Raw genomic sequence first — 126393 nt, forward strand, 5'->3', positions numbered from 1 at the left:
CATTTGTGGTAAGACAACATAAATACACCATTTGTGGTAAGACAACATAAATACACCATTTGTGGTAAGACAACATAATACACCATTTGTGGTAAGACAACATAAATACACCATTTGTGGTAAGACAACATAAATACACCATTTGTGGTAAGACAACATAAATACACCATTTGTGGTAAGCACATAATACACCATTTGTGGTAAGGCAACATAAATACACCATTTGTGGTAAGGCAACATAAATACACCATTTGTGGTAAGCAGCACATAAATACACCATTTGTGGTAAGACAACATAAATACACCATTTGTGGTAAGACAACATAAATACACCATTTGTGGTAAGACAACATAAATACACCATTTGTGGTAAGACAACATAAATACACCATTTGTGGTAAGACAACATAAATACACCATTTGTGGTAAGACAACATAAATACACCATTTGTGGTAAAGACAACATAAATACACCATTTGTGGTAAGACAACATAAATACACCATTTGTGGTAAGACAACATAAATACACCATTTGTGGTAAGACAACATAAATACACCATTTGTGGTAAGACAACATAAATACACCATTTGTGGTAAGACAACATAAATACACCATTTGTGGTAAGACAACATAAATACACCATTTGTGGTAAGACAACATAAACCATCCAACATATCCGTAATGATAGAACTCTAGATAAACCGCTTTTTTTTCTAGGTTTATGAAAATAGTACACACTGATGTTTGTGTTATAGCTCCATGAAATAAAGCATCTATTTAAATGAATGCTTATAATTTTATGTAAAACCGTGAAATTTCAAAATTTGAGATACACTTGTTTTTATATGAAAAAAATACGATGTTGTCTCGTCCAGACAGCCACGGCGTTACCAAGGGTGGCATCATTTTTGACTCTTATGAGAATATATCATTTTTAAGTCAATGAAAATGTTTGTACTAGTAATATTGACAGGGTTGATACATCGATGTACTAGTAATATTGACAGGGTTGATACATCGATGTACAGACTGTAAGTTACTAGTGTACATCCTATTCTAGTAAATGTCACTCGATTTATTTCAGATATTTCCTGGAAACGATGACAGTGAAACTGTGGTTACGAATATCTTACCTTTTCCCGTGGAAGCTAAGTACATCCGGGTGTTTCCACAGTCATGGTCTTTAGCTGCCTGCTTACGATTGGATATTCTCGGATGTGACGCAGCAGGTGAGAAGTGTGACCAACTAAATCATTTTGACTTTTATTGTTATTATGCTATCATATTTTTATATATATATATTACAATTACAAAGCACACATATCTTCATTTGTTCCTCCCAATAGTACCGAGTTGTACAACCAACTATTTTCTCGTTAATGGGCCGTACGGAGTCGATAACTCGTCCATGACATCATCAGCTCACTGGGCTGTGCCAGGAATAAGTATTTGTCCAGCGTACGTTGCCAGACTTCACATGCAGCCTTATTTCGACATTGATGGTACAGAGTACAGCTCGTGGGCACCACCTGGAGGATCCGACAAAATGGAATACTTACAGGTATAACACAGCAATGAACGTTACTCAGGCATACAACTTGATTTTCAGATAAAATATCTTCTTATAGAACAGACAAAACTCGTTAAGTCTCTTGGGGTGTTATTATTACATCAAATACAAAAACTGATCACAATTTGACCGAGCCTAACTCAAAAATAAAATGGCGGGCCTTAGACACATGGCATAGAGTTTTCCTCCAAGCTTTCAATGGACAGTTAGTAAATGTAGATGACCTATATTGAAGTGTCAGACTACACAACTACACACATTGTTACATGTATATTACTGTTTACGCGAAGAAGAAATTGATGCTAAAACCTAGTATGACAAGCCAAATACGAAAATATTGTAGCATTTTTACTTTTGGAAAAAATCTAGTTTTTTGTCTCCCTATTTTCCCAATAAAAATATTCACTGTCGCCATATTAGAAAACTTTTTTTTTTTCAATACGACCATTATTCCTGTTCTGAGGCTCTTGTAGAGATTGGTTCATTTCGCGAAACGGAACGACATCAATAAACGATTTATTTTCATCACTTATGGCGACATTACTTGGACATTGAGCTCTGTACTAACGTGCATTTTTCACTTATAGTATAAGGTTCACATGCTTTCATAGGCGCAATTATGTGATGTAATCCAAAGTGTTCTTTGAAGTTGGCATAAGAGTTAGTATAATCATAGACTTAAGCTTTTTAATCCTTATAAGCCACAAGCGTCATCATGAATCAAAGGCTTTTCTACTTAAACATAGCAAGTTCAATTCAAGTGTAATACAAAACCGCAGAGACGTACTTATAAAACGGAACATTTCCTAGTAAATTGTTACACATGTTATTTATTTTAACCTTTTGATATACAAGTGTACATTATGATGTTTCAACTTTTATTTGATGTCTGTTCGTTTTATTTTAGAATGAAAAATGAATTGTATGCTATGAAATCGGTAAGGCAGTAATAATAATAACAATAATTATAAACATACATGTGTCCTAATTTATGAACAGGTAGAATTCACAAATCCGAAGACGGTTGTGGCTGTTCTTACACAAGGGAGAGCACAAAGTCCAATATATCAACATCTTTTATACTATACCAAGTCTTACATCGTGCAATACAGCTATGATGGCGTCGTCTGGAATGACGTCATGGAGGACAATGTTACCAAGGTAACCATTTAGTGTAGTGATACAATTCTAAACTAAATCATAATAAATGCTTAGTATAATGATATACACTGTGTTCCACCGCTTGCGTTATACTTTATACTTCAATAATTCACTTATTTCAGAACGACGTCGTGACGTCATTATCATATGAAATATCGTCAAACAGTTGTTGTCAAAATTAACGTAATAAACGCTTTTTCCAATACTATTTGTCAAATCATGTCAGAGTCTCAAATGAGACATTGACATTCTATGTACAGTACAATTGTTTTCATTTTATCATTTCTCTACACACTTGCTTACATTATAAGGAATTACAAAAAGAAAATAAAGTGTTAGAAGCTCGGATTGATGAATCTGACGTTTATAAATGACTTTCACTTACAATCAAAACGTTATACTAATAAATATCTTATAAATAATCAGATATTCCCAGCAAATTTCGACAGGGACACAGTCGTCACAAATTACCTACCTACTCCTGTGCGGACGAAATACATTCGTTTAATTCCTCAGACATGGCAGGATTCTCCCTGTTTACGTATTGACGTACTTGGATGTGACGCTTATGCTATCGGTAAGTTGTATAAACAATAAGCTTACACAAATAATGAAAAAATAAGGATATCAAAAACAGTAATGTCATAGAGCAGCATGATTGTCATATCATCAGACAATAAGATATTCTGAAAAAAATACGACATCCGTCATCAAAAGAAGAAAAATACAAAAACAAACAGGCAACAACATACCTGAATTATGATTTGTGAACAGGTAGAATTCACCAATCTCCAGACGGTTGCCGCTGTTCTAACACAATGGAGAACAACTTGCGAATACAAAACAAATGCTTTGGCTTTATTTCCATCTTCCTTCTCAGAACCTGAGCCCTTCAACATTACGAAGAGCAGTACGTTGTGGGAGTATGCTGGGTCAGCTACAAAAGGCATACCTACTACAAATATTACTTTGAATACAACGACAAGTAGCGGCGTACAATGTGTCAGTGTTTGTACATCAAGAAAGTCATGTCTTATTGTTTCTTTCGAAAAGGCCACAAACCATTGTATAGGCTATGAAATGACTAACTTAATCGGGCCTTTCACACCGAGTGACCCTAGCAATACTTCTCTGAATGATTTCCCAGCGTTGTACTTCAACTACGGTAAGTTGCTATCTAACGGATAGGTCGCTCATAAGTGCCCGGTATCTTAATAAGTAGCAAAAATTGTCCAAATGTTGATTCCATGATTTGATAATTACAGAAACCAAGGATCCTTTTTCTTTTTATGTTGATGTTTCAAAAGATTTTAATTTTTTATTTGTTCTAAATCCAGAATGGTATTTGGATTTCCTTTCCAAGAAGTTTACAATGTTCTTTGTCCATATGCAATAGATGGTTAAAAATCATGCTTTGGAATAAGTGAGCAGTTTGGCCAACCTTCTATAAGTGCAATATCAATTTTGACCACTCTCTGACCACTCAGTTATAAGGAAAATACTTTGCATAGCCATAATTACAGAAAAAAGGAAGAAGAAAGAAAATGATTTTTTGAAGAGCATACAATATACAGCTGACCTAAGGTATTTTTATGCAAATTATTTTCCTTTTTACTGGAGGACTTCACAATTGATATCCATCATTCATCGATGAGATAATCTACTCTGTGTTTTTACTGTTTTTACATTCCTTGCATACTTCGAGATTACGCTGAAATCCTTGGATTTACCTCAATACTACTATCTGGCGTATCTTACAAGATACCGAGGTCACGCAAGATGAAACAGGAAGCGGAAGTCGAGTGTCAAAGTTTTAATGCAATACTGATAGCCTTCTCCCTCACTGCTCAAATAATAGAACTGAAACATGTCATCTCCAGCTCACCAACCCACAGTATGTATATAAACCTGCTTTTACTTCCTTATTTAATAGTCTAAAGTTTAATATTCGGTTTTGTAAGAGTGTAATACTTGTATCTGTTTACCAATAATTGGCACGGCGTGGTGTTACAAATTTTTATCCAAAATTATTTGCGATTTGTTACAGAGAGACATTTCGTTTAGCGTCGTTAAAGTTTGCGATGTAAAGTTTCGCAATTTATTTGCGGTAGTTTATTTTCGTGAATCCCCTTTGTAGACTATGTGACAAATAAAACCATGTATTCTTAACAAATTTGCGAGGTTTTAAATTTCGGGGTTAATGTTGATCCGCGAATTCAGCTAAATTAAAACTGAGGCGAACAGTACAATATAATTGCAATTTAAATTTGTGGATTTATTTTTCAGTGAACGAACCAGGTCTCTTTGTATCGGGGCTTCATGCCAATGGCAGCTACATTGACTCTAAGGGAAATCAAGTCCCGAATAAGTTCTGGGGTCCAGGCCAACCCGATCTTAGTTTCCAGTGTATAGTTCTGACTCCTGACGGTAAACTGAAGACTTATAACTGCTCGAATACTTTGTATTACATATGTAGTCTATTATAGTGTGAGCAGAAGTACTCTTTAGTTACAGGATATGGAAATATAAGAATTAAATAACAACAGAATTAAAGAATACCGAGAAATAAGTGTAACTTCTTGTTACAAGGATGAGGTATTCCCCCTATGTTCTTGTTGTAGACCGTAAAACCCCAATAAGACTCTCAAATTCTTCATGTTATCGCTTCATAATTTAACAGATTTTGATTTATGCAACACATTGTTGGGTAAAGAATTTGCCTATGATTTCTCAAACAGTGCTTTAGAGGAGTTTAGATTAGGAAATGTATGTTTTGTATAGACTCCTAAAAGCATGCGGTCTGTATTGCTTTGATTAAATTTCAACTGATTACTAATTATTAGGGCTTTTCACCATTTCGGTGAAAAGACCTATTGTTTTTGTTCTGTTTTTTTATTAGGGCTTTTCACTATGTGGTGAAAAGACCTATTGTTTTTGTTCTGTTTTTAGGGCTTTTCACCATTCGGTGAAAAGACCTATCGTTTTTGTTCTGTTTTTAGGGCTTTTCACCATGTGGTGAAAAGACCTATTGTTTTTGTTCTGTTTTTTATTATTATTATTATTATTACAAGCTAACCGATATTTACATAATATATAATTTTCAGTCATGTGGACATGACGTACATAGGAATTATTTTACGTAATGAATAATTTGCGTGCCCCTGTGCTTGGGCTGAGGTGACCAATATTACATTTCACGGTCCCGGAATAGCAGTTGAGATGGGTAGTTTTTATCTTGTACATACGTTCCTTCCACATATTCATAATTCTAAATATAACTGTCGAAGACAGATATATCTGGATCAAATTATCGATGAAAAGTTACATTATGTATAAGACCACGATCAAGTGTATTGTGGGTAGCGATAGGCCTAGGACGTCTCCTTGCAGGCGGTATATGGAATTTTCAAATTATTATTTGCCTAGTTGAAATAAATGATTTGTTTTAATGTCCAGGAGACAGGAGTCATCTCGTCTTTCCGTGTCAACACCAAAATAAAACTAACAGGCCTATTCAAGGACTCGTCCTTGGCCTAGCTACTGTAAGATACTGACCATGTATATATCCGATGTAAATCCTCAGATATATAATTATTTATCTGTAGTAATAGAGCTACATGTACATGTAGCCCTCGCCAGATATTGTGGATAGTTTGAATAGGCATGTTTGCATGATATATTAAAAAAAAAAAAAAAAAAAAACGAAAAAAAATTTGCCGGCGGTGGTGATAATCGAAAGATCAGAAGATCTGCACGTTAACACTAAACCAGATTTCTGTTTTTTTTATATACAGTGATTATTTTTATAAGAAGCAGATAACATTGTTGTATGATAGAGTATTTCCTTATAGAAAAAATTAAAAAAAATTGTAAATGTAATGTGCATGTAGCTGTTGTTTCAGCATGAAGAAAAGTGAAAAAAAGATAATAACACATTGATCACAAATCACAAAGTTTTGTGTTGTTCTTTGATATATCTGGTATACGATAATCTTTGTTTGTTATTTTATTGATTTTTTTCTGATATGCTCGAACGTCGTTGAAGACACCCCCTGAGAGGAATGAGTTGGATTTCGCCGAGACGAAGCACAGGTCGTGTTACGTTGATACGGAGAAAACGACAGTTTTTATTTTATACCATGGAATATCAACGTTATATTATGCATTGAGAAATTGTACAATACAATCTTTTTTAGATTATATCTTTCTACTGCGTATGCATCGTAAAATTCTACTAAGTTGCATGAAAAATCACGATAACTGCAGGTACAGGTAGGCTTAATGTTATACAATGCACAGTCGATGTCGGGAACAGATCCGATTTGATGCATTCAACTCAAATATAAAAAAATTGAATGCTACAGCCGAAACCTTTTGGACTCAGAGATAGTCAAAGATCGCTTTTTTTAATGAATAAGAAAAAATAAACACGAAAAAATCACGATAGCTGCTCGCAACCCAGTGGTACCGCAGTTTCATCGGTTTTCGACGGCGAAAGACCAAAATAGATTTTTTACACACAATGTGAAACATATTCAATTCAACTCATTAATTATATGTGTCAGAAGCATGTTAATGATGTTTTTTGTGCAATATTTCATAAAATTCATCTACTAAACGAAGCCTTGTTATCCACAAACCAAAACGCTGTAAGATTTACATTGTAGCTTACGTAGGCCTACTGTTTCTTTTTGTCAAAGTGACGTTTAAATAATGAAATGTTCCAAGATAAAGTAACACTATTATTTTAAACTGTGTTAAGCTGTATATGAGTGCAAATTGCCACCATAATACCGCAAATGAGTGCTTATTCAATCCTTCAAAACGTCAGCTTGCAAGGTCGAATCACCCGGGCTCATAGAGGACTAAAAAGTGACGTCATTGGAATGTTCGGGATCAAATCGTCAAATTTAGAAATGGTAATCAGAATAAAGAAATTAATCATTTACTCATACACATCGCAATATTTTCATATCGCAACTGTTACATGAAATTCTTATTACCTGGTATCGAGTTCTATGCCTGATTAATCTCGATATTTAGTGCTGAAAATATCTGGTTTATTGATATTATTCCGCTACTTTTGTTGAGTTTGAATTCGCAAATTCGAAGGGCGTCAGAACGCTTGTTTTCAACCGGAATCAACACCGTAGTGATAAAGACCTTCCAAGTAAATTTTTTGCATCGACATAAAAAGTTGTTTTTCTCAAAAACTAAGAAAAATAAAATACATTAATTTTGCTGGAACACTAAAAAAATCATTCTGATTTCGGAACAGTTGGAATCATGAAGATACCTCTAACAGTATTTTTATTATTATTATTATTATATATTATGTAAGTAATTATTCTACACTTTTTTTTGTGTCCAAAAGATCTTCAAAATGGTAAGAGGTATGCCAATGGCCTTATTGTTATATTTTTATGGCATGAGTTGAAGGGGTGACCGCAACATTTTTAAGTAGGTCAAAAATCCAAGATGGCCGCCATGACGTCATACCTAAAAAGTTTAAAACAGCCATAACTCAAAACCGTTTAAGATACAGCAAAATATTTTTGATGTTTTATGTAGATCGTATAAACGACTAACTTTTATTCAATTACAGCAATTAGGTCAAAGGTCAAACAAAAAAGTTCGCTATGAGGTCAAAGTTCACGAATTTTTATTTTTTTGATTTTGCGAAATTTCTTTTTACATATCGATGCAGAATGTCATTCGATGAATTTGGTGTCTTTTATTTTTCGGTAGCACTTCCGGTTAATGCTGTATGCCATTTTGAACAATCCTTTGATCTTTGCTAATTTCCCGCCAAAATGTTTAACATTATATATTGTCGAACTGAATGAATAATATAGTCTGCAATTGCTATAGAAAAGACCCCTCTAATGTTCTCTAACGTTTAATATGATTTTCATCTTCATCAAAAAAACAAAATGGCCGCTATGACGTCATATCATAAAATTTAAAAACGCTTATAACTCACTAACAGTTCTTTTCACAGATTTCATCCAATAATATTTTTTGGAGATAATCTCAAGCGTAAACTTTTTCTCTCTAAATGTTATTACAAAAAAATGGCAACTTCCGGTTTTCGGTAAGGGTCAAATGTTAAAGGTCCTGTTTTTAACAATAAACTTGAAAACTTTTCTCCTGAAGTTCTGTAAGGTCTAGGATCTTCATATTTCATATATAAGATGTCCAGGGGATGGGCTATAAAGTCAGATACTAGGAATGACCTTGACCCATATTCAAGGTCACATGAGTCAAATATGTTCAAATCTTTAAATGACTCAACAATAACCAAAATGACAAGAGTCTTCATACGTTCAAGGTCACAGGGGTCCAGAGTTTAAATATACATACCGGGTTAACAACACCGCAAGTCAGATGACGTTAAGGCGCATTCGATCTCGTTATCATTTGCTCGAACGAATTTGGAAATATTAATTGGATTAAGATGAGAGTTCTCTTCGGCTGATCAAACTTAATCTGCGCAAAGAAAGATAACTCCCCCTAAAAACCTATGTAACAGTATATTTCTTTATAAGTGATTACCCTTGTTCATATGTTGGTAAGCAAGTAGAAATGACTCAACAATAACCAAAATGACAAGAGTCTTCATACGTTCAAGGTTACAGGGTCCAGAGTTTAAATATACATACCGGGGTATATATACTTAACAACACCGCAAGTCAGATGACGTTAAGGCGCATTCGATCACGTTATCATTTGCTCAAACGAATTTGGAAATATGAATTGGATTAAGATGAGAGTTCTCTTCGGCTGATCAAACTTCATGCAGATCTTCACTAAAACATTTTTATTCGGGGCTGAAAGTCAAGGTCATTTATTGGTTACAACTTCAAAACCCATGCATTACCTAGTTCTTAACTTACCTGGCAATGACGGTATTGTAAACTAAATATAGTGAAAAGCCCGCCAAATTGTCTATGACAATTTCTAGTTATTATTATTATTCTTCTACACTTTTTTGTGTCCAAAAGATCTTCAAAATGGTAAGAGGTATGCCAATGGCCTTATTGTTATATTTTATGGCATGAGTTGAAGGGGTGACCGCAACATTTTTAAGTAGGTCAAAAATCCAAGATGGCCGCCATGACGTCATACCTAAAAAGTTTAAAACAGCCATAACTCAAAAACCGTTTAAGATACAGCAAATATTTTTGATGTTTTATGTAGATCGTATAAACGACTAACTTTTATTCAATTACAGCAATTAGGTCAAAGGTCAAACAAAAAAGTTCGCTATGGGGTCAAAGTTCATGAATTCTTATTTTTTTGATTTTGCGAAATTTCTTTTTACATATCGATGCAGAATGTCATTCCGATGAATTTGGTGTCTTTTATTTTTCGGTAGCACTCCCGGTTAATGCTGTATGCCATTTTGAACAATCCTTTGATCTTTGCTAAATTCCCGCCAAAATGTTTAACATTATATATTGTCGAACTGAATGACTAATATAGTCTGCAATTGCTATAGAAAAGACCCCTCTAATGTTCTCTAACGTTTGATATGATTTTCATCTTCATCAAAAAAACAAAATGGCCGCTATGACGTCATATCTTAAAATTTAAAAATGCTTATAACTCACTAACAGTTCTTTTCACAGATTTCATCCAATAATATTTTTTGCAGATAATCTTAAGCGTAAACTTTTTCTCTCTACATGTTATTACAAAAAATGACAACTTCCGGTTTTCGGTAAGGGTCAAATGTTAAAGGTCCTGTTTTTAACAATAAACTTGAAAACTTTTCTCCTGAAGTTCTGTAAGGTCTAGGATCTTCATATTTCATATATAAGATGTCCAGGGGATGGGCTATAAAGTCAGATACTAGGAATGACCTTGACCCATATTCAAGGTCACATGAGTCATATATGTTCAAATCTTTAAATGACTCAACAATAACCAAAATGACAAGAGTCTTCATACGTTCAAGGTCACAGGGGTCCAGAGTTTAAATATACATACCGGGATATATATATACTTAACAACACCGCAAGTCAGATGACGTTAAGGCGCATTCGATCTCGTTATCATTTGCTCGAACGAATTTGGAAATATTAATTGGATTAAGATGAGAGTTCTCTTCGGCTGATCAAACTTAATCTGCGCAAAGAAAGATAACTCCCCCTAAAAACCTATGTAACAGTATATTTCTTTATAAGTGATTACCCTTGTTCATATGTTGGTAAGCAAGTAGAAATGACTCAACAATAACCAAAATGACAAGAGTCTTCATACGTTCAAGGTTACTGGGGTCCAGAGTTTAAATATACATACCGGGGTATATATACTTAACAACACCGCAAGTCAGATGACGTTAAGGCGCATTCGATCACGTTATCATTTGCTCAAACGAATTTGGAAATATGAATTGGATTAAGATGAGAGTTCTCTTCGGCTGATCAAACTTCATGTAGATCTTCACTAAAACATTTTTATTCGGGGCTGAAAGTCAACGTCATTTATTGGTTACAACTTCAAAACCAATGCATTACCTAGTTCTTAACTTACCTGGCAATGACGGTATTGTAAACTAAATATAGTGAAAAGCCCGCCAAATTGTCTATGACAATTTCTAGTTATTATTATTATTCTTCTACACTTTTTTTTGTGTCCAAAAGATCTTTAAAATGGTAAGAGGTATGCCAATGGCCTTATTGTTATATTGTATGGCATGAGTTGAAGGGGTGACCGCAACATTTTTAAGTAGGTCAAAAAACCAAGATGGCCGCCATGACGTCATACCTAAAAAAGTTTAAAACAGCCATAACTCAAAAAAACCGTTTAAGATACAGCAAATATTTTTGATGTTTTATGTAGATCGTATAAAAGACTAACTTTTATTCAATTACAGCAATTAGGTCAAAGGTCAAACAAAAAAGTTCGCTATGAGGTCAAAGTTCACGAATTTTTATTTTTTTGTTTTTGCGAAATTTCTTTTTATATATCGATGCAGAATGTCATTCTGATGAATGTTGTGTCTTTTATTTTTCGGTAGCACTTCCGGTTAATGCTGTATGCCATTTTGAACAATCCTTTGATCTTTGCTAAATTCCCGCCAAAATGTTTAACATTATATATTGTCGAACTGAATGACTAATATAGTCTGCAATTGCTATAGAAAAGACCCCTCTAATGTTCTCTAACGTTAGATATGATTTTCATCTTCATCAAAAAAACAAAATGGCCGCTATGACGTCATATCTTAAAATTCAAAAATGCTTATAACTCACTAACAGTTCTTTTCACAGATTTCATCCAATAATATTTTTTGCAGATAATCTTAAGCGTAAACTTTTTCTCTCTACATGTTATTACAAAAAATGGCAACTTCCGGTTTTCGGTAAGGGTCAAATGTTAAAGGTGCTGTTTGTTTTTAACAATAAACTTGAAAACTTTTCTCCTGAAGTTCTATAAGGTCTAGGATCTTCATATTTCATATATAAGATGTCCAGGGGATGGGCTATAAAGTCAGATACTAGGAATGACCTTGACCCATATTCAAGGTCACATGAGTCATATATGTTCAAATCTTTAAATGACTCAACAATAACCTAAATGATAAGAGTCTTCATACGTTAAAGGTCACAGGGGTCCAGAGTTTAAATATACATACCGGGGTATATAAACTTAACTACACCGCAAGTCAGATGACGTTAAGGCGCATTCGATCTCGTTATCATTTGCTCGAACGAATTTGGAAATATTGGATTAAGATGAGAGTTCTCTTCGGCTGATCAAACTTCATGCAGATCTTCACTAAAACACTTTTATTCAGGGCTGAAAGTCAAGGTCATTTATTGGTTACAAATTCAAAACCCATGCATTATCTACTTCTTAACTTACCTGGCAATGACGGTATTGTAAACTAAATATAGTGAAAAGCCCGCCAAATTGTCTATGACAATTTCTAGTTTATTATTATTCTTCTACACTTTTTTGTGTCCAAAAGATCTTCAAAATGGTAAGAGGTATGCCAATGGCCTTATTGTTATATTGTATGGCATGAGTTGAAGAGGTGACCGCAACATTTTTAAGTAGGTCAAGAATTCAAGATGGCCGCCATGACGTCATACCTAAAAAGTTTAAAACAGCCATACCTCAAAAACCGTTTAAGATACAGCAAATATTTTTGATGTTTTATGTAGATCGTATAAAAGACTAATTTTTTTTCAGTTACAGCAATTAGGTCAAAGGTCAAACAAAAAAGTTCGCTATGAGGTCAAAGTTCACGAATTTTTATTTTTTTGATTTTGCGAAATTTCTTTTTATATATCGATGCAGAATGTCATTCTGATGAATTTGGTGTCTTTTATTTTTCGGTAGCACTTCCGGTTAATGCTGTAAGCCATTTTGAACATTCCTTTGATCTTTGCTAAATTCCCGCCAAAATGTTTAACATTATATATTGTCGAACTGAATGACTAATATAGTCTGCAATTGCTATAGAAAAGACCCCTCTAATGTTCTCTAACGTTTGATATGATTTTCATCTTCATCAAAAAAACAAAATGGCCGCTATGACGTCATATCTTAAAATTTAAAAATGCTTATAACTCACTAACAGTTCTTTTCACAGATTTCATCCAATAATATTTTTTGCAGATAATCTTAAGCGTAAACTTTTTCTCTCTACATGTTATTACAAAAATGGCAACTTCCGGTTTTCGGTAAGGGTCAAATGTTAAAGGTCCAGTTTTTAACAATAAACTTGAAAACTTTTCTCTTGAAGTTCTGTAAGGTCTAGGATCTTCATATTTCATATATAAGATGTCCAGGGGATGGGCTATAAAGTCAGATACTAGGAATGACCTTGACCCATATTCAAGTTCACAGGGGTCAAATACACATATCATAAATAAATTGTTTAAATGGTCATAACTAACTTATCGTTGGTTTTACAGCTTTCATGCAATTATGTTATTTGAAGATTATTTACAGGACGGTATTGTAAACTAAATATAGTGAAAAGCCCGCCAAATTGTCTATGACAATTTCTAGTTATTAGGGCTTTTCACCATGTGGTGAAAAGACCTATTGTTTTTGTTCTGTTTTTTTTATTAGGGCTTTTCACCATGTGGTGAAAAGACCTATTGTTTTTGTTCTGTTTTTTATTATTATTCTTCTACACTTTTTTGTGTCCAAAAGATCTTCAAAATGGTAAGAGGTATGCCAATGGCCTTATTGTTATATTGTATGGCATGAGTTGAAAGGGTGACCGCAACATTTTTAAGTAGGTCAAAAATCCAAGATGACCGCCATGACGTCATACCTAAAAAGTTTAAAACAGCCATAACTCAAGCACCGTTTAAGATACAGCAAATATTTTTGATGTTTTATGTAGATCGCATAAAAGACTAACTTTTATTCAATTACAGCAATTATGTCAGAGGTCAAACAAAAAAGTTCGCTATGGGGTCAAAGTTCGCGAATTTTTATTTTTTTGATTTTGCGAAATTTCTTTTTACATATCGATGCAGAATGTCATTCTGATGAATTTGGTGTCTTTTATTTTTCGGTAGCACTTCCGGTTAATGCTGTATGCCATTTTGAAAAACAATCCTTTGATCTTTGCTAAATTCCCGCCAAATTGTCGAACTGAATGACTAATATAGTCTGTAATTGCTATAGAAAAGACCCCTCTAATGTTCTCTAACGTTTGATATGATTTTTATCTTCATCAAAAAAAAAAATGGCCGCTATGACGTCATATCTTAAAATTTAAAAATGCTTATAACTCACTAACAGTTCTTTTCACAGATTTCATCCAATAATATTTTTTGCAGAGAGTTCTCTTCGGCTGATCAAACTTCATGCAGATCTTCACTAAAAAACTTTTATTCAGGGCTGAAAGTCAAGGTCATTTATTGGTTACAACTTCAAAACCCATGCATTACCTAGTTCTTAACTTACCTGGCAATGACGGTATTGTAAACTAAATATAGTGAAAAGCCGGCGTTATTATTAATTTTTTTTTACATTTTAAAATTACCATATCTGTATTAGGAGCAAGCTGGTGCGGTAACGATAGAGTATCAAACAGTGACATCTACACAATACACTTACTTTTGCTGTGATTCAGAGATAACTCCAACTTCTGTCTGCTAAGAAGCTTAAGGTCTACCAACAAGTGTGAGATCTGGGGCTCTGTGATGTGTTTTTTCACTATTAGCAACGCAAAACATCCAACAATGCCACTACCTTGGTCGTTTTCCTATTGGTCAGGAACCAAAATCATAATTCAGTGGCGTAGGAAGATGAAACGTAATGTGGGGGGGGGGGGGGGGGGGGGGGGCAAAGGTCCTCAATATTTCGTAACAGCCCCCCCCCTCGGGCGCCCCGCACCCACAGGAGGTAATTGATATACTTTTTTCATATATCATTACATATAATCCTTGTACATTTCTATAAACAGTGATGTCGCTAACAGGAAATTAATGAATACGCAAATAAAGGGTATTCCCTGGGAAATATTATGATAAAGAACGACTGAGATGATTTTTACGTAGAATTTGAGGATTTTGCGAGCGCCGAAGGCGTGAGATTTCGGTGTTTGGGGGGGTTCGGGGGTCTCCCCCAGGAAAAAAAATACAATTTAGAACGGCAGAGATGAGTTTTACGACGTATTTTGTTGAATTTGTGAGGGCAGAAGGCGCGGGATTTTGGTGTTTGGGGGGTTCGGGGGTCTCCCCCGCGGGAAAAAATAAGATTTAGAATGGCTGAGGTGAGTTTTATGATGTATTTGATGAATTTGTGAGTACTGAAGGCCTGAGATTTTGTTGTTTTGGGGGTCCTGGGTTCTCCCCCGGGGACAAAAATTAAGATTTAGAATAGCTGAGAGGAGTTTTATGATGTATTTTGATGAATCTGCGAGCTCAGGAGGCGCGAGATTTTGTTGTTTGGGGGGCCCGGTGGTCTCCCCCGTGAAAAAAATATTACGATTTGGAATGGCTGAGATGAGTTTTACAATGTATTTTGCTGATTTTAAAGCGTTCTTAACACGGTAATTTTTCGATTTAAAGTTACCTTTAGAAATGATAATAGTGAGTTCGTCATATCATTATGCAACCCTGCTCGATCTGAACATACCGGATTCACACCATCGGCACATTGTTGTGTAACTCAAAGTAATAATGACATATAAACAAATTAATCTTTTAAGAAGCATTTTTTAAATAGTATAATCCCTTGATGGACATTTTTAGTCTAGTTCGTGTGTATTGAATTTTCATTATTAAACATTACGTGCTTGAACGTTTTAGGAAACGCGCCGCGCAGCGGAAAATTTTCTAAAATTAAGTACAAAAATGTGCATAAGGACCCTTTTTTCTTTCAAATGTGCATTTTTAGAACATTTCACTCGGCGAAAATGGGGGGGTGGGGCAAAGACTCGTTTGCCCCACCGTCCTGGGGAACGGGGGGCAATTGCCCCCCTGCCCCCCCCTCCCCCCGCTTCCTACGCCCCTGTATTTGTCAATAACATCATTAAGAATTTGAAGAAATTTTTCATATATGTCATTAACATCATTTGAATGGCCAATTAGAGTATCCCAGTTTATTGTTTGTAATTCGTTATTAATGAAATCCCAGTTGGCACTTTCAAATTGATAAAAAGTTTTTTTGTAAGATTTTTCACGCAGTGTTTTGAAAACAAGATTTAAAAGAATAGTACAATGGTCACTACAAGTTGGAGGTAGTACCTCAGTGTTACTAACAATGTTAGGATTGCTTGTAAAAAAGATATCAATACTTTTAGCAGATGTGTCAGTTATGCATGTTGGTGTTTGGATTAGGCTGTCTAGTTGTTATTTTGTTAAAATAGTGTGTAGATGTTAAGTGTTGAGGAGTCTCATCATGTCCTGATTGATGTCACCAGCAATGATTACATTAGTGTTCAAGTTAATCAAGTTTTCTATAAGATCATCAAAATGTCGCCAATAGTTAACTCTGGAGTTAGGTGGATGATAGATGCAACACTAAATTTTTTTTATTAGAGTTTTGCATTTCTATAACTAAATTTTCAATATTGGGGTTTTCCAGATCAGTTCGTCTGGTAGATTTTAAGTTTTCTTTGGTAAAAATCAGTATACCACCTCCATTATCTTTTTCTCTATCTCGTCTGAACATAACTGGGTGTGAATTTAGTGCCAAGCTATCATCAGTTATAGTGTTGTTTGTGTGTTTCAGTTAAGCAGACTATATCATATTCCGAAAATTCAGTTTCAATAATATCTGATTTGTTTCTAAATGATCTCACATTAGAAGGAATAACTGACAAGTTAGATAGGTAATGTCTCTCAGGGGGTTGACCAGGATTGGGATGAACATCACCACTAAGAAGTATTAATAAAGTTGACATATAGAAGATTAAAAGAAAAAGTATTTCATAATGTATATATATAACATTTATGGAACCGTTTGGGCTTAGTAGAAAAGTGTAGTCTATTGGCCCTGGATTAGGATGAATGTCACCAGATAGCTCCAATAAGAAAATACTCTGATGGGCAAACAAAACATTTTTGATTTGCATAGCAATAATTTGAATTAACATGTATAGGGTAAACAACAAATAAGCACTTCCACACACACATTCATACCAAAAGTAGAGATTAATATACATTTTAATAGAATATTACTGCTAACTTAAGTAAGTAGCAGTTCAATTAATATAAGAATTACTCTGAAAGAAGAGTATTTATGTAACATAGACAAGTTGTTATTTAGTTGCGACTTCACAAAGGTAATTAATTAAGTAATATTTGGTCTAAATATAGATCTGTGGTTACATATAAGATTATATATACAAACAGCAGTTTGGATACAGGGGGACAACAAAATAAATAAAATAGAGTAGCTAGAATAGTATGTAGCTTGTTAACAGCAACAACATATTTGAATACAATCAAAGGGAGACAACCAATAAATATAGTATAGCTTGTAATTGGCAATAATTGGTTTGGATACAGTCAGAGGGAGACAACCAATAAATAAAATAGAGTAGCTAGAGTAGTTTGTAGCCTACGTTGTAATTAGCAACAACACATTTGTCCTGTTAATTATCTAGTGATAAGTATTTAGGTAAAAATTATGCGCAAAAAAACACTAAAATACAATATGTAAAAGCCAAGTCTTCCTATTTTTTTTAAATACTCAATTATTAGATCTATTGATATAATATAGGCATTATTGCTAATTTATTAGTGACTATTTATATCACTATACAGCCATAAAAAGGAGAGATATTATAACATAGTACAAGAATAGCTAATACAAGATCAACTCATAAACTCTGAACGAGATAGTTTTAACTAGTCCGCTAAACCTGCCTATATTATTAGGTTTTTTATTTCTTTATTTTTTTTGCCTAATATATATAGTCAGCTCGCGGTACCTCTTAAAAATGTGAAATCGTAGGCCAGATTTGGCTACGCTACGCTACGTCAGCGGCATATTTCTAATATATATATTAGGCAAAAAAAAATTAAAACGCCTAATAATATAGGCAGGTTTAGCGGACTAAGTTTTAACATGATCATGTACACGTCTGTTCTGTAGCTAAAACCGGCAAGGTATACATTATAATTGGAAATGGTGTAACATTAGATTAACTGATGTGGGCGAATATAATCAGTATAATGCATAAGATCAAAATTAAATTCAGGGATAACTCGTAGAATTACAAATAACGTTTCGTATTTCTTCACGGCTATGTGTAATATGTATTTTAATGCGTTCACGTATCGATATAGATATTATGCTCATCATAAGCGACCGTGCTTAGTCACATGACTTCAAAGACTCGATCTGACCGTTGGTCGGAATATTCCCGCCTAATCCATTGTTCATGAGAAGTCCGGCGAACGAACAACACAATTTTGAGCTTCCGAATTGCAACACTTTATAAAGGCAAAAGGCAAGTCCGTTTTGAACATTTCATTTATATGATATACAATGCAGTATTGTTTAGATTTAAAGACTTATTAACAAAGTCTTACATTCCCGTATGTGAAGTAATACTGGCATAAATCACAGGGACCTGGCAAGAATTTTATAACCAACGGCAACGGTATTTATCTCTCCTCTCAAAAAACCTAAAACCACATGTACGTTTTTTGTATTGTTTTTCTCTTTGTTTGATCTAATATGTGAGCCACCGAACATTGAACATACTCATGAACATATCTCAGTTTCTACATGCAATTTCTACATGTGCACATATCACAATCATTTGAGTTATCGCACAAAATTACAATTACATGTATTTTTTTATGAAAACCACGAACTTCTCAATATTTTAAGGTTTAAGACCCTGTTTAAACTAGTGATGTTTTTGTATGCCTATACATTGTATATCACTGTATTCACTTCTTAGGTGTATTTGCATAACATACATATACATGTACCTTATTTACTAAACATCCTCGATATTCCAGGGGTTCCGATCACTTACGATCTCTACACGAGTAGAGATAGTAAGTGATCGGAACCCCTGGAGTATCGAGGATGGTTACTAAAAAGTGCCAATGCATCCGTACTAACTTTACGAGATATCATACTGTTGACTCTGTATAGGCTGATGTGTTGTTTGTAAATTTTGGCAAATTATGCAAAAAATGTAAATTTTCAGTTTTGCATGTCCACAGGGTTCAGTACATATTTCTGTCACCAAACAACCATGTCATTATGTTTACTAGTGTTTATAGCATGTAGTAGGAACGCTGGTTTGACCGGATTCGACTTTATAAAGCCATACACATATAAATTGTTTGGAAAAATTGACATTATTTAGGTTTTCTTCAACTACAGCTTAGACATGATATATTAAACAGGGTCTTAAACCTTAATTGTCCATTCAAGATCTCATTTTACACTCTTCTATTTCAGGTTATACACGGTTATTTCAGTAATACAAACTTTATTCTAGACCTACATATTTTACTATTAATTTGTATGGATATACATGTAAACCCTGGTCAAGGCACAAACACTGATATATTGACTATATTCCACATAAATATTCGCAGCTTAAGAAATAAAATAACTCACCTCCAATACATTGCAGGTGAATTCCACGTAGTATGCATCACCGAATCTCATTTAGACAGCACTATTTCTGATGACGATATACAGACCGTGTACATTCCTATGGTGGAGGTGTTGTCGTCTATATATCTTATTATATTTATGCCAAACATTGTCTTGACTTAGAATTTCCATCAGGTGAAGTCGTATGGGTAGAATATTCTTCACAGACCTAGCCCGAGATACTCTGGCCCTGACACCAGACTTAGACATTATGACAGATATATAGATTTTTCATACTACTAGAAAATGGCGACGACGACGAGGGAAATTTAAAGTTGTGGAAAAGAAACTACTGTGTTGACACTATAGAACGTGCATGCGTGATGAAATGGATGACTATGAGTAGATAAATTATTCATTTGTTGAAAAGACCAAGGTAAGTGGCGATTCTCGGTGGTAATATTTTGTAAGTAGTCTGAATCGGAGATGACCTGGCCCGATAACAAACGGTGTCGGCTTATTCCAGGTTTTCGAGTACTACTGCGCTCTGGCCCTAAACCAGACATCTATCTGTCACAATGCCTAAGTCTGGTGTCAGGGCCAGAGTATCTCGGGCTATCACAGACCCAATGATAGTATAAATCCTCTTTGGGAACAATTTGAAAACTCCACTGAAACCGCACTTGATGAAAATCGGCATGTAATAATAGTTGAAGACTTGAACATTTGACTCTCAGAAACCCGTCACAAATACTTAGTGATAGTATACGTCCATATTCCTTTTCCAATGTCATACACTAACCTACACGTGTAGGTCGAACGCGCGCTTCGTCACTAGATCCCGTGCTGGTCAGCGATGCGTGCGAAATAGAGCTTTCCGGTGTTATCGATGTATGTAGATCACGATATATTTCTGATCATGATATCGATGCCACTATGGTTGAAATGTACTAATAATTGTTTACGTTCGATCTGGTGACCATGATATAAAAATGCTAATTACCGATCTTATACAAAATATGCCAGGTCCCCATGGTTGTTATTTAGAGGCGCTCAATCATATAATAAATTATTTTCTGAAAAAAATACCCAGACTATGCCCGTGTTTGTATTCCCACAAAAATATTATTATAAGACCTAATGATAAGCCGTGTTTACCTATGAATTACGACATGAAATAGGAGTGAGAAATAGGTTACATAAAAAACTTAAACGTAGCTATTCATTGCTAAATTTAGATAAATTTGAAAAAGCAATAATTTAAAACGCAGAACCAGGGAATTATTTTTCGCTAATGTAAATGGACTATTAGACAATTTTGCCAAAAACAACCAAAAAGATTTCTGGAAACTTCTGCGTAATTTAATAAAGGGTTGTGATACAGTTTCTAATATCCCCATTAAGATATCCTGTTAATAATACTATTATGGTAGATAATGAACGAAAAGCTAATGTTTTAAACGATTACTTTATATCTATATCAACCTTATGTGATACTGGTGTTCCCTTACCATATGTAAATACCAGAACACTATACAAATATAGCATTTTGGTGAGGTCGATACATGGTTATATCGACCAAAGAAAAAATATTGACCGAGGACGTAGTCCGAGGTCGATATTTTTTCTGTGGTCGATATAACCATGTATTGACCGAAATCAAAATGCTATAATTGTTTTATTATTTTTTCTGAAATTGTTACATTTTGAAATGAGTGTGAAACTAAATGAGCATCGCATTTTAAATTCTGCTTCGTGATGACAGTTACAATCCTATGACTTTGTAACAAGTATAATTCAAAAACAACATATTAAAACAGTATCAATTGATGCACTTCAAGCTTTTATTACATGAACCCGGTGCATGCGTGTTTGTAAATTGCATACATGTACATGTACTCCATTATACATGTAGCTCCATGTCTTAAGGACAGTCAAATGTATAGTTTGTTCTCCGTTGAAATAATACACTTCGACGTCAAATATATATTAACAGATTCAGATTGACATTAAGATACATTATCTTATGCTTAGTACTCCATTCCGTAAAATGAAAGTCGTATACATACAGTAGGATTAGCCTAGGCCTAATGTTGTAAGTAGCCTAGGTGTAATTTTAAAAATAAATATCAAACGTATTCACTATTCAATGGCTCCAGACGCTTAATGTATGTTATTCGATTGTTTCCTACTCTCCTATACCGTGTTTATATTGAAACTTTAAAAGTTTAAACTGTAGTCATCAGCTGGAAGTCGTCATCATCTTTGTTAGAAACCTAAACAATCAACGTCGTCTGTCACATTTTGTGGTTACGCTTCAAACTAAGGTCATCAAAGCGTTTGTTTCAAAGCGCCAGGAACACTAAGCGTTTTGGTAACGTCGACGATAACGTTATCTAAAATTAACCGTGCAATATACCTTTTCTATAAACTACTTCCGGAAAAATCGTGCAATATAGTTTTTTATCGGTGATCACGTGGCGTGTTTTTGACCAATGAGAAGTGACAAAAAATCCAGAAAAATAATAAAAAGTCGTATGGGCGATGTTTTTTTACGCATACTGATATTATCGATATTCTAAGTTCCTAGACATAGGCAAAGCTGTAGGTTTTGATAAAATATTACTGTAATAAATATATATATGTATACTGTTGGTTAAAACCTTTCGTGCCAGGTTCCTGTGGACATGGTAAATAGACTTATCTGATTAAAATACTTATAACCACTCCGTTCGAAAGCGGATCTGACAACATCCCATAAGAGGTCATGTTCGCATGACCTTTATACCACCTGTACATCAAATCAAAAGCATTTTCTACTCCTAGCTACATCAATTGAAAACGCCATTTCGTCTTAGTATAAATATACACTTAGCTTTGTTGTGCTCTTTGGGCGAGAGAACTATGTACATTAAAAAGCTCTGACTGGTTTTTTTAAAACTGTTTCGTCCCAAGACGATTCTGGCAGCAGCAATATTTTTCAAAAGGTCACCAGAACGTGACCCCTGATGGGATGTTGTCAGATCCTCTTATCAAACGTGCATAGTGATAATAAGGATCTGTATCTTAATCAGATTGGGACTAGTCTTGAGTAGCTGGGGCTAAAAAGGCTAACTTTGGTCATATTTACTGAGCAATCGGAACTCCTCGGGCATTCTCTAAAGAATACAAATAAAAAAAGAATATTTTCTCGTTTACGGAAAGTGCCGAAGGTACCGATTGATTTACTGAGTTAAAGGCCCTCTGGGCCTCTTTTACTTATTATATTTGGTGATTTAATATCCTGGTTGAGGATTATTTTCAGAAATTACCAGAGATTATATAATACATGTAGTTTGTGTAATACATAAAGGGAGACAATCTGTTCCCACTCTATAACATTAGTCTAGGGGAGACAATCCATTCCTTTATAACATTACCTCCCTTTAATAGATAATGCTTTAATTTCTTTTTTCCTTTTCCCAATTATCATTTCATCTTTACAGTATATATAAACATATAATTACATATACTCCTATACATACACTTTTACTCACTTTCACACTCCCATTCAAATTTCTGATTTATATTGGTCAATCAATCTATATCCATCTTTCCATACTTTTGTTAGCTTTCTTTTTTCTTATAAATAATCATAATCTTTATTGTATATTTTCAGAATATATTCTACACTCATTTGCTTTCATTCTCTTACTCATTCATCATGGTTTAAGATAAAAACATAAGAAACATTTCGTTATGATTTTTAGTTATAATTCTTTAGTATATTGTCACTGTAACTTTTTGTAATATAATTTTTGTGAATTTAGAATTAAGTGTTTTTTATACCCCGCCCAACGAAGTTGGCGGGGGTATATACAAATGGGTTCCGTCCGTCCGTCCGTACGAATGGTTTCCGGAGCATAACTCTAAAACCAGTAGAGATATTTCCACGAAACTTCATACACACATTGGTCTTATGGTCTAGTAGTGCCTTCTGCTATTTTTAGGTTTTCATTTTTTGCATTTTTTCCGTAACCATGGAAGCATTGCTGAAAATATCATATTTTCGTACCAGGTACGTTCCGGAGCATAACTTTAAAACCAGAAGAGATATTTCCACGAAACTTCATACACACATTGGTCTTAATGTCAAGTAGTGCCCTTTGCTATTTTAAGGTTTTCACTTTTTGTACTTTTTTCTGTAACCATGGAAGCATTGCTGAAAATATCATATTTTCGTACCAGTTACGTTCCGGAGCATAACTTTAAAACCAGAAGAGATATTTCCATGAAACTTCATACACACATTGGTCTTAATGTCAAGTAGTGCCCTTTGCTATTTTAAGGTTTTCACTTTTTGTACTTTTTTCTGTAACCATGGAAACATTGCTGAAAATGGCAGATTTTTGTGTAAGAATCGTTTCCGGAGCACAACTCTAAAACCAGCAGAGATATTTCCATGAAACTTCATAGACACATTGTTCTTATGGTCTAGTAGTGCCTTTTGCTATTTTTAGATTTTCATTTTTTGCACTTTTTTCCGTAACCATGGAAACATTGCTGAAAATATCATTTTTGTACCAGGTTCGTTTCCGCAGCATAACTGGAAAACCGGTTGAGATATATGCACGCAACTCCATAGGCTCATTAGTCTTATGGTCTAGTAGTGCCTTTTGCTATTTTAAGGTTTTCACTTTTTGTACTTTTTTCTGTAACCATGGAAACATTGCTGAAAATGGCAGACTTTTGTGTAAGAATCGTTTCCGGAGCACAACTCTAAAACCAGCAGATATTTTTTCATGAAACTTCATAGACACATTTTATGCAGGACTTCTAATTTTGTATTATGCTTTACTTTTAATTTAATATACATGCAGTAAAACTCATATATATCAAACTCAATTACTATGAACATTCACTTAATTCCTATGTAACTCGTCGCTGTTTAAAACAAATCAAAAATCGCACTGTTAGCTGCTGAACTTTGTTAAAGGCCCACTACCTTTCCGGAGCAAAATTTAAAGGTTTCTTAAAAACATTAATAACAAAAGAAAATATATATCGATGGCTTAAGATGAGGTTACAACACCAAACATATGCAAGATTTCCTGTCTTATGTACGATAACAGTGGAGATTCATTTCGCTGTTTTGCCGTCTGGCGCAGTGATAGTCAACTACCGCGCGGCATTTAGGACGACGACGGGAAACATAAAACGACCCGCGTTATGAAAATTAACATTTTATTTATTCTAATTAAACAGTTCTGAAGGTGATGATAAGTGTGCTAGTAAACGTATAGTTAATAACTTCTGCGACTCTACAAAATTATTGATCTCGTTTTACATTCCTATTTTAAAAATTAAAAGCCGTTTCGGAAAGGTAGTGGCCCTTTAAAGCTAAGATCAATTCTGGTATTTTTCAAAGAAGCAATTGTTTTCAAAGTCGGTTTCACTTTGTTAAAAAAATATAAATATGTTTGTATATATTCTTCAATTGCAGTTGGGTTTTAAAATACTTTCCCTATACTCTGACTAGCATATACAATTAATGCATTAATTGATTTAGCTCTCCATTGGCGGGGAATCTGAATGACTATGTCCTTGTTTATGATGGCATCTAGTTTATCTTTATACAAATATCTTGCCATCTATACAGGTGGTCCTGAGATGTATTGTCTCCCCTTCATTGGTCAGCCAATCAAAAACGTTTTGCAAACTGATCGTCGCCGAGCTGTGCAGGAGATCAAAGGGATCCGAACTATTTACCGTTACAAGTTTTGCTAAATAATAAGCGGTATCGCTGTAATTGAAATTGATTGATCATTTTACACTTGAACAGCAAGCTGAAAACAGCTAACCGGGTGTCTCTCAATCCATTTGATATTTATTATAATTTAATTATATTAATTAACTATATGTTTCAGTTTTCCTAGATCCATTTGACGACAGGGAAGGCAACATGGTAAGCATCCTTGTATGAAGACGGATGGTTCACCTCCATGAATGGTAAACTACCAAGTGCATTTAGGTAAGTATACTCTCACTGTGACAACACCCGGTATATCAGCCAGGTTAATGCATTTTCATCAATTTGTGCGCAAATGTGCCATGCGACATTGCGATAATGTGCCATGCGACAGTGTGTTTGTCACATGGCTCATTGTTGTATTGTCGTCATGTCGCTCATGCGACAGTGCGACAAAGCCTAAATCAATCACCATAGAAATCAGAAATATCTAGTTTTCGACTTATCAATTGGAAGGGAAAGTCGACTATATTGATTGACGTTTCGAAATAAGCAATTGAAATATATATTGCCATTACAATAATTATGTATTTTCTTCTCTCGCAAATGGTAACCACGATCTTTCAGTTTTCCGAGGCCCTACAACGACAGTAAGGGCAACATGGTAAGCATCATTGGATGACGACGGAGGGTTCACCTCCATGAATGGTATACCCGAGACCCTAGTGACGACAGGAAGGGCAACATGGTATAATCATCATTAGATGACGACGGATGGTTCACCTATATGAATGGTATACTGGAGTCGTGATAAACTACCAAGTGCATTTAGGTTAGTATACTCTTACTGTGACAACACCCGGTATAAAATGTGCCATGCGACGACATTATGTTTGTCGCATGGCTCATTGTTCCAATGTCGCATTGTCACACATGCGACATTGCGACAAAGCCTAAATCAATCACCATCGAAATCAGAAATATCTAACTTTCTACTTATCAAATAGAAGGGAAAGTCGGCCATGTTGATTGACGTGTTAAAATAAGCACTTCATATATATATTGCCATTACAGTAATGATAGATTTTCTTCTCTCGCAAATGGTAACCACGAAACGTGGCCGTTGTTGGAGACTATATGTTTCAGTTTTCCGAGACCCGAGTGACGACAGGAATGGCAACATGGTAAACTTCCTTGGATGACGATGGATTGTTCAATTCCATAAATGGTATGAATGGTATACTGAGAGTCTTGAAAAACTACCAAGTGCATTTAGGTAAGTATACTCTCACTGTGACAATACCATATGTATCTGCAAGGTTAATGTATTTTCATCAATTTGTACGCAAATGTGCCATGCGACAGTGCGATAATGTGCCATGCGACAGTGTGTTTGTCGCATGGCTCATTGTCCCAATGCCGCATTGTTACCCATGCGACAGTGCGACAAAGCCAAAATCAATCACCATAGAAATCAGAAATATCTAAAGTTCTTCTTATCAAATAGAAGGGAAAGTCGGCCATGTTGATTGACGTATTAAATGAGCAGTTCATATATATATATACTATTACAGTAATTATATATTTTCTTCTCACGCAAATGGTAACAACGAAACGTGGCCGTTGTTGGAGACTATATGTTTCAGTTTTCCGAGACCCGAGTGACGGCAGGAAGGGCAACACGGTAAGCATCCTTGGATGACGACGGATGCTTTACCTCCATGAATGGTATACTGAGAGTCTTGAAAAACTACCAAGTGCATTTCGGTAAGTATACTCTCACTGTGACAATACCATATATATCGACCAGGTTTATGTATTTTCATCAATTTGTACGCAAATGTGCCATGCGACAGTGCGATAATGTGCCATGCGACAGTGTATTTGTCGCATGGCTCATTGTCCCAATGCCGCATTGTTACTCATGCGACAGTGCGACAAAACCAAAATCAATCACCATAGATTTCAGAAATATCTAAGTTTCGACTTATCAAATGGAAGGAAAGTCGGCCATGTTGATTGACGTGTTAAGATAAACACTTCATATATATATTACCATTACAATAATTCTATATTTTCGTCTCTCGCCAATGGTTACCACGAAACGTGGCTGTTGTTAGAGACTATATCTTTCAGTTTTCCGAGACCCAATGACGACAGTAAGGGCAACATAGTAAGCATCCTTGGATGACGACGGATAGGTCACCTCCATGAATGGTATACTGGATACCCGAATGACGACAGGAAGGGCAACATGGTAAGCATCCTTGGATGACGACGGATGGTTCACCTCCATGAATGGTATACTGGATACCGGAATGACGACAGGAAGGGCAACATGGTAGCATCCTTGGATGACGACGAATGGGTCACCTCCATGAATGGTATACTGGATACCGGAATGACGACAGGAAGGGCAACATGGTAAGCGTCCTTGGATGACGACGGATGGTTCACCTCCATGAATGGTATACTGAGAGTCTTGAAAAACTACCAAGTGCATTTAAGTAAGTATACTCTCACTGTGACAATACCTGATGTATCTACCAGGTTAATGCATTTTCATCAACTTGTGCGCAAATGTGCCATGCGACAGTGCGATAATGTGCAATGCGACAGTGCGACAAAGCCTAAATCAATCACCATAGAAATCAGAAATATCTAAAGTTCTTCTTATCAAATAGAAGGGAAAGTCGGCCATGTTGATTGACGTGTTAAAATAAGCACTTCATATATATATATACCATTACAGTAATTATACATTTTCTTCTCACGCAAATGGTAACCACGAAACGTGGCCGTTGTTGGAGACTATATGTTTCAGTTTTCCGAGACCCGAGTGACGGCAGGAAGGTTTTCCGAGACCCGAGTGACGGCAGGAAGGGCAACACGGTAAGCATCCTTGGATGACGACGGATGCTTCACCTCCATGAATGGTATACTGAGAGTCTTGAAAAACTACCAAGTGCATTTAGGTAAGTATACTCTCACTGTGACAACACCCGGTATAACTGCCAGGTTAATGCATTTTCTTCAATTTCTACGCAAATGTGCCATGCGACAGTGCGATAATGTGCCATGCGACAGTGTGTTTGTCGCAACGCTCGCTCATTGTTTCAATGTCGCATTATCGCCCATGTGACAGTGTGACAAAGCCTAAATCAATCACCTTAGAAATCAGAAATATTTAATTTTCGACTTATCAACTGCAAAGGAAAGTCAGCCATATTGTATGACGTTTCGAAATAAGCACTTCAAATATATATTGCTATTACAGTACTGATATATTTTATTCTCTCACAAATGGTAACCACGAAAAGTGGTCGTTGTTGGAGACTATATGTTTCAGTTTTCCGAGACCCGAATGACAACAGCAAGGGCAACATGGTAAAAATCCTTGGATGACGATGAATTGTTCAATTCCATGAATGGTATACTGGAGACCCGAGTGAGGACAGGAAGGGCAACATGGTAAGCAACATTGGATGACGACGGATGGTTCACCTCCATGAATGGTATACTGAGAGTCTTGAAAAACCACCAAGTGCATTTAGGTAAGTATACTCTCACTGTGACAACACCCGGTATATCTGCCAGGTTAATGTATTTTCTTCAATTTTTACGCAAATGTGCCATGCGACATTCCGATAATGTGCCATGCGACAGTGTTTGTCGCATTGCGACAAAGCCTAAATCAATCACCAAAGAAATCAGAAATATCTAATTTCCGACTTATCAACTGCAAGGGAAAGTCAGCCATATTGATTGACAAAGCCTAAATCAATCACCATAGAAATTAGAAATATATAAAGTTCTTCTTTTCAAATAGAAGGGAAGGTCGGCCATGTTGATTGACGTGTTAAGATAAACACTTCATATATATATTACCATTACAATAATTCTATATTTTCGTCTCTCGCAAATGGTTACCACGAAACGTGGCTGTTGTTAGAGACTATATCTTTCAGTTTTCCGAGACCCGATGACGACAGTAAGGGCAACATGGTAGCATCCTTGGATGACGACGAATGGGTCACCTCCATGAATGGTATACTGGATACCCGAATGACGACAGGAAGGGCAACATGGTAAGCATCCTTGGATGACGACGGATGGTTCACCTCCATGAATGGTATACTGAGAGTCTTGAAAAACTACCAAGTGCATTTAAGTAAGTATACTCTCACTGTGACAATACCTGATGTATCTACCAGGTTAATGCATTTTCATCAACTTGTGCGCAAATGTGCCATGCGACAGTGCGATAATGTGCAATGCGACAGTGCGACAAAGCCTAAATCAATCACCATAGAAATCAGAAATATCTAAAGTTCTTCTTATCAAATAGAAGGGAAAGTCGGCCATGTTGATTGACGTGTTAAAATAAGCACTTCATATATATATATACCATTACAGTAATTATACATTTTCTTCTCACGCAAATGGTAACCACGAAACGTGGCCGTTGTTGGAGACTATATGTTTCAGTTTTCCGAGACCCGAGTGACGGCAGGAAGGGCAACACGGTAAGCATCCTTGGATGACGACGGATGCTTCACCTCCATGAATGGTATACTGAGAGTCTTGAAAAACTACCAAGTGCATTTAGGTAAGTATACTCTCACTGTGACAACACCCGGTATAACTGCCAGGTTAATGCATTTTCTTCAATTTCTACGCAAATGTGCCATGCGACAGTGCGATAATGTGCCATGCGACAGTGTGTTTGTCGCAACGCTCGCTCATTGTTTCAATGTCGCATTATCGCCCATGTGACAGTGTGACAAAGCCTAAATCAATCACCTTAGAAATCAGAAATATTTAATTTTCGACTTATCAACTGCAAAGGAAAGTCAGCCATATTGTATGACGTTTCGAAATAAGCACTTCAAATATATATTGCTATTACAGTACTGATATATTTTATTCTCTCACAAATGGTAACCACGAAAAGTGGTCGTTGTTGGAGACTATATGTTTCAGTTTTCCGAGACCCGAATGACAACAGCAAGGGCAACATGGTAAAAATCCTTGGATGACGATGAATTGTTCAATTCCATGAATGGTATACTGGAGACCCGAGTGAGGACAGGAAGGGCAACATGGTAAGCAACATTGGATGACGACGGATGGTTCACCTCCATGAATGGTATACTGAGAGTCTTGAAAAACCACCAAGTGCATTTAGGTAAGTATACTCTCACTGTGACAACACCCGGTATATCTGCCAGGTTAATGTATTTTCTTCAATTTTTACGCAAATGTGCCATGCGACATTCCGATAATGTGCCATGCGACAGTGTTTGTCGCATTGCGACAAAGCCTAAATCAATCACCAAAGAAATCAGAAATATCTAATTTCCGACTTATCAACTGCAAGGGAAAGTCAGCCATATTGATTGACAAAGCCTAAATCAATCACCATAGAAATTAGAAATATATAAAGTTCTTCTTTTCAAATAGAAGGGAAGGTCGGCCATGTTGATTGACGTGTTAAGATAAACACTTCATATATATATTACCATTACAATAATTCTATATTTTCGTCTCTCGCAAATGGTTACCACGAAACGTGGCTGTTGTTAGAGACTATATCTTTCAGTTTTCCGAGACCCGATGACGACAGTAAGGGCAACATGGTAGCATCCTTGGATGACGACGAATGGGTCACCTCCATGAATGGTATACTGGATACCCGAATGACGACAGGAAGGGCAACATGGTAAGCATCCTTGGATGACGACGGATGGTTCACCTCCATGAATGGTATACTGAGAGTCTTGAAAAACTACCAAGTGCATTTAAGTAAGTATACTCTCACTGTGACAATACCTGATGTATCTACCAGGTTAATGCATTTTCATCAACTTGTGCGCAAATGTGCCATGCGACAGTGCGATAATGTGCAATGCGACAGTGCGACAAAGCCTAAATCAATCACCATAGAAATCAGAAATATCTAAAGTTCTTCTTATCAAATAGAAGGGAAAGTCGGCCATGTTGATTGACGTGTTAAAATAAGCACTTCATATATATATATACCATTACAGTAATTATACATTTTCTTCTCACGCAAATGGTAACCACGAAACGTGGCCGTTGTTGGAGACTATATGTTTCAGTTTTCCGAGACCCGAGTGACGGCAGGAAGGGCAACACGGTAAGCATCCTTGGATGACGACGGATGCTTCACCTCCATGAATGGTATACTGAGAGTCTTGAAAAACTACCAAGTGCATTTAGGTAAGTATACTCTCACTGTGACAACACCCGGTATAACTGCCAGGTTAATGCATTTTCTTCAATTTCTACGCAAATGTGCCATGCGACAGTGCGATAATGTGCCATGCGACAGTGTGTTTGTCGCAACGCTCGCTCATTGTTTCAATGTCGCATTATCGCCCATGTGACAGTGTGACAAAGCCTAAATCAATCACCTTAGAAATCAGAAATATTTAATTTTCGACTTATCAACTGCAAAGGAAAGTCAGCCATATTGTATGACGTTTCGAAATAAGCACTTCAAATATATATTGCTATTACAGTACTGATATATTTTATTCTCTCACAAATGGTAACCACGAAAAGTGGTCGTTGTTGGAGACTATATGTTTCAGTTTTCCGAGACCCGAATGACAACAGCAAGGGCAACATGGTAAAAATCCTTGGATGACGATGAATTGTTCAATTCCATGAATGGTATACTGGAGACCCGAGTGAGGACAGGAAGGGCAACATGGTAAGCAACATTGGATGACGACGGATGGTTCACCTCCATGAATGGTATACTGAGAGTCTTGAAAAACCACCAAGTGCATTTAGGTAAGTATACTCTCACTGTGACAACACCCGGTATATCTGCCAGGTTAATGTATTTTCTTCAATTTTTACGCAAATGTGCCATGCGACATTCCGATAATGTGCCATGCGACAGTGTTTGTCGTATTGCGACAAAGCCTAAATCAATCACCAAAGAAATCAGAAATATCTAATTTCCGACTTATCAACTGCAAGGGAAAGTCAGCCATATTGATTGACAAAGCCTAAATCAATCACCATAGAAATTAGAAATATATAAAGTTCTTCTTTTCAAATAGAAGGGAAGGTCGGCCATGTTGATTGACGTGTTAAAATAAGCACTTCATATATATATTGCCTTTACAATAATTATGTATTTTCTTCTCACGCAAATGGTAATCCCGAAACATGGCCCTTGTTAGACACTATATCTTTCAGTTTTCCGAGACCCGAGTGACGACAGGAAGGGCAACATGGTAAGCATCCTTGGATGACGACGGATGGTTTCTCCTTCACGAATGGTAAAAAAGAGTCGTGAAAAACTACCAACTGCATATAGGTAAGTATACTTTAACTTACATAATTGTAAAGAAATTATTCTAAATAATGAATGTTTATCATTATTTTGCAAATATACGTCATTTGAGAACTCGACATGCGCCATGCGACAGTTTTTTTTTTTGTTGCATAGCGCATTGTCGTACTTGTCAAATGACATATTGTCGCACTATCGCATGGCATATTGGCGCACTATTGCATGAACCATTGTCGTATTCATTGACGTTTCGAAATAAGCACGTGATATTTACTGCTATCACGCTAATTATATACTTCTTTCTCTTGCAAATGGTAACAACGAGTCGTGGCCGTTGTTGGAGACTATGTTTCAGTTTTCCGAGCCCCGAGTGACGACAGGAAGGGCAACATGGTAAACATCCTGTAATGACGACGGATGGTTCGCCTCCATTAATGGTAAAAAAGAGTCGTGAAAAACTACCAACTGCATATAGGTAAGTATACTTTAACTTACGTTTTTGTAAAGATACTATTCTAAATAATGAATTTTTATCAATTTGGCATGCGACAACTCGACAATGCGCCATGTGACAATGTGTTTGTCGCATAGCGCATTGTCGGACTGTTGCATGGCATACTGTTGCAATGTCGCATGGCGCATTGTCGTATTGATTGATGTCTCGAAATAAGCACATCATTCATACTGCTATCACACTAATTATATACTGCTTTCTCTCAAAATGGTAACCACGGGAGGTGGCCGTTCCATATGTTTTAGTTTTCCGAGACCCGAGTGAGGACAGGAAAGGCAACATGGTAAGCATCCTTTGATGACGACAGATGGTTCACCTCCATGAATGGTAAACTGAAATCGTCACGAACTACAAACTGCATTTAGGTAAGTATAAAAACGTGACAAACATATATCCAGAATATCTGCTCATATTAATTGTAAAGACACTGTTTATAAATATTGAATTTGTCTCACTGTCGCATGACATATTTGCGCACTGTCGCATGACTCATTGTCGTATTCATTGATGTTTCGAAATAAGCAAGTCATATATACTGTTATTACAATAATTATATACTTCTTTCTCTCGCAAATGGTAACCACGTACGGTGGCCGTTTTTAGGAACTATATGTTTCAGTTTTCTGAGACCCGAGTGACGACAGAGAGGGCAACATGGTAAGCATCTTTAGATGTCGACTCATGGTTAACCTCTATAAATGGTAAACTGGATTCATGAAAAACTACCAACCGCATTTAGGGAGGTATACTTTGATTTACGTATTTGTAAAACTATTCTAAATAATGAATTTTTATCAATTTTATCGACTTTACGCCATGCGATAACTCGACAATGCGCCATGTGACAATGTTTTTGTCGCATAGTGCATTGTCGGACTTTTGCATGGCATAATGTTGCACTGTCGCATGGCGCATTGTCGTATTGATTGATGTCTCGAAATAAGCACATCATTCATACTGCTATCACACTAATTATATACTGCTTTCTCTTGCGAATGGTAACCACAAGAGGTGGCCGTACCATATGTTTTAGTTTTCCGAGACCCGAGTGACGACAGGAAAGGCAACATGGTAAGCATCCTTGGATGACGACAGATGGTTCACCTCCATGAATGGTAAACTGAAATCGTCACGAACTACAAACTGCATTTAGGTAAGTATAAAAACATGACAAACATATATCCAGAATATCTGCTCATATTAATTGTAAAGACACTGTTATAAATATTGAATTTGTCTCATGGTCGCATGTCATATTTTCGCACTGTCGCATGACTCATTGTCGTATTCATTGATGTTTCGAAATAAGCAAGTCATATATACTGTTATTACAATAATTATATACTTCTTTCTCTACAAATGGTAACCACGTGGGGTGGCCATTTTTGAAGACTATGTTTCAGTTTTCTGAGACCCGAGTGACGACAGAAAGGGGAACATGGTAAGCATCCTTAAATGTCGACTCATGGTTAACCTCCATGAATGGTAAACTGGAGTCATGAAAAACTACCAACTGCATTTAGGTAAGTATACTTTAACTTACGTAATTGTAAAGAAATTATTCTAAATAATGAATGTTATCAATTTGTGCACCTATACGCCATGCGACAACTCGACAATGCGCCATGCGACAGTTTGTTGCATAACGCATTGTCGTATTTTCGCATAGCATATTGTCGCACTATTGCATGACCCATTGTCGCACTGTCGTATGACACATTGTCGTATTCATTGACGTTTCGAAATAAGCACGTCATATACACTGCTATCACACTAATTAAAAACTTCTTTCTCATCGCAAATGGTAACCACGGTACGGTGGCCGTTTTAGAGACTATAAATGTTTCAGTTTCTGAGACCCCGAGTGACGAACAGAAAGGGAACATGGTAAGGCATCCAGGTAAATGAAAAATAAACCATACAAGAGTAACCCACCAACGGTAGAGAGATGTATTCCCTCATTATTAATGCTTTCAATACATTTTCCCTCCTCCCCTAAAAATACTAATATGCTGTTCTCTTGCTCTGGGGGAGATCTGTACGTTTCACTCGGGTCTAGAAAACATGAAAAACACATAACTTTCTCTAACAAAAAGAACGGCCAATACACGTCAACGGCACTCAAGACGCAAGCTTGCCCTGATACGTTGGATAACATCCAATCTTGCGAACAGTAAGCGTATGTGAGAGCGCCTAGAACATAGGTATACAAGGACGCAAAGAAGAATCATAAATATAGAGTGATAAAGCCGAGTCCATCAATCCAAACCTTATTATTCGACTGCAGAATTTGAGACAGAGAGAGTGGATTCTACATGATTAAATGCTACTTGTTAAATATCCTATACGGCTGGGTAACCACAGAACAAATCCTCATTCCCTCTGGGACCTATCCACCCCTAGTTACTCCAACATATTTGTTTCCATTAACGCCCCAATTGGTCAGCACTTTTGTCTTGCATGTAATAAAATGTTACATACTATGACTCGATAAAATCTGTCCACCTTTTAGAATTTGACATTTAGACGAAATGAATCTGTCTGAGGTGTAGTTCCCATCTGCCGACCCATGCTGCACTTAATAATGTCCATATGGCAACAATAATGTTGTGTGTGGGCATAGTCGAATGACAAAGGGGCAGTTTACATAAAAGGTGCAGGAATAAAATCTTATAAACTATTCTATGGTAATTATTTTACAACGAAATTTGTTAGATGAGTGTTAAGTGTATATTATTATCAGGATTTGATTGAATTATCAACAATATCAGCACGCACCGTAAGGTTTGGGGGGTTTATTTGCAATTCAATGTGTTCCCTAGATTTTTGGTCTAACCCATTATACCACATCACTAAGGTTTGAAAGCATGACCAAAAGAATAAACAAACTCAATTACCGCCCGATAAATTCAAATTTATGATAGAACTTCAAAAAGAAAATATAACATTACCATATTATATTTCGAGCCATTCGTCGAGCGTTGAACTAAATTATAAGTAATGGATCCCAAACAAAAACCAACTGAGTAGTGCATATTTTTGGAGTACCCCCACTTATCATGCTTGATCCCCCAACAGCACCAGGAACCCGTCTATAACTGGTATTAACTAATGCTACCAAGACACGCTAAAATTTATTAAAGAAATCACCCTATAACTGCACTAGTATCTATGCAACGAATACAGTACATGACCATCGAAATATGTTTATACTTTTTCCAGGACATATCAGCTCTTATAACAACATTGGTCTAGGTGTCGTCCCCTACTCATACCTTATGTTACACCCCTATTTGAGCCTGTTAAACTATTAGTAATAACTTTAGTACACAATATGCGACAAGGTCCATATACTTTTATAAAGTACAAGCCCATTATTAATTGAACCCAGTTATCATAAAAACAGCTTACTTCCACCTACCAGTCATAAAACTCGAATGGAAACGTGAACCGTCTGGACCCAACAAACCTAAATACACAACGAAAATTAATAAACTAAATCCACCCCCACGTTGGTGTTATCCACCTAAAAGACAGATCATGCTGTTAGATAATGAGAGCCTCAATCCGTCAACATCCGACTATTTTGTGCAGAATACCAAATGGTGATTCGTAATGTCCAATGACCTACATTATAATTGAAATAACAATAGCAGACAAATCGTATGCTAGGTACCTCATAATATACGTACATCTAAGCATTAAATAGACTCTTCCTTCAATGCCTCACCACCAGTGTGACCGAAGCGACCTGCTCCCTTGTTGAGGCTATATAACCAACCTGAAGATGCGACAATGAGTACCAAAAACACTATTGCTGGTTCTACCACGTGGTCCTTATATGACAATACGTCAAACCCTAACAAGACGGGGGCCTCCATATTAACGTCTATCATGGGTCGGAACAATGACAATGATATAGATACCATCCTGGTGACGAACCAGCAGTAACCATTTTTTTGACGCAAGGCTCTAAAAAGACACTAAAAAACATAAAACTAAAGCTGCATATTTGCTAATAAAGTATCATCGACGTCCCGCTTTGTCAGAGTGATACCAAATAGATGCACATCCAAATAAGATTTCTATCGCTGATTTACAGACACCAAAACCCTCCCAGGATTTCAAGTGTGAATTCGTGTACCCTATCTATGACCTTAAATCAGCCTGTCTATCTTTTTCGTACCTTGTCCCCCCCCCCCCCCTAGCGGACAATAATAGATTCTATGAATTATTATTATCAATACGTCTAGCTAGAAGTATGAAAGCGACAACATCGTACATTAGAAAAAAAATAGCAATTAAGAAAAAATTATGTATAGAAACAATCTTAAATTGTAAATCAACAGAACACAAATGTACGAGGGAGATGCGGCGAGACAAAGGTGCATGGATAGCCTGAAAGCCAATCGCCAATACAATGTCCAATTGAGAGCTAAGGAACTACAAATCTCCCCAAAAAAATATACATGACGAAAAAAAAGCAGTAATACTAATTAGTAGCACGTCGATACAAGCAGTAGTACCCCAACCCAAGACCCCCAAAAAAAAAGCAACATAACGCATAATATGCGCAAAATGAAGTGCTTCCTTCCATATATTGTCATTACCATTATCCATTCTGAGACAAACTATATACGAAAAACACAAACCACCAATATCCCGACAATGAAATTAGCGCCTACCGACGCAACCCCTGGCAACCGATGAAGTGCATCCTAACGCCCGTGCAGCCAGGCGCCCGCCTGTAAGACCCACGTCTCACGACACCCAAACAGGAGGTCCCCCCCTACCAATCTACCCCGGGCCCATATCCAGCAATGTAATAGTATGAGCTCGCAACCATGCTGTCCTGCCTAGACCACCAATCAAACGCACACAACAGCTAGTGCCGCCATCACCCTACATAAACCATCGCCACTTGAATACCAGAAAGACTAAACAAGCCTTCACATCTCACCAAGGCCCGTTCGAACGCGCCAAAACCGCCCAGACACATCCCGGCCAATCAGATAGTTCAAAAGTTCTCAAGGCCGCCCTACAATGCGAGACAAGAGGCACAAAAAACATAATCAATTGCAAACCAGACCGTACCTTTAAATTAATGAGCCCTTAGGCCTGCGTAATCTATGCTCACCCGAACGACCCGACCCAGGCGCATACTTATGGGCCCCCGAAACCAAACATTGGACACACAATGTCCGCATTGTCGAAAGTTATAAGGCACTTGAAAAAAAACTACCAAGTGCATTTAGGTAAGTATACTCTCACTGTGACAACACCCGGTATATCTGCCAGGTTAATGTATTTTCATCAATTTGTACGCAAATGTGCCATGCGACAGTGCGATAATGTGCCATGCGACAGTGTGTTTGTCGCATGGCTCATTGTTTCAATGTCGCATTGTCGCCCATGCGACAGTGCGACAAAGCCTAAATCAATCACCATAGAAATCAGAAATATCTAATTTTCGACTTATCAAATGAAGGGAAAGTCGGCCATATTGATTGACGTTTTCGAATATAAGCACTTCAATATATATATTGCCATTACAATAATTATATTTTCTTCTCTCGCAAATGGTAACCACGAAACGTGGCCCTTGTTGGAGACTATATCTTTCAGTTTTCCGAGACCCGAGTGACGACAGGAAGGGCAACATGGTAAGCATCCTTGGATGACGACGGATGGTTCACCTCCATGAATGGTATACTGGAGACCCGAGTGACGACAGGAAGGGCAACATGGTAAGCATCCTTGGATGACGACGGATGGTTCACCTCCATGAATGGTATACTGAGAGTCTTGAAAAACTACCAAGTGCATTTAGGTAAGTATACTCTCACTGTGACAACACCCGTTATATCTGCCAGGTTAATGCATTTTCATCAATTTGTACGCAAATGTGCCATGCGACAGTGCGATAATGTGCCATGCGACATTGTGTTTGTCGCATGGCTCATTGTTTCAATGTCGCATTGTCGCCCATGCGACAGTGCGACAAAGCCTAAATCAATCACCATAGAAATCAGAAATATCTAATTTTCGACTTATCAAATAGAAGGGAAAGTCGGCCATGTTGATTGACGTTTTAAAATAAGCACTTCAATATATATATTGCCATTACAATAATTATATATTTTTTTCTCACGCAAATGGTAACCACGAAACGTGGCCGTTGTTGGAGACTATATGTTTCAGTTTTCCGAGACCCGAGTGACGACAGGAAGGGCAACATGGTAAGCATCCTTGGATGATGACGACGGATGGTTCACCTCCATGAATGGTATACTGAGAGTCTTGAAAAACTACCAACATGTGCATTTAGGTAAGTATACTCTCACTGTGACAACACCCGGTATATCTCACTGCCAGGTTATCTGCCAGTTAATGCATTTTCATCAATTTGTACGCAAATGTGCCATGCGACAGTGCGATAATGTGCCATGCGACAGTGTGTTTGTCGCATGGCATGGCTCATTGTTTTCAAATGTCGCATTGTCGCCCATGCGACAGTGCGACAAAGCCTAAATCAATCACCATAGAAATCAGAAATATCTAATTTTCGACTTATCAACTGCAAGGGAAAGTCAGCCATATTGATTGACGTTTCGAAATAAGCACTTCAAATATATATTGCCATTACAGTAATTATATATTTTCTTCTCTCGCAAATGGTAACCACGAAACGTGGCCCTTGTTGGAGACTATATGTTTCAGTTTTCCGAGACCCGAGTGACGACAGGAAGGGCAACATGGTAAACATCCTTGGATGACGATGGATTGTTCAATTCCATGAATGGTATACTGGAGACCCGAGTGACGACAGGAAGGGCAACATGGTAAGCATCATTGGATGACGACGGATGGTTCACCTCCATGAATGGTATACTGAGAGTCTTGTAAAACTACCAAGTGCATTTAGGTAAGTATACTCTCACTGTGACAACACCCGGTATATCTGCCAGGTTAATGCATTTTTTCATCAATTTGTACGCAAATGTGCCATGCGACAGTGCGATAATGTGCCATGCGACAGTGTGTTTGTCGCATGGCTCATTGTTCCAATGTCGCATTGTCGCCCATGCGACAGTGCGACAAAGCCTAAATCAATCACCATAGAAATCAGAAATATCTAAATATTTTTTCTTATCAAATGAAGGGAAAGTCGGCCATGTTGATTGACGTTTCGAAAATAAGCACTTCATATATATATTGCCATTACAATAATATATATATTTTCTTCTCTCGCAAATGGTAACCACGAAACGTGGCCGTTGTTGGAGACTATATGTTTCAGTTTTCCGAGACGACAGGAAGGGCAACATGGTAAAAAATCCTTGGATGACGACGATGACACCTCCATGAATGGTATACTGGAGACCCGACAGGACAGAAAGGGCAACATGGTAAGCATCCTTGGATGACGACGGATGGTTCACCTCCATGAATGGTATACTGAGAGTCTTGAAAAACTACCAAGTGCATTTAGGTAAGTATACTCTCACTGTGACAACACCCGGTATATCTGCCAGGTTAATGTATTTTTTTCATCAATTTGTACGCAAATGTGCCATGCGACAGTGCGATAATGTGCCATGCGACAGTGTGTTTGTCGCATGGCTCATTGTTTTTCAATGTCGCATTGTCGCCCATGCGACAGTGCGACAAAGCCTAAAATAATCACCATAGAAATCAGAAATATCTAATTTTCGACTTATCAAATGCAAGGGAAAGTCAGCCATGTTGATTGACGTGACGTTTCGAAATAAGCACTTCATATATATATTGCCATTACAGTAATGATATATTTTCTTCTCTCGCAAATGGTAACCACGAAACGTGGCCGTTGTTGGAGACTTTATGTTTCAGTTTTCCGAGACCCGAGTGACGACAGAAGTGGCAACATGGTAAAAAGGATGAAGATGATTGTTCATGGTAAATGCATACTTGGATGACGACGGAACATGGTTCACCTGACGACGGATGGTTCACACCTCCATGAATGGTATACTGAGAGTCTTGAAAAACTACCAAGTGCATTTAGGTAAGTATACTCTCACTGTGACAACACCCGGTATATCTGCCAGGTTAATGCATTTTCATCAATTTGTACGCAAATGTGCCATGCGACAGTGCGATAATGTGCCATGCGACATGTGTTTGTCGCATGGCTCATTGTTTCCAATGTCGCATTTCGCCCCATGCGACAGTGCGACAAAGCCTAAATCAATCACCATAGAAATCAGAAATATATCTAATTTTCGACTTATCAACTGCAAGGGAAAGTCAGCCATGTTGATTGACGTTTTAAATAAGCACTTCATATATATATTGCCATTACAGTAATAATGATATATTTTTTCTCTCGCAAATGTTAACCACGAAACGTGGCCGTTGTTAGAGACTATATGTTTCAGTTTTCCGAGACCCGAGTGACGACAGGAAGGGCAACATGGTAAGCATCCTTGGATGACGACGGATGTTCACCTCCATGAATGGTATACTGGAGACCCGAGTGACGACAGGAAGGAAACCTGGCAACATGGTAAGCAACATTGGATGATGACGACGGATGGTTCACTCCATGAATGGTATACTGAGAGTCTTGAAAAACTACCAAGTGCATTTAGGTAAGTATACTCTCACTGTGACAACACCCGGTATATATTTGCCAGGTTAATGCATTTTTTCAATTTGTACGCAAATGTGCCATGCGACAGTGCGATAATGTGTGCCATGCGACAGTGTGTTTGTCGCATGGCTCATTTTTCAAATGTCGCATTGTCACATGCGACAGTGCGACAAAGCCTAAATCAATCACCATAGAAATCAGAAATCAGAAATATCTAATTTCGACTTATCAAATGCAAGGGAAAGTCAGCCATATTGATTGACGTTTCGAAATAAGCACTTCAAATATATATTGCCATTACAATAATTATATATTTTCTTCTCTCGCAAATGGTAACCACGAAACGTGGCCCTTGTTGGAGACTATATGTTTCAGTTTTCCGAGACCCGAGTGACGACAGGAAGGGCAACATGGTAAGCATCCTTGGATGACGACGGATGGTTCACCTCCATGAATGGTATACTGAGAGTCTTGAAAAACTACCAAGTGCATTTAGGTAAGTATACTCTCACTGTGACAACACCCGGTATATCTGCCAGGTTAATGCATTTTCATCAATTTGTACGCAAATGTGCCATGCGACAGTGCGATAATGTGCATGCGACATGTTTGTGTTTTGTCGCATGGCTCATTTGTTCAATGTCGCATTGTCGCCCATGCGACAGTGCGACAAAGCAAAAATCAATCACCATAGAAATCAGAAATATCTAATTTTCGACTTATCAACTGAAAGGGAAAGTCAGCCATGTTGATTGACGTGTTTCGAAATAAGCACTTCATATATATATTTGCCATTACAATAATTATATATTTTCGTCTCTCGCAAATGGTAACCACGAAACGTGGCTGTTGTTGGAGACTATATCTTTCAGTTTTCCGAGACCCGATGACGACAGGAAGGGCAACATGGTAAGCATCCTTGGATGACGACGGATGGGTCACCTCCATGAATGGTATACTGGAGACCCGAATGACGACAGGAAGGGCAACATGGTAAGCATCCTTGAATGACGGATGGTTCACCTCCATGAATGGTATACTTCAGTATACCGAGTGACGACAGGAAATAATTTTGACGACGGATTACCATGAATGGTAACCGAGACCCGAGTGACGACAGGAAGGGCAACATGGTAAGCATCCTTGGATGACGACGGATGGTTCACCTCCATGAATGGTATACTGAGAGTCTTGAAAAACTGCCAAGTGCATTTAGGTAAGTATACTCACTGTGACAATACCGAATGTATCTGCCAGGTTAATGCATTTTTCATCAATTTGTGCGCATGTGCATCATGCGAATGTGCATGTCAAATGCCATGCGACAGTGCGACAAAGCCTAAATCAATCACCATAGAAATCAGAAATATCTAAAGTTTTTCTTATCAAATAGAAGGGAAAGTCGGCCATGTTGATTGACGTGTTAAAATAAGCACTTCATTCATATATATATTTGCCATTACAATAATTATATATTTTTTCTCTTCTCTCAAATGGTAACCACGAAACGTGGCCGTTGTTGGAGACTATATGTTTCAGTTTTCCGAGACCCGAGAGGACGACGACAGGAAGGGGGGCAACATGGTAAGCATCCTTGGATGACGACGGATGGTTTCACCCTCCATGAATGGTATACTGAGAGTCTTGAAAAACTACCAAGTGCATTTAGGTAAGTATTACTCTCACTGTGCCAACACCTGGTATATCTGCCAGGTTAATGCATTTTCATCAATTTGTACGCAAATGTGCCATGCGACAGTGCGATAATGTGCCATGCGACATGTGTGTGTGCGACAGTGTGTTTTGTCGCATGGCTCATTTTTTCAATGTCGCATTGTCGCCCATGCGACAGTGCGACAAAGCCTAAATCAATCACCATAGAAATCAGAAATATCTAATTTTCGACTTATCAACTGCAAGGGAAAGTCAGCCATATTGAATGACGTTTCGAAATAAGCACTTCAAATATATATTGCCATTACAGTAATGATATATTTTCTTCTCTCGCAAATGGTAACCACGAAACGTGGCCGTTGTTGGAGACTATATCTTTCAGTTTTCCGAGACCCGAGTGACGACAGGAAGGGCAACATGGTAAGCATCCTTGGATGACGACGGATTGTTCAATTCCATGAATGGTATACTGGAGACCCGAGTGACGACAGGAAGGGCAACATGGTAAGCATCATTGGATGACGACGGATGGTTCACCTCCATGAATGGTATACTGAGAGTCTTGAAAAACTACCAAGTGCATTTAGGTAAGTATACTCTCACTGTGACAACACCCGGTATATCTGCCAGGTTAAATAATTTCATTCAAATTTGTACGCAAATGTGCCATGCGACATGCGACAATGTGCCATGCGACATGTGTTTGTCGCATGCTCATTGTTTCAATGTCGCATTGTCGCATGCGACAGTGCGACAAAGCCTAAATCAATCACCATAGAAATCAGAAATATCTAATTTCGACTTATCAAATGAAGGGAAAGTCGGCCATTTGATTGACGTGTTTCGAAATAAGCACTTCATATATATATTGCCATTACACAATAATATATATATTTTTTCTCTCGCAAATGGTAACCACGAAACGTGGCCGTTGTTGTTGACTATATGTTTCAGTTTTCCGAGACCCGAGTGACGACAGAAAGGCAACATGGTAAGCATCCTTGGATGACGACGGATGGTTTCACCTCCATGAATGGTATACTGAGAGTCGTGAAAAACTACCAAACTGCATTTAGGTAAGTATACTTTTTGACTGGATGACGACGTGATGGTTTCACCTATATTCATAATAATGAATGTTTATCTACTGCAATTTAGGTAAAATATTTCAAATGTGACATGTGTATAAAAATGTGCATGCGACTTCAACAATGTGTGCCATGCGAATGTGTTGTTTTGCATATGCGACATGTGCAGTGCGACAAAGCCTAAATCAACATAGAAATCAGAATATCTATTTTTTCTGTATCATGAAGGGAAAGTGTCGTATTGATTGACGTTTCGAATAAGCACTTCATATATATATATATCATTACAATAATTATATATATTTCTTTCTCTCGCAAATGGTAACCACGAAACGTGGCCGTTTTTGGAGACTATATGTTTCAGTTTTCCGAGACCCGAGTGACGACAGGAAGGGCAACATGGTAAGCATCCTTGGATGACGACGGATGGTTTACCTCCATGAATGGTAAACTGGAGTCATGAAAAACTACCAACTGCATTTAGGTAAGTATACTTTGAACTTACGTATAACTGAAATTATTCTAAATGAATGAATTTTTTCAATTTGTAAAGAAATTTTAACGACAGTTCATGCGAATGCGAATGAATTGCCATGCCATGCACATGTTGTTTGTCGCATGCTCATGTTGACAAATGTCGATTGCCATGCGACATGTGCAAAGCATAATCAATCATATTTTCCAGCGACAAATGATGGCATGTCACATGAAATGAAATATTGCGCACTCAATGAAGGGAAATTCAGCCATATTGATTGATGTCGTCGAAATAAGCACTTCATATATATATTGCTATTACACTAATTATATACTTTTTCTCTCGCAAATGGTAACCACGAAACGTGGCCGTTTTGGAGACTATATGTTTTAGTTTTTTCCGAGACCCGAGTGACGACAACATGGTAAGCATCCTTGGATGACGATTCCTTTGTTCAACATGGTAAACCTCCATGGTGAAGGGCAAAACTGGTAAAATCCTTGGATGACGACGGATGGTTCACCTCCATGAATGGTATACTGAGATCTTGAAAAACTACCAACTGCATTTAGGTAAGTATACTCTCACTGTGTGACAAAACGTGATATCTGCCAGGTTTTTATCATATTTTTTTTCATCAATTTGTAAAATGCTGCTGCGACAGTGCGATAATGTGCCATGCGACAATGTTTTTGTCGCATGCGCATTGTTGTCGCATGTCGCATTGTCGCACCATGTGACATGTCATATTTTCGCACTGTTGCAGCATAAAATTTCGACTGTATCGCAATGGGCATTGTCGTATTGATTGATGTTTCGAAATAAGCACTTCATATATATACTGCTATTACATTAATAATATATTTTTCTCTCGCAAATGGTAACCACGTGACGTGGCCGTTTTTGGAGACTATATGTTTTCAGTTTTCCGAGACCCATGTGACGACGGGAAGGGCAACATGATAACCATCCTTGGATGACGATGGATAGTTCACCTCCATGAATGGTAAACTGGAGTCATGAAAAAAACCAACTGCATTTTTAAAGTATACTTTGAAACGGATTTACGTCGAATATTACTGTCTTGAAAAACATGAAATTTAAAAGTACATGTTAAAAAATGAATTTTATCAATTTTCATCAACTTTGCAACGTGCCATGCGACAACTCGACAATGCGCCATGCGCCATGCGACAGTTTTGTTGCATAACGCATTGTCGCATTGTCGCATTGTCGCATAGCATATTGTCGCACTATCGCATGACCATATCTGTCGCACTGTCGCATGGGCACATTGTCGTATTCATTGACGTTTCGAAATAAGCACTTCATATATATATGCTATCACACTAATTATATATACTTCTTTCTTCTCTCGCAAATGGTAACCACGTACGGTGGCCGTTTTTGGAGACTATATGTTTCAGTTTTCCGAGACCCGAGTGACGACAGGAAGGGCAACATGGTAAGCATCCTTGGATGACGACTCATGGTTAACCTCCATGAATGGTAAACTGGAGTCATGAAAAAACTACCAACTGCATTTAGGTAAGTATACTTTGATTTACGTAAATTGTTAAGAAACTATTCTAAATAATGAATTTTTTATCAATTTTATCGACTTTACGCCATGCGATAACTCGACAATGCGCCATGCGCCATGTGACATGTGTTTTTTTTGTCGCATAGCGCATTGCGCATTTGTCGGACTGTTGCATGGCATAATGTTGCACTGTCGCATGGCGCATTGTCGTATTGATTGATTTCTCGAAATAAGCACATCATATATACTATTTATTACATTAATTATATACACTATCTTTCTTTCTCAAATGGTAACCACGTGAGGTGGCCGTTTTTGGAGACTATATGTTTCAGTTTTCCGAGACCCGAGTGACGACAGGAATGGCAACATGGTAAGCATCCTTGGATGATGACGGATGGTTCACCTCCATGAATGGTCCATGAATGGTAAAACTGCATTTAGGTAAGTAAAAAACGTACCAACTGCATATTAGGTAAGTATACTTTCAGTTACGTAATTGTAAAGAAACTATTCTAAATAATGAATTTTTATCAATTTGTGCACTATACGTCATGCGACAACTCGACAATGCGCCATGCGACAGTGTGTTTGTTGCATAGCGCGCATTGACGTATTGTCGCACATAGCATATTGTTGCACTATCGCATGGCATATTGACGCACTGTCGCATGACCATTGTCGTATTCATTGACGTTTCGAAATAAGCACGTCATATATACTGCTATCACACTAATTATATACTTCTTTCTCTCGCAAATGGTAACCACGTACGGTGGCCGTTTTTGAGACTATATGTTTTCAGTTTTCCGAGACCCGAGTGACGACAGGAAGGGCAACATGGTAAGCATCCTTGGATGTGGACGGATGGTTAACCTCCATGAATGGTAAAAAAGAGTCGTGAAAAACTACTACCAACTGCATATAGGTAAGTATACTTTGATTTACGTATTTGTTAAGAAACTATTCTAAATAATGAATTTTTATCAATTTTATCGACTTTTACGCGCATGCGACAACTCGACAATGCGCCATGTGACAATGTTTTTGTCGCATAGCGCATTGTCGGACTGTTGCATGGCATATGTCGCATAATGTTGTCGCACTGTCGCATGGGCATTGTCGTATTGATTGATGTCTCGAAATAAGCACATCATATATATACTGCTATCACATTAATTATATACTTCTTTTCTCTCAAAATGGTAACCACGTGAGGTGGCCGTTTTTTGGATATGTTGTTTCAGTTTTCCGAGACCCGAGTGACGACAGGAAGGGCAACATGGTAAGCATCCTTGGATGACGACGGATGGTTCACCTCATGAATGGTAAACTGAAATCGTGAAAAACTACCAACTGCATTTAGGTAAGTATAAAAACGTAACTTTAAATACTTAATTGTAAAGAAACTATTCTAAAATAATGAATTTGTTTATCATTTTGTGCAACTATACGTCATGCGACATATCGACATGCGCCATGCGACAGTGTGTTGTTTGAATGCATAGCGCATTGTCGACGTACTGTTCAAATGACATATTGTCGCACTATCGCATGGCATATTGGCGCACTGTTGCATGAACCATTGTCGTATTTCATTTCGAAAAAATAAATAATATATATACTGCTATCACACTAATTATATACTTCTTTCTCTCGCAAATGGTAACAACGAGTCGTGGCCGTTTTGGAGACAATGTTTCAGTTTTCCGAGGACCCGAGTGACGACGAGGAAGGGCAACCATGGTAAGCATCCTTTAGATGTCGACTCATGGTTGGACCTCCATGAATGGTTAAAATGGTGTCATGAAAAAAACTACCAACTGCATTTAGGTAAGTATACTTTGATTTACGTATTTTGTTAAGAAACTATTCTAAATGAATGAATTTTTATCGATTTTGCGACTTTACGGCCATGCGATAACTCGACATATGCGCATGTGACAATGTGTTTTGTCGCATAGCGCATTGTCGGACTGTTGCATGGCATAATGTTTCCACTGTCGCATGGCGCATTGTCGTATTGATTGATAATCTCGAAATAAGCACATCATATATACTGCTATTACATTAATTATACACTTCTTTCTTTCACAAATGGTAACCACGTGAGGTGGCCGTTTTTGGAAACCATGGTTTCAGTTTTTCGATACCCGAGTGACGACAGGAATGTAACATGGTAAGCATCCTTGGATGACGACGGATGGTTCACCCCCCATGAAATCGTCACAAACTACAAACTGCATTTAGGTAAGTAAAAAAACGTGAAAAAACTTATATCCAGAATACCTGCTCAGTTTAATTGTAAAGACACTGTTCTAACTAATAAATGTGTATCAATTTGTGCGACATATACGTCATGCGACAACTCGACAATGCGCCATGCGACAGTTGCGTTTGTTGCATAGCGCATTGACGTTTTGTCGCATGACATATTGTTGCACTATAAGCATGGCATATTGACGCACTGTCGCATGACCCAATTGTCGTATTTATTGACCATATCAATATACTACTACTATCACACTAATTATATACTTCTTTCTCTCGCCGCAATAGTAAAAAGGGCCACGTAACGGTGGCCGTTTTAGAGACTATATTGTTTCAGTTTTCTGAGACCCGAGTGACGACAGGAAGGGCAACATGGTAAGCACACTTGGATGTGGACTCCATGGTTAACCTCCACGAATGGTAAACTGGAGTCGTGAAAAACTACCAACTGCATTTAAGGATTGAATCTTTTGCTTTGGTCGATTTCATGGGGTGATGAATTGAGTTTGCTCTTGAAACAAATTGAATGAACTGCGAAGTATATAGATTATAAAACTGGTTATGGTAACATATGAGGAGTACATAAATAAAAATGGTTATGGACCAGGGGCGGGCTGACATAAACCATCGCGAAGTTATGATTGGATACGTAATAAATAACACATGGAATATAACATATGAGGTGTACATAAATAAAAAATGGTTATAGACCAGTGGAGGGCTGATCATAACATCGCGAAAAGTTATGATTGGATTACGTAATTTCAACACTGTGGAATATAACATCATGAGGACGTGTAACAGATATAGTAATAGAGTACATAAATAAAAATGTTAATGGGCCAGTTGGAGGGCTGAAATAGCAATTGCATGTTATGATTGGATACGTATTAAAACACTTGGAATATAACATATGATGTTTATATAAAATTATCATGGTTATGGAACAGTGGCTGGAGGGCTCTTCTAGCTCCCTGACAAACTGACCCATAACCATCGCGAGTTTTCGAGTGGATACGTAATAAAAATCACTTATGGATATACCATTATGATTGGACGTACACATTAATAAAAACGGTTTATGGACTAGTGGCAGGACCTGGAGCCGCCGACAATAACCAGTCGGCGGACGTTTTGATTTGGATAGTAATAAAACTACTTGGATGGATAACATATGAGGAGAGTACATTAATAAAAAAAAAGGTTCATGGACCAGTGGAGGGCTGACCATAACCATCGCGAAGTTATGATTGGATTCGTAATAATAACACATGAATATAAACATATGAGGAGTACATAAATAAAAATGGTTATGGACCAGTGGAGGGCTTGACATAACCATCGCGAAGTTATGATTGGATACGTAATAAACACATGGAATATAACCATATGAGGAGTACATAAATAAAAATGGTTATGGACCAGTGGAGCGAGCTGACATAACCATCGCGAAGTTATGATTGGATACGTAATAAACACATGGAATATAACATATGAGGAGTACATAAATAAAAATGGTTATGGACCAGTGGAGGGCTGACATAACCATCGCGAAGTTTGATTCGATACGTAATAAACACATGGAAAATAAATATGAGGATACTTAAATAAAAATGGTTTATGGACCATGGAGGGCTGACATAACCATCGCGAAGTATGATTGGATACGTAATAAACACATGAATATAACATATGAGGAGTACATATATAAAAAATGGTTATAGACCAGTGGAGGGCTGACATAAACCATCGCGCGAAGTTATGATTCGGATACGTAATAAACACTTGGAGCATAATATATGATGAGTATATAAATAAAAATGGTTATGGACCAGTGGAGGGCTGATATAACCATACATTGTTTATTGAATCTTGCATTGATATGCGCTTAATTGCTGATGTCATTTTGCAATATGGCCAATATATACAGGCATACTCTACTGCAAAATTTCATGTATATCATTAATGAGATAGACTGATGTCTACCAGTTTCTGCACGCATACAATAGACAGTACACTACATTTGTAACACACCAAAATAAACAGGTTGAATATGTGTCAGTTTAACGTTAATGTGTTCATTTTTCATCTTTTCAATTGAATATTGTTTTCATTTCCGTTTAAAATTGTCGTCTCTTATAAATATTGCTATTGTTGGATTGAAAAAAAATCAACAGAATGAGCTCAATAGCAGTGACACGTTTTTGTTCATTTTTATAAATGATGGAGACAGATTTCCCCAACTCCTACTAACAGCTGCAACATTGCACCAATACTCTTCTCACTTTTACATACCTAAATATAAGTACATGCAGCTACCACACAAACGCTTTTACATATTTTGTCTTTGTAACTACGAGGGGGGGGGGGCATTTTCTGTAAGCCTGTAACAATAACATTGCAAGATAATGCATTCAAATTATTACGATTTTTCTATTTTATTTTTTGCCATTCAATATATAAGGAATTATCTATTAAGAACTGTCCCTTTATTTCATATTATTATATTTCTCTACTTACTAACAGACATAACAATACCATATGTCCTGTTAATGACCAAATGACATGATGACATGCTAAATTAGATTTGATGTTCGTACCCAATCCTTGTCCCTGACTGCCGAGGCCATTTCATGAGTGCCTCCCCTGCTGTGTAGATATTAATTGCTTATCTCCGATATAATATTTGTGTTTTGATGGAAAAGATCTTAATTGAGGTTTGCTGGCTTCTGTCAGTCAAGTACCTTTATATCACCCTACACGACACTCATTAGTGTATCTTTTGACTTAAATACTACTATAACGTTTTATATTCTGGCACATTTTAACCTGTACAATCATGCAACAAACACACATAAACATAGGGTGCAATTGGAGGGCCTCCACGTGGCGCACCTGGAAACACTGGACATTTAGACCGATACAGATTGTCTGTAGCGCGTTTTTTGTCAAGTGGCTAATCTCCATAGTATAATAGTATAAAATAGTCTTCTTCAATTTTCAATAAAATGTATTTTTTTGACTCGGATCTGTACATTATAGCTCGTTTCCCTTCATTTTATCTGTGACATTCCTTTACTTTAATTTTTTCTTGAAACTGGGATATGATTTCCTAACATAATGAAAAAGCTCCAAGAATTATCTCCCTTTCGCAAGTCTCTTCATTTAATCTGCGACACTCCTTCAGGTGTCGCCCCCCACTAGTATGAAATGAGAGACGTAAGGTGCGATAACAGAGTTATCATGTTAACACGACAACGTTTACCTACCAACACGCTTATAACCGCAAGTTAATTAATAAGGAAACTGACAGATTCTTTGTAACAATATTTTAAAGTTAAGTAAATCCTGGCGTGATCTATCGACTGAGATAGATGTTGACTCTTCGAAAATTCATTTGAGGGAGAAATTTTGGGTCAAACAGGCAAAAGTCGACATTTTCATCGCTAGTTTCTGTTTAATTAGTTCTAGCAAACAAACGCTCATAGTTGACAAATTGAGATTTTACACATTAAAAGTTTGAGTAATTCTGAACAAAACTGTATTTTTTGTTTTTGAAAATGTTATAAAGAACGACCACTAGACGGTCTTGGAAATTAGTGGTATTTCACAGGTTCCCAGTAAATTTCCACGGCAGACGTGATATTTTGGGACTTGGGCCGCGCCTTCCTTCAAAGCTATTCTGACCGATTGGACCGACGAGTGTGCCATTCACAAATTGGTCGTATTAATAAAAAATATCTGTTTATTCTATGATATTATTATGATATAAGTCTTGCAATGATATCCAAAAATTACAGGAAATTATCTGGACCTACATCTTGTGAGGAGACCTTCTCATAGCTCTCAATTACCTGTTTGGCAAAGATATGGCTACCTCCACAAGGACGGTATGGTTATCTGATGGCGGAGAAGACAAGCATCTGCATGTAGCCTGTAACAATGGAGAAGACATGAAGACTCGAGGGAAGAAAAAAAATAACAAACACGAAGCCTTTGATACCATAATGAGGTAAGCCAGATCTGCTACAACGATGAGGAATGGGTTAGGAAATATGGAAATTACGATAATGAAGGAATGTCAGAGAAACAAGGTACTGATGAAAATGGAGGGAACATGAAACTTGTGGAAATGAACATGTTTGATGCAAAGTTATCAGACACATTCTTCAGTTACAAAATGATTCAATACACGAAAAAGTCATAGATGATGTAACAGAAGACATTGATGTTGGAATCATTGTAATGAATACCTTTCAGTTGGCATTCATAGCCAATCAGACGACCATCAGGATAATGACAACCATCAAGATAGTGACGACCATCAGATGGCAGACATTCCTGGATAGTGACTAAAATTAAAATTGGACTTTCCCAGGTATAATATGTTTTTGAGAATGAACGTTTTGTGTTATTTCTGTAATACTCCAATATTTAGTAACAGTGCATAGCACTTGTTGTTCGACTTGTTCAAGCTGTGTTTAAACAAAAATACACAGTGTATTACTTGCAGAAATGTATCATTTCATAAAAAGTGTTATAAGTAACCAATTTATGTACTTTTTATTTGGCAAAAGTATCTTGCCATGATTTATAAGTCAAAAAACGGCAAATCAAAGCGATACATATGTAAGCAGCCATGTTGGTTTTCTAAAAAGGAAATGGTAATACTTCTAATGTTATTTTTTTTCGAAAATATTCTCAAATTAAATAAACATTAAGATATGGATATATTTACTTTTTTATTTTATTTTTTTCTTTGCAGAGACATTGGTAATTTTAGTAATTAATATATGAATATAGAAATGATTGATTTGATTAAGAAACGGCACTTAGATTTTTACTGGATTTATTAGTGTTGAAATTGTTATTTCAGAAATAAGAGATTTGAAATAAATTTACTTCAGTTATTTCAGGAAAATACGTTATTCAACTTATTGATCTTGAATCAACTTTAAATATCAAAATACCACGACCGTTGTCTCTGCGCCGGTTTCTGTTACTTCTGTTCCGACTCCCTTTGCCACGATTCCTCAAGGGCCATACCAGATATACTTTGGGTCTGCCCCTTCGATGACTGTTCCTCTTCTGTTACAGATACCTAGTCCACGTCAGCAGTTTGTTCCGATACCAATACAGCCATCCCCGCCTCAACAAAGTCCTGTCCAGGTGGTTCCTCAAAGTGCTATTCCGACTCAGCAGTTCGTCCCTATACAGATACTGCCATCCCCTCCTCTACCAAGTCCTGTCCAAGTGGTTCCTCAAAGCACCACTCCATCACAGCAGTTTGTCTCGATTGTACCACAGGAATCCACGATGTCGCGTCTACCATCACCACTTCGTCCGTCACCATCCAGCCCTGGCCCGTCGCGAAGCAGCAACTCGTACTACAAACGTCAAAACGAAGAGGTCGAGAAAGGCAGGGTTGTGAGGACTGCAATATTATCATTTGAAGAATGGACAGAGACGATGAAGGCTAGAAGCTACACCACCAGAGAAATCCCAAGATTTAGGGATCCCTGATCTCCGTTTACATATACCAAGTGCTGAACAACAAGGCACGAGGGGGGTATAAATATTTTAATGCTGCCTAGCAACATTGCTAGAAGGTCCCAAGCCCTTGAAAAAGCAGAGGGGAAATATTTGTATTCACTGAAAAAACCCCAACAAAACACTGTGATAAATCGTGTAGTGTCGATAGCAATTCCTATGGTGAAGTGGCTATCACAATTGTCACTATGTGGCAGGAGACCCGGGTTCGATTCCTGGTGGGAATTTCAGCACAATTGGTTTGTTACAGCTTTTTTGGTCATATTTTGATATCTCGAGTCATAATTATATGAAGGATCATTCAAAGATAAAATTCTTGGTTCATGTTGCGAATTAAATTGTGTAATTGTATATGATATTTTCATTTTGGGTTCATTTTGCAAATTAAATTGCGTAATTTTATGTGAAATTTGCATCATTTTTTCTTTTCATTAAAAAAAAAACAACAAACACTGTGAAAGACCATGTAGTGTTGAAAGCAATTCCTATGGTGAAGTGGTTATCACAATTGTCACTATGTGACAGGAGACCCGGGTTCGATTCCCGGTGGGAATTTCAGCACAATTGGTTTGTTACAGCTATTTTTGTCATATTTTGATATCTCGAGTCATAATTAGGGCTTTTCACCATGTGGTGAAAAGACCTATTGTTTTTGTTCTGTTTTTTAGCTCACCTGGTCCGAAGGACCAAGGTGAGCTTATGCCATACCGTGGCGTCCGGCGTCCGTCGTCTGTCGTCCGTCGTCCGTCCGTCCGTCCGTCAACAATCGACTTGATCTCTATAACCGCTGGTCGGATTTCAACAAAATTTGACTGGTAGCATTCTTTTGGGCTACTTACTGAAAATTGTAAAATGATGGGGCTGACCCCCCAGGGGCCTGAGGGGCGGGGCCAAAAGGTGTCAATTTGGCTATTTCGATTTAAACGACTTCTTCTCTGAAACTAAACATGGGATAGCACCCAAAATGCAATGGTAGCATCCTTATAGGGTGGGGATTCAAAATTGTACAAATGATAGGGCTGACCCCCTGGGGGCCTGAGGGGCGGGGTCAAAAGGGGTCAATTTGGCTATTTCCATACACACGACTTCTTCTCTGAAACTAAGCATGGAATAGCAACCATAATGCAATTTTAGCATCTTTATAGGGTGGTGATTCAAAATTGTACAAATAATGGGGCGGACCCACCGGGGGCCTGAGTGATGGGGTCAAAAGTGGTCAATTTGGCTTTCCATATAAGCGACTTCTTCTCTGAAACTAAGCATGGGATAGCACTCATAATGCAATGGTAGCATCGTTATAGGATGGGGATTCAAAATGTAGAAATGATGGGGCTGACCCCCGGGGGCCTGAGGGGTGGGGTCAAAAGGGGTCAATTTGGCTATTTCCATATAAACAACTTTTTCTCTGTACCTAAACATGGCATTACACTCATAATGCAATGGTAGCATCCTTATAGGGTGAGGATTCAAAATTGTACAAAGGATAGGACTTACCGCCCCCCCCCCGGGGGGGGGGGGCGGGCTGAGGGGCGGGGTCGAAAGTGAGCAATATTTGCTGTTATCATATAAACGACTTCTTCTCTGCAACTCAGCATGGAAGAGCACTCATAATGCAATAGTAGCATCCTTATAGGATGGGGATTTAAAATTGTACAAAGTATAGGGCTGACTCCCTGGGGCCTTAGACGCGGGGCCAAAAAGGTCAATTAGGCTACTATTTTCATATAAATTACTTCCTCTCTGAACCTTTGTATTGGATAGCATATTTGTATGGTATCTATAGCATCATTATATGGTTGTGCTTCAAAATTAAACAAATTTTGGAGTCAATTGTACTAATTTTTCTCATTGTAAGAGTCTTTGTGATAATTACAAAAAAACAAAAAAAAAAAAAAAAAAACAGGTGAGCGATACAGGCCCTTTGGGTATCTTGTTATTATTATTCTTCTATACTTTTTTTGTGTCCAAAAGGTCTTCAAAATGGTGAGAGGTATGCCAATGGCCTTATTGTTATATTGTATGGCATGAGTTGAAGGGGTGACCGCAACATTTTTAAGTAGGTCAAAAATCCAAGATGGCCGCCATGACGTCATACCTAAAAAGTCTAAAACAGCCATAACTCAAAAATCGTTTAAGATACAGCAAATATTTTTGATGTTTTATGTAGATCGTATAAAAGACTAACTTTTATTCAATTACAGCAATTAGGTCAGAGGTCAAACAAAAAAGTTCGCTATAGGGTCAACGTTCGCGAATTTTTATTTTTTTTTGATTTTGCGAAATTTCTTTTAACATATCGATGCAGAATGTCATTCTGATGAATTGGTGTCTTTTATTTTTCGGTAGCACTTCCGGTTAATGCTGTATGCCATTTTGAAAAACAATCCTTTGATCTTTGCTAAATTCCCGCCAAATTGTCGAACTGAATGACTAATATAGTCTGTCATTGCTATAGAAAAGACCCCTCTAATGTTCTCTAACGTTTGATATGATTTTGATATTCGTCAAAAAAAAATGGCCGCTATGACGTCATATCTTAAAATTTAAAAATGCTTATAACTCACTAACAGTTCTTTTCACAGATTTCATCCAATAATATTTTTTGCAGAGAGTTCTCTTCAGCTGATCAAACTTCATGCAGATCTTCACTAAAACACTTTTATTCAGGGCTGAAAGTCAATGTCACTTATTGGTTACAACTTCAAAACCCATGCATTACCTAGTTCTTAACTTACCTGGCAATGACGGTATTGTAAACTAAATATAGTGAAAAGCCCGCCAAATTGTCTATGACAATTTCTAGTTATTATTAGGGCTTTTCACCATGTGGTGAAAAGACCTATTGTTTAGGGCTGTTTTTTATTAAGGGCTTTTCACCAATTTGATGAAAAGAAATTGTTTTTGTAACCTTTAAGGTGTTTTTATTAAATTGTCCCGGTGACAATTTTAGTTATTATTCTTCTTTTTTTTGTGTCCAAAAGATCTTCAAAATGGTAAGAGGTATGCCAATGGCCTTATTGTTATATTGTTTGGCATGAGTTGAAGGGGTGACCGCAACATTTTTAAGTAGGTCAAAAATCCAAGATGGCCGCCATGACGTCATACCTAAAAAGTTTAAAACAGCCATAACTCAAAAACCGTTTAAGATACAGCAAATATTTTTGATGTTTTATGTAGATCGTATAAAAGACTAACTTTTTATACAATTACAGCAATTAGGTCAAAGGTCAAACAAAAAAGTTCGCTATGAGGTCAAAGTTCACGAATTTTTATTTTTTTGATTTTGCGAAATTTCTTTTTACATATCGATGCAGAATGTCATTCCGATGAATTTGGTGTCTTTTATTTTTCGGTAGCACTTCCGGTTAATGCTGTATGCCATTTTGAACAATCCTTTGATCTTTGCTAATTTCCCGCCAAAATGTTTAACATTATATATTGTCGAACTGAATGACTAATATAGTCTGCAATTGCTATAGAAAAGACCCCTCTAATGTTCTCTAACGTTTGATATGATTTTCATCTTCATCAGAAAAACAAAATGGCCGCTATGACGTCATATCTTAAAATTTAAAAATGCTTATAACTCACTAACAGTTCTTTTCACAGATTTCATCCAATAATATTTTTTGCAGATAATCTTAAACGTAAACTTTTTCTCTCTACATGTTATTACAAAAAATGGCAACTTCCGGTTTTCGGTAAGGGTCAAATGTTAAAGGTCCTGTTTTTAACAATAAGCTTGAAAACTTTTCTCCTGAAGTTCTGTAAGGTCTAGGATCTTCATATTTCATATATAAGATGTCCAGGGGATGGACTATAAAGTCAGATACTAGGAATGACCTTGACCCATATTCAAGGTCACATGAGTCAAATATGTTCACATCTTTAAATGACTCAACAATAACCAAAATGACAAGAGTCTTCATACGTTTCAAGGTCACAGGGGTCCAGAGTTTAAATATACATACCGGGATATATATACTTAATAAAACCGCAAGTCAGATGACGTTAAGGCGCATTCGATCTCGTTATCATTTGCTCGAACGAATTTGGAAACATTAATTGGATTAAGATGAGAGTTCTCTTCGGCTGATCAAACTTCATGCAGATCTTCACTAAAACACTTTTATTCAGGGCTGAAAGTCAAGGTCATTTATTGGTTTCAACGTCAAATCCCATGCATTACCTAGTTCTTAACTTACCTGGCAATGACGGTATTGTAAACTAAATATAGTGAAAAGCCCGCCAAATTGTCTATGACAATTTCTAGTTTATTATTATTATTATTCTTCTACACTTTTTTGTGTCCAAAAGATCTTTAAAATGGTAACAGGTATGCCAATGGCCTTATTGCTTTATTTTATGGCATGAGATGAAGGGGTGACCGCAACATTTTTAAGTAGGTCAAAAATCCAAGATGGCCGCCATGACGTCATAACTAAAAAGTTTAATACAGCCATAACTCAAAAACCGTTTAAGATACAGCAAATATTTTTGATGTTTTATGTAGATCGTATAAAAGACTAACTTTTATTCAATTACAGCAATTAGGTCAAAGGTCAAACAAAAAAGCTCGCTATGAGGTCAAAGTTCACGAATTTTTATTTTTTTTATTTTGCGAAATTTCTTTTTACATATCGATGCAGAATGTCATTCCGATGAATTTGATGTCTTTTATTTTTCGGTAGCACTTCCGGTTAATGCTGTATGCCATTTTGAACAATCCTTTGATCTTTGCTAATTTCCCGCCAAAATATTTAACATTATATATTGTCGAACTGAATGACTAATATAGTCTGCAATTGCTATAGAAAAGACCCCTCTAATGTTCTCTAACGTTTGATATGATTTTCATCTTCAGCAGAAAAACAAAATGGCCGCTATGACCTCATATCTTAAAATTTAAAAATACTTATAACTCACTAACAGTTCTTTTCACAGATTTCATCCAATAATATTTTTTGCAGATAATCTTAAGCGTAAACTTTTTCTCTCTACATGTTATTACAAAAAATGGCAACTTCCGGTTTTCGGTAAGGGTCAAATGTTAAAGGTCCTGTTTTTAACAATAAACTTGAAAACTTTTCTCCTGAAGTTCTGTAAGGTCTAGGATCTTCATATTTCATATATAAGATGTCCAGGGGATGGACTATAAAGTCAGATACTAGGAATGACCTTGACCCATATTCAAGGTCACATGAGTCAAATATGTTCACATCTTTAAATGACTCAACGGTAACCAAAATGACAAGAGTCTTCATACGTTCAAGGTCACAGGGGTCCAGTGTTTAAATATATATACCGGGGTATATATACGTAACAACACCGCTAGTCAGATGACATTAAGGCGCATTTGATCTCGTTATTATTTGCTCGAACGAATTTGGAAATATGAATTGGATTAAGATGAGAGTTATCTTCGGCTGATCAAACTTCATGCAGATCTTCACTAAAACACTTTTATTCAGGGCTGAAAGTCAACGTCATTTATTGGTTACAACTTCAAAACCCATGCATTACCTAGTTCTTAACTTACCTGGCAATGACGGTATTGTAAACTAAATATAGTGAAAAGCCCGCCAAATTGTCTATGACAATTTCTAGTTATAAGGGCTTTTCACCAATTTGTGAAAAGACCTATTGTTTTTGTTCTGTTTTTTTATTATTATTAGGGCTTTTCACCATGTGGTGAAAAGACCTATTGTTTTTGTTCTGTTTTTTATTATTATTCTTCTACACTTTTTTGTGTCCAAAAGATCTTCAAAATGGTAAGCGGTATATCATTGGCCTTATTGTTATATTGTATGCCATGAGTTGAAGGGGTGACCGCAACATTTTAAAATAGGTCAAAAATTCAAGATGGCCGCCATGAAGTCATACCTAAAAAGTTTAAAACAGCCATAACTCAAAAACCGTTTAAGATACAGCAAATATTTTTGATGTTTTATGTAGATCGTATAAAAGACTAACTTTTATTCAATTACAGCAATTGGGTCAAAGGTCAAACAAAAAAGTTCGCTATGGGATCAAAGTTCACGAATTTTATTTTTTTTTGATTTTGCGAAATTTCTTTTTACATATCGATGCAGAATGTCATTCTGATGTCTTTTATTTTTCGGTAGCACTTCCGGTTAATGCTGTATGCCATTTTGAACAATCCTTTGATCTTTGCCTAATTTCCCGCCAAAATGTTTAACATTATATATTGTCGAACTGAATGACTAATATAGTCTGCAATTGCTATAGAAAAGACCCCTCTAATGTTCTCTAACGTTTGATATGATTTTCATCTCATCAAAAAAACAAAATGGCCGCTATGACGTCATATCTTAAAATTTAAAAATGCTTATAACTCACTAACAGTTCTTTTCACAGATTTCATCCAATAATATTTTTTGCAGATAATCTTAAGCGTAAACTTTTTCTCTCTACATGTTATTACAAAAAATGGCAACTTCTGGTTTTCGGTAAGGGTCAAATGTTAAAGGTCCTGTTTTAAACAATAAACTTGAAAACTTTTCTCCTGAAGTTCTGTAAGGTCTAGAATCATCATATTTCATATATAAGATGTCCAGGGGATGGGTTATAAAGTCATCTGATGATGGTGGGCTCAAAATGTCAACTTCCGGTTTGAAGTACGGGTCAAATTTGAAGCCGTAGTCTCCATTTTATTTCATATTTCTTCTTGAGACAGAGGTTAATCTGTGCAAAGAAAGATAACTCCCCCTAAAAAACCTATGTAACAGTATATTTCTTTATAAGTGATTACCCTTGTTCATATGTTGGTAAGCAAGTCGTGAAGTTAATCACTAATTCAAAGTGGGAATTTGGAAATATATATATATGAATTGGATTAAGATGAGAGTTCTCTTCGGCTGATCAAACTTCATGCAGATCTTCACTAAAACACTTTTATTCAGGTCTGAAGGTCAAGGTCATTTATTGGTTACAACTTCATTATAGTGAAAAGCCCTCCAAATTGTCTATGACAATTTCTAGTTATTATTATTCTTCTACACTTTTTTGTGTCCAAAAGATCTTCAAAATGGTAAGAGGTATGTCAATGGCCTTATTGTTATATTGTATGGCATGAGTTGAAGGGGTGACCGCAACATTTTTAAGTAGGTCAAAAATCCAAGATGGCCGCCATGACGTCATACCTAAAAAGTTTAAAACAGCCATAACTCAAAAACCGTTGAAGATACAGCAAATATTTTTGATGTTTTATGTAGATCGTATAACAGACTAACTTTTATTCAATTACAGCAATTAGGTCAAAGGTCAAACAAAAAAGTTCGCTATGGGATCAAAGTTCACGAATTTTTATTTTTTTGATTTTGCGAAATTTCTTTTTACATATCGATGCAGAATATCATTCTGATGAATTTGGTGTCTTTTATTTTTCGGTAGCACTTCCGGTTAATGCTGTATGCCATTTTGAACATTCCTTTGATCTTTGCTAAATTCCCGCCAAAATGTTTAACATTATATATTGTCGAACTGAATGACTAATATAGTCTGCAATTGCTATAGAAAAGACCCCTCTAATGTTCTCTAACGTTTGATATGATTTTCATCTTCATAAAAAAAACAAAATGGCCGCTATGACGTCATATCTTAAAATTTAAAAATGCTTATAACTCACTAACAGTTCTTTTCACAGATTTCATCCAATAATATTTTTTGCAGATAATCTTAAGCATAAACTTTTTCTCTCTACATGTTATTACAAAAAATGACAACTTCCGGTTTTCGGTAAGGGTCAAATGTTAAAGGTCCTGTTTTAAACAATAAACTTGAAAACTTTTCTACTGAAGTTCTGTAAGGTCTAGGATCTTCATATTTCATATATAAGATGTCCAGAGGATGGGCTATAAAGTCATCTGATGATGGTGGGCTAAAAATGTCAACTTCCGGTTTGAAGTACGGGTCAAATTTGAAGCCGTAGTCTCCATTTTATTTCATATTTCTTCTTGAGACTGAGGTTAATCTGCGCAAAGAAAGATAACTCCCCCTAAAAACCTATGTAACAGTATATTTCTTTATAAGTCATTACCCTTGTTCATATGTTGGTAAGCAAGTTCATGCAGATCTTCACTAAAACACTTTTATTCAGGGCTGAAAGTCAAGGTCATTTATTGGTTACAACTTCAAAACCCATGAACTGAATATAGTGAAAAGCCCGCCAAATTGTCTATGACAATTTCTAGTTAAACTTGAATTTGTACATATTTTGTAAATATCTATTTGCTTTTTTGTTTTGTGTATTGTTTTCATGTTAGTTATCATACTTTATGTAATCTTCAATTTTGGAGTAAATAAAGATAATAATAATAATAGTATCCAAACGAACTCTCTTTCAATGTTTTAGCATTTATTTTGTTCACGTCGTCAGCAAAGAAGAGCCGTGTTAATTTTTTGGACGAGGAGTTGGACTTGTAGGCCTGTTATCCATATTTGGCCCATCAATTTCTGTCCTTTTACGTTTTATTGACCCATGTTTATTGTTCGAGTCGAGCAACATAGCGGTACCGAAGAATAAAATGTGCCATGTCCCTGTGTGAAATGTGTCGTAGTCTGCTCTGAGTCAGAACGTATTCGTTACAATCCAATGATAAAGCAGGAACGACGATGAGAAATACAATATGACAGTCAATGAGTGTTGATTTACCTTTTAATCAGTTGTTTAAATTGTGTCAAGGCTAAAGGCTACATTAATCACAAGAACAATGCAGGTTTGGCCCTATCACGTTACGACGACTCTCCATTTTGAGTCGAAGCGGGATACAACCGTAGCACACAGATCAGTAATTATCCTTCCGCAGATTTGGTGGACGATTTTTGCAATCATTTGTAAATCTATTGTAATTTTTCTGTTTCATCTTAATTACACTGATAAGATAATTGTTTCTTAATAAATGTAAGGGAAATTGTAAAATTTGCGCTATTTATTTTAATTAGTTGTATTCTAATTACGGACTATTTTTACGTCTCTCTTTGTAGACTTGCACAAGCTCAGAGAGACTCACAAAACTTTTTAATAAAAAATATAAAGATTAAATACGATTGAATTGAAATATAAGGATTGAATCTTGCTTAAATCTATTACATGGGGTGAATGTCTCGTAATTTCTTCGGTTATGAAATATAATTCATTGGAATAAAAACAAATCCCATTGGAGGTCAGCATTTTAAACAATGTGATTGCACTTATACAAATTTGTCCCATTAAAAATATTGTGGATGGATGCAAGCAAACTATTATGTTAAAGTTGGAAAGAAAACAATTACATGATTTTTCAGTATTAAAGAGTGGTTCACATTAAGAGAGTATTACATTAGAAATGCAGGTTATACAAAAAATTACAAGAACTTTTATATTGATAGCATACTTAACACTATGAATGTGTTAATTATTTTCACAAACATAATAACAAAGATATTAGAACCTCCTTCGCTGTCTTTGCTGACGGCGATGGATGGGACCTCCGCTTTACAAGCATTTTCCCATGGTGAAAGATTGTTTTAGTGTATTAGTTTAAACATGTTCTTTTTGCATAATTAGTTAACGCTGAATTATGGTGTAATTTAACCAGCTGTTTGGTGAACGGTGCTTTTATGTGATTTTGAAAACATGAAAATGAACAATTTTACCTGCTGTTTTACAAATCATACATTCAAAACCAAAACCGAGTATTTTATATCGATATACAAGATAAAGATGCTCCACCGCCGACAGAGCATAAACGATACTCATCATTTTAGCAAGGACGTAAATCCTTGATTTTAGCAATTATTGGTGTTTAATCGTGTATATATATATGTTTAATAACACAAAAATGCATGTGAAATAATTATTTTGCCTTTGGTGCATGCGCAATCAGTACTTCAATCAATATAGAATGTAGTGGCACAGATTTTTTTTCGGGATGCAATTGATCATTTTCAATATTTTTATCTTCAAGTAAAATAAGAAGTTCAAAATATTTAAACCTTTTCTGGTTCAGGTGATATTCCTTCCGGCCCAAACACGTGTGCACCTTTGAAGTGTCGGTTAGCCTCATGGAAGACCTACGACACGAAAGGTTGAGACTCTTGTATCTGCATATACCAACATGGGTGCTGAATGTTGTAATGTATCTCTAGCTGGTTATACGTATCCCGAAGTGAGGTCCAGTTGCTGAAAACGTTAGCACCATTAAAATCATTAATTAGTTCATCAAGTGTTGGCGTAACCCGTCGTACTCTTTTTATTGCCTTAGTTGGTTCCACCATGTCTACACACAGTAATGTTTGTCTTCCTTACTTTAAGGGTTACGATGGGCGAAGTCAATGGTGTGGCTTTATTTTCAACTTTTCTATGATATCTTCGTCAACTAGTTGTTTTATTTCTCTTGCTACTTTATCGCGCAAATGGAATGGTGTCCTTCGAACATGGCTACTGTGAGAAGTGTCTCGTCAGTGTGTAATTTTATCGTTTTGTTTTCTAGTTTTCATGTGCTGGAAATTAAACTTGGATATTTGGTATATGTTACCTTATTGATTATTAGCCCCCTGGCAGTAAAACCAGAGGGGACTATTATGTTTGTTCCCGTCTGTCTGTCTGTCCGTCTGTCCATCTGTCTGTCTGTCTATTTGTTTCCAGATGATAACTTAAGAACGAATGGATGGATTTTGATCAAACTTCACACAATGGTACGATACAAATTAGGGTTGAATTTGGAGTCCAAAGGTCAACTATAATGGTCACTGTTACAAATAAATTGTTTAAAATATTTTCCAAGCTATAACTTGCGAATACATCAACGGATTTTTATCAAACTTCACACAATGGTAGCATATGAGAGAATACAGCTTGGGATTTGATTTAGGGTCAAAATGTTAACTTCAACGTTCTCTCTTACTAAGTATACACACATTTTAGTTTCCGAGTGATAACTTGAGGACACATCGGCGGATTCTGATCAAACTTCACACAATGGTAGGATATGGGAAACACAGCTTGAGATTGAATTCGGGGTCAAATGGTCAACTAAAAATGTCACCGTTACTAAAATAGATTATATCACAAATTTATAGTATCAAGACAATAACTTGAGAACTCAACAACAGAATGACAGCATTACTAAGCAATAATAAACTGCCATAGATTAGTAAATGTTACTGACCGCAGGGGACGTGTGCCGCTTGCATCACTTACTGTAAGCTTGTGTACGAATTCAATATCTGTCGCTGATTGAAATCCTACGAGTGACCCATAGACCCCTTAGACACCAAACTTTGATTTTGTTTCGACTTTTATCTGAAGTGTTCCTATGGTCGTTAGTGGATTTCCACCGATGTCGACCGAGATCTCTGTCTTTACGTCATTCAACTTGATTGAAAGTTTTGTGTTTTCATTCTGCGTTTCTTTTGTTGCCCAGAGTTTATTCCAAAGCAGTACTCATCACTATCTACACTGGAGTTATCTCCCCTGTCAGTCTCATAATTGACTCAAACTTTCCTCAGGCTTTTCTCGCTGTTCTTCAAAACTCATTTTTAATGGTTTCTTTTCCCGCATGAAGGAAAGGTACCACCTTGTGCAGGGCACTGAAACGTGTGGCCATTCTCTTCCATATTTGGTACAAGTATTTTGCTATTGATGGGGTTAACATGTGTTATGTCTCTATGTTTGTCCTTTTACTGACATGTTTTGTCTTGTAGGTTGTCTCATCTGTTTTCTACCCATGTTGTATTTGTAGATGGGCATTTAAGAGTCTACAAGAACAGGTTTGGTGAAATCCTTTTCAGCTGCGTCCATTGATCTATCCTGTTCCACGACCTCATCTAGATTACACTAGTATTTTTATTTTGATTCTCTGAAAACACATTTTTGTAGATGCGATGACAGGCAGTGTGAGATCATATTGTGACCTAATTATATCCCCTAGGCCTATGGTGGTAAATGATCAATATTTCTCCCATACTTCAGAGGGTTATTCCGCGGTTGCTATGGAAAAGATAACTCTGTCTTTTACCGGAGTAGGGAAAAGACAGCTCACACGCGCTAGACAGTGACGTTACCAATACATTCGGCGACCATTTTTACGCACAGCGACGTTCATGTCGACTGAATTTTCACCATTTGTCGTTAAAGTATGTGAGAAAAATAATCTTACATGGGTCAGTTAGGTGGCAAGCCTCGGGTTGACCTGCCAAAATCTTTCACGAGGGTTGAGATATACCTGTCGACTTGACAGACCCATGTAAGATTCTTTTATTTACTGTCGGAGGTCTGTTATATATTCGTCGAATGTTTTGTTTTGATTTTGTTTATACGCTAAAAACTCTGCCACCAGCTCGTCTTACTTTTGAACACTTCGAGTACATCCTTAACTGTTTCGTTTTTACGAGATTTGATTTAAACATATTTTATGTGCACGTTATATACAAATGGGATTAGACACGAGTTGTAAACTTATAATCCGTCTTCTCCCGTGCGAGACTGGCTCATCGTCGCCTTTATTTGCGTCATAGATACCATGGGTTGTGTCACCGACATAGTGGAGTAACAGGGCTCTTTTTCTGTTGTCATCTTTAATGTTCATTGAAAGAAAGAAATGTTTGTATTGTTTAATATTTCTTTTTATGATCGTGGTCGAACTTGGGGAAATTTGACGGCTATATTCATCACACTTATTCCGGTATATATAATAATACACAAAACAACTTCATGGTCCGATTAAATATGCATGTCTAATCTCAACGAAAATAGTACAACTATTTATAAATTATGATTATGGGACCATAGGACAGTTTCTGATCTACGACAGTCGTATGGAGTTATCTAAGTAAGAACAATAATTTATTTATCGAGGTCACGTTGGGAATCAAGTGGTGTGTGTTACACGAACAAAATGGCGGCCGCCAGCAATTTTGGCAGAAGAGGAAGTAAGTCACTGAAAATAATCTTTTTATCGGCATTTGATAGTGACGAGCATATGTCATACAGAATTATAGACAAACTGATACCTTAGTTGTGTTGCAACGCTCTGTACTTTTCTCTAACATTCGGACCAAAGTTTCGCACGTGACATTAAGTGTTTGCAACATCAGTCAAAATATACGTTGCTTTTTTACGATACATATGCCATACAAAGCAACAACAGGAATCTGTAAGATATGCCGTATAGTCATTAATGGCTTTGGCCCTGCAATTAGGGCGTTAGAATTGTACCTGCTGCCCTTATTGCATGATCGTAAAAGGCGACTAAATTTAGGATTTTTTTCCCCTCTTCTTCTAACTGACTTTATCTTTCCTAATGCCTCCCTTGGCACCGCCTCACTTTTGGCCTTGAGTTGAGCGTTCGCCCCTGTGAGGAAGGCTCTGGGTTCTGTCCCCTGGTCGAGACACACCAAAGCCTATAAAAGTGGTAGTTTTTGCTCCTGCTTGGCGCTCAGCATACAGGGAGTAGGATGACTGGTTCGCCCGTTGTCAGTATAATGTGACCGGGTAGGGTGTGTTGCTTGGTGTCTTCGGCGGCATGCTTCAGTGATATAGCACTATAAAAAGGCCAACAGTTCCACTTTACAAGAAGACACAACTTAAATATACTACAGTCTCCCAAAACACGCACCTCACACAACATACACGCAACACACCACATACATGGGAGACCGTCCTTACATGACCATAGCTGTTAATAGGACGTTAATTAATCAAACAAACAAACATTAATGGCTTACATCTTGTTGATCTCCAGAGACTGCAGTCCAGCGGAATTTAAGCACCGTCGATGGCAGATATATTGATGAATTACTATTACTTTTAAAGGGACAATTCACTCAGGCTAATTCTTTTACATAACCAAAAAGCAAAAAATGGCATAAATGTATTGTTTTACATTTCTTAAAAATATAAGAAAAATATAATTTCATAAAATATTGACAAATTCCACGTCATTGTAGAGTATTTTAATTAATACCGTTGTAATTACAAATCGTTGATCAATGCGATTAAGCAGGTACAATATTTACATTTTGTACGCTGTACCCATACCCGATCCAAAGTCACGCACGTTAAACAAATAAACTACATAATCACTGAGGATGTGATAAAATGATTTTTAGGCAAGATAATTCACCCAATAAGGTAAACACACTACTGCCAGAGCGATTTAAGCAGTTCTAGACAAAAGTTGCATTGCATAGAAGATATTTGATATTTATATTTAATGTTAAAGCTATTGTTTTTAAAATACTAAAAATAAATACATATTGAAGCATACGTTTTTTCATAAGTTTTATTTATACTCTTCTTTACATTCCAAATTTTATCTGGTATCATTCATTGCAAGGACTTAACCAATCTGACACACAGGAATCTTTTTTGTATGGCATTGTAGACACAGTTAAACGTTCCCTCTTTCCGTCGTTCTGACTGGCGTTTTCTTCCAGTCTTGTAGTGGTCTCTGTAGTGATCTCTGGAAAATACCAAATGTGCATTTTTGATGGTGTACACACTACTTGATTGTTGTTCATAAACTTGTTTGTGATTTTCCCTTTGGATGAATAAAGTTATGGTAAGTACTATGTCAGCCTTAATTGGTTACGAGAAACCCTCAACGTCTTTCTGTGACAAATCTCAACATTACGAACATTTAAAAACATAAAACGTGGGTGTTCTGTCTTGGGGGATTTATAAATGGTCCTATAATTCTCTCAGGATTGCAGACAAATTTATACAGTGTCAGTCCCGAGCAAATGGAAATCCTCTCCACCGATCAGTGACTGTTATTTCAAGTCATACATAAATTATACGTTGCACGTAGTTACTTCTGTATGATTGATCTCGTAAATGATAGATAACCAGCCGTTCATCTGGATGTGTATGTACTGCCAAGCCAAACATCAATCCAAATGAACTGCCGATTATCATCTGGGACGAGATCAATCAAGTATTTTGTACTTGCTATACACATTTTACGTGTGTAACAAATGGGTACGTATAATTAATGTATGACTTACAATAAAAGTCACTGACGGGTAAAGAGGAACCGATATTGTCATAAGTCAAAATATAGATAGAAAATCAAAATGTGAAATGCTGTTAAATGGTGAAGTTGCTGCTATGGGGATGTATACAAAAATCATTTCAAGCATAGTATTTCTTAGTTTTACGTGTACCTGTACAGGTACGTTATACATTTATTTCATCTAATTCAATATTATGATGTTTACATCTTCGTGTAGTTTCGTAGGTTGTGGTGTGTGTAGATGTAGAACTCCAACGCAGATTGAGTAGATAGTACGATACGTTTATTGGAGTCTTAGGAATCGATTCTGTACAGAGATTATTGGCGAGTTAATATAGTGGTACATCGGGATAACATATGTCAATATTTGTGTATGAAAGCCAATACCTGGAACAGTTGATACCACCGTAGTTGCTGTATTGCATATGGAAACATGGTTACTCATTAGAACTTACCATGTATCATAATTAATAACATGGCTATGTAATTAGTAGTTATACAATGACACTAACAGAAGTTGGTTTCCAATAGACTTTACATGTAACGGTGTACGTACATATACTATTGTAAATATGAAACACATGTGCTTGACCTATACAGTGTAACATACTTGAAAGCCGCACATGTAAATGTAGATAATTATATATTAGTCCAACTTTCAAACTCTAAAATTCTTATCATTTATATATATTATACCACAATATGCTATAAAATTTGACAGACTATCTTTTAATCAAATAACAACGGGTATTTTGTTTCACGCTGTTACAAGGTTGTAAGTTTTCAGTAATCTGTAAGGCTTGTATATATGACATGTATCTTGATGGTTTATTGTTATTTGGAAATGCTTTGATGACATCGTCAATGATTTTGTTTACGAAGTTTCAACATTCTGTGCGAAGTTTCAATTTAATTTTTTGATAGTTGTTCATGAGGAGTACTTCAGGGAGGATGAAAGATACAGCAACGCATTACCCATGTCTAACATTCTGTGGACGCAATCGGAAAGGCTCATGAGTTGTGCTGTTCACTGCTACATTGATGCAAATTGCAAATCTTTCTTTAACCGCAATGGGGAATGTCGTGGTTACGGCTACAGACTTACCGACAACACCCCAACGCATATAGTCAGTGACATGAAGTACTATGAAATGACAGGTAAGCTAGGCTCTTTATATCTTCTCGGTTATTACAATTACGTCTTATTCTGTCTCTGTTCATTCAATAAAGTCATCAAAACCTGCTTTAATTCCAGGTTACATGGCAAATTGTATTAAACAGATACAAAAATGTATATAAAAAGTTGAAATTATAAAGTATCCGCGATGTGTCGTCATCGTTCATTTATGTCGGTATTTTACAAGTTATTATTTATCTGATGTAGTTTACCTTAGGGTGTCAATGTTTATGATCCTTCTTGATTATGTAGACACGTATAAGAAACACAATCAACGCAAAATTGAAACAAATAGTAAAGTAATTAACAAGAAATGACGGGATATTTTGAAGTCGATATGTCAGCTACAATACAAAAGACTTTAACTTATTAGATAAATCCTTACAAGAAAGATATAAAAAATTGTAATTCACAAATAGAAATAATGCATAGCTTTCGGTTCTCTAGTATAGGCAACAAACAATTTCATCTTTTTGAATATGTATCAGTAAGGACTGTTTTACATTTGCCCAATGTTTTACAGGACCAATTGGTAATTTAGCAGCTGGAAAACCTGTCTTGCAGTCCTCTACTCTACATGATGACTATGGACCAGAGAATGCCGTGGATTCATTAAGGTATTACCCCACCACTCTTCCTTCATGTTCTCACACAAAGATAGATGTTGACAATAAACCTTTTTGGGAAGTAGACTTATTATCTCGATATCGAATCACCGCTGTGGCGTTTCTCAGTCGACAAGATTGTTGCGGTGAGTATTGTCATGTTTTTATACAATTTATTATCTGGTATTTATTTAAGCATTTAATTGGCAATTATAGGATGATGAGTGAATATGCGAACTTGATAATGGTAATTGTAGAGGACGAAGCAGCTCACTTCATCCTCAAGTGTACAGTAAATTCTACTGAAAGAAAAAACAAACCTTTATTATCTAAATACAATAGTATCTTTATGTTCACGGACTATGAGAAACTTATTGCCATCTAATGTACAGGATATCGGCCCAATGCTCCAGATAATTACTTGAGGGATGGGTAAATGTACTCGCACTTTTGAAAGAGAGGGGTACAACTCTGATTTCTGTGCGAACCCAAAACTTAACAGAGATATTTCAATAAAAGTTGTGTGGGTATAGTGTAAATAAAGTAATCGATTATAACAACTGTGCAAATATTTGTATAAATCAAGGGCATAACTAATGTATACTTTTAAAGATAACTGGAATTAGTCGGATTAAACTAAATTCTTCTGATTTTGTTTCTTGATGTAAGCGCTCATGCTAACTGGGTTGAGTAATCTATTTTTTAATTTTATCGGGGTATGAAAAAAATTGTTTGCAAACTGTGTGAATCCGCGTAGCGGATTCACAAAAGTTTGCAAACATTTTTTTTTCATTTAAGCATTGAAGTCACTATTTTTTGATTTCACCGGGGTATGAAAGAAACTTTGTTTGCAAACTGTGAGAATCCGCTACGACAAAAGTTTGCAAACAATTTTTTTTTCATACCCCGATAAAATTAAAAAATAGTGACATCAATACTTATAATTAATTTCATACTATATTTGATAAAATGAAGTATGATTAAATGTAACATTATAGTGATTTTTCAAGGGATTCTTTTTTCCGAATCAATACGCAACGTCAATGTATCTATTGTGACGTCACGATAACGTCAGGGTTTCGCGCCATTATCGGATTTTTTTTTCATAGTGGTATGCAAAAAAAATATTGGCCAATCGGAAAGCCGGATTTGGTAGAAAAACAAAGAAAAAATAATTATACCCCGATAAAATTAAAAAAATAGTGACATCAATACTTATAATTAATTTTATACAGATATCTCTATTTCTACTGAAAATAGAAATATCTTCTTTCAAATTGCAGATATCTTTATTTCAAATTCAGATATCTCTATTTGATATACAGATATACAGATATCTTTAATGGTAATTTTGTTTGTATAGAGATATCTTCATTTTTAATACAGATATCTCTAATTCAAATACAGACATCTCTATTTAAAGTTGTATGGTCTATCACTTTCGCTCTTTTTTTCATAGTAAAAACTGTATAGGTGCTATACACATTTTTCTCCGTCTGTCCGAGGTTTAAACTTTCAAATTTTACCACTTTTTAATCAAGTTGCAGCAATGGAAGTATTTTAATTATAAAAGTGAAAAAAATCTTTTGAACGTGTACGCGTAAAAAATAGGCTCGAAAGATGCCGAACTCTTCCGAACATCGTCGCGACAATCTCGAAGTAACACGAGAGTTGTGAAACCAAGAGAAGTGTCAACAATTTTTCGTAAACAAAACACGTGGTCGACCATAGCATACTGGATCTACAAAAAAACTAATGCTCGCACATTACAATTTTTTATACACACAATATTGAATTACGGCAATGTGTGAATTAGATGTTTCAAATACTCGCACTGTGGACATAAACCAGCACAATTTGCTCATAATAGCCAGAAGGAAAACGTAAACAAACACATGTGCGCTTACGCTAGTTGCCTGGATCACAACGTGCAGGACGTGTGGACATCAGTCACGTGATACGATTCGGAATTCCGACAAAACCCGAAGGTACTGAATATGGCGGAGATTGAAGGCGTTTTATTCACAACCAGGAATATATGATCCCCAGATTTCGGCTCTTTTATAGACTGACATATGGTTTTGGGGGGGCTAAATCATCAAGTTACATGTCCATATTCAAATATCAAATGTTAAAACGACATATCGTTACAACGAAAATGACAAGAAATACAACTTTAAAATAGAGATATCTTAAATTGAAATAGAGATATCTGCAATTACTTTGAAATACAGATATCTCTATTTAAAATAGATATATCTCTATTATAATTAAAGATATCTGTATTTGCACGTGTTTGCTCAGTACGAAGATTAATTTTGAAACACAAAGAGAAGAATGACTACTCCCTATCCTGATCAATGTTATAATGAAATGCTTGTAATTAAATTAGATTTTAAGAATCCATATGCATGTATGATAACTGTAGGTCTACTAAACCGATAAACTTGCTATTTGGAGGGGATTTCTTAAGAACATGACATGGCAACTGCTCTCCGGAAAACAGAGCGAACTGTTGCAGCTATAATTGAATAATATTGAAAGCAGATACGTTGTAACACCGTCTGCATTCCCCGCGATTTTGCGTCACTACTGCTTTACCTTCGTCATGCGCAAAACGCAGAGTCAACAACAATTAGAGATCTTTAATTGAATGAGAGATATCTGTATTTAAATTAAAGATATCTTTATTTTAAAAAGCAAATATCTTTATTTACAATGAAAATGCAGATATCTCTAATTGAAATAAAGATATCTTTAATTGAATTAGAGATATCTGTATTTGAATTAGAGATATCTCTATTTCGTGTTTAATTAGAGATATATCTATTTTAAAAAGAGATATCTGTAATTCAAATACAGATATCTCTAATTCAATTAAAGGTATCTCTAATTCAAATACAGATATCTCTAATTGTTGTAGAAATACAGATATCTGTATTCTGAATACAGATTTCTTCATTTCAATAGGTAAAAACCCAAACGGCTTGCCATACATGTAACGTTATCTTTACTAATTTGCTATCGATCCTTGTATGTGGACGTAAAATCGTATTGTATTGTGTTAAAAGAAGTATTTAAGATATTGAATAGAAATATTTTGTCGGACAAGTTTAACCTATGAATGCAGTTTTGTTATGTTACATTGGTTTATTTTGTAGGGGATCGTAACTCTGGATTACATATAACTGTAGCAGAATCATCACAAGGTCCCTATATCTTATGTTACCACTATCCGCTCGGCCCTGGCTTCATCAACATGATGAAGACCTTCTACTGTACACAACCACGAACCGGAAGTATTGTGAGGATCTCACGTGAGGAATCGGTTCTTACCGTTTGTGAATTTGAAGTGTATGGTTTTCCACTGGTGAAAGACTGAACATCATGCGCACTCAAAATCCAAGGATTAAATTATGTTGCCGTTTAATTTGTACAAAAAGCTCAATTTCATCACTGGAATGATATTTTCTATGATTCTAGCAAACAATTTATTGTTACTTGATCTCATTGTGTCCATCTTGGGAATGACGACGTTTTTTAATTGTGTGCAAAAATGGTATACGTTAATAATGTGAAATACATCGGTGGCTAGCTGAACACAATTGAAATGAAAACATTGATACAGACATCTTCATTCTAATCTATCGGACAGATTAATTTTACATAATACGCCGCAAGGTGACGTGTTATTGAGAAAAACTTTATATAATACGCCGCACGATAACGGTGCATTGAGAATCATTTACTTGATATTCATTGTCTTTGCTGACGGCCGTGGGACCACCGCTTTACAGGTATTTTCCCTTAGCAAACGACTTTTATGTGTATTGGTTTAGAATGGTATTCTGGCATAAATTTAAAGTCTAAACTTTATATTATGGTATGATTTAACCAGTTGTTCAGTTAGCGTTCCTTCAATATGATTTTGAAAACATGAAAATGAACAATTTTACCTCTATTTTTTTGCAAATCATGCATTCAAAACCGTTTTTTTAATGATAAATGTCTATACTATGGGATGTATATTACATGTATGTAAATGTAAGTGTTGTGGTGAGCCCCCACCCAGGTGTTTATATGTTTGATGGCTGACCCAAAGACCCCAACCTTGCCAGCCTTCAGCCTAACATGTCTGGGGAATTAAATGTTATTCTTTACGTTTTCTTCAAACATTCATACCTACACCATTTGTAATTAAATTTTTATAGCATATCATTTAGCCTTTTGTACCTAATTATTGGAAATTTCTGCTAACAATGGTAATTTCTGTTATTCAAACTTTTTTTTCAGATAATACAATGTCTTTTTATGAGGTCTGTACTTGCATGCAACTTTCATCTTATAATCGAAATTAATTAAGATATTCTATTTGGCAGATCGATGTCTGAAATACGCAAACAAAACGAAAACATTAATTTATCTTTTTCTTCGTCCACAAAAGAGGAAATAACTAGTGTTATATAATATAAGCAGTCCATGGCACCACGAATGTGACCTTGAAAGACAGACCAAATATACATGTACAGGGTATCAAACGTATATAACCTTTTTCTGTGTATATGTGACGCCACTTCTTATTATGAACATATTAGCATTGTGTGTGTATATATTTAATATATATATTTACTTTTGGTTACAATTTTATGATGAATTCCCAAGGTAATATTGCATCTATGATGGGTTGGGTTAATAATTCGTTATCACCACGCATAAAGCAGCCTTTTGAACAGCAGTTTTCTTTGATCGCTGGCATGACAATTGTGACGTCACACAATAATAATGAAGTCATAATAAGCGGTTGAAGTTAATGGCCTATATCGAATGCCAACTGCGCTTAATATGGTCACGTATTGGGACTGCAGTGGAAATGTGAATATACGGTATTGTGGTTTCCTATGACCTATGATAATAAAAAACATTTTATGTATTGGCTTTGTCTAAATATGGCGTCATCAGGCATGGAAAATATATGGATGGAAAAACAATTTCAATTGTACAGTATATTTTGCATAGGTAAAAGGAATATATAATTTCAATTTTGGTTTCCAAAACCCGGTGGAAACATAATTTCAATTATGTATTTCAGACCTGTGTGACTTAATATTGTTATTAATACACTGCCAGAGCGGAGTTCCTGCATCAGACTTTCCAAAACTAACTTGATTGCGCCACATCGCCACTATTTATACTTTGTATACAACTGATTCTTCTTGTCAATTTTTATGACTGATCAATATTAAAAACATATCAATATAAGCATCAATATATATATATATTAAGACATATTCAGCCAAAAAGGGAAGACATTATGAATGCCTATCCCGAACAACTTACATGTAATTAATATTCTAAATTGTTCATATAAATAAAATCAACACATCGATAATCATATAGCGGCCCATTTCCGTCCTATATGGTTTAAAGGGACAATTCAGAATTCATGAAAATTTTGTACATTTATCGGAAACAAACCAGTTAGAATTGTTGGTATTATTGTATGTCAGAAAAAAAATCCACTGTGGTAGAATGTGTCTTTGAAATGTTGATGCTCGCTTGCTGCCCGTCAATACACATTGTTGTCGGACGTCTTGTATGCCGCACCCTCGCAAGTGACAGTGGGGTACATGTAAGGAATATTTTGTCAAGAACTACTGGCATAGCTTTTACAGTAGTGTGTTTACCTCAGTAGGTGCATGCTCTTCTATGAAAAACAATTCCATCAACTCCTCGGTGGTTATGTATTGCATTTCTTATACATGACACTATACATGAATCGGGTATGGATACAGCATATATATTGTATCTGCTTAATTGTATTGATATAAGATTTGAAATTTCAACGTTATCAATCAAAATACTTAACAATATCGTGGAATTTGTCAACCTTTTTAATGTCGATCAACACATTTATGACATATTTTGCCTCGTGGTTATATAACAGAAATAGCCTGACTAAATTGTCACTTTAATATTGCTGTAATGTTTCATATATTAATGATCAGACATTGTCACGTCACATACCCTTCCATATACCAGACATAGTTACGTAACAAGATACATATACATACAGATCGAAATAGTCCAGCTTCAGCAAGTGTTGTTTGTTGTGTTTCTTTACAAGAGGCTACATATGAAATATAACGAGTCTGTACAGTCATGACTTTTAAGGTAACCTTTAGGCGTAAGGATCACACATAGAAAATTAGTATCCGGCTGGCCTAATTCCCAAAATCTATTTCCTACTGCCACTCCCATCGAGTCTACGTAGTTACTTCCATCATAGTACCCCGATACAAATAGGCCTACATCGTTCACTGAAATATAAACAAATGAGGCAAATTATAATGTGTGGTGACATACAATATAAGCCTGATGCATTAAAGGGATAATTACAATTTAACATATACTTAGTTCATAACGATTAACATATTTACCAAATTTTTTATATAAAAAACCTGACCGGTTAATGGCATAACAATTCAGCATCGCGTGTAACCATCCTTAATTCATATCAACAGAACATTGGATTAGGACCATCACGTCTGCTAAGCATCGTCGTGCAGGGAATAATTGAGTTTGAAATCATCTCTATATATAATAAAAAGATCATCATCAAAATTTCCTTTCTTTTCTTTTTACTCTTAACTGTCATATTTTATGTAACTTACTGTGCTGATTGTTATTTACCAAAACAATGAATAAAACATATCATTATGTATCTTATTGCATACATGTTCTAACATATATATTATGGTGCGCTAGCGCATCATAAAATATGCTAGAACACCCAATGTATGAAACACACCAATGCATATCCACACAGGACAACAAATGCTTAATAAGAACGTACTATGTGTCGGCGAGTCTAAGAGAACGTTTTGTAGTTGTGTTACTTGTGAAATGTAGTAGATTATTATAAGTATAGCGTTCAAGCTTTGACACTCAGATTCTGCCTCCATTTGTGTTTTCCGTGAGTTGGATATCTTATAGGATACTCCGGATTGTAATTCTGATGTGAATCCAAGGTTGGTGGCGTAATCTGAAAATAAGGATAGATTTGAATAAATGAAGAACTATGGTCTCTTTTCCATAGCTTAAAGTATTGAACAGCTAATGAGACGATATCATTTCTTGTGACCTTAAAGTACAGCACTGCATGGCTATTAATAGATTTTTTAAAATTATCTTTTTATTCATGATTTTCATTCAATACAATTAAATATACAAATACACTCAATAGACTCTCAAACACATACATACTTACTTAAAAAAACATACACTCATATATTTAACACATGCATATACATTCACATACATACAAATACGAAGCTTAAATTTCTAGTACATAAGGAGAAAAAATGATACACATTAGGAGTTTGGAGATGAGGGGAAAAATTATATTGTACTGAATATTAAGGAAAGGAATCAAAGACAGGATTAGAAGAAAAAGAAAAGAGTGATAGAGTTATGAAGAAAGAAAAAAAGAAAATGAAAAAAAAGTTAGAAGAGTCTAGGTAGGATGGAGACGGAGGAACAATTATAACTGTATAAAAAATCTTTAAAAAAAAATATTTCGGCTTTGTGCAGGGAAAGGGGAAGGGGGGGAATAAAATGAAATAAAATAAATAAAATATAAATATGGATTTAAAAAGTTTAATAAAGTAAATGTGTAACAAAGTGCAATTATAACTTGATTAGTTTTTCCAATTTTTTCCATTCATTTTCAAATTTAAGTTTTACTTTTTCATCTTTACTATTTGAAATATATTTTTGAATTGTATAATGATCTTTAATTGTGTTGATAAGAACGTTAATGCTTAATGTGTTGTGTAAACATCTCATTCTGTAAATGTATTGCTTTATAATTATGATAATTTCATTGTCCACTCTATTACTATGGAGATAATTTTCATGCAAGAGTCCAAAAAGAAAGGATTTTTTATTAACAGAAAAGGGAATTAAGAGAGCTTGTAATAATGTGTCAAAACTTTCAAGTAATCCTTGCACTTCCTCACACAAATAACAAATGTGTAATAGTTTCAGGCTCAGTATTGCAGAGTACACAAAGAGGGGAGATAACTACTCTGATTTCAAACAAAAATGAATTTGTTGCCAAAATATAATGGAATAATCTATATTGGAACCACTGTAGTTTAGTATTTGTTGTAACATTAAATGGAATTTTATATATTTTATACCAAGTTTCATGATCTATATTGTTAAAAATTGCATTCCATTTTCTAAGGCCAGACGGTATTATATCGGACTTGTTTAAAAAGTTATAAAACAGTTTTGATCCTTTTCTATCTTTGAGAAAGATTTGCAGATTAATAGGCATATATGGATAATGAATTTGTTTTCTTTGTAAATCATATGAAGAAATTAGTTTTTTGATAGCTGAAACAAGACCTTGGTATTGTAAAATATTTGTGTTAACATGGTAAATCTGAATAAATTCTTGATATGTGTAAAATAAACTTCCTTCTACACTCTTAACAATGTCATTTATGATACACACACCTTTCTGATAATAGTTTTTATAGAAGATTATCTTCCTATCCACCTTAATATCACTGTTATACCAAATAGGAGCCATCAAAATGTTTTCCTGACAGATTTTCTCATTATATTTTGAGCTTAACATATACCACGATTTAAAAACATCACTCCAGAATTTATTTTTACATTTATTTTCACACATCTTTATATATTCCGAACCACAATTTGAAAGAAGATCAATATTGATAAAAGTTTTTAGAATTGTCTGCCATTTCTCTTTAGTCTGATAAAGTCTTCTTACCCATGTAAGTTTAAGAGAATTTATAAAAGCTATGGTATTTATCATTTTAAATCCTCCTTTTGCATAATTTTGTATGGTTGTCTCCCTTTTAATTTTGTCAGGTTTCCCATTCCATAGATAGTCAAATAATACTGAATTGAGTTTGCTTATAAATTTATTATCTGGATTGGGAAGAGATATAAAAAGATGGTTGAATTGTGAGAGAAGTAGGGATTTGAATGTGAATTTTTCCTATAGGTGTTAAAGATCTTCTTTTCCATACTTTTAACAAAGATTTTAGTCTGATTTGGGTTTTTTTTTCAAAGTTAAGTTTTGGCATTTCATGGAGATTTACACTAAAAACAATACCTAGCAATTCAAATTTTTCCTTCCCCCACAGTAATTTAAGTTCCGGTAAAAAAGAGTCTTCACTATATTACTTGCTACTTGGTTGTGAATACATAAAACAAATTCAAGCTCACAATAGTAATGTTTTTTGGAATGACGTTTTTAATGCATGGTACAAACTCAGGTTAAATGAAGAACCGTATAAGAATAACAATTGTTCTGTGCTGAAAGCACCTTTGTGGTATAATAAGAATATAGTTGTTGGTAAAAAAACTGTGTTTTTTCGAAACTGGTTTAATAATGGTATTACGATAATAAATGATTTAATTAAGGATAAAAAAACGTTTACTCTTTCGGAGAATTTTGTGAGTTACATGGTAATGTTACAAACTATCTTCAGTTTCATGGAATATTGAGAAGTATTAAAAATTACCTTAAAAATCATCATATTCTAAACAGTGTTTTACCATACCCAATTATACCTTCAGATCTTGAAATTATTTTGAAAAAGAAGAAAGGTTCTCAGGACTTTTATAAAGTGCTTATTACATCTATACAGAAAAACACCAGTATATCTGCTCAGAGTAAGTGGGGAACTATATTTGACTTCAATAATGATACATGGAAAAAGATATATTCTCTTCCATTCAAGGTAACTCTCAATACTAAATTCCAATGGTTTCAATTTCGAATAAACCATCATATTTTATCAACTAACTCTTTTTTTTAAGATTGGTCTCACAAATAACCCACATTGTACTTTTTGCATTATAGAAAGGGAGACAATTATCCATATTTTATGGGAATGTAATGAGGTTCAAAATTTTCTGACAAGCTTTGAAGATTTATTAGAAGTTCATTTTATTCCTTTTGTCGTATTTAAACAAGCAATGATATTTGGGCTATTTGAACCTACAGGGCTGTATAACAGAATTGACAATGAAATTATTCTTCTTATTAAACACTTCATATATAGAACCAGATGCTTACATGGTTCATTAAATGTTATGGTTTTGGTTAATTTGATTCAAGATTACTATAAAGTACAGAGACACATTGCTTACAGTAAAGGGGAGTATTTTCACGCAAAATTTGTTAACGAATGTTAAGGATGATGACTCATGATGATAATATTATATTCATGTCATGTTGAATGAGGATGTGAGTGGTTCGATTGTGTATGATTATCTTGGACGAGTTAATAATATATTGGTATGCTTAATTAATGACGATGTAAGTATGAATGATGATCTTTGATGAGGCTGTGGGATGTGAATGTGATGGTCAGTTTTTAAGGATGATTATAATACATGAAGATGGCAATATATTGAAATTATGCTGAATATGATGTGAGGAGGTGTGTATGATGTGAGTGAGATAACCATGTATCTGTATATGTAAAATCTTCGAAAATTAAATAAATATAAAAAAATGAATTAAACGCTGATTCTGTCGTTCCAGAGACCGAGCAGCTAACTGAAAAAAAAATCTTGCTACCAATCCCAATCACTTGCGTTTTATCAACATTCAATTTAAAGATGCTCCACCGCTGACAAATGATATTTTCTCACTATCAAAAACAGCAGCAGACGATTTGATATTTTTCTTCAGTTACAAAAATTACTTACTTTACACCATTATCACCATGGAAAAGTTTGAGCTTCTAATTTTACTTCAAGTTAAAATTATGAAAAATAATTAATTGCATCCTGAAAAAATTCCGTAGCACTATATCCTTAAGGAATGAAGTACTGATTGCGCATGCACCAAAGGAAAAATAAGTAATTTTATATATTTTTTTGTGTTAATTAGACATATATATACACACGTTTAAACACCAATTATTGTTCAAATTATGAATGTCATTTATGCGGTGGAGCATCTTTAAGTCCAGAAATTTTTGCAAATCTATTAAATTCCATAATTGATTCTTTTAGAGATTTCTCCGAACCGTCGAGTATAAGTGAAGTATCATCTGCATACTGAGATAACAAAATAGGACAATTTTCAACATTTACTCCTTTTATATCTTTATCATTTTGCAGTTTTATAGCCAGAATTTCAGCACAAAGAAGAAACAAATTTGGTGCGATAGGATCACCCTGACGGTAGCCCCTCCAAATACCAAAGAAAGAAGAGATATTTCCACCCTGATTAATAATCTATAAATAGCCACGACACCGAATCAAAGGCCTTCTCAAAATTAATCATCAAAAGCATGCCTGGTATGTCATTTTCCTCAGTATAATGCATAATATCATATATTAATCTAGTATTTACTCTAATATAACGCCCAGAAATTAAACCAGTTTGATCATCACTTATCAATTTATTAAGAACGGTTTTCATTCTATTAGAAATAGTACAGATGCAATCTTATAAACAATGTTTAAAAGTGATAAAGGTCTCCAATTTTTAATGAAATGCCTACGTTTATCTGCCTTTGGTATTCAAGTTATAATTTCTTGTCTCTGTGTGATAGAAAGTTGCCCTGAACGGTAGCCAAAATTTATTGATCTTACAATAAAATCCCCCAATTTTCCCCAGAAACATTTAAAAAATTCTGTAGTAAATCCATCTGATCCTGGACTTTTATTATTTTTCATTAATTTTAAAGTTTCTCCTGCCTCTTGATATGAGATTTCCCCTTCCAAATGATCAGATTCTTCTTGAGATAACTTAGGCATTTCATTATAGTTAAGATAGTTTGATAAATTCAAATTTTGTATATTATCTTCTAGATCTGTATTTTCCGGAACACCATAGAGAGTTTTATAAAATGAACATACTTCTTCCAAAATATCTTCTTGTTTTGTTAATACCTTGTTACTTTGAGTCTGCAGTTTTGGTATTATTTTTGAGGTATAGTTTCTATTTTCCAAACTGAAAAAATAACTAGTTGGTTTTTCCCCCTTCTTCTGACCATTTTACTCTTGATCTTAGAATACTACCTTTTATCTTATGTGATCTTATCCTCTCTAAATCCTTTTTCTTATCATTTAATTCATCTAAATTAGTGTTTTCCTGTGCCTCAAGTTTTTGTATCTCTTTCTTTAGATTATCTTCTCTACAGTTTTCTTGTTTTTTCTTATATGATGCATACGAAATTGTACATCCTCGGATTTCCATGAGCAAGGTTTTTAAAAATAGTTGATCATCAATAGAAAATTGAATCTCGGAATTAGCAATGTTTTCAATATTATTTAAAAGATAGACTGGTAAACAGTATTGCTTTTTCACTTTGCTAATGCAATTATTAACTAAATTCAGATAATCTTGGTCATACAGAAGAGAATTATTAATTTTCCAAGTTCCTTTACCCCTTTTGAATTCATTTATTGTAAGAGATGTATTTGGAAATGAATGATCTGATCTATACCCAGAATCTATGCCTGACTGGTCAATCCTTGGCAGTAAGCTCTCTGAAACAATGAAAAAATCAAGACGTGCTTGTTTCACTGGATTTTTTCTCCTCCAAGTATATCTCCTAACATTTTCTGTTGTTCTCTAAAGACATCTATAAGACCAAAGTTTTCTATTATATCTAATTCTTTTTCCCTGGCGTTTGGATTATTTATATTCTTGTATGTATTATCATAATCAAGAGTTGGATTTAAAACAAGGTTAAAGTCGCCACAAACAATAACATGATTATGGCCAAAGTCTTCAATAACATCGGAGATTTTTGAATAGAAGTCTGGACTATCCTGATTAGGACCATAAATATTAATAAGTGCAATATGTGCAGAATCGATTTCTATGTCTAAAGCTAAAAAAATTCCAGATAAATCTTTCTTCTCCTTGTGAACTTAGATATTATTTAATAAATTTATTAATGAAGTATGTCCTTATGATGGAGCAAAATATGAAAACAAAAACAATATAACAAATCTTTTCTCCAGGGCGCTTTCGCAACTCTTCAGGGGGGTGAGGGTTGGGTAGTTGTTTAATGGGGATGTTGATAAGATAACAACACAATGATAATTATATTAATTATATACATATATACACAATAACATACCGTAGTTAAAGTATAATGTGGCATTATCACCGGGAGTTGTATTACGGTCACCCGGTGTGAAGGATCCGATCAGGTGAGTGATTCGATAGCCAACACACAGGTTAGTTGTCTTTTCAAAGGAGACGATGAGACACTGTTCCGTTAGACTACACAGAGAGACACAATCCACCTTGCTCTTTCTTGTTGTATTCAAGGTGATATTATTTGTCGGTATGGCTGCGTTTGCTACTCCAGCATAGCCCCACAGGGTACCAAATCTTGTACTGTTCACGGACTCGGATACTAGGGAGAAAATTGATTCATATATATCAGATATAAAGTCATTAGACGGTCATCCACGATACTCCAGGGGTTACAATCACTGTCGTTATATTCTTACATTGACTGTGTGATTACAAAACTCTGATGAGACAGGGAGTTTGGTCCTTTGATGCGAATCATATGGATTGAATAACGGTGAATTGTATAACTTTGAAGTTGTGTGTCGCACTGTGTGGTCTATGTAGGGCTGTGACTAGTCAGGGCTTTTTACTCCTGAAATGCCTTCAAATATACCATAACATAGTTCAGGAGTGGAAAGAAAATCATATGTCATGGAGAGCTTAGTTCTTTCCTTTTACCTTTTTCGTTTTAACATTGCATGGTACGATGATTTAAAACGTTAACGTTTTCATTAGACAATATGTATACCTACATGTACCTGTTTCATTAGACAATATGTATACTTACATGTACCTGTTTCATTTGCGTCGCATCCAAGCACGTCGATTCTTAAACAAACATTACTATGCCACGATTGAGGAACTATACGTATGAATTTCATCGTTACAGGAGAAGGGAGGTAATTCGTGACGACTGTGTCCCTGTCAGTGTTTCCTGGAAAAACCTGAAAATGTATTGCAAGCATATTAGCATGAAGATTTATGCAGATTAAGCCTGTTCTAATAATCAATCAGTCATGTTAAGTAAGAGGACTCTAATGATAACAATGATATAAATTCAGTGCTTGCGTTGAATTCATATCAGGGATTCATTTAACTGGAAATGTCATTCATAGTGTCTTGAAATACATTCAACTGCCATAACCAGAGGTGTCTCACAAACGATTTTTGAAACAAGTAAGTTCAATATATCTTTTTTTTTTAAATCTCAAATGCTTGCTTTTAATTTGCATAGTCAGCTATAACATTGGACCCTAATTTAAGAATGTTATGGAATATTCTAGAGCATTTTCCATTATCTATCTATCGTCATTAAAACGATTCTTTTATCTTGTAATTTTTGCTGACGCCCCTTATTTGGTTTCGCTATTCAATACAGTAATGAAGGGGATCTAAGGCATGCCTCGAAATTGTGTTTCGTGTTATTTTCTTATGTGCATAAGACTTAATTATACAATTCTCATACGGATAAACTTCCGCATATCGATATTCAAATGATGATTTGAATATTAAGTATATAATTAGGACATTGACCTATATGATTTGTCAATACAGTGCATGCAATTAAGAAGAATTTTTGTTGAAATGATGTTTCAAGCCTAAACATTTGATTCAATTATTTGGAAATATACGCACAAAACAACATTGAGTCCTACTAAGACAATAAAGCTATTCAAGTTTGAATGTTTATGAGATAGCATTTCACATATTGTTCACCAACTTATTAAACCGCGCAATTAAAATTCACAATAAATATATATGAAAATAATGAAATATATAAATAAAAGAAGGAAAGAAAGAATGAAAGACGTGACATTAAGAATGTTAGTAGTACCTGATGAACAACGTTAATTGTCAAATCTACAATTAATCGTGTTAATGCCAAATAAAGATTAATTTACCTTCTAATACTACTTTTAATTACCTTTTAAAGGTATATAATGTTAAGAAAAATGAAAATCACAATTTTAATACAAATACACTTTGTACAGCAAGTGATGAAAAGATACAAACATTATGTGAAAGCATGATCAACCGTTGGAGTTGCATATAGTTCTTTACTTACATTATTGGTTCAATCTTCATTATCAATTACATAGATATTAAAGCTGGCTTTATTTAATGTGTTGAATACCAGGTTAAAAATTTGATTAATGTTATTATGTATATTTTATATTTATATAATTGCCGCGTAATTTGTTTGTAAAACACCAAGGACATTATGTGTATAAGGAATGGACATTTAGATTCAGCTTAACCCTATTTATTTACTGATTTATTTATAAATTCTATCATGCAGCTAAATATGCCGTTCCTTGCATTTCTGAGTGTTACTTTTCTGTTATCTATCATGCAACTAGAGTTGTCGTCTCTTGAATCGTTTCACTACGAAAAATAACTGTCAATATTGAGGTCATTTCAGTCATTGCTAGTGCACATATTTTAAAAGTTTTTTTTTCTTCATAATTATTAAATTGCCGTTATCGTTGGCGTTTAAATATTCGAAACGCTTCTGTGTTACAACCTGTACGTTAAGTTTGTATTGTAGCTAGTTCAAGTTGAAATGCCACATGCATATAAATCTCATTATTATTATTTTTTTGTGACATTTTGTCAACATTGCACATACATAATACCTGTATATAAGTAATATATTTGTCATATACTTTTGTATTGTGTTTTGGCTGCCCCCCCCCCCCTTTCCTAATATCTTTTCAATAACGCACGTCTTTTTTCACGTTTTATAATTTTGATACTATTTTGTGACTATTGATACTGGAGTTATCCTTGAGTAATGTTAGCCGTATTTTCTAAGATATGTGTTTTTTTTTAATTATTATTATTTATCCAAAATCATCTTGTTGATTTATCTAAGTCAATAATCAAATAATATTTATACTTTTAACAGAGAAAATTATCAATTTCAAGTGTTTAAATGATGATCTATCATAAAGCCTCTTTACTGACCTTACAATTGCAAAAACCGCATATATGCATAAATATCTTGTATGTATTTTATTTTTATTTCTTCCTCTCAACCCTTTACCATGTTTTGATTTTTCGTTTCCTTTATACGCCATGCTCATGATCTTCTACTGGACTTTTGCACGTTTCATTTTGTTCACTCCGATCTGCCACTCCTATATACCAGTTGTACAAGTTTTTATTTTTGATAATGAGTAACAATTATATGTCTCACCGAGTGGCAATCGGTACATTTTTACTCCAAAACCTACGGTAAATGTTTTTTGAAATATATGTTCATTTTCTTTTCCTACTATAAATGTTTTTCGCATATCAAAAGTACACTCAAGTTTGATCTTTTCATTTCATTTTTATTTTACTGTTGCTTCTGTTACAACATATGGATATTGAGTCAAACCCCGGTCCCGATTCAGGTGAGCTATCAATTTTCCATGTTAACATCAGAAGTTTCCGAAACAAGTTAGAATATATAGAAACCCTTGCAGATGAATATGACATGATATGTCTTACTGAAACATAACTAGATGCTAGTCTATCTACTAATGATTTACTGATAACTGGTTATTACTCTCCTTTTAGACTTGATAGGAATCATGTAGAAGGTGGTGTTCTTGTTTATGTTGATAGTATTTTGAAAGTAAATAGGCTCACTGATTTTGAAGTACACAATATTGAAGTCTTGTGGTTGCAAGTTTTCCTTCCTAGCAATAAGCAAATTATAATTGGCACAGCATATCTTTTTAATTATCATAAAAACATTCAATTTTGGGATGTCCTGAGATTATCCTTAGATAATGCCAAGAATATTTCAAGTAATGTTATTTTATTGGGAGATCTTAATGTAGATATGCTTAGCGTTCCTCAAAATCATGTATTTGTGGATATCATAAACACCCATGATATGAAAATTTTTATTAGTGAACCTACACGAATAGGTGAAACTAGATCATGTTTGTTAGATCCTATTTTGTTATCAGATTCCTTACAGTGCATAGATTCGTCTGTTATTGAATCGGACAAATTGTATACTGATCATGAAGCCTGTGTTGCTTATGTCTCCATTCCGTTTAAAACAAAACCCGTATTCAAAAGAAAAGTGTGGTTATACAATAAAGGTAATTTTCAACTATTCAATCACTTGATTAGGGATTATGATTGGAACTCTCTTTTTGAAAACTGTAATTCAGTACATTTTGCTTGTGGTAATTTTACAAAAGTTTTTCTTGAATTTGCAAATAGATGTATACTCAATAAAAAAGTAACTGTCAGGCTTTATGATAAACCATGGATGAACTCTGAGTAAAGAAACACCATGAAATTAAGAGACAGGTTAAGGAAATTAGCAATAACGTCTAAGAGTCCTAGAGATATAGCAAACTTCGAAACTCAGCGAAATAAGGTAAATAATATGAAGAAATATGCAAAAATGACTTTTTACGATAATGTAGGTGAAGTAATTGATCACGATTATAAAGGAGACCCCGGAAATTATTGGAAATTGGTAAAGAAACTTCTAAGTAGTTCAGGAACTACTGAGTCTATCCCCACTCATATAGATCCAAACACTGGTCAGTTATCTGCTGATGATAAAGAAAAAGATTTACTAAATAATTATTTCTGTAGTATTACCAATATTAATGATAATATTGCCGAACCTCCACTCTTAGAAACAAAAACTAATGGTAATTTTAATTCTTTGATTATAAATGCAAATGAGGTTTGTGATGTTTTAAAAAATCTAAAACTTGGTAAAGCATCAGGTGACGATGGAGTCAGTCAGTCAGTTAAATACACTGCTGACACTGTTTGCAAACCTTTAGAAATTCTCTTTAATCTATCCCTATCGTCTTGTGTTTTCCCAGATGTGTGGAAACTTGCTAAAGTAATGCCACTTTTTAAAAAGGGAGATACACACTCAATTTCTAACTATCGACCTATATCTCTTCTTTCAACTGTTGGAAAAGTATTTGAAAAGGTAGTTTATAAGCATATTTATAATTATTTCCTTGAAAATTCGTTACTTTTCCATGTCCAATCGGGCTTTATGCAGGGACATTCAACAGTATATCAATTGATAGAAATTTTTCATAACGTTTGTATAAATCTAGAAGAAAATGTTTTTTTTTGTGATATCTCAAAAGCTTTTGACTGGGTATGGCACAAAGGTCTACTTAAAAAATTACAATCATATGGCATTTGTGGAAATTTCTTGTTATGGTTAGAAAATTATTTTAGTAATCGACAACAAAAAGTATTTATTAATAATTCATTTTCCGAAATTGGTAGGATACTGGCTGGAGTCCCTCAAGGCTCAATACTTGGTCCACTTCTTTTTGTTATCTTCATAAACGATATTGCTGATGAGCTTGAATCTTCTACTCGTCATTTTGCGGACGATACAGCTCTATTAAAATCCTCATCATCATGTAGAGGCATTGAATTATCACTTAACAGCGATTTAGAAAAGATTAATAGTTGGGCATAGAGATGGCTAGTATATTTTAATCCCAATAAGACTAAAGTGCTCTTCATTTCAAACTTGAATGACAATGATGCAGATTTAGATTTGATTTTTGATGGTAACTTTCTAAATTTTAGTCAATTTCATAGACACCTTGGGGTAACTCTTAATTCAAATGCCAATTGGTCTGATCACGTCAATGAAATCTACAAATCTGTTATGAAGAAAATAAATGTATTGCGTAAACTTAAGTATATGCTAAAGCGTGATACCCTTTTACAGATTTATAAGTCATTTATACTACCAATTTCAGAATATTGTTGTGAAGTTTGGGATGGTTGTTTTGCAATTTATTCAGACAAGTTAAAAGGGCACAAAGGGAAGAAGCAAGAATAATTACGGGTTTGCCATCATTTGCAAAAAATAAATCTCTTTATAGTGAATCAGGTTTGGAAGTACTAAGTGATAGGAAAGCTAGAAGAAAACTTAAATTATTACATAAGATGAAAACTCATGATACTCCTAACTTTCTTTTGAATCTATTACCTCCCACAGTTGTTGAAAATAATCAATATGCTCTAAGAAACAATAACGACTTTTGTATTCCAACCTATCGACTCTCCTCTACTCTCAAGTCTTTCTTACCTTCTACTTTAAGAAACTGGAATAATTTTATTTTAGCTATTGACAGAAAATTAAATATTTTTCACACCAGATTCAGGCACAAATGTAGCACTCTAAATGACGATATCTTCCGTTCAAATATAATCGAAAATTATCGTTGTACAAACTGTGGAAATCATTTTGAAAATGCTTATCATTATTTCTTAGAATGTCCAAATTATTTATATGCCCGTACAAAGTTAATGAGCGAAATTAATGAGCAAAATCTGGAGACACACCTTAATTTGCTGCTTTTTGGTGATGAAAATTTGGCTTTGGAGGTACACAATGTAAATTGTAAAATTTTTGAACATGTGCAATCATATTTAGGTCCAGTTGAAGATTCTGAACATACATATACGATTTAAACATACAAAAGCTTTTACTACACAATTATTATTAAATTTATTTAAAGTAATATTATTTGATTTGTTTAATCTGTATAAGATATCTAAGTCATCATGTATAATATGTTAATTGTGAGACGGCTGTTTAAGTTGGAATAACTTGTGCCTGATCCTTTTGTGTTTTATAATAAAATATGTTTAAAGTATCTACATTTACAAGTGATTACCTTGGCGGCATTACTCTCCATGACATCAGTCCAGACGGCGCCATCATCGCTGTACCGCACCAGGTAAGATGTTGTATACATATCTAAATGCGGATATCTTGTACTCTGGGCTCTCCCCTGTGTTAGGACGGCTACAACTGTTTTCAGACTGGTGAACTCTACCTGTCCAGATATAAACATGTACGGTACGTAATAAATCCTATATTCAATACTGTCACTTTTCCACCTAAAGGTTTTGAAATAGATGAAACAGAAAAAAAATCGAATGTGAATTGATTAACAAAGATAGTGATGACAAAACTATAGCCTAAACACGACAAAATGTATTAGACTAAACATGAAATTAATAAATTCGTCTTGAAGTTTTGATTTGTGCTCACAAAGGTTAGCAAAATCAAAAGCTTCACAGACGCATTTCATAAAATCTCATCTATGAGTGGACGGTCAACGGGGAGCGGCATAGAATTTTTTCTATACCGAATTGTAACGACTGGTGTTTGTTACAGCCATTGTCAGAATATCTAATAGAATGTTACAATTAATTTGTTTTGTCCTGGGTTCGGCTGCTGCGTTATCTTGCAGATTCCTATGTCTCGCTATGAAGTTCACGGGTACTAGTGGACAATGAACGACATCGAATTCATTTTACAGTTTATTAACGTTTGACATATGTAAATTTAACAAGAACAAGAAAGTACCTGCGTGGCTCAGTGAGAACTAGTGTAATAGACAATATTGCTGCTAAAGATTAGTATATGACGTCATAATATAATGCTGAGGAACATTACATTCCATACTTTTTCCCTATCTGTGAACGACGAAAGTACTATACTATTGTAGCGAGTGTGCATTGTATTGAATGAAGTGACGCAGGCTACTTCCCGTCCCACTCACCCGTGGCGATGATTGGCTGAACTTGAAGTAGGCTGAGTTAAAAATGTTTGAACTCTCATTTGCTGAAGATCAAACGTCAGCTGAACATTGTGGCTAAATTTCTAATCCGCCCACTTTTAGTGGCTATAAAAACACATTTCTAGCACAAAAAGTCATCTTCATAAAAAAATGGCAACTACATGTACCACTGGAAAGAGCGATAATTTTCCTTTCCAAATCATCCTACACATCTATACAAAGTCCTGTCACTAAGAATAACCATTTGCTAAACATTTCTCTAGATTTTTTACAATCATCTAATTAAAATTCATAGTGTCTCCTGCTCGTAGGATATGCATGAGTGAGGCCAAAACTATGATTAAACGTATAGATCATAAACCGTAGTGATAATATCTCATGTGTAATTCAGCTTATCTGCTTGCAGAATGGAGAATTTGAAATCAACTTGATTTCATTTACCTAAGGCCATTCCATTTCTTGTTCTTCGGATTTTGGAATTTTAAAAAAGGAGCGAGCGAGGGAATTTTTTTTCAAGTCTAAATATCTTTTGAAAGCGGAAAAAAAATTGAGCGAGCGAATATTTTCACAGGATTTTTTTATTATACTTTTATGTTTATTTCGTGAAATAACACTTAATAACCGAGTTTTTATATTAAAATATGAGTTTTGCTGTTTTCTTCAGTGTTTTCAACATTCATAACTGTATCAAAGATGTAAAAAACAGGAAGTCTAAAATTAAGGTATTTGTGCAGCTATTGAAAATATGCTATTACACAAAATGCTTTCAATGCATGCTATATTTCAGTTTAAAGACAAATAATGACAATTTTAGCATTGAATAGTAATGTTTGATACTTAAAAGGAAAAAGTAAAGAAAGCTTTACTTATCGTCAAAAATTAATTTGCTGTTTGCAGAGCTTTCAGCAAAAAAATTGAAACTGACTATTTTTGTTCAGCATTTTTCTTACTTGGCTGCTCATATGTAAAATTACTTAATGTTTATACACATAACTACAAAAGTATAAACACAAAGATTGTTCATTTTAATTACAATCCTTAATTGTCTTTAAAAAATATATTTCTCTAAAAATATAGGGACAGTATGGCTCAAAAGTTTCACGACATGTATATCAGCATTTATGTCATAAAACAAATACTGTAAATTCATTTTTTTTATTTTCTCATGAAACGCTTTGGGCAAATCAAACGCAAACATACATATAACCTATCAACACAAAAATGAATGTTATATTGTTATAGAAGTCAAGATGAAATATAAGTAACACTTAGTTTGGATCCCAGTAAGTGTGTAATTTACTAACGCTATTTGATCGAATAGTTCAAGTTTTCAAGTTTTAATATAACCAAATGCGATACAGCATATAGGCAACAATATACATAATTATATTAAATCAAATTCACATATAATAAGAAGGCGGAGGACAATCCCATACACATACATATATAAAGAATCCCTTGACGTGTAAATTCGTAACAAACATCTTAATAAAGGAGGAACAATACAAAAAATAATTAATGTATTTGCGACGTCACCACATACAGTACTTAATGCGTCTAACATTCCTCGAAACGAACGCGAAACGCAAAACGCAAAACAAACGAAAATTGTTAGCGTAAACGAAAAACGAACGAAAACGCAAAACGCGAAAAAACGAAAAACGCAAACGAAAAACGATTAGCGTAAAACGAAAAACACGGCAAATCTATTCGTCAAGCGCTAAACGCAAAACGAAAAAAAACGAAAACGTTAAATGTGCTTTAACAAAACGTCATAAAGTACACTTCAAAAAATAAATAAATAATTTCATCAATGATTAAATAGCTAGGTGTTAAATAAATGTACAGTTATGTCAACTATCGTTATAACGTTACACAGAGAGGAGATTTTGTCCTTATTTCCGAAGCATGAAACAAATATTTACTCAATTTATCTAAAAATTTTTACACTTTTACATGAAAACAATTCTGCAGAGCTATAAGCTTGTAAACACTCGGATGTCGATAATAATACTGCTTGATATAAGTCCTTCTTAAATCAGAATATGCAGAACAAAGTAAAATAAAATGGACCTCGTCAACATCATTCTTATCACAAACTGTACATACTCTCTGACTCCTGGGAATGTTACTATAGCGCCCAGATTCTATATTAAGGCTGTGGCCTTGCATCCGGAATTTACTTAATAAATTTTAAAATCTAGGGTTAATTTTGCTTAGTTAAATAATACTGGATACAAAAGGTATCAGCGATATGCTTATATAAATAACATTTGGAAGAAACATCAAAGGCACTGTGTAATTCTTGAATGACTACATCATGGACACGTTGAGCATACCATTGCAAAAAATTATTTTCATTTAGTACATATTGCCTAGTCCAAACATGACTAAAACCCAAATTACAAAGTTCATGTTTAACATGATGAACCCAATTAACTTTGCAATTAGGTTTTCTTACATTCAACTCAACTAATGCATCGTAACATGGTTTTAAAATACAGTTACTAGTATTTAGAATTTTCAACCAATAATCATTTTGGATATTGTACGTTGTACATACAAAGAATATCTCCCAGTTTCAAAGTACACCATGGAAGTATTGACCGTTCGCTTAATATTTAAAATATCTTTAAGAAAAAGATGATGGATTTTTTCAATTTGCGGCGATACATTATGTCCCCAAACTTCACTTCCGTAATTCAATATACATGCAACATATGTATCAAATAATGAAATTTTAGTATCAGTATTAAGGGCGAAATCTTTCCTTTTCCTTTTCAAGTTACAATATGCTTTCCTTCCTTGTGATGCCAATACATCTTGTGTCACAGTAAATTTCCCATTATAGTTAAAAATCAGCCGAAGATAACAAAACTTATCAACAATTTCGATAGGTTTACCTTTAGACGTCCAATTTTCAGAAAGCGACATTCTTATCCTTTTTCTAAATACAACAATTTTAGTTTTATCTGTATTAACATTTAAAGTCCATTTCTCTGTGTATGTCTGTAAACAATCAAGAATATACTGGAGATCGGTAGCACCTTCCGAGAATAAAACTGTGTCGCCTGCATACATGAGCATAAAGAGGTTTATCAACTGTAATGAATAAATTTGACAATTTGAATTTAAAAAATTAATAAATCGAATAGCAAACGAATCATCACATAGCTGTTACAAATGCTTGGGTCACAATTATCGGCCGATATCCGGGTATATGGGGTAATCGGGAGTACACCGCTGGTTTTGGAAGTGTGTTCTTGTTTCTCCCACTTTTTTATAATAACATAGGGACAGTTATGTTGTGACAGCAGTTATAGTCTGCTTCACATATCCTTACCTGGATTTTACCTGTGTTCTCCCACATTACCTGGATTTTACCTGTGTTCTCCCACATTACCTGGATTTGCGACATCCAGCAACCTCCTCGACTTGTGTAACGCCGATACTCTCTTCTGTGATGGAACTTTCTACACCTGTCCGACCCAGTTTCACCAGATCTACACCATTCATGCCCAGATAGGAAATCAGATGTACCCGCTAGTCTACAGTTTTATTGCCCAGCAAGACCCAGACAACTTACCAACGCTATTTTTCACACTACTAAAGACGAAGATAATTACCTCCATCTCAACCCGACTACTGTTTTCCTGGGACTTCGGGACCGCTGCCCAGAAATTCGCTCCGTATTCCCATATGTGTATATCTTATTAATGTTGAAATGTAGTGCTTTAAGTTTCATATGTTTGTACATATAAAAATGTTTTAATCTTAATTAATTATCTCTTATTAATGTTGAAAGTGTAGTGCTTTAAGTTTCATATGTAGTATATATAAAAAATGTTTTAATTTTTAATCAATTATCTCTTATTAATTAATGTTTTATTTCATTTAACATTTTAAGATAGTGTGATGAAAATATAAAAACATTTGAAATGGGATAAAATACAGAATAGGAAGAGTTAAATAGAATTGTGACTATTTGTAAAATTACAGGTAAAAAAATCTACCAGTAAGTCAGAACTTTACCAGAACAGACAATAATTGGTCTGCCATTGTTCTCCAATGTTTGTATAATTCCTTTGATCTCGAAAAAGTCATAGTGGGCCAACTCAATGAAAATGGATGTTGTCATACATTTTTTTTGTATTTGGTGGATGGACTGATGAGTATATATGACAGTCATGTGATTTTTTTTCGAAAAATACGAGATTTGAAAAATTATTTTAAAAAAATCGGAATATTTACTATAAAACAGAGAAAGGGACGACAGTCGCCATATTGGAATTTTTACCCCCATCTCGATTAAAGTTAATTTTTACAATAGTACACCTTTTTTCCTAGAGTCATAGTCACGCATCAGTCCTCCGATAATACATAATCACACACATACCATGTAAAAGCATATAAACGATGTCTATATAGTTGAACGCAATATTTTAATCCAAAATTACCGGCACTTTCTGACTTGTGACATCGAAAGCAACGTCCTATTGAAGAGCGATTAGAGTGACTTCCCCTGCAGTGTAATTCAATCGGTTTAATCAGAGGTATTCCGATACGTTTTAATATTCAAATTTTCTGCGAAAACAAACGTATCGGAATATATGTAATGATATCAAATCCACCTAGATTTGAAAAATTGTTTTATTACATCAATCATACATTCGCTATCACTAAAATTAATTTAGCGAATATTGTATCGGTTTATAAAAGAAATCATTCAAGTTTTTCGTATACGTATTTGCCTTACATTTTTAGAACTCTTAGTTTATAAGATCATGACGGGTCTCACGGAACCTAATTACAAGCTTATCTATATCTGTATTGCATTTAACACATACATAGTAATTTGTACCAGTTTATTACAGAAATCCTAACGGTTTTTAAATTTTAACCGTAAATAAATATTCAGGTCAAATTTGAGAGGTACAATGTATTAAAATTTAAACAAACCCTGCGTCTTAATTTTCCTTGTGTCACAAACATTCGCCTACAATTTAAAATTGCATGTGACAAAATTATAACCTCTCAGTATGATAGGCAAAATATATAAAAAAAATACCAGAGATGTAAGATGAAGAAACAGTACTACAAGTCATACATAACATGTGTGTGTGTAGCTCCAAACTTGAACTGGAAGTAGGTAATCAGACGATTTGTGTATAAACGGTAGTCTAAAATATCATACAAGATAAATGTTTATGTAACATATAAACTGTAAATCAGTTTTTAAAACTAAACACGACGACTTAGAGAACGTAAAAATGAAGTTAATAGATCATACTTATCGTAAAAAAATGAAGCTTACTTTTAACTTAAATTGTTTCTCCCTACCCGATATCGGATTACGGATTCGTGCTTAATGCGAACACTCTATTGAAAGGTGGCGATCATTACACTATAGCTTCATATTCTTTTAACCAAGTATTATCAACGAAATACACACATTTACATTAAAAGGGGAAAATTCAGTGGAGACTAGACTATTGAAAGGTGGCAGGCCATACACTATGTTTTACTATTTTTAACCTGTAAGGAATAATCTTTGAGTGTATATCGAAAATTGTTGACAAATTCGCAATCAGCAATCATACAACTAGAAATTGAAGCTGGTAGGACAAAAACTATACCTCGCCAGCACGGCTTATTGCAAATTTTTGCAATATTGTAGAGGATGAAGCTCTCTTTCCTCCCAGTGTACAGTATAATTCTACTGAAAGAAAAAGTTTCCTATCTAATTAAAATTTAATTCTATGTTCACAGACTATGAAAATTTATAAGTTATTGTTCATCTAATGAACCAAACTTCTGCAGGATTTGGGCCTCTTCATTAAAAGTCGTTTGATACTGAGGAAAGTTGTTCTTGTGGCGACCATACACTATGTTTTACTTTTTACATGTAAGTAATTTGTGAGGCTATTGAGAAGGTGTCGACCATACACTATCTTTTACTTTCTACCTGTAAGTAGTTTGTGAGACTATTGAAAGACTATGTTTTACTTTTTACCTGTAAGTAATCTGTGAGGGTATTTGAAGGTGGCGCCCATGAGCTATACTCGGTACCATCACTGCCATAAAAGGGCTGCATGTGAAGTCTCCCCACGAAAGCTGGGCATACACTGACCCCCGGAACAGACCAGTCCCTTGATGACGTCATAGATGAGTTGTCTACTCCGTAAGGCCCATTAATTAGAAACTGGTTAGTTGTACAACTCGGTGCTGATAATTTGAAATAAAAATGTTCGTTAAATAATGACTCGGTTCTAACCAGATATCTATGTCGTTCTATATGTTAGATTCCCAAATCACGTACAGGTTATACTTTTCTGCAGCATACGAAATATTGAGAGCAACGGATTCGCTATTGAACAACAGCAAAGCTTAATCAATTCATTTCCTTTTCCTCTGTGTTATATTAACTTAAAATCGCATCAGTTTGATTTATTGATAATTGTGATTTTTTTACAACGGTTAATCCTTATTTGGGATTTAACATTACCCGAAAACGTATGCAAATTGTCGTATTGGTGATGAGTTCATCTAATATGATTATTTCAGTATGTTTCTAAAAATACCTCCGTATAAAACTATATTTGAGTTAATGCGGTTGTCTTGATTTCTTTCAAAATGGCTTTAAATAAAAATAAACCTTAATATATACCGAATATTAAGGCAGTACTAGTGTTACATAATATTTTCTTTTCTCTAATAGCATTGTATTGTGTTTTTTTCTGTTTCTCTCCGTTCTAGATTTGACTTTCAGTTGATGCCTTTCTTTTGAAATCCCTCCCTCAAGAAAGAGATAATTTTCATATGAAATTGAAATATTTATGCAGACCTAGTCAATTACGACATTTCAATAAAATCTTAAATATATCAAAACGAGACTGCAGTGCCACCCATTATTGTACTTAAATAAGCAGAAGATCGTGTGACTCGCATTTGACCGCTCAATATCTGACCTATTTCTTACCAAATAACTCGATAATGCTGTAATTAATAAACATGATTAGTTGTGGTCGGATTTGCATTGAAGTCATCAATGCAAATAATTCTGTCTCTTTACCGATTCCTGCATAATATGATTAATCCTATTTCGAGATATGCACAGTACTTTTTTTTAACTGTGACACGGTTGGGGAATTAGCTGAACTCTTTTAGTTTCACCGTGACACGCAGTGTACCTTTTAAATATAAAGAGAAGTCTTGAGTCAAGTCCAAAGTTTATTGCAGTCGCCGAAAGAGAGAAGGACAACAGCTTGGACCAGACTATATCAAGATTCTCAGAACTTTCCTTGACCAATCAAAACTGGGTTTACATTTCATAATTTGGATTTTGAAAGAGAATTATGATAATTAGCCAACGAGGACAAGCTGACCGATACGAAACGTGGCAAGGTCGGATGACCAATACAGAACCTTGAGGTAAGATTATATTTACCAGAACCGAAGGCAAGTTTCCGTAAATAAAGTTAAGCGCTGCTTTAATGACGGCTATTGACATACCATATGCATCCCTAGGCGAAGAATCGCTTCCTTTTTGAAGTCGAAAATAAATCTTTTTGTGTCATATATATGTACCAGTGACAACATACAGTTAATAACTGTCTAATAAAGAAACGTTAATAAAACCTTTATGACAATAACCTTTCCGAAGTCTACTAATGTAAAATTTTGTATTTCGTTCCGAAATTGTACTTTTTAATTAAACTATTAATAAGGTTAAAATTCATTTTGTATATTTACATAAAATAAAACAACAGTGTTTTTACACTGTGACATGACAGACACATTCAATTTTAATCTCAAAGATGACTTCTTTTAAAAATGTATGACCATTTGTGAATTCGATTACCTTACCTATTGGGAATCTTGACAATTTCATTTTAATAAGGCAGGCCGAACTCACTCCTATCTAGATTTTCAGTAGATGTTGAAGCAAATATAGCTAATATTTTTGGATAACACGGTGTTTTGCTAAGGTCCCATCGACTAATAGTTTGCGAGGTACGATCTAAATCTCTGATCAAACATATAACACATGCTTGGTTATAGATACTACTGACCTGTACGTTAGCCTTCATGTTGAGAGCAGGGAGTTAAGTGTTTAATATTGAGTATTTTATAAAACAAAGTTAATCTGCCTCAGCTATTGAGGTACTGTGATATGGCGTTAAACATATTGATTGATTTAGGTCAAATGATTTGGAAGTCACTAACCTGTTGTGTCACATCCGAGGATATCAATCCGTAAACAGACCGAAACAGACCAGGACTGTGGTACGACCCGGATGTACTTCGTGACCACAGGAGTAGGTAAGGTATTGGTTACCACGGTTTCACGGTCAGTGTTTCCAGGAAAAACCTGTTTATTGAATGAAAAAATATGCAGTTAGCGGAGTACAAAAAGTGAATTGTAGCAAATGGTATACAAAATAAATAATGGTGTAACATATAAAACTAAATCAGGATATTGACATTTTCCTAGTCCTGTTAATTTTTCATCGCGAGAAGAATACGATTCCAACATTGGTATTTGTTGTAAAAATTACTGTATGGTAGAGCCATATCATTTCAAAACGAAGTAAGGAAATAAGAAGAAATGAATTTAATGGGATATATTAATTAACAAAATGAAGCAAGATCGGAACATTTAAAGCTACTAGTTAGGTTTAATTTCCACTTGCGCTACCTTTCGTTGGAGATATACTTACATGCATTATGCAGAAATAAGTAAATCTTATAGTGTAGAGGTATATTCAGCTAATTGCTCAGTCATTACAGATGCTTTGACATTTACCTTTGGAGAACTACTTTCCATAACGTCAGTCCAGGTTACACCATCATTGCTATACCGTACAAGATATGACTTAGTATAGAAGGAATTGGTGGGACCAGCAGGACTCTGTACCCTGCCCTGTGTAGACACTGCAACTACTGTCTTCAGAGAGGCAAACTCTACCTGTTGGATATGTTTCATGTCAATCTTTGATAAATATAGTGTAATTAACAATTATATCAATTATATGGTGTAAACAAGAATAGCAGATATCATTCTTATTCCCCAGAAAATTACATAACAACAAAATATAAATAAATTGACTTTTCTATGGTAGACAATTATAACATATTTAAGCATTAGTGCCTTTGACATAAATGTGAGTTAGAAATATGTCCTTATACAAACTAGGGTCGGTCCCACTGGCGTTAAGAAGATTTGCGAATGCATTGCGCACACAATTTGCTGATAATCGCTGAACATAAGCAATATTCGTAAATCGTACTTGTATTGATCGCTCAATATCCGCACACGTCCGCAATTATTCGCAAAGGCATGTTTTTCCGTTCCCAGGATTTTTGAACTGGACAAATTTTGATTGCGGAAATCATACGCATTAGATACATTATTCAATGCAATATACATGAATACTCAACTCATGCTTATTACATGATCTGTATATCCGCTATTCGTTGATGTCCACAACTGACAGGGTTTTGCGGTTTGATAGCGAACTGGGACAGTATGTTAAACGAATTTATAGCGTACCTATCACGTCGACATCACGAATTATAGTAATTTGTAGCGAATGCATATTGAGTTAAACGTTTGTATTACGTCTGTTTTGCTTTTGATTTGAGAACAATGTGCGAATGCATAGCAAACGTGTTGCGTAAACCAAAACTACTGTATAAATATGGCAGAAATCGACAAATCTGACCATTATTGCCAGTTTGCCGAGAAGTACCGATGCAGTAACGGGTCCCCAGCAACATACATGTTCAAGGCTAGCTATGCAATAATTAGAAAGACAGTTAAAAAACGTTGTCTGCGTTGATTTGAGATTTTAAACAGACTGGACCTGGTTTGTATCTGGAGGAGATAGGATGGTTGAGTGTGTGGAGAAGTTGTCAGGTCTAGTCACCTTCAGGTATGTCCTTAAATCACGCTGCTATTAATATAATTAGACGATAAACCAAAGTCATCACACGGGGAAATGAGGTATTCAAAGCATTTAAGACTTTGAACATAACGTGTAATAACATATTTTCAATTTCCAAATATTTTATTGGCAAAAGATGTAAAGAACCAATAGGATAGACATCTTAGTCTTCTGATATTGGTGGTACAGACAAACAAGTATATGCATGATGAGGTTTATGAAGATAGGGGAAGGTAAGATGAAGAAACATATAGTTGTTAATCATATTTATTGTAAATTCGTATCTAAATTCATACATAGGAAAGCAATATTTACATGAAAATACTTCTGCCATGCAAAACATGTAATTCAATACCTATGATACAATACCTGTGATACAATACCTGTAAATAATCTGTCAAAGTGTTGGTGGGTGAACACCAGGCGCTGTATTCAGTCCCATCTGAAGCAAAGTATGGCTGCATGTGTAATCTCCCGAGATGAGCATAGCATATACTTGTTCCTGGCATCGACCAATCCCGTGATGACGTCATGGACGAGTTGTCCACCCCATTAGGCCCATTCACCAAAGACTCACTCGTTGTACAACAGAACACTGAAACATGGATTTGTATTAATCAGTTATGGCAACTAATTAACCCTTTTTACCATTCTCGAATTTAGATAATAGACCATATCTATTTAAATATGGCAAATCTCACATATCATCATTCCATGGCAGTTGTATAAGACAGACCGTAGGTCGGAGGTTTTCCCTTTTTTACTTCAGGTTTCCTTCACCTCCTCAACCTTGCGTGTCATTCAATGACCCTGGCTGTTAAACAAAATTTACCACCAAAATGATGTCCAATGAAGGCGACTTAAACCGGAAGCTCAAAATAGGTTAAACGGGCTTTCTTTCAGAAATGGATATTTCTGAGTTGTTCCAACAAAGACATGAACAAGGTATTTAAGAAATTTTTGCTTTGTTCAGATAAAAAATGAAAATATGATGATATTTAATTTTTGATAAATAATGAGAAAATTTTATTTTTTTCTTTATTCACTCAATATTGTGCTCGTTTTTTCCAGAGTTTGTTCATTGTGACATGCACTTTTTCAATAAAGATAATATTCAGTGCAGATATGTGAACTCAACACCTATGAAATGCAAGAGAATAGGTTAATATGGAAATCGTTTGCAGAATAACAAGGTGTCAATGTTGAAAGATTTTTAGCGCTGACTTATATCACGCTCATCACAACGTGACAGGATAACACTAGTGTCATGCCTCCCCTATCATTGAGGGCGATATGCTTATATGGTAAATACGTTAACTAAACAACATTATTCAGTGTCTAAAAATACTGAAGAATGAAGAAACCTTGGTAAGTGGCATATGCTTTGCTTGAATTAAGACTGTCTGACGTGTTCCGAAATTCAAAGGCTGTTTTGATTTACAAGAATGACGTAAGAATAATAAAGCAGACCTAAGTGTGACTTTATTGAGCATTGATCATCGTCCGTTATTGTTTATTTGCAACGTACTCTATGACGACCTTCCTCAACATCAGCTCCATCTGGCTCTAATCATATCTGTTTGGTACCAATTACCAGATTGTCAACATTTAGATGAGAGTCAAATTAAGTGCAATCTTATTCTAGATTTTAAACTGAAATATCTCTAATAAGTTTTCTCGATGTTGCATTCTTGATTCAGTAGATATCCAATACTAATAAAGTTCACTTGCTTTTAATAATAAAATAAATACCAAAAATAACAGTAATTATGATTAAGAAACACTAAAATGATTATATTAATATATCAAGGTTGATTGATAACATTGTACCGCTTTTGAATTTCTTAACTAGATGGTTTACTGACAACCATTCTTTAGTCACCGATATCTAAAGCTCTAGCGATAGTATAGTTGAGAAAAAAAAACAACTAATGCAGAGATAAAGAAAATGGCCAATACGAAAACATTCAAAGCTGATCGCCTACGCATTTTATTAGAAATCAATCCTGACTACCTGTGTTTTTATACTACATATCCAGTAGTGTTCATCCTGCCATTTGCTAATTTACATTAATCTGCAAGCCGTTCAAACGTTAGTTGTCACTTAATCAACGGTAAAACGCATTGTCACTTAATCAACGGTAAAACGCATTGTCACTTAATCAACGGTAAAACGCATTGTCACTTAATCAACGGTAAAACGCATTGTCACTTAATCAACGGTAAAACGCATTGTCACTTAATCAACGGTAAAACGCATTGTCACTTAATCAACGGTAAAACGCATTGTCACTTAATCAACGGTAAAACGCATTGTCACTTAATCAACGGTAAAACGCATTGTCACTTAATCAACGGTAAAACGCATTGTCACTTAATCAACGGTAAAACGCATTGTCACTTAATCAACGGTAAAACGCATTGTCACTTAATCAACGGTAAAACGCATTGTCACTTAATCAACGGTAAAACGCATTGTCACTTAATCAACGGTAAAACGCATTGTCACTTAATCAACGGTAAAACGCATTGTCACTTAATCAACGGTAAAACGCAGTGTAATGGTAATGCTTTGTGTAACGATTTCGTTTCCCTTTCCATGGCGGGTTGATATTGTTGGAAGCGATAGCATGCATTGATGAAGTGTATGATATCTATTCAACTGCACTTTACACGAAACACGAGTTTCATTTAAGGTTTAAATGAAACTGCCTGTAGGAGAGGCTGGTTTTTGTTGTTGTTTGTTTTGCTTTGTTTTGAAAAAAAAAATGTTATGGGGGGGAAGGGGGCGTTTATCGTGTGCAAATTAAAGTGTTGTATTCACAGATAAGCTACAGAAAGAAGTTACATGGATTTAGAGATATCTGCCTTACTTTTCTCCTAGAATTACATACAGATTTCGGTGCTCCAGGTACATTTTCTGATAAAATATGTTTCTTACGTTCGCCTAATTGTTATATATGCAAACAGGATATTGTCTAAAACTGTACAAACACCCCTAATCCAAAAAAGATACATTACATGTATATTTAAAAAAAACCCATAAGATTTGTATTCTGTTTTTATGCTGATACAAATGACGTGGTTGTATTGGTCACACAAACAAATCAAAATTCTATAATTCGACATATATTTATACAGCACTTAAATCATGTTGTCATCATTCATTGTTATTCACCTAAAATGCACCCTTTATCGGCCTCCGGTAAGTCCGGATAGGGATATCTTATCTATATTATCTTGGATCTTTCTTGTATACATATGAGAGTGAATTAATAATGTTCCACGTGCTAGTAATACAAATAGTTTACCAACTTTAATCTAGATATGAACAAACATCCGATGCAAAAATGAATTTACTAAAACAAAAATGATTGTGTATAGGTATTTCGAATTAGAGACCTCCAATCTTCAGGATAGTTCACGGGTGAAAGATAAATCAAAACACCCGTTTTATATCATTGGTATCATATCAATGAAGAACAAATATGGGAAACTAAACTTTTTAAAATGCGGAATTTATTAACACAATGGAAAAAACGAACCTCACGCTTGAAGGAAAAGTCCTCATAATGAAATCTTTGATTTCTTCGTACATTACGGAATAATTATCTCAAAAGACCTTTCAGAAGAACCACGAAATTCAAATATACACCGTGTCAAAAGTTAAGCACCAGTAAATTATATCAGTAATAATTTAGTAAATTACTTTCAAATGTTGTCGTATGACCGTTTATCTTTCAGGTATATTGTCTGTGTGTGTACCGAAACCACTACTGTACCCGTCTACACCGGAGTGACGCTGTGTACGTGGGTTCAACACAATAGGGGTCACCTGCTCCAAACTCATGTTTGGTTGTGCGTTGTGTCCTTGATCTGGAAAATCTTTTTTAATGACAACAGAGTTGCGTTTTATAATGTATTGGTCAACATGGTAAGATGGAGGTTATCGAAAGGCAAGTGATGACAAAGTATCGGAATTAATCGAAAGGTCTTGTTTTGTTTCCTATGACTGTAAGTTGAATTTCCATAAAATGGTCTAAAATACAAGAGTATCATCTTAGAAAGAGTATTATTTTACAGTTTTGACAACCATCCACTAAGTTCACGTCCCATATTCATGGACGAGAATGCTGGGCCCCATCGATCACGTGCTGTGATCGACTTCCCCAAAAACAGTGCCATAGACATTCTTCCTTGGCCTGCGAAGAGTCCTGATCTTTACCCCATAGAGCATTTGTAGGATTATTTAGGGTGCCAAGTCAGAGCTAGAGATCTTCCGGTTCAAAATCTTCTAGATTGACGGCGGCACTCCATGAGGAATGGAAAAGAATCCCGATGATCCCAGTCGTCTGATATGAAGTATGCGATAACATATGACAGAAACACTTATTGTTAACGGAGGATACAGCAGATATTGACAAACAACTCTTTGTGCAAATAAGACATATTATCTGTTACTTTTATCTTTTGTTGGAATGAAATTAAGTTTAATCCATTTTATTATAATGACCATACTGTTAAGTCATCTTATTTTGCGGTAAATGAGTATGCGTACACTTTCAGTGTGCATCTAGTAATTTTCATAATCAATTCATAATAAATTATATTATTTTACATTTAATTTTAAATCCCAATGTGTGAATTATAAATGTGGATACATTTAATCATATGTTTGAATTGTTTAAAGATGGGTTTCGCCCAACCAAATAGATTTTTTTTTTTGAAAAAAAAACTTATAAACGGAAGAAAAGGTGAAATAATGTATAAATATACATCAATTTAATTTCTCATGTATATGAGATTGAACATATGTGTCCTGAATAAAAAACATTGAAGGAAATCCTTGATTTATTACTATGTCAGATTGACAGGATAGTATGCAAATGAAGCTGCGATGGATTGTGTTATCGAAGTTTCGCGCATGCGCATTTTTACGCACTAAAAGTAAACAAAATGGCTGAACGAAAGCGTGTGAGAAAAAAACATATCTGAATCGGCAACAAAGTGGAGGAAATTGGACTGGAATCGGTAGCATCCTAGGATATCTTTAGGGAATGAAATTCAGAGATGGCATGTAGCAATAGAAGAAACAGAATCCACATCTCAAACGGAACTTGCCCAGATTCTGTTTGGACTCGTGTTGCACGTGGTGAGTTAAATTTAACACATATACCAGCGCACACACAGCGGCAGACTAACAACATATATGTATGATGTTCTAAGCTAGCGAGCGTTTGTAAGTAACTTAAAATGTTATAAGACTATATGATATGTATAAACAATCCATCGCACTTCGATTTGTTGGTGTTTTTATTTTAACTAAACATGCCATGGCAAGACTGTCACTTCTATCTAACATTTTGTTGCACACAGAATTTATCTATGCACAGGATAAATTTCAATTTGTGGTCTTTATATTTCATTGGGGGAAACCTACCTTTAATACATGTTTTAGAGAAAACGTCCTTGAAATGGAACCGCCAAATCGCTAATGGTCAATGACTTAATTAATTTAGAAATTCTTCTGAATTCAAGATGAAATGTAATCAAATATTCTTCAGATTAAGGCGGTTCGATACAGTTAGGCCCAAAAATTTCCCCTCGTTTAATTTTCTTTAAAATTTGCTCACTTAAAGATTGGTAGATAAACTTTTTATTAAGGCTTTTATTTGAAATTTGACCGTGCGGTTTTGGAAATATTGTACTCTCAATAACCCTACTTTACCGTCTGTTTTTCTCAAAATAGAATTTTACACACATATTTTCAAAGCTTGGTAATTGACTGAAATATTACAAACAACAACATTTTTATCTTTGATGTGTAAGTTTATATGGCTATCAATGACCTCAATGTCGTTTCCACTCTTAAAAATACAATAATTGTGAATTTTTCACGCGAATGCGTGTAAATGAGGCCTAAAAAGGGCCAATTTTTGCATTTGAATTTCAACTTAAATACATAATTTCAAAAAATTGTGTCGTTTAATTTTCTTTATTTTTTGTCCACATAATAAGACAGTTGTTTGGGTTATGATGAAAGAAAATAAAAAAAAAATTGACCGCGGAATTTTTGAGAAATAAGCCTTTCTATACCCCTACCCCCTAAAAAATGACTTTTTTTCACAATTATATTATTAGACCAAAATCGAGCAGTATATTTTTTATAAAGAACATCTTATATATTGAATATTATAAAGTGTAATAGTCTGATAATATAAATGGTTATACATGTTAATGTTATGTCACGATGCCATCAATTTAATGATATACAAAGCTAAAAAATGGCACAAATAAGCAATTATTTTGCCTGGATATAATATCTGAAAAATGATTATGGACAATTCCGTGCAAAGATTCTATTTCAATTACCCTTTAGACAATCCATGATTTTATATTGTTTTAGCGGAAAAATATTTTATCAAAATCTATCTTTCCATCGTCGAGATATCTTAGCTTCAATAGTCGTTTGAGGCAGATATTCAAGCATAAATTTGAATTTGGCGCCAAAATTGTAGCCACGAAAAGCGTCTACGTGACAACGATCGAAGTTGATAGCTTCAACTTGATCACACCAATGTCGATAAAATCGATATCATCATACGCAACTGTATGTCTTTAATATGTTTTTTGAGGAGATATCTGCATATCTAATACATGTATATGCATATTTATTATTCGAAATAAACTAAAACAGATTTTTGGATCCTCAATATAACCTACACGGCAAGTATACGCCTAAGAAAAAAATCTCTTATTCTGAATCCTCGATCAACGTTCAGCTGATTACTGTAGACAGGAACATAATTATATATATATAATTAGTCTATGCCTACATGTACATGTTTACAGATATAGTACTGTTGTTGACAATAGCAGTTGACAGTTGCTTTTTCGTAAGATAGTATTTAATTAACTGAATCTTCCATGCATTTTCTCAAAACGGGAAATACATGCATCATCTAATTACAGTAGTTAAGCCCTTGTCTTATCGTACATGTATACAGTAAATAAAATCTTGTTTCCCGAACGTGTTAGTGCTTATTGGGGACCATTTTAGCTAAAACATGATACATGTAGAATCTACATACGCAATATTCATTAAATATACTAGCTTGTACAAATTGAACGAAAAGCAGGGGTGGGGCGACGGAGAGATGAAAATATTTCTGTATCTGTAGATTTATACTAGACTAGAGGTTTACTCGGCAAAATTGGAATATCTTTATCTAATTATGCATCTCCCTTAAAATACATTAAGTGTCAAATACTCGGAGATAAATGGACAGAAAATGTTTTAATCACTTGATTGTCATTTTATTCGTACAAGATCGAGACCGTAATATCATCGTTTGAGTTATTATATGTAGCGGAGTTGGACAGAAAATGATTTTCACCGGTATCAAGCTTTTCGGCAAAATCGAATTCGACAATTGTTTTAACGTTAAAAGGAAAGATATCTCATAATTTAGTCACAAAAAGAGTTTTCATGTGCAGTTCCGAATGCATTCGAACGAACAAGATCGTACTTAAAAGGGCTGAATACAAAAATAAACAAAACTTTATCCTGTGCACACATTGAACTGTAAACAACATTGCAATGTTTGTGCTGGTTATCGAAGCGAGCCTGTGACAGTCTGGTGAACATGAGTACTACTTAATGTTACATCAGCATTTAGCTTTGTCTACTAAAATGATCAAATTTGTGTAAACATTCTTTACTGCCTGTGCATCAAAATAATTCAGTTATAAATTATTAAATCGTCGATAATCTTTTTTGGCTTTATTTGACATTTTGTTCATTTCGAGAACAAATGAAAGTTCACCCGCTGGAAATAAAACAAAGAAGTTAAAAAAGAAATCTTTATCAAACCATGTAGGTTTCTAAATGCCGCTATCCATTTATTTGAATGACAAATTAGCGTTGTTTTAACTCATTGCATTACGATTTCGTTTTCCTGTTCGAGGCTTTATTTTGTTAGAAATGATCGAAAACTTGGACTTGATGTTTATGTATGATATGTTCTATAAATGTTTCATACTACTAGGTTTTCACTTCCGAGTCGTAAGGTCGAAACCTAGGATAAAGTAAACATGTCATACTAGCGAATAATAATTTTTTTGTTCCTTGAATCAAGGTAAGATGTCTTTAACTTAGTAAAATCGAAACAGTTTGAATTAATTCTATCCTGGTTCAATAAAAACTTATCTGAAGGACCTCCCCTACGGATTTTGGCTGCATAGCACACAAAGCACAAGGACATTTCCGACGAAAATCGATTGAGGTAACTATCGTTCATATGGTTGACATACATACACTTGAACCTTGGCCATAAAGTGTATGACTGTGATATGAAAACTGTGTAGACATGTCCATCCTAAAACGGGCTGTTTTTAGAATTTCTTTTCATATAAGGGATCTTGATTTCCATTCTTTGTTATAGTTTCGTGTGTTAAGTGTACGTTTTAAGTTTATTATAACAAAATCCATTGTCTGACGCCTTTATCTATTTCATTTTAACTCCACGTCTATGGCTTACAATAATCCATTAAACTAGTTTTTCTACAGAATGCGATTTTCCTAGCATACAATGCACCCCTGATATATCTCCTTTTCCTACAGAATGGTATTGCCTTATCTTTTGTCTGGTTGAGCTTATCTCTGTCTTCAACATTTGTCCACAATATCAACAACTGAAGTTTCTTTCAGTGCTCTGAATATTTTTGGTTATAGAAAATAAAATATACTGTAGAGGTTACTGACTGTTTTACTGAATCCAAATGACTTACACAGTAAAATATTTTGCAAGGTCTTCATATGAAATCTTTAATAAAAATAGATAATGTCTTTTGTATATTTGCAATGAGAATTTAAAAAAAAACCATCGTTCTTTTTATGTCTAAGTCTCGTTGAAGTCTTATTTTAACTTAAATTGCCAAATGAAAAAACATTTATAACAATTAGACTTTCACAGTAAAAACCCTTTAACTCGAACTGCAGAGGACCAAGTCTATAGTTCGAGGATACAAGGTATTTGACTCATCCGAGGTTGGCCATCGATAGTCAGAAATAGGTATATGTTCTGGCCAGTCTTAGACAAACCTCGCATGTCAATAACGTTTTAAGTATTGTTTTCCAGCATCTAGAATATATATAACGGGGATTTGCAATCGTAATGTTAATAAAATGTGTGTTTCATAAAATGCACAGTGCAGCATATTGATTAAAGTTCGCCAATTCGCTGATAATTAAATGATTTAAAAATAATGCATAAGTACTGTAAAAATTGCTAATCAAAATATCTTTTGAAAGGGATCGATGCTTACAGGAACCGGGAAAGTTAAATGACACAATTCGTAAAAAACAATATACGGAACGCATTGATTAAAAATAACATTGATTTGCTGCATACGGATGAGCTCTGTCCTTTCAACCTTAACTTAAACTAAGACATTAAATAGACTAGCAAGCGTAGGATTGAAATTGCATACCGATAACATAACGAAATACGGAGCCATGACTCGTTAAGACAATCCGCATTTTAATATATTTACATATGCTCCTATATAATCAATTGGAATGGATTTGCCTTCAAAATAACTTAATCGCCATGACGTATGAACACAATCCCAGTGCAGAATCGGACAAGTTCAATGTTGCACTGGCTACATGTAGAATATGTATGTAACCAATTGTGTTTATACCACTTTAACGCAATCAAAACACTGTTCAATTTATATATTTACATAAATAAGTTTGCTTTTACATGTTCATCGTCAAATTTAAAACGGTGTTGGTTGCTAAGTCGAGTAACTACGGTAGTCAGGATGACCGAAGATATAGTTCCGACTTTTAAACGTTAAAGCTACAGTTTGATTTGAAATATAACAATGACACCTTTTAATTATCTTTAAAATATGTTTTTTTTTCTTCAACTTGATCATATATCAATGATGTCCATTTCGAAACAAATTGGAGATAACCGAGGCGGAACGACTACCGTTATGTCGTACGCTGTCAGGGTAGTGATGCGGTCCGAAGTGAAGCGAGCCGCCATATTTGATTTTCAACCGAGAAAAGTTACGGTGATATACCATAGCCTATTGATGGTATGACCGTTGAGATGCTGAATGTGAGGAATGTGAGTTCGAGTTAGAAGGGTTTATTCTGTATTACTTGCATTTGTAAAATTAAAACCTCTGCATTGTATGTTTGTAATTCTGAAAATGTTCGAATTTTTGGTCATGAATAAAATATTAAAAGCTCTTTTTGATTCATGAATAAACAAATTACAGCACATATAACTTTAAGACCGAGAATTCACCTTTTTTAGTTTTCAATCTGACTTTAGCTGTATCTTGTTAATCCCTGCTGTTCATCTTTACAAAATTTACTCTGATTAAAGTATTTAGCGTTTAAGTGGAAATTTACATAATTTTGTACATTAAAACATTTGAACATATTACAAGAAAAACGAACAGACAAACAAAGAAAATATGTTTTATATTATTTTTATTTTATATGAGAAACAAGGTTGATATAGGGAAAGTTTGACATCTAAGAGGTGGGAATAGTTGCAATCAATATAACGGTTTTCGCTCACGATTCTTGGGAGTGATAACGCAAACATTAATGGAAATAAGTTAAGTATATCTTTTATTTAAAGCACAAGATCGACCACCGGAGGAACATTTTACCATTTTAAGACCATAGTGTTTAGAGATGGCAGCATACAGTTTCATTTAGAAACAGACAGGTATGTCATTTTTGTTATTTTACAGGTGATTAAGTCCTATTTTCTGTGAATGCAAGTTATCAACGAATCTTAATTAGTTCATTATCTAGTGCGGAGGAGTGTCGGTATTTATTGTGTATCGTAGTTTAGTAACGTCGAACGTAGTCTGATCTTGAATGATGACAGTTCCGATAATTTAGCACGTTACAAAATTATGAATTATAGTGTATGTGTATCATATATATATATATGTATACATCCATATTCCCACATTGTATGTTTTACAAAAAATTGTGAAAATTTCATGAAATACAACTTTAATTACAAATGTACGATTAATCATCGAGCAATTGCCTCTATCAAACTTCAATTTGAACTACATTGTTTTATTAAGTCCTGCACTTTGCCCAAAATTTTACACGATGTTGTTCACAGTTCTGTATAAGTAGTGTCTGATAAATCCAATATGACTCGACATGTTACTATCATAATTATGTAAATATGTGTTTTAACATGTGCTGGCATTTGAATAAAATGTATTTTTGTTAATGTATACGTCTTACAGTTATAATTCGCAAAACGTTTTATAATCCGGAGGCTTAAGCATAAAATCGCGCACTTTGTGATACAAGTATGAAATTTGGTACACCATTAATATGACATAATACAAGGTATTTGGGAACTTAACCCCAAGCGGATCTGGCTGCTGACCTTTTTCAAAATTTCCGCCATAAAAATATCAATTTCACGTAAAATAACACAAAAAAGCTTAGCTCAAGTATAAGAAGTGTTTAAAGTCTACAGCCAGCTGTCAAGCTCCAACAAAACGAACAGTTTTAGCAACTACAATTTACATTTTAAACGACTATTTTTTATCTTCAACATAACGACAAATACAATTTCTAAACAATTCAAAGAAGAAATACAGGAAAAAAATGTGAAACATATCACATGGTTAATGCATTGCTTGGTTAGATTATTTTAGAATATAACCAAACATAATTCGTTAGGAACTGATGTTTTCATCACAGCAACGCTAAGGGGGTGATTAATGGTGAGCGAATAAAACGAAAAATATTGTTAGTTTGTCTGCCAGGTATTTTTTCCGGTATTCCATGTTTTACATGGTTCACAATTTAGAATATACAGGTATATCAATATAAAACAAATAGTGACCCGTCTTAGAGTTTTGATTACGGCGCTTTGAAACATACAATTCGGATAGAATGATCCTAAACTATTACAAATGAAGCTAAAACATCCCTAATAAAGTTGATATTGTTAAATACATTAATTAATTGTGTTTTTTAAGGAAACCAAGCTTACCTTTCTGTAATATTAGACATGCAAGGCAGACGAAGAGAGTTAGACGTGACCACGCCATCGATATAGGGAGCAGTAGGAGAGGCAGTGAAGTGACGATGTTATATTTATACACCCAACTAATCAACTGTGATTGGTTACATACCAAGACATGTTCAATCCATTTTAGCTAATGGATATTATCGATTCATTATTTCACATAAAAAGAAAATCACTGAAGTGAAAATCAAAAGTTTAATACATACGACATTGATGATATAAAGAAAGTGGGGACATTGTGCATTATAAGGCTACCATGACCTTGAGTTCACCTTGAGTGCTCCCGTCCCTAGGCCTAGTTACACAATTTGCATTAATTCAATACGCACGATAAAAACTGACCTAGCTACTACATGTATATGTTTATCTCAGATGAAGGAACCGTAACAGTGTCCAATTTTCGTAATTGTTAACGTCTTTATACAATAATAAAAACCCCTTTAAAAACAGATGCATTCATTTTGTTGCAATTAAGGTATTATCATTGATGTCTAGATGTTATTAAGGCTGGTAACTAGATCACGTGACCGACGACACCCCTTTCACTTTAAGCAGTCAAGACACGTGTATACCAATTAACATGCTACAAACTGTACATGTTTATCTTTCACTCATTACCAACTCTTATATATAATTGGGGAAATCCGAGAAAACATCGTGAAATTCCTTGAATTTGCCAAACTACTAGCTACCGTGTCCATAATCTCTTTAGTAAGGGAATCCGATTGAAAACCATATGGATACAAAATGATAAATGTTGTGTGGACATGAGGGTTTTGCCGGTGTAACGTTGAAAATGGACCCGTTGAAAAATGACCTCGGGTCATTTTCTTTCTCGACAAAATCAACAATTGAGAAATAGATCCCGATGTAAACCTACATATGTACATACAGATTTTGATATGTTGTTTTTCAGTGAAGATGGTCATTAATGAACTATCTTTATAATCATACATTTTCACTGCATATTATATCAAGATTTTACATTGCTAATGTAGCATGCGATGCCTGTCGAGTTTCTTGTCCTCAAGATGGAATGGGAGCACATTTACATTTACACTCTCGACATCTTACAGACTGTGTTGAAAGATGCCCTGGCATAGTTAATGTATATGAATCACATCCGTGTTTATATTTTTCATAGTATTTACATGCCATTTTATTGTAATTAATTAATTGCTTTTCAGTTATTTTTCAATTTCAAAAGTTGAGACTGCATGCTTATATGTAACATTACAAAACTTTTGTGCGTTTATGAGCCAGGCCTAAAAACAATATTCACAAAGCTATGCATGTATACTATAATATGTAGTTAATTATTATGAAGTACATATAACTAACAATATTCAGCATCAATATTACATCAACCACTTCTTTCAATCAGTCGCTAAGTGGAATTAAAGTCATAGTAATAGTAATTTGTCCTTATGGCTTTACAACGTATGATAAAATGCATGTACAGTACCTACTAAAGATTTTGTATGCTTAATTGATAAAAAAGCACATAAAACACATACTGGACTGATGAACTTGAAGATAATGTGGATAGGAACTTACAGAACTAATAAGCTATACATTTAAACACCCCATTTACATGATAAAAACATACATTAGATAGTTATGACATCATACAATATAATGCATTTGGACGTAGCCTAACACACAGGTACATGACACATTATAGTATCGTCTTCAATATATATATTGAACGTTGTTTAGAAAATCGAGCGAAGTTCCTGTGGTCTGGTTGATTATTAAAGGTCCACTATAATGATATTTAACAGTACCACAACTGCTTTTAAACAACTCTATAATCTAATTATTTATCTATTCTGGCCTGGTTGAGAGGACAATATTACATGGTATTGTCGATGAAATATAGTCCGCTTAACCTGCCTAAATTATTAAACTTTTTTCCCTTATATATATTAGGAAGCAAAAACCAAACAATACTACGAGGCAATAGTGCCCTCTCAACCAGGCAATAATGGGTTTAGTACATCACCCTTAACTTCTTTCATTTTATCGTAATAGAAACACTTCAAAGGACACCTAGCAACGCTATATCTTCATTTCCACAACGTGTTGTTACCTTATAAGTACAACATACATGAATATTTTGTCGAAGAAATATCTTTCTTTTTAATAACGAGAATCACTTTCGTGAAAAGTTAAAGAAGATCAATGTAGAATAAGTGAACTGTTTTCGGTAGACAAGCATTTTTTGTTTCCATCCAAGCACATCACAACCTGTCCACCATATTGTCGACTTGGTCGAGCACAACAATATAATGGCGTCATGCAATAGCGTCACAATAGATTAACGTTCAATATTTCAAATTGCAAATAGTACCCATGTGTGAATCCATTCATAAAATGATGTATTAAGACTATATATGCAGTTGATTATAATAGTAGTTAACATCTAAATTATTAGACTAGAATTTGTCTACACCCCCGGAACCTTTCTTGGACACGGATAACTAGTATTTTGGGATATTGACAGTACATTGCCGTACATAGCTTGCAACATGTTATTTGGAATAAATGTGCTTTTTAATGACAAATAGTAGTTTTTCTCATAAAAAGAGCAGACAAACTAGTATTTTTCTTCAGTTACAAAATTTACTTAATTTACACTATTAGCACCGTTGAAGAGTTTGAGCTTCTAATTTTAGTTCAAGATAAAATATCAAAAATAATTTATTGCATCCCAAAAAAAACCCTGGCACTATGTTCTATATGGCATATTATACTGATAGCGTATGCACCAAAAGCAAAACAAATTATCTGATATCATTTTTTGTGTTAATAAGACATTTATATACATGATTAAATTCCAATTATTGTTTAAATGATGAGTATGATTTATGCTCTGTTGGTGGTGGAGCATCTTTAAGTTGTGGATTGCTTATATCTAAATCGAATATTACATTGAAAACACCACTTTTGTTTCCGATACCCAAGGTCATATTTAAATAATCTAAATTGGCAACAAAGCAGACGATTTTAATGATCCATTGTTAGTATTGTTAGTCAGTTTCTGATGAAATATTTATAAAAGATTGGAGAATTAATAAATGACATATGGGTTTATAGACAATAAAACAGTGCTATTAGCCTTTATAATGATATTGATGTGGCCTACTGGCTTGTTCTGTGTCGTCATATTGGAGGTGCAACTCAACATGATTTAAATGGTCATTGATGTAGAAATTGGCGTACATAATGAACAATTGAACAGGTGTATTGATTACATTTGTAAAAGCTTACAAGTCGCTGGTGTCCGCATTTCCGGCAAAGCACGGTAAGTCGCGTATCCATTAAAACATAAAAGTCCCAGACGACATGGTTAGGTCAAACAACACCTCTGGTTCTGACAAGTTATTGTTTAGAAAATGTATACCTTATATCGGTGTCCTACAAATGAATATGAATTGATGTGAGTACAACAAAATACAATGGCAAATTGTATGCGGTTTATGTTTTAAACATGTACACAGATATATTATAAAAGTCCACTAAAAAGTATGAATCCACATCATGTATGATTCTGATACTAGACAATGTCCGTCCTCTCGCAGACATATCCTTGTGAAACATCACAACTATCATCGCTCAGAGCACTATCCTGGATCCTTCCACAATCAGCATTGAAGGCCCAAAGGTCCTTCTGGTCAACGTTGTTGAGTATGACATCGTCCCAGTAAGACTGGTCGACCGTCTGGCCGTCCAGCCACATCCAAGTATCCTCATTAACCTTATCATTGGCTCCTATCCACAACTCATCGCTCCCATGGCCGATACCAGCTGTCAACACAAAATACATACCGATAAAAAACGTATAACATAACACACATAAAATATCATAAATGTAAGTTTCCTTTCACTTTCTATGTTGATGTTTAAACGACATATACTCGTGTTGGTAACAGTTAAAAGTATTTTTCTTATAATTTCTGAAACACAAAACCACATGGTTTCCCCACGTTTCTTAAACACTTTTAAATTGCACTTCTGAGTTTTTCTCTGGCTGGATCTTAGTTTTTAATTGATGAAACTCTAAGTCACAAAACTTATAGCTTTCCAACATATTTTTTTTTAAACACAAAAACATTTAATACCCCAGACATGTTATACATCTGAAGGCTGCCAAGGTTGGGGTCAGCCTTCGAAAATATAAACAAATCTCCCCACACAGGAGGGCTCTCATTCACCACACCGCTTACATACATGTACTAAATGACTCATCACATTCATACAATAAACATAGACATTTATCACAAAATAAAAACATCACTATCACTCAATCTTTCATAGTCTATTTATGATTTACGGATAGATAAACAAATTGAAATTTAACTGTAATAGAATAACAGATCAGCATATAAATGTAGTCTAAATAAAAAAAATCATCTAATATTTCTCATCATGTATACATACAGTACATGTATGTGTATATTTGTAGAAAATAGATTCATCAATTTTGTTTTAAACATTAAATATTTGTTGGATGTCCTGCCATAATAAAGTAAATTCCTGTATGTTATTTTGTTTTTGGGCAATTGTTTTATGTATTTTGTGCATTTTCAAAAGGTATGTTCTCAATGCGGTTATGTTTAAGTTTGTCTTCTTTCCTGACATCAAAAATAACATATAGTATCTTAAATCAAGTATAATAGAATTGATTGGAATAAAGTTATCTTTTTTCCTTTTTGAAGTTTTTCTTCACCAGCAAACCAAATAATACCCTTTTTAAGCCTAAATTCAAAGCTGTACGCGATGTATCAAAAACCCACTGTGTAATATTATCCGTTATTGGTTTAATTTTTAGGCAGTTCCAAAACACAAGTTCATTTTAACTCTATCTCTTCATTACAAAGGTTGCAAGTGTCATTTGGTATTTTATTTATCATTTTTAAGTATGAATTGGTTGGAAGTATTTTGTTTTGTAATCTGTATTGGAACAAGTGAAAATTTGTGTCTTTTGTTATTTGAAAAGGAATCTTGTAATGATGTTGTGTAAAGTGTGTCACATTTTTCAATTTAATCTCTGCTGTGTTCCTCAATGTATTCACTATATTTAGTGTATCATACATATCTTTGGTTCCTTTGGTGTTTTTTAGTATAATCTGAATGTGGTGAGGTATAAACGGTCTATAAAGGGTTTTGTTAGTTGCATTTTGATGTTGTTATGTCTACAATAATGTTGAATTGATCGACACAGTCCTTAAATAATAAGAAATTATCAGACAATATTTCAAAAGTGTTTTTAAATTCTTCGAAATTCAAATAATTGCCATTTTTCAGCAGTGAGGTCACAAATATTTCTTACCTCTTTTTCATATCTTTACAGAAAAGTGTTTTATTGTCTATTTGAAACAAGCTATTGTACCACAATGGAGACTTCAATATTTCATAAAAATTCTGTGGTTTATTTGATAATGTAACTTTATTCCAGGTTGTATTTCAGTCAAAATATCTAAATTCACCGAACAGTCTATTACTAATAATGTAAACTCTGTTTTGTCCTAATGCAATTTCCATCTATGATGATAAACTCCCGCATTAAATTTTTTGATCCAATCCATATGACTGAGATTTTTTCTTTATTTTCTTTAAGTCCTGAAATCTGAGCATATCGCTCTAGAGTATTTAATGCTTCTTTAAATGACGTTTCTGAACCATTAAGGATGAAAAAGGTGTCCTCAGCAAATTGTGAAAGCTTATGTTCCTTTTTATGAATATTTATCCCTTTTATATTCTTATTGTTTTTCACTAGAAAAGCTAAGTTTTCGGCAATAAGAAAGATATATGGAGATACCGGATCACCTTGTCTGCAACCTCTATTAATTGGAAAAAAATTGAAAGAAAGCCGCTTTTTAATATGGCTGATGATGTATGCTTGTTAAAAGTTTTGATCCATTGTTTAATAGTTGGTCCAAAATAAAAAAAATCAATTGCCTTTTTTTATTAATTGCCATGCCGCCAAGTCGAAAGCTTTTCGAAATCAACCAATATAATTAAGCCCGGAATGTTATTTTCTTCTGTAAATTTCATGATATCATATATTAGTCTAGTGTTTTCTCCTAAATACCTACCACTGAGAAATCCTGTTTGTGTATCAGATATAATTTTGTTAAGAACCTTTTTAAGTCTGTTGGCAATGCAAGCTGAGGCAATTTTATATGAAACATGAAACATATTGCAATCAAATTGAATCTGTACACAATAAATGCACAGGGGAAATGTTCTTTTAAATTAAAAATAAATTTATTCAACAATTTGCGTTATTGCATCATTATTATAACTGAATACAGTGTTAATGAACCCGGTCATCCAAAGTTAAGTAGCTAATTCAACAAATTGTATTATTGCATCATGGATACAAGCGAATACGGAGTTAGTGAACCTGGTCGTCCAAAATATTTTCTTCAATTTAGTCGAAGCTTTGCTTCCAAATAAATATAAATATTTATTTAAAATCGAAATTGTTTAACTACCTAGATACTCTGAAATCCCTTCCAATTTCTGTCTCGTATCAATCACGATAAGTCGGCCGTTATATGATTCGCATCTATCCTTCGCATCGTCCCAGTTGTAGCCAGAGGTAAACAATCTCACACAAACGCGACCCTTTTGCACGAAATCGAACCCGGCCCGACTACAACCTGCAACAGATAAAAACATTCAGCAAATAATAGCAAGGCAAAATTAGACAGTTATTCGGTATTCGTTATTCAAATGAACGAATTACTTACTACCTTTACTTTGATGCAGGTAACTCTTACATTGAATGTTAAAAGTAGCTATGGCAGTTTCATATTAATCAGGGCTACCATCAATGTCGTTATATCTACACATTGGCTATGGCACAATAAAACTGAAGGAATTTCTGCGGAAAAGATGAGTTAGGTAGTTTGGTGCTGGGCATCAAAATAATGGAATAACGATACACTGACGGCGTTGACGTTGGACGCGCTCTCGAAGGACGTCTCTATCAGGCATGTGATTGGTCAGTTTTTCTTACCTGAAATGCCTTTAATTTTAATAAGACAAATTTCATGGGAGGATATTACGACAGTGATAGTAAACCCTGGAATATTAAGAAGTCGCGTGATAATACTAAGATATTATTTTACAAATCTATTTTATTAACATTGTTCCTTAATTTTAGATAAAATATGACAGGGGTGGATTATGACAACAGTGAAAGTAAACTCTAGAATATATGATGAAATTGAATATCAATTAGAGGAAATAACAAACATAAAGCTACGAACTTTGATCGTTCTTGAAAATCCTCTCTGTCGACCCTAAATTAAAGATCAGAGTAATTCCATTGTAAGTTTGTAGTTGACTGTACCCCTGACAGATAGAGGTGACATTACTGTATCCAAACACCAAACAGGCGTTGTCAGCCGAGCAGGTAGACGCACAGTCAAGCAGACGTTGGACTTGTACGGTCAGAATTGGCGTCCCGGTTGTTGTAGATGACGTCATGTCCGCGTCATACCACCAGTACTCTGACGTCAGAGTGCAGACCACATAACCTGCCGATGTAACAGAGACAAATATAATCGATTATTTGTATTATACCACATAACCTGCCGATATAACAGAGACAAATATAATCGATTATTTGTATTATACCGACGACCACATAACCTGCCGATATAACAGAGCCAAATATAATCGTTTATTTTTGTATTACACCGACCACATAACCTTCCGATATAACAGAGACAAATATAATCGATTATTTGTATTATACCACATAACCTGCCGATATGATAGAGACAAATATAACCGATTATTTGTATTATACCACATAACCCTGCCGATATGATAGAGACAAATATAACCGATTATTTGTATTATACCACATAACCTGCCGATATAACAGAGACAAATATAATCGATTATTTGTATTACACCGACCACATAACCTGCCGATATAACAGAGACAAATATAATCGATTATTTGTATTATACCACATAACCTGCCGATATAACAGAGACAAATATAACCGATTATTTGTATTACACCGACCACAATAACCTGCCGATATAACTGAGACAAATATAACCGATTATTTGTATTATACCACATAACCTGCCGATATAACAGAGACAAATATAATCGATTATTTGTATTACACCGACCACATGACCTGCCGATATAACAGAGACAAATATAATAGTTTATTTGTATTACACCGACGCCACATAACCTGCCGATATAACAGAGACAAATATAATCGATTATTTGTATTATACCGACCACATAACCTGCCGATATAACAGAGACAAATATAATCGATTATTTGTATTACACCGACCACATAACCTGCCGATATAACAGAGACAAATATAATCGATTATTTGTATTACACCGACCACATAACCTGCCGATATAACAGAGACAAATATAATCGATTATTTGTATTACACCGACCACATAACCTGCCGATATAACAGAGACAAATATAATCGATTATTTGTATTATACCACATAACCTTCCGATATAACAGAGACAAATATAATCGATTATTTGTATGATACCGACGACCACATAACCTGCCGATATAACAGAGACAAATATAATCGATTATTTGTATTACACCGACCACATAACCTGCCGATATAACAGAGGCAAATATAATCGATTATTTGTATTACACCGACCACATAACCTGCTGATATAACAGAGACAAATATAATCGATTATTTGTATTATACCACATAATCTGCCGATATGATAGAGACAAATATAACCGATTATTTGTATTATACAAAAGAACCTGCCGATATAACAGAGACAAATATAATCGATTACTTGTATTATACCGACGACCACATAACCTGCCGATATAACAGAGCCAAATATAATCGATTATTTGTATTATACCACATAACCTGCCGATATAACAGAGACAAATATAACCGATTATTTGTATTTACACCGACCACATAACCTGCCGATATAACAGAGACAAATATAATCGATTATTTGTATTATACCACATAACCTGCCGATATAACAGAGACAAATATAATCGATTATTTGTATTATACCACATAACCTGCCGATATGATAGAGACAAATATAACCGATTATTTGTATTATACCAAATAACCTGCCGATATAACGGAGACAAATATAATCGATTATTTTGTATTACACCGACCACATAACCTGCCGATATAACAGAGCCAAATATAATCATTTATTTTGTATTACACCGACCACATAACCTGCTGATATAACAGAGACAAATATAATCGATTTATTTGTATTATACCACATAACCTGCCGATATGACAGAGACAAATATAATCGATTATTTGTATTACAACGACCACATGACCTGCCGATATAACAGAGACAAATATAATAGTTTATTTGTATTACACCGACCACATAACCTGCCGATATAACAGAGACAAATATAATCGATTATTTTGTATTACACCGACCACATGACCTGCCGATATAACAGAGACAAATATAATCGATTATTTGTATTATACCGACCACATAACCTTCCGATATAACAGAGACAAATATAACCGATTATTTGTATTATACCGACCACATAACCTGCCGATATAACAGAGGCAAATATAATCGATTATTTGTATTACACCGACCCACATAACCTGCTGATATAACAGAGACAAATATAATCGATTATTTGTATTATACCACACATAACCTGCCGATATGATAGAGACAAATATATACCGATTATTTGTATTATACAAAATAACCTGCCGATATAACAGAGACAAATATAATCGATTATTTGTATTATACCGACGACCACATAACCTGCCGATATAACAGAGCCAAATATAATCGTTTATTTGTATTACACCGACCACATAACCTGCCGATATAACAGAGACAAATATAATCGATTATTTGTATTACACCGACCACATAACCTGCCGATATAACAGAGGCAAATATAATCGATTATTTGTATTACACCGACCACATAACCTGCTGATATAACAGAGACAAATATAATCGATTATTTGTATTATACCACATAACCTGCCGATATGATAGAGACAAATATAACCGATTATTTGTATTATACAAAATAACCTGCCGATATAACAGAGACAAATATAATAGTTTATTTGTATTACACCGACCACATGACCTGCCGATATAACAGAGACAAATATAATAGTTTATTTGTATTACACCGACCACATAACCTTCCGATATAACAGAGGCAAATATAATCGATTTATTTGTATTACACCGACCACATAACCTGCCGATATAACAGAGACAAATATAATCGATTATTTGTATTATACCGACGACCATATAACCTGCCGATATAACAGAGCCAAATATAATCGATTATTTGTATTACACCGACCACATAACCTGCCGATATAACAGAGACAAATATAATCGATTATTTGTATTACACCGACCACATAACCTGCCGATATAACAGAGACAAATATAATCGATTATTTGTATTATACCACATAACCTGCCGATATAACAGAGACAAATATAACCGATTATTTGTATTACACCGACCACATGACCTGCCGATATAACAGAGACAAATATAATCGATTATTTGTATTATACCACATAACCTGCCGATATAACAGAGACAAATATAATCGATTATTTGTATTATACCACATAACCTGCCGATATGATAGAGACAAATATAACCGATTATTTGTATTATACCAAATAACCTGCCGATATAACAGAGACAAATATAATCGATTATTTGTATTATACCGACGACCAGATAACCTGCCGATATAACAGAGACAAATATAATCATTTATTTGTATTACACCGACCACATAACCTGCCGATATAACAGAGACAAATATAATCGATTATTTGTATTACACCGACCACATAACCTGCCGATATAACAGAGACAAATATAATCATTTATTTGTATTACACCGACCACATAACCTGCTGATATAACAGAGACAAATATAATCGATTATTTGTATTACACCGACCACATAACCTGCCGATATAACAGAGACAAATATAATCGATTATTTGTATTATACCACATAACCTGCCGATATAACAGAGACAAATATAATCGATTATTTGTATTACACCGACCACATAACCTGCCGATATAACAGAGACAAATATAATCGATTATTTGTATTACACCGACCACATAACCTTCCAATATAACAGAGACAAATATAATCGATTATTTGTATTATACCGACGACCACATAACCTGCCGATATAACAGAGACAAATATAATCGATTATTTGTATTATACCACATAACCTGGCGATATAACAGAGACAAATATAATCGATTATTTGTATTACACCGACCACATAACCTGCCGATATAACAGAGACAAATATAATCGATTATTTGTATTATACCACATAACCTGCCGATATAACAGAGACAAATATAATCGATTATTTGTATTACACCGACCACATAACCTGCCGATATAACAGAGACAAATATAATCGATTATTTGTATTACACCGACCACATAACCTTCCAATATAACAGAGACAAATATAATCGATTATTTTGTATTACACCGACCACATAACCTGCCGATATAACAGAGACAAATATAACCGATTATTTGTATTACACCGACCACATAACCTGCCGATATAACAGAGACAAATATAATCGATTATTTGTATTACACCGACCACATAACCTGCCGATATAACAGAGACAAATATAATCGATTATTTGTATTACATCGACCACATAACCTGCCGATATAACAGAGACAAATATAATCGATTATTTGTATTATACCACATAACCTGCCGATATAACAGAGACAAATAAAATCGATTATTTGTATTACACCGACCACATAACCTGCCGATATAACAGAGACAAATATAATCGATTATTTGTATTATACCGACCACATAACCTGCCGATATAACAGAGGCAAATATAATCGATTATTTGTATTTACACCGACCATATAACCTGCCGATATAACAGAGGCAAATATAATCGATTATTTGTATTATACCGACCACATAACCTGCCGATATAACAGAGACAAATATAATCGATTATTTGTATTATACCGACGACCACATAACCTGCCGATATAACAGAGACAAATATAACCGATTATTTGTATTATACCACATAACCTGCCGATATAACAGAGACAAATATAATCGATTATTTGTATTACACCGACCACATAACCTGCCGATATAACAGAGAC

General features: G+C 34.9%; 4 protein-coding genes and 1 long non-coding RNA gene across 6 annotated transcripts in view; 3 read left to right on the forward strand and 2 right to left on the reverse strand.

Annotated features, from left to right (window-relative positions):
- LOC138322117 (neuropilin-2-like) overlaps positions 1-2745 on the forward strand; it is an 8471-nt gene extending 5726 nt beyond the window's left edge. The window contains exons 3-5 of the mRNA XM_069266175.1: positions 1087-1231; positions 1349-1563; positions 2572-2745. Coding sequence (XP_069122276.1) covers positions 1087-1231; positions 1349-1563; positions 2572-2745 — 534 coding nt within the window. The remainder of the gene's footprint in view (positions 1-1086; positions 1232-1348; positions 1564-2571) is intronic.
- A 420-nt stretch (positions 2746-3165) lies between these two features.
- Positions 3166-6811, forward strand: LOC138320728 (uncharacterized). The gene is made up of 3 exons (XR_011208240.1): positions 3166-3310; positions 3614-4627; positions 5020-6811. It is a non-coding gene; the product is annotated as an uncharacterized lncRNA (long non-coding RNA).
- Positions 6812-67498: 60687 nt separating this feature from the next.
- LOC138322118 (fucolectin-like) lies at positions 67499-74780 on the forward strand. The gene is made up of 4 exons (XM_069266176.1): positions 67499-67532; positions 70541-70774; positions 71317-71544; positions 74560-74780. The coding sequence occupies exons 1-4, from the start codon at positions 67499-67501 to the stop codon at positions 74778-74780; spliced, it is 717 nt and encodes a 238-aa protein (XP_069122277.1).
- A 2506-nt stretch (positions 74781-77286) lies between these two features.
- Positions 77287-102624, reverse strand: LOC138322402 (lactadherin-like). 2 transcript variants are annotated; one of them, XM_069266433.1, is made up of 9 exons: positions 102417-102624; positions 100893-101054; positions 100313-100457; positions 98100-98311; positions 91175-91336; positions 85285-85435; positions 84550-84831; positions 78252-78440; positions 77287-77715 (listed from the first exon to the last, which is right to left on the reverse strand). In XM_069266433.1, the coding sequence occupies exons 1-9, from the start codon at positions 102564-102566 to the stop codon at positions 77516-77518; spliced, it is 1653 nt and encodes a 550-aa protein (XP_069122534.1). In that variant the 5' UTR covers positions 102567-102624; the 3' UTR covers positions 77287-77515. The 2 variants fall into 2 exon arrangements, with proteins under 2 accessions (XP_069122534.1, XP_069122533.1); XM_069266432.1 differs by having other exon boundaries at positions 85279-85435.
- Positions 102625-116627: 14003 nt separating this feature from the next.
- LOC138322403 (C-type lectin Cal-like) lies at positions 116628-121676 on the reverse strand. Its single transcript, XM_069266434.1, has 3 exons — positions 121415-121676; positions 120635-120802; positions 116628-117941 (listed from the first exon to the last, which is right to left on the reverse strand). The coding sequence occupies exons 1-3, from the start codon at positions 121632-121634 to the stop codon at positions 117691-117693; spliced, it is 639 nt and encodes a 212-aa protein (XP_069122535.1). The 5' UTR covers positions 121635-121676; the 3' UTR covers positions 116628-117690.
- Between the last annotated feature and the right edge of the window lie 4717 nt (positions 121677-126393).

The sequence above is a fragment of the Argopecten irradians genome, chromosome 4, assembly GCF_041381155.1.
Source record: "Argopecten irradians isolate NY chromosome 4, Ai_NY, whole genome shotgun sequence".
NCBI lineage: Eukaryota > Metazoa > Mollusca > Bivalvia > Pectinida > Pectinidae > Argopecten > Argopecten irradians.

Bases quoted from the DNA above. Each gene is read 5' to 3' on its own strand.
- LOC138322118 (XM_069266176.1), top strand. From the start codon at position 67,499: ATGGCGGCCGCCAGCAATTTTGGCAGAAGAGGAA. The intron at 70,775-71,316 runs GTAAGCTAGGCT...AATGTTTTACAG, and splicing joins GAAGTACTATGAAATGACAG to GACCAATTGGTAATTTAGCA. The intron at 71,545-74,559 runs GTGAGTATTGTC...TTTATTTTGTAG, and splicing joins CAGTCGACAAGATTGTTGCG to GGGATCGTAACTCTGGATTA.
- LOC138322402 (XM_069266432.1), bottom strand. From the start codon at position 102,566: ATGACGTCATCACGGGATTGGTCGATGCCAGGAACAAGTATATGCTAT. The intron at 84,832-85,278 runs GTAAGTATACAT...TTTTCTCCCTAG, and splicing joins CGCAAATGAAACAGGTACAT to TATCCGAGTCCGTGAACAGT. The intron at 77,716-78,251 runs GTACGTTCTTAT...TTTATATTTCAG, and splicing joins CTTAGACTCGCCGACACATA to TGAACGATGTAGGCCTATTT.
- LOC138322403 (XM_069266434.1), bottom strand. From the start codon at position 121,634: ATGACGTCATCTACAACAACCGGGACGCCAATTCTGACCGTACAAGTC. The intron at 120,803-121,414 runs GTTCGTAGCTTT...TATCTGTTGCAG, and splicing joins GATTTTCAAGAACGATCAAA to GTTGTAGTCGGGCCGGGTTC. The intron at 117,942-120,634 runs GTAGTTAAACAA...TTGTGTTGACAG, and splicing joins AGGGATTTCAGAGTATCTAG to CTGGTATCGGCCATGGGAGC.